Below are 144179 nucleotides of genomic sequence, written 5' to 3' on the forward strand. Positions count from 1 at the left end.
TAGGAGCCCAGCTCAACTATCCATAAACATCAGTGCGGCATCCACCAATGCAAATACATAATGCATTGAAATGGCATTTACTGCATCACCAATGCATCACCTCGAGTGTGCAATCCTTTGGCAACAAAATCAAGCATTCACCACTTGCCAAATGTGCCAAAGTGACTTGCCTAAATGCCAATAATGCCCTTGGACTGAAGTGAGATCCCAATCACTTTTTGTAATTTACTGTGAGTTCCCAATTCACTGTTGTGCAAGAGAAATTCCTACAACAATACCTCACAGCCACTTTGGGCAAAATAACACGCTGTCCCTTTTTTTGAACAGCGATATCTTTTCACTGAAAGACCGGATGCCAAAGCTGTAAACAGCAAAGTTGTAGCTGGTAGAAAGATCTACAACTTCTCAGTTGACCTCAAGAGCCAAATCCTTCTGGATTCTCAGATATTCTCACCTGAAAAACAGCTTCCTGCACATTGGTCACAAATAGACAGTAGACTGCAACTTTTTGTGGTTTTGCAGAGGCTGTAACTCCTGCAGCTTATACCGGATCAATTTGCTTCCAAAAGCAAAGTTGTAGTATGTTCTGTAAACTACAACTTTCCAGTTCGGCACAAAGTACAAATCCGCACCAGGAAAGAGATATTCAGTCCTGAAAATGACTGTTTTGTCATAAAAACAGCAACAGCAGCTTCCTTGAATGTTTGCTGCCCTTTACAGCACTCATCTGCTCCGGCAAAAAACAGCCCCAAAAATGGTCAAAATACATCCAGCAGATCACCCAGTATGTCAACTGCAACACCAGCAAAATGGCAAGTACAATGCCCAACCAAATCAGCCCCAAGAATGCTCACAGATCAGCCCAAAAGCACTGGCAAAACAGCCCCGAAATGTGCTCCAAATGATGCTAATCTGACAGGATCTCAATACATCACCGTACCACCGTATGTATCCAACATAGGCAAATAACCATGCATCCAACGAACTGTCAATGCATCTCAACCAGGCATGTACCACTGTCAAAGCATGTGTCAATGCCACTGCCAAAGTGATGTACAGAGCCAGAGGCTCCTTGTGCAAGACTGCAAAATGGCATATGACCAGTCCCGCAAAGTGCCCAAGCAACAGCCTCAAATCAGCCTATCCACAGCTAATGTCCACAAGGCGTACTTCTACAAAATGTCCAGTGCAAGTCGTGGGAGGGGGCCGGAAAACAACAGTCTCCATATTCGACATTGTGGTCGGAGATATCGTAGAGCTCCGTATCGGCGATCGAATCCCCGCTGATGGATTGTTAGTCGCAGACGCCAATGCCCAGGATCTCCCTCTACAACTTCGTGTTCAGAGAGGCTTCATAGCTTGCGTCGGCCACGAGCCCATTCAAACTATAGGCTAGCCTACTTCGTTGCAATAAATAGCAGCGTGGCGATTGCTCCACCAACCGTGACTTTTTCTAATAGCCATAGTCCACCGCCATAGTCCAGCGCTCAACGTAATGCTCTTGCAGCCCGACAGCACGGTAGAAGTTCGACACAACAACCTTTAGCTCGTAGCTAGAAGGACCGCGCCTTCAACGCCAGAACATAGCAGCCTACTCCCGATGGACTCCATTACTCCAGCCTCTCCCCAGCATACATAGTACCTCTACGGCTCCATCGACACCCACGACTCATAGCTACGACTCACAGCCACGAGCACCACTTCGCTCACAAGGCCAGCCAGCTGCAACACTAGCGACCTCCAACAGACTGCCAACGTCAAGCGGCTCTCCACACGCCTTCAACGACCAGTGCCCGGCAACTTCATCTATGTACATGCTCACCGACTGGGCTCTTTGTAGATCGAATACCATGGGCTCTGATACCAGTTGTGGGAGAGGAGAGCACACACAAAGGGGTAGGAGACACCAAAAGTGGTGGAGCAAAAGCTACTCCAGCTTATTCCTCTATCATATAAATATGAGTATACATGGGCACTGTACAAGTGGGTGGGCACACTGCCCTTTACCCCAACAAATACTTACCATGTTGTGTGTTGTTGGTGATAGATCACAACTGGCTTGTCTTAGCCATGTTTGAGTACCAAGGAAGCAAGATGCATACTACAATAGGAGATTAGTAGAGTTTGATCTTAGGAAGGCGATTTGCATGGCTGAGTGCAATTGGGTAAGGGAGTCTCCATTCAACTACTTCAAAGTCACAAGGGATGGGCACAAGATTCTATGGGGTGTTGCCGAGTGACAAGTGGACTTGAGTAGGTGATTGTAACTAGTTTCGGTGCCTCATGTTTCTTGCAACCAAATAAATTGATGGTTTTGTTAACAAATCTTTCTTCCTTGCAGGTTTCTCTTAAACACCTTCACAAGGGAGGGGGACATGGTCATTGGTGCATTTGCAAAACATGCAACATGGCATGTGCGTGTGCAGAGCTAGGGAGACATTGTGTCTCTCTTGAAAGAGATGATCACATGTCTGCTGCTTTCTTGAAGCCCTTGGAGCACCCTCACCCAAATGCCAAAAAGAGGGATTGAGACTATGAAGGGAGCTTTGTTTTTCTGAATTGCTGTAGTCAATGGAGCTTATGACTCATTGCATTTATTTTTGTGGAGCTTATGAGCACTTATACTTATCATTGTGGAGCTTATGAAAGATTATGCTTATGATTGTGGAGCTTATGATTGATTACACTTTTATTCAGTTGAGCTTATGATCGCTTACATTTATTATTGTGGAGCAATGTGCGTGGGCTATATATATAGTTTTAATATTATATGTATCATGCCTTTGTACTTGAAAATGATCTCAACATGGAGCTTTGCGAGAGCCCTTGCTCTTCAATTCCTCACTAACTCATTGATAGAAGACACATGCTCGCACAAGAAAGGGCATGGAGAAGACTAGTCAGTACCTTGTCTCACACCAATCTTGCTATAGAGTAGGGATGCTCGCCTAACTTCACCTAAACTACTAAAAGCTCCAAATTAATTGTGACCGCTTGCCTAGTTTCGTTCACCTAAACATTTTCCCCTAGAAAAAGGTAAGCATGTTTAATAAAAGGTAATCCATGAACTACCAATGTACATACATGGAAGAATAGTTATACGATTTCTTTGGCACTTTTTGTAGCCATGGCAATCAAATATCTATAAACACATAAAGAAGATGAAAAATAAAGGCAAAAGATTGCAAAGCATAAGAAGAAAATTTATGAGTGTGGTTGGCAAATATATGATCATCATCATTCATGATATGGACCAAAGAACACTAATTACTGACATTTCAAACAAGTTCCAAAATACCTAAAAGAGGAATTGATCATACACTACCATATGGTTTGTTGCATTCTCTATCATGCAACCTTGATAGCAAATGTGTTTGTGACAACTCTAAGTTTGAGAAATGATCTGTACTTGATTTTAATAGTAATGAATGAAGTTTCAAAACGTTAAACTACCTTCCCACTTTTCCAATATGTGAAGTGAGACAGATAGACTAGAGCGAATAAAAATCAATTGTTATTGGCTTACTTTTCTATGCTTATGGAGAAGGGAATTTAAAAAAAGGAAAAGCTTGAATTCCTATTGGTTGTGACACATATGATCACATTGGTCAAATGTTTTTTATGGGATGGTCATTCCCTTGAAGAAATTCTAAGGTCTGGCTATGTTCCGGAATCATGCAATTTAGAACTTCATGAGACAAGTGACTTTAAATGTTCTCTAGAGCTATTGATAGAAAGGTTGATGGTTGCATTGCAAGTTTGAATGATCAAATCTTATAGTGTCATTTAGAACAAGTAAGGGTGTAAATAATATAAATTTGCTATAAGGAGAACTCTATTCATTTAGTTTCATATGGCTACCTATCAATGGCCTCTTGATCTTGAAGTTTAAACCTAGCAAGGGTTTTCTTTAATCAAAGAAATTACCATTAAAATCTCTTGCAGAAGCATCTAGAGCAAACAAAGAATATAGGAAAACAAATCCATAGACTTATGTGGAGAGATCCATGAGACTATGGCTAGTGCTTCCAAATATTGTTAAGATGTTGGGTGCACCCATTCTTTGCAAAAAAAAATACAATAGTCGCAAATATGGAAGAAGAAATAGACACTTGCAATTTTGAATGTCCATGTGGTATGGACCACATAATGTTGAGCCCAATGCTTCAATGTTCATAATTCCTAGTAACAGAGAGTAAAGAGAAATGTACCTTGGGACAAGAAGGAGAAAGTGGAGAAGGGAAGAACTTGTGGAGATGTGGAGTCAAGTATCTTAAGGTTGGAAATATGGTTGCAATGTTGAAAATAGTGTTAAAGAACAATCAACATTGAGTGCATTGGTACCTTACAAAGTCTAGTGATGATTTTCTTGGTCGTTACAATCTAGTGATAGTGGCATCGACAAACAAAGTGGGTAGAGGCAAGATGGCCATTACCTATGAAGAGCATGCTACAAGTTGGCTGGTGACTAGATTTGGGAATTCATCCAAGAAAACACAAGATATAATTTCTAAAGGCTACCCAATTCTTTACATGTGTAGAGGAAAGGAGCAAGAGAGAACCTTCCATGAGGAGCTATAGGCAATTATCTAGAGAGGTTGATTCAAATGGAGTGGATGTAAATAGCAAAGGAAGAGAAGGGATCAAGCACTTCCAGCCTAGAGTGCACGTGGAGCGAGGATGTTGAGGAAGTTATTTCATCAAATAAGGAGTTTGATTTGCCATAGTAGACTCTTGGGGTTGTAATCATTGAATTCAAAGAGTTTTAAAAATCAAACTATATTGGAACATTAAAAAACATAGTCTTCTAGTGTTTTCTCAAACACTGTTGATGTAACAAACATGAGAGCTTTAACAAGACTTTTGAATTTTTGAATGCAAAGAAACTATATATCTTTTAAATTAGATGGTACCAAGGAGCTAAAAAATTGCACATTTGTAAGAATAGCATGTTTTTTTAACTTTTTTGGGAATCTTTTTAGAAGATGGATTTTAGTTTCCATTCCAATGCAGCATCGTTATATGCCAAAATGTTGCTCCTCATGGGCTAGAAGTTTGGCCAAAATGGCCCTCAAAATGGAGTCTAAATAATCAAGACATGATACCTAAATTTGGGTGTTTCCATGCTTTGAAAGTAGATTTCTTTGGGCACCAACACTAGCTCTTTGACCTTTCTTTGAATGCCATTACTATGAAGAGAGTGGGAGAGAAGGAAGGATTCTCACTTGCAGCTTTCTCACATACACAATGGGGGAATATACACAAATATGGAGGCTGAAAACAGCTTTCCTCTTCTTAGTTGTGAAAGCCAAAAGAACTCTAAGTACAAAAGAAAAGGTGAACCCTATATGTGGGTCTCAAACCAAACTCAGCTAACTAAGGTGGCATACTAACTGAGCCACGAACTAGAGTACATAAAGATAGCTGTCATCCAGCTATTATTCATGGGCGGTGTACCAACCGCATCTGCAGCTAACAAGTCGGTGACATAAATGCACAATGGTCACCCTGGCATATCACGAGTGGAGCTCGATATCTCAACACTCCCCCTCGAGCTCAATCCCAATTCCTGCACACCAAGCAGGTCTCTGAACTTGCGCAGCTTCTCTGCACCCAATGCCTTCGTGAATATGTCAGCTACCTGATCCTCTGTGCTGACATAAACTAGATCAATAAAACCTACTAGAACCTTCTCCTGCACATAGTGATAATGCACCTCAATGTGCTTTGTTCTAGCATGATAGACTAGGTTATTTGCCAAGTGTATACTACTCATGTTGTCACAATAAATGACAACTGGCCCATCTGTAGACTGATGCATATCATAAAGTAGCTTAATATGCAACCAAGCTACCTCACATGTAGCCATTGCTGCACCCTTGTACTCAGCCTCTGTGCTCGACAAGGCAACTGTAGGTTGTTTCTTACTGCTCCAAGTGACTACAGCACTCCTAAAAGAGAACATATATCCACTTGTAGATCGTCTATCAGAAATACTACCAGCCCAATCAGCATCAGTGTATCCATGCAACTGTATTTGAACCCCAGTCTCATAAAAATGTCCATACTCCAATGTGGACTTCACATACCTCAATATGCGTCTAGCCACATCCAAATGCGGTTTCCTTGGAGCCTGCATAAACTGATAGCATAGCTCAAATCTGGCCTGGTAATAATCATATAAATCAAACTTCCTACTATGCGTCTGTACATAGTAGGGTCTTCCAGAAGCTCACCTGCATCTGCGCTCAACTTCACATTCTGCTCCAAAGGAACTGAAATAGGCTTACAGCCTGTCATCCCATATTTGGACAGCGTGTATAATCCATACTGCCTCTGCAAAAGCCATATCCGACTTGTGGATCTAATCACCTCAATGCCCAAGAAGTAACGCAGCTCTCCCAAATCCTTCATCTCAAACTTTTGCTTCAATAGCATTTTCACATGAAGGATATCTTCATCACTATCACCTGTGATGATCAAATCGTCAACATAAATGACAAGCTACATAATGCCTTTCTCTATTTTTCTCACATAAAGTGAGAAATCTGCCTTGGAAATCTGAAAGCCAATAGTGACAAGATACTATCCTATCTTGTCAAACCATGATCTGGGTGCTTGCTTCAAGCCATACAAGGCCTTCTTCAACCTGCAAACAAACTCAGGATGAACAGCATGAACATAACCTGGTGGTTGCTCCATATAGACCTCTTCTTGCAAATCACCATGCAAGAAAGCATTCTTTACATCCATCTGATGTAAAGACCATCCCTTTGATGCAGCCATAGCAATGACTGCTCTTATGGTTGCCATCCTTGCAACCGGACTGAATGTTTCTTCATGATCAATGCCATATGTTTATCCACACCCCTTGACAACTACTCTTGCCTTGTATCTGTTCACAAAACCATCTACATTGTGCTTCACCTTATAAAGCCATTTGCAGCCAATTGCATTCTTGTCTTTAGGCAAAGGCACCAATTCCCATGTAGCATTCGCTTCCAAGGCATCCATGGCTTTCTCCCATTTTTCTTTTCCCATGGCTTGCTCAAAAGAAGTGGGTTCTGGTTCACGTATTACTTTGACCATATAGGCATAGTGAATGGCTGTAAATCCATCATATTTTAGCCTATCCACAGGATACCTAGCTCTGGTAGACCTACGCAAAATAGGCTCACTACCATGTGCTCTCAAAACATCCCTTGTCTTCCTTACTCCTAGTGTAACAACAAAAGGAATACCCAACTCATCATCAAGGCTCTGTTATGAGCCATTGGATTCACCATCCACATAAGAGTGACCTGCATTCACATCAACCATGGGCTGATCTACTTTCTCTTTTCCTTTTTGTGATACTTGCATACCACTATCTGCATTGCTTTGAGGAGATCCTCTTGATCTCAATCTGCCTGTCCATGGCGAAGTATGTGAACCACTGCTAGAGAACACTATAGGTCCACTAATATTTTGTGATTGTTGTTGTGAATTTTGTGCAGCATTACCATTTTGTGCATCTACATCATCAATCACATTTACTGGTTTATACCAGCTACTCATCTCATAAAAAACAACATCTTTGCTCACTGTAAAGTTACCAGTAGAAGGGTTATAGCATCTATACCCTTTCTATTGCAAAGAATAACCAATAAAGATGCACTTCTTAGCTTTTGGATCCAACTTGGATCTCAACTCATCTGGCACATGAACATAGGTAATGCAACCAAAAACTTTCAAATGAGAAATATCTGGTTTCCTACCAGTATACCTCTCCTCTGGTGTCATGCCATGTATTGCTGCAGTGGGAGTCCTGTTCATTATGTAGACTGCTATAGCAACTACTTCAGCCCAATAATAATCTGGCAGGTCTTTTTCGTTGAGCATGGCATGAGATACCTCTCCAATATGCCTTTGTTTCCTTTCTACAAGTCCATTTTGCTGTGGGGTATGACTACATGAATATTGCTGCTTTATGCCATGCTCCTGTAGGAAACTTGCAAACTCATTTGAGAGGTACTCTCCCCCTCCATCTGACCTTAGGCATTTTATTTGTAGGCCTATTTCTTTTTCAACCATAGCTTTAAAAGCTTTGAAATGCCCAAACACTTCACTTTTCTTTTTCATAAAATACACCCAAACTTTTCTGCTGTAGTCATCAATAAAAGTGACAAAATAATGACAGCCTCCAATAGATGCAGCTTTAGTAGTCCACACATCAGAGTGGATTAATTCCAATGGCCTCTTACTCTCTTGAACATGTCTAGGAAATGGTTTCCTTGCCTGTTTTCCAAATTGACAGGCTTCACATACCTTATGCATTTCTGCAACCTTGAACTTAGGCAATCCTACAATAATATTTTTGGCTTGCATTAATTTAAGTCGTCGTACATTAACATGACCAATGCGTTTATACCAGATATCAATATCTGCAACTACACCGGTCCCATGTGCAAACATTGCTGCACTCAATTCAGGCATGTCCACATCCAACGTAAACATCCTGCCCTTCTTCTTCCCTTTTGCTATCAAGCGACCTTTACTTTTCATATCCTCAACAAAGCATCCATGAGGATTAAATTTGACCTGCAAGCCCTGCTCAACCATTTGACCAACAGAAACTAGGTTCTTGGTGATATTCGGGACATGAAATACATCATACAGGTATTTCTTTTTTCCATCCTGCATAGACAAAGGAATTTTACCAATCTACACAATAGGAAGTGCAGTATCATCACCAGTCTCCACAAATCCTAGTCTTTCCATTTTCCTTGCATCCTGCATCCATTCTGCATGACCTGTCATGTGGTTTGATGCAGCTAAGTCAACATACCACACATCATTGCTTTCTTCTGCACTTGTCACAGAATTGGTCATGTGCTGCATCATAAACAGATGCTCATTTCTGTCATCACCCTGTCTACTAGAGGATGCATAATTGCCTTGCTGAAATTTTCCAATCATGATGTCATTCTGCTTTTTATAGCAGTCTTTAACCATATGACCCATTTTACCATAGTATTAGCATTCAACATTGTTGTTTGCATTTTGGCCTCTCTGCCATCCACCACGACCTCTTTGGCTCCCCCTGCCTTTAAAGTTACTACGTCCTCCTCCATAGGACTGGTTTTCTTGAATTTGCTGCATATTCAAATTTTTGCCACGACCTCCAAATTGGCCTACTCTACCTCTGCCTCTTTCTCTTCCAGCATTTGAGTAGAAGACAGCTTCTTTTGAAGTTCCTACTGAAGAAGATGCACCACCAGTTCTCTACTCTTCAGAAATTAGAAGAGCAATCAACTTCTCAAAATCAGGACAATTCTCACAAACAGCAATGGATGTCCGGAATTGTGCATAATCCTTTCCTAGACCATTCAAGGTCACAGAAACTAAATCATCTTCCACTGGCGACCCAATAGAAGCAAGTGCAGTTGTGTTCCATCATTTGACCAACTAATAAGAGGTTCTTACTAAGTTTCGGAACATAGAGTCAATCTTTTGCCAATCCTTTCATAGTAGTGAAATTGTTCATAGGGACAATGCCTTTCCCTTAAACTGGATTCAGTGTGTTATCTATAGTGTAGATAACGTTATTCTAACCTTCTGATGGTTTCATCTCTATAAACCATTCCTGATGCTTTGTTATATATCAATGTACCAAGGATATTGATCTACTTGATCGACTTGATAATAACTAACTTCCCCTTTTGAATTGCAATCAATGTCAAGATATATTGTTTCAGTCTTTTGCATACAAGAAGAAATGCAGATGCGATGTGTTCTATTGTGTGCAGTGTAAGTGATTCTGTCATGGTGTTAACTCAACATGTCACCATAGCGGAGGAGGCATGGACGGTGTGTTTCTACCACCTTGTTTTTTTGAAAATTGTTCTTTGTCTGGCAACACAACAATGTGCATTGCATGTCAAATGCAATAATTCTCTCTTGCTGAAACTTATTACACGTTCCAAATTGCACTCTATGTCATCATGTCCGTGTATTTCATTCCAATGTATAACATCTTCTGCATCCATAAATTCCTTAATTGTCCTGTGTTTCTAACATCTTATTTTTCGAACATTGTCCTTTGTCTAGCAATAGCACAAAATGTCGTACATGTTGAATCCAATAATGTTCTCTTATGAAAACTTCTTGAATGCAAAGCATTACCCAACGATCTTTCTTTTTTTCATTTCACCATCTTCTGTTTACAAACACAACTAAATATATTTCTTTGGCCCTCTCTCTCTCTCTCTCTCTCTCTCTCTCTCTCTCTCTCTCTCTCTCTCTCTCTCTTTCTCTCTCTCTTCACATGCTTATATACTCATGTATGCACACATATATACTTAAACACATGGACACATGTGTCACATGTGTCCGACGGTGCATGTGTTCGAGTATGCATAAATACATGTATAAAGTGTATTTAACATGCGTATGTATTGATTTTAGGAGATATATGAGTGTCTATGATGAAAAAATAAAAGCCATATGAAAAATTTTCAATCATCGATGGTGTAGGGCAATCTTAAAGTTTCAATTATCAATTGTGAACAATATGCAAAAAAACAAAAGAATTTAGAAATGGAAAGGAACAAACATCACCTACCTGACCAAAGAAAAGAAGCGGATAGGGGTACTGGCAATGTAGTGCCTATAAAAAATTTAGTTTTTAGTGTTGGCATGATTATCAAAGCAAGTTATATATATCTTGAAAATTGAGATCACAAATGTATGTATACAAATCATATGAAACATTTCTATCTAGATGCAAAAAGTAATTGCAAATGTTTACATGAATTGAATCATATATGCATCAAACCATATTCTAAAACCTTTCTAATTTTCTTAATGATAATGGATATAAGAGAGCTACAAAGCCCCTCCACTCAACCTCCTATGAACAATATGCAAAAAAATAGAGGCATTTAGAAATTGCAAGGAACAAAAATCACATACCTGACCAAAGAAAAGAACTGGTAATGGTGGTGTCAAAGCCTAGTGAAATAATGCAGCTAGATGGGGTGCCTGCAAAAGAAATTAGCTTATGGTGTTGGCATGGTTATCAAAGCAGGGTATATATATCATGCAAATTGAAATTGCAAATGTATGTATACAAATCATATGAGACATTTCTATCTATGTGCAAAAGTAATTGCAAACGTTTGTTTAACATCTATGTATGAATAATTGAAACATGCAAATGCTATGTCACGTGTGCCAACTTTAATTGCAAATGCATATATACAAATCATATGAAACATTTGTGTCTTAATGGAAAAGTAATTGCAAATGTTTTCTTAACATCTATAAATAAATAAGTAAAGTAGGAAAAAGACATGTCATGTGTGAAATTTAGATTGCAAATAAATGCATCTTCAAGCACATGAAATGAGAAATAATGTCTTAAAGCACATTTTAAAAAAACCTAAATACTAACTAAACATCAAATAAAATATTTCAAAAATCATCAAGTAGTAGTCCCAAATCAATGAGACTCAAGATTTGTAAACCTCAATCAAGATAGGATGTTTGAAATCATCAGGCAATAGCTATAGAGAAGGAAAGATGCTAGATTGTTGTGATCAACCGAAATTTATCTTGTGCTGGATTGTCTAGAGATATGGCGAACAATGTGGTGATGATTCTATCCCTCTTGCAACATGAAATTTTATTTAATGCTCTTCGATTCGATGGATGCATCTTCAACAAAATTCCTCAAAAGCATAGCTGTCAATAGCAGTTACGTAATGCAACTAAATTGATCAATTTTTATCTCTAGTTGACATAGTACATCAGCTCAATCGATGGGTGGTTACCTCCACTTTGAGCATAGTAGATCAATTGATGTATGGTTTTACTTACCAAGAGATTGCATGGTAGCAAAAAATTTGATATACATTGAGCAAAAAATTAACTTCCATATGGGATGCAGCCAACCTGTTGTACCGCTTTAGCAGCCCAAACAAAAAGCTTGATGAATCGGCTTGCACTATATGCAAATCGGCTTGCACGGTAGCAAAAATTTTGATAACACCATGCATTGAGCAAAAATCGACTTCCATATGGGATGCAACCAACGTTGTATATCACTTGAGCAACTCAAATAGAAAGCTTGATGATTTGCCTTCTTAGACTTTGTTATTAGTTGTATGGAATTTAAGGGAGCGGGTTTGTCATTTAACTCTCTGATGTGCTCGAGTTGGAGGTGAACAAAGGGTTCAAAATGAAACAAACGTACGTTTGCATAGAACGTTCAAAATGAAAGGAATGTTCAAAACGATGGCATGGCCAATGAACATCCCGGCACACAATCTGGTGTTCAATCACTGGCATTAACATGGGCACTTCATATTGAAATTGTCGGCCAATCCATCCACATCAACTTTTTGTCAAAACATTATCCCTGGCCTCATTAACGTATGAATCCCATTGCCAACCCAACAAACACAGTCAGTGATGCAAAATCACTTGTCAAATCGACAAAAGGGAGCCTGGCATCTTCCCCATTTAATTTCTGGACTTTTGGTCGCGACAAATGGTGAGATGGGCTAGTGATAGAGAAATCATGTCTATGGGCTACGATGCAAATAGCATAGACAAATGGAGGTGCCAATTGTGTCTATGGGCTACGATGTGAAAGGCCTCTTTTGCGGCTATAACCCTCTTGATAGTCTGTCACCTATCTTGAGAGGACTGAGGCTTGTCACATCTCACCTGACAAACATCTATAGCACTCACCTACTCTCGATTGATCAGCTTAGGTTTCGCCTAGAGAAACGTACCGCATTGGTAGCACATCGGCTTTAGCGTATACACTCAATATTTGGATGAGTAGGGTGGCCATCACCATCGATTATAGCGCAATGGTAAAAAAAATATTGTAACGAAAAACATATGATAGACCTGGAGGCGATAGAGTCCTACGGAACAGCGATGGCATGAGAGAGCTAGCAGGATAGAGACCTGCACTTCGGAGATGGAATGGCTGTGGAGCTAAAAAGGCGATTAGTCTGGAGCTGAAACGTGGCACAAAGGTGTGGCTGACAGAAAGTACAAAGTCAAACTCAAGAGTCAGAAAGTACAAAGTGCCCGAGGACTCAAGAGTCGTGAGGAGGGAGGGATCGCTTTACCTCAATCGACTCAGCCCGACCCATTTCGCTCGAACTTTTAGGATTGCATGCATCTCGATAGCTTCTAGATTCTATGGTGGCTAGATGGTGGCTCGCACAGGCAACTGGGGATTTAGGAGGGAGGGAGGCTCTCTCAGGTTGCCTTCATCTCCTTCCACGTGGCAGCTCTTGCTTTCCTCTCCTTGGCCTCCTTGCACGCCACATGGGTTCTCCTCTTCCTGCACTTCTAAAACCTCCCCTTAAAGGAGTAGAAAGATGAAGCCATGGAGAAAAATAAGTTAATTAATGCATAAATAAATTAAGCCATAGAAAAACATAGATTAATAAAGTAAGCCATAGATAAACGTAGCCTCCATGTAGAAACATGGGTTAATAATCTAATGAAGTGGTACCTCCTGAAATTTGTACACAAAATTAAAGCATGGCCTTGGTTTGAAGGCCATCGGAGTAGTAAGAGATACAAATTTTAGAAGCAAGTAGGGTGGGTAGAGCGAGAGAGGTCTGGGTGGGAGGTGTTTTGCAGTGAATTAGTTCATTTCGTGCTTGATTAATGTTGATCAAGCTTAATCGTAAGCAATATTTTGTTTAATGCAGCAATGACGAGAGAGAGAGAGAGAGAGAGAGAGAGAGAGAGAGAGAGAGAGAGAGAGAGAATGGAGCACTTAGGGAGAGAGAACTCTCCCTCCCAATCCCTCCCCTCTATATACTGTTTCAATTGCTGATGCCACGAACTTTCTGACACTATGAAGGTTTTGGAATCATCGCATAGGTTCGCCACCATGTAGGTTCTAGTATTTCTTGCTTGCCTTGCCTTAATGGCCTCAACGTAAGTGACCCTACCTTAATGCTTACCTCAAATTTTCCTTGAGTGTGGCAACTAATGCTAATGGCCAAACAAAGATTCCATGAGAGGCGATCTTTTTATAAAAAAAAGTGTGTGTTGTATTGAGATTGAAAGTGCCAACAAGGCCTCTATACAGGGTGACCAAGATAGAATCCTAAGATAGAATTCTAAGCGGCTCAGGACCGGCACATACACATCCACACGTTTTAACGGTTTCCTGGTGGCACCCGAGCGGTGAATTCGAATTCGACTTTGACTGGGCCCTATTGAATGCCATGGGGACCTACTCCATGGTGTGCACTAATCCTCCTCGCTTAGCAACACTAGCTCATGCGGTTGGGCATTCCTGCGTTTGCGGGCCGCTATATAAATAATAATAAGACACAGTATGAATTGTGAGGAAGAATTCATGCCCAACTCCTACTTTTATGGTTCTGCTTCATACTCCTCCTCGCAACATGTTTGCCGCAGGCCCCAGAGATCCTTGTCATATGTTACACGGAACTGGAACGAAACCACGGAGCCTTATCGTGCATGGCCCGGGGTTTTTTCGTAGCGCAGATCCAAGGCAATCAAGCCCTCGCTCTCTGATGGCATGGCCCCAGGACAGTGGAGCGGTCATGGAGAAATGTCCACGTGCAGGTAATGCTGTCCTTTACTGTATTTTTGCACTGGTCGGCTTTTTTCCTCCGTCGTCACATCTGCAAGAGGGCTGTCCTTATGGTTTTGGTTATGGTCAGACTTCGCCGGTAGGTTAGTAATTGAGCGCTCATGGAAGGAGTACTTCATTGATCCCTCACACTGGCGGGACGACCCAGAGAGCAAAGTAAGCGCAAATCTGAACTGAATGATTTGCACAGGTAAATTTGTAGTTTGGCTAGTCTGACGAGTCTGTTGTGAATCAGAAGAACCCAACAGACAACCCAGGTTGGGTTAAAGACCTGCTAGAGAAAAAGCCCAAAGCATCCACTGGTCAAGCCCAAGACCGCGTCTTGGTGGAGGATTGTGGCAAGGATGGAGTGAACGTCGATGCATTTAAAGCACAAGAACTGCGCGAGAAGAGTGACTGGGAAACGATCAGCTTAGAGGAGGCACTCGCGTCTATGGAACAGATGCCCCAACCGCCTTCAATTCAGAACCTTACATGCATCTTGCATAAGTGCAGAACAAAGAAAAATCTAGCGTATACCAAGCGGTTGTATGCCTATCTGTGCAAAAATGGGCTGGAAGATCATAGATCTCTTGGGAACTATGTCGTTCCAATGTTGGTCCAAGCTGGAAGCATGTGGGATGCTCAGCAGGTTTTTAACAAGTTGGTTGATCGGAACGAGTATTCATGGAATTCTCTTATCTGGGGTTGTATTGAGTTTGGTGATCCAAAGCATGCTCTCAACCTCTACCAGAAAATGCAAGAGGATTTTGTACATCCCAGCAGGTATACCTTTGTTACGGTACTGAAGGCTTGTGCTAGGCTGAAAGATGCAGAAAGAGGTCGGCAAATACATGCTGAGATAGCGAGAAAGGGGCTGGAAACTGATCTTTTTGTTGGCAGCACCTTGGTGGATATGTATGCCAAATATGGCTCGCTTGCAGATGCACGGGAAGTGTTGAACAAGCTGCCAGTCCGAAATGTGGTATCATGGACTGCACTGATCAAAGGATATGGCGAGCATGGGCTTGGTGAGGAAGCGCTCAAGTGTCTTGAACAGATGCAACTGGAGGGTCTCTGTCCAAATGCTGTCACATTTGTTTGCACCTTGAAAACTTGTGGCAGCATAGGAGTGATAGACAAGGGCCGAGAATTACATACCGAGGTAGCCAGAAAGGGTCTGGAAAGAGATCTTCTTGTTGGCACCACCTTGGTGGATATGTATGCCAAATGTGGCTCTCTTGGAAAAGCACAGGAAGTGTTCGACAAGCTGCCACTTCGAAATGAGGTCTCATGGACGGCACTGATCGCAGGATATGCCGAGCATGGGCTGGGTGAGGAAGCACTGAACTGTCATGAACAGATGCAACTCGAGGGTGTCTCTCCAAATGCTGTTACATTTGTCTGCTGTTTGAAAGCTTGTGGCAGCATAGGAGCTATAGATACGGGTCGAAATATACATGCTGAGATAGCCAGAAAGGGGCTAGAAAGAGATCTTCTTCTGGGCAGCAGCTTGGTGGATATGTTTGCCAAATGTGGCTCGCTTGTGGAAACATGGGAAGTGTTTGACAAGCTGCCAGTTCGAGACAAGGTCTCGTGGACTGCACTAATTGCAGGCTATGCCGAGCAGGGGCTTGGTGAGGAAGCTCTGAACTGTCTCGAACGGATGCAACAGGAGGGTCTCTCTCCAAATGCTCTCACATTTGTTTGCATCTTGACAGCTTGTGGCAGCATAGGAGCGATAGACAAGGGCCGAGAAATACAGTCCGAGATAGCTAGAAAGGGGCTGGAAAGAGATCTTGTTGTTGGCACTGCGTTGGTGGACATGTATGCCAAATGTGGTTCTCTTGTGGAAGCACGGGAAGCATTTGACAAGTTGCCAGTTCCAGACAAGGTCTCCTGGAATGTACTGATCGCAGGATATGCCGAGCATGGGCTTAGTGGGGAAGTTCTCAACTGTCTTGAAAAAATGCAACTCGAGGGTCCCTTTCCAGATGCCGTGATATTTGCTAGCAGCTTAAAAGCCTGTGGCAGCATAGGAGCGATAGACAAGGGCCGAGAAATACACAGCGAGATAGCCAGAAAGGGGCTGGAAAAGCTTCTTGCTGTTGGCAACACCTTGGTGGATATGTATGCCAAATGTGGCTCGCTTGCAGAAGCATGGGAAGCGTTTGACAAGCTGCCAGTTCGAGACGAGGTCTCATGGAATGCACTGATTGCAGGATATGCTCAGCATGGAGAAAGTGAAATGGTTTTCCATATGCTTGAGAGAATGAGAGGAGAAGAGATAAAGCCAAATGGGCTCACGTTCTCTGTTGTCTTTAACGCATGCAGTCACATGGGTCTAGTCTACAAGGGCCAGAATTACTTTGAGGCCATGAGCCAAGACTACGGCATCACACCAACTATTGAGCATCACAACGGCATGGTTGATCTCTTTGGCCGAGCAGGCCAATTAGAGGAGGCTGTAGCAATGGTGAAGAAAATGCCTTACCATCCTGATCTTTCAGTGTGGCATACAGTGTTAGGTGCTTGTCGAAAGTGGGGTAATGTGGAGCTTGGAAGGCGTGCCTTTGAACATGCAGTGCAATTGGATGCAAAGGATGCTGCATCTTATGTCTTGATGTCCAACATCTATGCAGATGCTCACATGCAAGACGAAGAGAAGAAGTTCGGGGCAATGAGACTGAAAAAGCGAGCATGTAAGGAGCCAGGGCAGAGTTGGTGGACTGACAATAGGGGGTTTTGCATTCGTTTGCAGCAGGGGACACCAGACATTGTCAAAGCAAAAAAACATATGCAATGCTAGAAGATTTTGTCTCCAAATGAGGGAGGAAGAGTATGCCCCAGCTTTGCATTGGACATATTCGTTGATGCACAGAAAGATGGGTTAGGTGGACATAGTGAGAAGCTGCCTGTCTTGTGTGCACTAATCAATATATCCAAGGGGACACCCAGATGCGCTCTCAAGCACCTCTGCGTTTCTAACGACAATCATGCAGCTACTGCATCGATATCAAAGATCAGCAAACTGTTCTTGTTGGAGATGCTGCTGTAGCCCATGGCAGGGCTGCCTACATAGCAGCTCTGGAGCCTTGCAGCGTACAAAAGCAGGTATAGCAAGTCAGCCTGCAGTACAGGAACGGACTGCCTCACAGGCAACCATACAGTCAGCAGATGGGCTGCGTACAGCAGCCGTATAGGATAATAGAGTCAGCAGGTCTGCGGAACAGTGCAGCAGTCCTTACAGCGGCCTTACAGGCTGTCTGGCAGCCTGCAGATAGGTGCAGAGCAGGCAGGAGCAGGTGCAGGCACAGGTGGATGTGGCTGACAGCCTACATGCCTACATTATCATTTTTGGTTGGGATCCACGTGCGCACACACACACACACACACACACACACACACACACACACACACACATATATATATATATATATAGAGAGAGAGAGACACACACACACACACACTATATATATATGTATAGAGAGAGAGAGAGAGAGAGAGAGAGAGAGAGAGATGTGTGTGTGTGTGTACGTGCACGTTCACACATTCAATCAATGGCAAAAGATGTCATACTTTTTTCCCCTACATGGCTAACTTCACACTTTATTACATAGCAATTGTGACTTGTAGATCCCAAAGGCAAAGGGCAGGCTAATTCAAAAATCTTGTTGATGCTCGATTAGACATTAAGCAACAAATCATAGCAAAAGAGATCACCCCATACAACCATCAGCTCAAGTATAAAGACTGTTCAACTTAAAAACGTAAGAGTTTTAGTATCTTGTTTAATTTTGTAATTTATGCAATTTTCTTGCATTTTTGTCCTATAAAAGAGCACAAGCTAGCATTAGGCCTCACATTATAAATTCCTTTAGCGTTGTAAGCGCATTTGATAGGTTAATGGAATAAACACATTTGATAGGATAATAATAATCCAAGTCTGTATACTTTTTTGCAAGAGAGTTGTTTCAATTATTTCCATGGTCTCTTCATTCTAAACCTCCTAGATGAATATTTTTGTTATGGTTCTTCAACATTATGAGTATGGGAATGGGCTTGACTATTGCTTATTTTGGCTAAGAAAATTAGGTATTATTGTCTATTTTATAAACAATGATTAGCACTTAATGACTAGAGATTAGTTGCATGGTTGATGCAAATTACTAGTTTAAAGAAGAAAGCATTCATTCAAACTTAAAGCAAGAGCGTCCAAATTTACTTTAGGGTGGTTGTGAAGTTTTTGTGTTACAAGTAATATGTTTAAATCTACATAGAGCTCCCACTTTGGGTGGCATTCAAATACTGCCACAATAAAAGGTGTAATATTGGACACAAAACATAAGCTCATGAGGCTAACTATACTTTTGATATGCGTGACATAAATTTGTGAGGCTAATCAAAAGTTTAAATATGTGGTATTCACTTCGAATGTATTAAATGTGATTCTATTTTAAAGCAATGTAAATGAGTCATTGAAGGCTATGACCACACACATGTTACAAAACCCATCCTCCATGTCAAAGTAACTTGTCAATTCTCCATGTAAACTGAAGATCTACCTACTGTATGATGACAAATAGATAATGCATGAAAGGTAGACACCATCAAAGATGTTTGAAGGTAGATAGACACCCTAAAAAATATTGTAAGTTTGATCTAACAATTTGGATCTGAGGGAAATATGTTGATAAATGTTATTTCAAGCGAGGCTCATGCTCCATATTGAAAAGAGGCAAATGAATATGGGAAACTTAAGAGGCAAATGGAGAAGTAGGATGGCTAGGTGTGACCCACTGTGCTGAGCCCACTCCGCCGCCTCTGAGAAGGTGAAGACATTATCCAGGATACTGCGAGCCTGGATAAAGCTTGTCTGAGTGTCGTGAATGAGGTCTGGAAGTAGAGGCCGAACTCTGGCACTGATCATCTTGGCAAGGATTTTGTAGGCAGTGGTAAGAAGGGTGATCGGGCGCCACTGACGGATCTCATGTCTATCTCCTCCCTTCGGGATGAGGCAAATCAGTCCCGAGGAGAGGCTCTCTGGCATATAACTGCTGCTGAAAATCCTCTAAAGAGCTGCTAGGAGGGGCTGATGGATTTGATCCCAGAAGGAGGTGAAGAATGCCCGAGATAGCCCATCCTCGCCCGGGCATTTCTGCCCGTCGATGGCCATCAAGGCCTCCAACATCTCGTCCGTAGTGAACGGTGCCAACAACGTCGCCTGCATGCTGGGCTGGACCAGGGAAGGAATGTGCCTCCACACCTCCTCACGGGAGCGTCGAGTGCGAGGGGCAAGCGACTCCTGCTGGAAAAGAGTCCGGTAGAAGTCGGTAGCCAACCCCAAGACCTCACCCGGATCCGCCGTAACGATGTGCCCCTCCGCTGTCCTGAGACTCCGAAGCTGATCACCTGCTGCTCTCTGGCCATGCGTCCTGAAGAACTCCCTGCACATCCGGTCACCCTTCCGAGCCCAGAAGGAGAGAGAGGCGTGATAGGAAAACTCTGAGCGGCGCTAGAGGGTCTCCTCAAGAAGGGCTCTGGCTCGAAGGGCCTGGATCCGAAGCTCCTCGAGCCCGGGGTTGCCTGCTGAAGTCGCTGAATGGAGGTGAGGTCCCTCCGAAGAGCTCTCTCTCTGCCCCACCACTCCTGTCGAACCTGTAGGGCTGCGAGCTGGCAAATCTGGCTGGACTCCTGCAAAGCCTGTGCCACCGAATCGAAGGGCCTGAACTGCCGAGTCTAATGATAAGAGCATAGGCGCATGGTCGGAAAGTGTCATCCCTGGAACTATACCCGCCTGACCGCCTCTGCTGATGGCCCAATCACTGACATAAAATCTATCCAGCCTCTCCAGGAGTCTGCCTCCTTCCTTGCGGAAGCCCCATGAGAAGTCCAAGCTCCCGTGCCAACGCCGGAAGGACGGGTCTCTCCAACTGTCCCTACCCCCTGTCGCGAAGATGAATGAGTCCCAAGCGGACTGCTCTGCCTGAGACATACCTGTAAACTCCGGTCCTCTGCCCTGCTGGTCCTCCAAGGTCTCCAGATTGTTGAAGTCACCTCCAACAATCCAGGAATCCATGTCTGGGAGAATCCCTGTAAGTGTCGTCCAGAAGGTGGCTCTGCAACGGAGGTCTGTGGGAGCATAAATGTTGAGGACTCCTATTCTGGAGCCCTCTAGTTCCAAGCCTACCCAAAGGGCACGGCCTGGGATCAACGTGCCATGACCGAAAACTCCCTGGGCTAGCTGCTCGCACACGGAAGTACAGACACCTCCACTCCTCCCCTGTGCGCCGATCGAGGGCTCCCAATAAGTGTGAGAACGTCCAGGGAGAATCTTTCCGCAGCTACGGGAGTGAGCTGCAGAAAGCTTGTGCTCCTGGAGCAAAAGTACGTCCAAACGACCAATCACTGCTGGCTGAAGTTCCTGTCTCAAAATGAGCTTCCTAGGACCACGGGTGCCAGAAGAATGAAACCCGTTCACATTCCAGGAAACGAGGTGTAGGCTCATGGTGAGGACTGGGAGGCTGCGAACAACTGTCTGCTTGCGGTCGAAGTCGAAGAAGAAGCTGACATTTCAGAGTGGAGGCGCTGACGCTTATGAGAAGGTTTGGAGGGGGAGGCGGGGTCGTCCTGCCCGTTCTTCAACACCTTCAACAAAGGCGAGAGGGCTTTGGTGCCATGAGCAAATGCTTTCTCGAGCCAGCTCAAGATCTCTAAAGTAGTCATCCGGTAAAAGCTTGGAGTTTCTGAGGGGTCCAGGCTCGGACATCCTGGGGGAGGGGCCATGACAGGGGGGCCTGAGGATTACAATCAGTCTGAAGCGTTTGGCGGCGCAACGCCACCGCAGGCGCACGTCACCCTCGGACCACTGAGTCTCGAGAAGCTGCCCACCGGACGGGCCTATCCAGTAGCAAACCTGAGCGTGCGTCTGCTCTCTGAGAGCCTCCCAGACTGAGTCGTCTGTCCAAGTCTCGATGCTGTCGCTGAGGAACGTGAAAGCAAAGCTAGGGCCATCCCTAGGGGCCAAGGCGGCTATCTTCCCATCCGCCCCTTTGCGGAGCAGGAAGATACTGATGTCGAGACAAGCAGGGAAGGTCCCGAGGTCGGCCACATCCAAGTAGTCCCAGGGGCCAGATCTGTAAAAGTCGCGAGGAAGCTCTCTCTCCTGAAGCTGAGGCCCATCAGAGTCTGCCATTGAGGGGCTAGCGGACAGGGAAGCCTGCTCCAGTGGTGGTGTAGACTCAGGGTGTCTTGCCAGTGGCGGGGGAGGGGGAGGAGGCTGGGGGGTAGGCGACTCAAACTCCACGGAGGCGACAAGTGGAGGAGGTGGAGGAGGGGGAGCGGGGGCTGCCCTCAGCTGAGGAGCCGTCGATGCAGCTAACTCTGCAGGAGAGCTGAAAGAGGCGGGGGGGGGGATGGGGATGCATCTGGAGCTGGGGCTGAGAAGGAGGAGGAGGAGACTGAGGGGGAAGAGGCGGGGGCTGAAGCTGCGGGTCGGGAGAAGGGGGGTGCACCTGGGGAGGGGGCTGGGACTGAGTGGAAGGGGGCTGGGGAGCGGAAGAGAGGGCGACCTGAGGCTGTGAAGGGCGGGCTACCGTCGAAGAAGAAGCTCTCCCAGGTCCCTGGGGCGGCTGCCTGTCAGGTCTCTGAGGTGCTGCTGCAGGTTGGGTAACCTCTGCCTCCTTGCCTTTATAAGAAAACTTCTTGTTTTTTCCTCTTTTCCTTCTAACCTCAGTCCAACCGCCAACTAACGGGCTCTGGCTGCCTCTGCTCCTCCTGACGTGGTTGCCCGGAGGGGGGGGGAGGGGGCGGAGGGGGAGGGGGCGGGGGAGGCCGAGAGGAGCTGGCGAAGCGTGGACAACCAGCCGCCAAGTGCCCAAAGCCGTGACACCTCAAGCACTGGCCTGGCTGTCCGGTGACTACCATGCTCTGGGTGATGCTGCCGGCATCTGTCACGATCTCGATCACTGCAGGGAGAGTCGCAGGATCCGCCATTGCCACACGGACTTGGGGGGCTCCTGCCGTGGTCACCGCATCGACGAAGGTGTCGTGCATAACCCAGCCAAAGTGTGAGCCCAGGTCCCTGACAATCGGCCACAGCTCAGCAGCAAGACCTGGAAAAACTAGCGTCACTGGATGGCGAGGTATACAGAACCGAACATCAAAATCCGCTGCGCTGAATCCACGGTACCACGGGACTATCATAATAATCTTTCCATCCACCGACATGGGGGAACCTGCAATCAGGTTGCTCGCAGCTTTCGCATTGGAGAGTTTGAGCCAGAAGATGCCCCTTCCCATAAGGGCCACCTCCTCAATATGGCCGTCCTCTAGCATGAGAGTGGACTGGAGCCAGTCCCTGATGGCTGATTTGGAGGGGGAATGTCCAATGACTCTGCCATAAACAGAGGTAAGGGCAAAGTCATTGGCAACCTCCTGAACCCGAGACGATTGTTGCTCTGTCAGGATGACGCGGTAGGCATCTGGTGGGCCTCCAGTTCCGGGCAGGGAGCCGCCATACCGCCAAGACAAATTGCGAGGCTTCCGATGAAGAAGAGGTTGCCACCCAAAAAAGGGGGGGATAGATGCGGGAGGGTGGAGCCTGGGTGTGAAGAAGACGGGTGCGGAGGCGGAAAGCGGGAAGGATGGAGGGCGGAGGGCGGAGGAAACGGGGCGGGAGGCCGGGAGGCGGAGGTGGCGCGGGGTGGGGGAGTGAGGATGGAGAGCGGGTGAGGTGAGGAGGCGGGAGCGGGCGAGAGGCGGGGCGGGGCAGAAGGGCGGGGGGGCGGGGTGGAAGGGCGGGACGGAAGGGGCGGGGCAGAGCGAGAGGGCGGGAGGGGCGGGGGCGGAAGGGCGGGGTGAAAGGGCGGGGGTGGAGTGGAAGGGCGGAAGGGCGGGAGGGGCGGGGGCGGTGTGGCGAGGGGGCGAGGGGGTGAAGCGGAGGGGCGGGGGAGGTGCGGAGTGGGGCGACGGGGGGGGTGGAGCGAGGGGGGGCGGCGGGGCGGGTGGAGCGAGGGGGGCGGGGGGGTGAGGCAGAGCGGCGAGAGGGGGGGTGAGGCGTAGCGAGGGGGGGGCGGCATGAGTCAGGGTGAGGCGGAGGGGCGGAGGGGTGAGGGAGCGGAGAGGCGAGGGGTGAGAGCGGAGGGGGACGAGGGGAGGTGAGAGCGGAAAGCGAGGGGGGCGCGGCGGCAACGGCGAGGTGAGGCCGCGGGTGAGGGGGGGGTGAGGGCGGAGAGGCAGGGGGGTGGGGGTGGTCGAGGCGAGGAGGAGTTAGGGGGGGAGGTAGAGGTTGCGAGAGGGGAGGGGAGGCTCGCAGGAGCAACAGCGGAGGTTGTTATTTGGTATGTCCTTAAGGTGCTTTATATTTAGTTCGTTGATGTCCATATCCGTTTGATCTCCTATATGTATTTTATTGAGGACCTCCAAGAATCTTAGGCCGGCAGTTTTTCTCGGATCATGTGGTGCTTGCAACGTTTTGTTGCATGTTTTTTGTTTGATGTCCTTTGCTGTAAGAATATGTGGGTCTCTAGGCATGTTATTGAAGATGGTGCGGTTGTGATTGTCTTTTGCTGCATTCGTAAAAAACAAATGTGGGGTATCATTCTTATTTGGTATGTCCTTAAGGTGCTTTATATTTAGTCCTTTGATGTCCATATCCGTTTGATCTCTTGTATGTATTTTATTGAGGACCTCTAAGAATCTTCTATTTGATTGGCGCATTGGCTCCATCAATTCATAGTATTGTATTTGCAATCTCCAAAAAGATCCAAGCATTGAAGTTGTTGTCGACTGTGTATTGAAAATCCAAGAGTTGTTAATAGGGCTTACCTCGCAACGGTCGCCACATAGTATAACATTGACTCTGCCAAATGGCTCTTGGTCATTTTGTTTTATTTCTCGCATTCACATGTCTGTTGCAAGGAAAGTGTTGATGCCCACTAATGAAATCTCATCTATCAGAATCAAGTGGACATCCTAGTATTGTTCTGCGAGGATATGTTGTTTCTCTACCGAAAGCCCTATGTATGAGCTTGTTAGTAAAGACAAGTGCAGAGCCGCATATGTATGAGCTTGTTAGTAAAGACAAGTGCAGAGCCGCATGCAATGTGCTTCCTCCAATTGTTCTTGACACCTTCCCAATATATGCCAAAAGCAATACCTTTGGGAGATCGATGTTTGTTGTGCTTTTGTGTGTGTGGTAGCATCGAAGGGCCTCTGCTGCTAGTGTAGCCATGAATGTTTTTCCTGCTGCTGCGTTCCCCGACAAGAATAAGCAAAATTGTTTGGTTGGTTATGTTCTTTTTTTTAGCATCATGTCGTCAAAAATGAGTCATTGTCGTGGGTTCATTTCTCTAAGAGAAGAATAATAGTTTTCATTGGATAGATGTGTTTGTTTAGTTTGCCGAAGATTGGTTTGTTTATTAGCCTTTGTTTGCTAGTTCGTTTTGTTTGCAAGGTCGTATTTCTCTTTGAACACTGTCGTATTTCTCTTTGATCGGTTGTTGCTCGTTATTTATAGGATGTGTTGTTGGTAGTGGATGATGTTGTGTGATACGAAATGTTCTTGCTGAAGAGTGTTTTTTGCTCGTCAATAGATATTTAAAAATGTTTGTACATGTCTTTCCAATTTTTGAATTGTTCGTCCAGAACATGCTCTTTGAAATGGAACGGCAAGTACAATAAGCAAAGCTCCCTGTAGTGATCGTCTGGGACTTTTTGCTTGCTGTAGTTGTTAAATCATATTACTCTCACTCATTTTCTTTTTCTTGTTTGCCCTGATTTGAAAGTGTAGTTGGATGCGAAAGATGCCAAGCAGTGGTTTTGTAAACGGTGGTCTCTACTAGCAGCGTACTTTGTGATTATGTCCTCAAAGAAGATGTCGGTGCTTTTTGGGTGGAGTGTCTCAAGTTGCACTCAACGTTTCAGAAGCAATGTTCTTTGCTCAGGTGGGCTTGTGTTGATGTAGACAAATTCTCCTGTTGCGTTGGTGAGCGACAACAAAAGACATAAGTACACAGCTTGTTGCACACTGATGTGTTGAGTGTTGAGCATTGCATTGCCTACTTTTCTCACATGCTCATCTGCTTTCGCATTTTGTTGAAAGATTTGAACGATCGCATCCTTCATGGCATTGTTGGTCTGTTTTTCTATTTTAGTTATGTACGACGTGCAGTAAGAGGCAGCTCCGTGTTTGCTCCCCACAAATCTGTCAAAGCCGCATTGAAGTTGTTTGTGTAGATATCTTTCGGGCACCTTTTCATGAAGAGTTTTGGTTATGATATGCTGGTTCTCAAAGCAAGCTTGTAATCATCTTTAGTCAAGGAGATGCTTTCAAGGAAAGTTTGGAATGTGAATGCTGAAATGTGTTCCTCTCGTATTGCTTTCGTCAGTTTTTTGTAGTTTTCTTGATGGATTGATATGTCAGTCCCATTCGGAAGCGGGGTCAAAATGTTTGTGTTTTGCATAGGTGGTCTAGGAAATCCAAAGCGGCATTGGTTCTTCTTTCTTTGGCATGTTCGCCTATGCCTATGGGTTTGCAAATTTTGGTTACTGTGTTTGATTTTTGTACTGTCAGTTGTGTGATGCAGTTTATAAATTTTACGATGCAAGCATTGTCGGAAGCATTAAAGGTAGGTGCATCTTTTATTCAAATCAAGCCATGGTCATGCTGGCTGCATCTGCTTTGGAATTCTGTGGCAAAAAAGAAGTCCTTCATTGCGCCTAGAATACTGTCATCTTGTCTCGCAGCAGTGTTTTCAAGGCTTTGAACTTATGCACATAATATCGGGCCGTTGTTACAGGGTCTGATCTAATGAGATCCTGTACAGTTTGTTGGTTGATACACATATTTTGGCTATTTGCTCTTCCTCTCAGTGTACAGAGGCATGCAAGCAATGGCTCCCATCTTTTTTCTGTTGTCGATAATGTGATGAAGAATGTTGGCGGGCCAAGTTGTCATAGCACTGCGAATACATTGCGCTTCAATTGTCGTTGTTTGTAGTCTACAGATGTTCGTAGTAGGCAGACAAAGTCCCAAAATCCGATTTTGGATAATAGAAGTTGCTCAATGTTGGTGTCTAAATCTATTATCCTTGCTGCAAGAGTTGCCCCTTGTAGTTGACCTTTCCTCATGTGCAGCCAAGTTGATGACCTTTCCTCATGTGCAGCCAAGTTGATGACAGTACCTGCTGCTACACTAAAATTTTCATTGTTTTGAAGAACAAATTCTCTATACACCATGCGAACCTTCGGTCTTCATTTCGTAATTCCCATTTCACTATGTCTCGGTAACTAGTCTGGGCTGCAAGGTTGTACGCACGGCCATGACCAAAGAATAAGGTTGGGATGCCAGCTCTTCGTATTGTTCATCTTTGAAAAGGCCGAGCGATGAAAAACCTTCTGGCGGTGCAACAGCTATCGGGTTAAATCGATTGGAACAGGCAAGAAACCAAAACCTTTAGTTGAATTCGTCTCTTTTGGATATTGCTCTGCTGCAAGGAGCATCTTTTTGTGTTCGGGACGTATATCAGGAATCATAGCCTCTTTCAAACTCCCCGCTGCTCGTATCCATCGATTCTCCTGATCCCTACGATTCATTTTGGGAAGGGGACTTCTATGCGCCTGACATGATCGAGATAAGGTACTTGGAGATAAAATATCAAGCACAGAGAGCAAGAGACCAAGCAAGAACGGAGAAAGGCACAGAGAGCGAGAGAGCAAGTAAAAACGGGCATTAGAAAGCGGCTTTTATAAGCCAGCTCGAGGATCTTTGTTTTCGGAAAGATATAGGTGTGCCCATGCCTCTCTTGATCCTAGGTGTGCCCAATCCTCTCTTGATCCTTCTAGCACTCGAGTTCTTGCCTTATCAAGCAGATATCACTGCATTTTCCATGAAAATCTCCTGGGATGATCTAACACGAGGTTTCGTGGATATAGGTAACAAATATTACCAAAAGCATCGAAGGCAAAACAAAGACTTAGTCCGCATAGACAACCAATTTGTTCCTTTCTTCTGGAACCATCTGTCAAGCCTTCCTTACTTTACTGCGGACGTTGCATACTTGAAGAAGTCCACGAGTACTGCGGCTCGAAAGGAAATGCTGGCATCTACGATGGAAGACGATCAAATTTAGTAAGAATGTCTACGATTAACGATTGAAGACGATCAAACCAATCTTGCATGGGGTTGAGAAGCAAGGCTTCGAGGCGGTTCTACAAAGATATTTCATTGCTCGCATGAAATACCCGGCATCTTTAAAATAGGGATCTTCACTCCTCCTACTGCAGCATCGTCCATGTCCTCCACACAATTAGAAATTGCATTTCCTTTATGTTTACACTCAAAGTCACAGTAGCGACTCAATGGAGCATAACAGACGATAGTTGAAATCCTATTTCCAACGTACCCGACGGAACTCACCACAAGGACTGTTACTCACCTTGAACATCCATGCAAACAACTTCTTCAAGCCCATACGAACAACCGGCCCGATCCTTCTCTTTGGTCGGTAGATGAATCCTTAAAGATTTTGGCTCGCAAGAAGTACAGATGACCAACAGAAAAGAGCACGATCAAATATGGCATACACCTGATATCAATGTATGAGAATGCTTTCCTCGGATCGAGCCTAACAAGCAGATGATCCTAATGATCGTTAGTATGGGTAACAATTATCTGGAAAGAAGAGCATTCCTCAAACTGGTTTGAGAAAAGCAAAACATCTTTTTATAAGAAGCCCACCCGCCCCTTCATGCTTCTGAAAGACAAAACAAGAAAATACACGTGGAAAGAGAGCCCAAAAACCCTTGAAAATCAATTTTGCTTCTGCCCACATCGTCTTCACTAAAGCCTCCCCTGGCAGGCCAAAAATGGCATTGTGATCAGGTTGATGAATAGCCTCACCAATGGTGCAGAGTTTTGCAACATAGAGGAATAACCTACTTAATTAAAACGTATGACGAATTGCTCTATAGATCAAGAAAGGGACTTGGAACTCGATGAAAGTGCTACTCTGAGATATGGATAGCGAAGAAGAGGATGAAGAAAAATCGGTGATAAAAAAAGACACCAAGTCCGCAAAAAGGAACTGAAAAAGCTTCTAAAAGAGATGGAATTAGAGGCACCCTAAAAAGGTGAATTATGGTATCATACCCCTTGCACCTGAAGACATAGTGCCATAGATGCATAATGCTTCGTAGGCACACACCTTACATAGTAGCACATTGCCACATTATCACACATTGCCAAATATGAAGAATGCTATACAAGCATACCATGTAGCCAACTACATATGAACACATGCTACATCACACAATGCTCTTTTGCACTTTGTCTGGCAAGGACATCTTATAGAGGCACTTGTGCAGGTACTCCTTAGAAGAATGCAAGAGCTCAAAGGAAGAATGGTACTTTAGCGGACAATGCTAGAGCAATGCTCAGAAAGAAGCATCTTTCAAATTAGTATTGGGTGCAGAAGCAATAGCCACTGCAAACTACTTGCTTAATCATCTTTTGACCAAACCGACTCAAGGTATGACACCTTATGAAGCATCACTGGACACAAGCCACACATCGGGCATATTTGCATATTTGGTTGCATAGCATATGCGCACATACACGATGACCATCGCTCGAAATTGGATGCGAAGTCACATAAATGCATCATGGTTGACTATAGTGAAGAAAGCAAAGCATACAAGTAGTATGATCCCATCAACCAAAAGTCATTATCTCTAGAGATGTAATCTTTAATGAGGAATCAGAATGGAAAACCTCAAATACACAGGAGATAGACGCACCAATTACACAGTCATCTATAGAAAAGGTTGATGAATAAGAGCAAGAATTGCCAAAAGCACCTCGAGAAGAGCAACAACCACGTAGATGGTCTACTAGGGAAAGTAGACCACTTGCCAGATTGAGATATGCTCAGAAAGGAAAAGCAATTCAAGTTGAAACCACCAATTATGCTCTAATGACTACCATCATGGCTACAGAAGTGCCAGTGTACTTCGAAGATGCAGTTGACAAGCCAGAATGGCAAATTGCTATGAATGAAGAAATGGAAGCTTTATACAAGAATAATACTTGGGAATTGTGTGCCCTTCCGCAAATTGCTATGAATGAAGAAATGGAAGCTTTGTACAATAATAATACTTGGGAATTGTGCGCCCTTCCACCAGGAAAGAAGGCCATAGCAAATAAATGGGTTTACAAAGTGAAGTACAATCCAGATGGAAGCATTGAAAGATACAAAGCCAAACTAGTTGTTGCAAAAGGATTTGCACATCAATATGGTTAGGATGATGATGAGACCTATGCTCTAGTAGCAAAGATGGATAACATAAGGTTCTTGATATCACTAGCGACACTCGGCAGATGGAATGTGTACTATCTTGATGTCAAGAATGCTTTTCTCAATGGTTACCTAGATGAGGAAGTCTACATGTAACAACTAGTAGGTATGTTGAACCAAGAAAAGAGAATCAAGTTTTCCATCTCAAAAAGTCTCTATCGCCAAAAGTTGGTACTGCAGAATCGACAAGTATTTTGCTAATCTGGGATACATGAAATCCAATGCAAATCATACTCTCTACTACAAAGTTAAAGGGGAAGACATTACTATTGCACTTTTGTACGTAGATGATTTGATTGTCGCTGGAAGCAATGATAGCTTCATTAAAAAGTTGAAAAAATACTTATCTGCAGAGTTTGACAGGAAAGATCTTGGAATTATGCACTATTGTATTGGAATTGAGTTCTGAAGAGATTTAGATAGCACCTTCATGAGTTAGCTAAAATATGTTGACAGTCTCCTAAAGAAGTTTCATATGGCAAATTGCAAGATTGCAGCCACTTCCATGGAACAGAGTTTGAAACTTACTAAAGATCCAAAAGGGCCTATCGTCAATGATAGGTACTATCCGTAGCTCATCGGATCTTTTATATATCTAACTATCACACGGCCAGATATCTGTTATGCAGTAAGCTCACTAGCACAGTTTATGGCAAATACAAAATAGTCTCACTGGAATGCAGCCAAAAGAGTATTGAGATACATCAGAGGTACAAGCCAGTTTGGAATAGAATACGGAGGAAGTAATCCAAGGTTGCATGGATACTGTGACAGTGACTATGCCAAAGATCATGAGACCAGGAGATCCATATAGGGATATGCATTTTTCCTTGGTCAAGGTTCTATATCATGGTTGTCAAACAAACAGCCAACTGTTTCTTTGTCTTCAACCGAAGCAGAATATAAATCACTCACTACAAGCGCATGTGAGGCTATATGGCTCAGATGACTATTGTCAGAAACAGATTACTTTGATGAATCAAAGCCAACAACATATACTGTGATAATCAATCGACTCAAGCATTGGCCAAGAATCCAATATATCACTCTAGGACAAAGCACATTGATGTCATAGAGCACTTCATTAGAAAAAGAGTGTTACTTGGTGACATCACACCACAACAAAGAAAATGTTGCAGACATCTTTACCAAACCACTCCGGTAAATAGCTTTTCGATGAGAAGCACTAACAAGCTCTTGCTTTGACGTAGAGGAAGAACATTCCCATTAAAGGGGTGTGATGGAATGTGATGCTTAGTCCTTCTTCAATTCCCCAGAATCATCATCTTGAGGGAAAGCCTACTTCATGATGTTGGTCTTGAGGGAAGGTGTTGAGAAACCATCTCAACATCATGTGTTACATATTGTGCATAACACAATAACACATAGAGTGCTATAAAGGAAAGAGTTAGATGCCCTAAGCCTAACCCTAAAAGCGTTTGCATATATTCTACATTTTCAACTAAATCTAGTGTTCAATTAGTCATTTGTGGTGTGCTCTCTTGCTATGCCCTCTCTCCTCATCTCCACTCTTCTCCTCTCCCCTCTTCATATTTTGTCACCCTTTGCCTTGGCCCATGGAATTAATTGCATTGAAGCGTCCTTTACAATTTTAATTACTTTGAGGCCAGGTCAGTCCCCTTAATTTCCTATTCATGTCTCCTTGATGATAGGTTTACTCTTCAAGGGGATCTTTGTGGACTTATGGTGAATATTTCCTCTCAAATTGATTTAAATTTACACGAGTCTAATGACAATTATTTTGTTTTTCTTTGAAAACATATCAATTATTGCAATTCAAAGACTATGATGCTTTGTAGTGTATAGAGAATCCTAAATTGTGTTTTGATCATAATTTAAGTTCATTTTTTGCTAAACACTCTCATGAAGGATGTCTCAGTTTGTGATAATGTTAATGATAAGTTTGTTGTCCCACAAAATAGTAAACAAGAGAAGAATGTAGCACCCTGTAATATTCATAATAATACTTCAGCCATGGCTTTGGTTGCCCACATTGATGAGTCAATTGTCTATTGCACTGCAAGTAAAAGCTCATCTTCTTCGTCAAATCATATAATGGAGAAGATTTATGTGCAAACTGATGGATAAATATGTGATAAAGAGCATAGACCAAGGATTGATCTAACTTCATACATAGTCTTATGATCAGGCCATTCGAGTAACTTTCAACTTATTTAAATCCATCTTAATCTCCCCCTTGACACGATGTGACCAAGAAATCATATCTTAGATAGAAATAATTTAGTGTTCTTAGCATTCATAAATAGCTAATTCTCATTTAGAAGGTTAAATACCACTTTTAAATGCTCCATATGCTCCTCTTCATTCTTACTAAAGGCAATGATGCCATCAAAGAATGTTTCTACAAAAAATCATGCTTTTGAAAGACCCACCTCATCATTCGATTGAAGATGGAAGGAGCATTAATTAACCCAAAAGGAACAACAAACCTTGCAAAATTTGAAGAACCATCATTTGATTTTCTCTTACCAGAGGTTGAGTAAGAAAATAGCATAGACTTTGATAATCACTCTATATAAGGAAGTCAACTCCAAGGAGATAATGCTTCCAGACACAAAAGCATGAATTGTAACAAGAAACTCCTTTTCATGGTCATCATAATTAAGCTCAAAATCTTTCAACCTTCTACGCCGCATAAGCAACTGCATGACACCCTATAGGAAATTTTCTCTAATGCAACCCCCACTAGCATGTTCTTGTACCACAAAGGGTTTCTATAAGTCTAGCATTACCAACATTGGTGCTATAGTAGGAGCTTTCTTGAGCTCTCTAAGGTTCTTTCTCCTTTTCTTCACAAGTTAAAGCTCATCTTCTTCGTCAAATCATGTAGAATATTTATGTGCAAATTGATGGATAAATCTATGATAAAAGAACATAGGCCAAGGAATGATCTAACTTCATGGATAGTCTTAAGATCAGGCCATTCAAGAGTATCTGTCAACTTATTGAAATCCATCTTAATCTCCCCCTTTGACATGATGTGACCAAGAAATAGCTAATTCTCTTTTAGAAGGTCAAATACCACTTTTAAATGCTCCGTATGCCCCTCTTCATTCATATGAAAGACAATGATGTCATCAGAGAATGTTCCTACAAAAGATCATGCTTTTGAAAGACCTGCCTCACCATTTGATTGAAGATGGAAGGAGCATTACTTAACCCAAAGGAACAACAAAACTTTCAAAGTTCAAAGAGCCATCTTGTGAACATCATGTTCTATCCGCACTTAATGATAACCACTCTTTAGGTCCATCCTATTGATAATCCGAGTTCGGTTTAGGTGCTTCAAACGTCCCATGTGCTTTGCAAACTATGAGTTTCTTTAATGTCCTCACAATCGTGTCTACTTCTCCTTTGGACTTCATTCACTTTCACTTGGTGGAACACTCTACGCACTACACTATTCTTGAGGCTTTGTTTACTATATGTTGATTGTGCCCCTTTGGAGAGGTTGGTTGTGAGCCATGTTACAGCATCATGGTCATCATTGTGCTTTTATTGAGGTCATGCTAATTGGTGTCTAAATAGAGCTCTCTTAATAACAGTAATCCATCATGTTACACTTTGCCATGGCTAGATCCAAAGAAATTCCATGTCATGTTTAGACCGGTTAGGGATTTAGGCCTTGAGACAAAGTAGAATCCACGGGTTGATTTAAACTAAGTGGAAGCACCATCTAACCACACCCAATGTTGTTTTATGTTTTCTTGTACATGGGATCATCATTTTTAGCCATTCCCAATGCAATAGAAAAGTATGCTGCACAAATAAGGTGTCATGATCCCTATCATCCAAAATGTAGAAATGGTAGTGCGTTGCATTGACCTAGACTTTGATTCAATAATAAGTAGATTGGCATCAGTCGTACAGAATCAAGCAAATGACTATACATGATATGCACTAGAATTGTTATCTACTTGTTGTACCAATGAACACTTTGTATCTCATCTTGGTCTTGATATGAGTAATTTTTTGCAAAATCTATGACAAGGACAATAGTGTCATGTGGAAAATTGGTAAGGCACTTCCTAAATGGCTTATCTTACCAATTGGCCATGAAATTATGAAGCACATATTTTGGGATGGATTAAACCAAGCCCTCTACAAGCTCCCTCAGCTGAGTGCTCTTATGGGATAGTAGCCATATCTTTTTCTCCAATCATCAACATTAACAAGGTCAAATATGCTCCATTTTGGAGCAATAGGTTTGTCTTTCCTCATTTCATTTGGACAGACATCAAATTGCCTCTTCTTTAGATTGCAATGCATGCAAGTGCCATCAATGCATTCAATGTGGTGCCACTAAGAGTCTCCCTTTAGACAGGCCATTGACTCTCATAGAGACCTTAGGCTACCAACTTGATCTCCCTTGCAATATGTGACAAGGCTCCGGGTGGCCTACAGACTGCACATTCATATGCGCAACATGGGCATATGTTTCCACGGAGCAATGCTCTAGTCATTCAAAGCTTGATGGGCTAGGTCAAAGTCTATGTGTATTTTACAACAACACACATTCTTGTCTTTAAGTTTCTTGACATACTAGGGCTTACAATGCTCAAAGGTCCTTTGCCCAATTGAAAGGTCAGGGTTCTGAGCCATAAATTTTAGATACAGCTCCGTCTTCTCACCCATGCTAGAAATAAAACGTTGGGGAAACAAAATGCAATGACTCAGAGCCTGGACTACTTGACGAATTTAACACCTTTGTACCAATTTTATACACATTTCATGTACACCCCCATAATGAAAATTTTATTCTCTACCCTTATTTAAGCTTTGTGTGCCCTTGTACTTAACACATTGTAAAGGCAGAATTGAATTATTGAAAAGGCTGCATGATAGACTCCTTTGTACAAAGACTCATCGAGAGCAATATTTCTTGTAAACATATGACAATGTAAAATTGCAAGCATATATATTACTATTTTTGGAGCACAAAAGAGTCTTCCATGTCTCAAGTCTATTTAAACCTTTTAATTTTTTGAAACTTCAAGAGTGTTATAGTTTTCTACATTAAATTTTACGTGCATTCTTTTGGATTAATGAGTCCAAATAATGTAAAGTGACGGCCAATGGTTGAAAACCACAAGGAAGGTCCTTGCATTCCATGCAAAGTGTGCTAATTTCAAAACTATAGAGAGATTTTTGTAATTTACAAAGTTTGTTTTCCAATCCATTGACCCTATAGGTTATGTAGATTTCCTCATCTAGATGTCCATTGAGGAAAGCATTCTTGACATCCATCTAATGAGGTGGTGAAATACAAAGCTCTATTCAATGACTACATTGAGGAATAACTCCAAGTCTTTCTAGAGTAACCATTTGTAAAGATGATGTTATACGTGGCTTTATTTAACAAATAATCAAAAGAGGTGATGACATACAAGGATCTATTGAATGACTAAACTTAGGAATAACCCCAAATAATTGATTTTATGACAGAGAGAATATATGTGCTCTTAGACTATGAAGTGGGAAAAAGTTACCTGTGTTTCTGTTCCATACAACATGATTCATAAATGTCCTGGAAGTAGACATGCAAAAAAACTTGAACCATGTTTTTTTCCTTGAGTGAAACCAAGTTTTTAAATTTGGGATGTGCAAAGTCATGTACCATTAATATGACGTTGTTTGGATTGTAAGACTCCTGGTTCAAGTCTACCTCCATGTCTCTTTTAGTCAACTAAGCAATTGACCAGAGGTTTTTTGTCATATTAGGAGTGTATGCCTTTCTACTTGTGCATATTAATGTCACCAATTCTTACTATTTTTCACAAGGTATTATCGCCCGTCACTACATTCTCCCTTGCATTTCTATTTGAATGCGATTCCAAAAACCATTATTCCTTGTGTGACATCTGAATACTTGCTCTAAACCAAATCACCAAATAGCCCCATCATTGTGCAATAACTTTATACTTACTTGCTTTGATACCATGTTATAATATTAGGGGAAGAGAGAGAGGACTGCACAACCAAGATGGCTAACTATACAAACTTGTAGTGTCTCTTTGCTTTTACATGTATTCAATTTCCCAATGACCTAGTATACCACAATAATATCTACTACCGGTTCTCTTTGAAGCTTTAAATTGATAATCCCCTTCTACTAGGGTTTGCTTCTAGGATTCCATGTCCTGCTTAGGAGCATGCTAATTGTAGAAGATGGTGGAAATGGCACTACTTGATAATTCTAAGAACCTCTACTAAGACTATGTGACTATATAATTACTTGTGGCTTGATGATTGTACCTACTAGCATTGTATTTATTTCTACCTTAGCCTCTTTGAGAACCTCCATCTCTAGTCGATATGCTTGATGCTGTTGAAGAAAGTGAAAATCATCTGCATATTCTCTTCCTTAAGAATGCTAGAAATGACTTCATAACCATTTATGTTGGCAAAGAGGGGGGTGGGGGGGAATACAGAAAAAATACTTAATAAATTATTAGGCAATGTTAACAAACATTTTCCCACAAGGATGCAAGTGATGAGAAATGGTTACATGTGATACATTTAAAATTTCATGGGATACATATTTTTCAAATTGTAGATGTGGAGATTCATGATGAAGATGAAGGACATGAAGCCACGAATATTGATGCCAACATGGATGATGAGGATTATGATGAATATGAAGGGGGGGGAGAGAGAGAGAGAGAGAGAGAGAGAGAGAGAGAGAGAGAGAGCAATAAAATTAACAAAGAAATTCATATATGATGAGATTGAAACAAGTTATGGTGCTTGAGATACAACTTTTAAAATTTGAAGATCTACACATGTGACTACTAGATGAGGTTGAGGATGTTTGCAATGTAATGTATTTATTTAAATGTTTGAGAATCATTTATATTACATTTTGGGATTTATTTTCATTATTTAATTTTTTCCATCTTCATTACTAATACCTTTATCCAAAATGGCTTCCTAGTTAAATGGTTATGCTTAGGGTTCAATTCTCCATAACCTACAGTCATTCAATCCTCCATAATCAATCCTCCATATGCTACAATCATTCAATGTTAGATAGTATAGATTTTCACATTTTTAACTTCAAAAGAATCAAGGTTTAGTGAGAATTGGCTTTATCCAAAATGGCTTTCTAGTGAGCTGGTTAATGCTTGGGATTCAGTTCTCCATAAGCTACATTTATTTAATGTTAGTTAGCACATATTTTCACAGTTTTAACTTCATAAGAATCAAGATTTAGGGATAATTGGTTGGGATCATAAGATATTTCACAGAAAGAATACCCAACATTGATTGGGATCATGAACATATGCTATGTCAAGCAAGGGAGCACATGCTCAACTTTGTTACAGTTACAAAGAAGAAAAAGTAAAGACCCTAAGACATTCCAACAAATTAGCAAAAGAACTCACTCCAAATTAAAGCAAGCACAAATCCAGATTTTACAACTAAACCCAAAGAAGTTTAGCCTTAAAATATTGCAATAGAAATATTTATTCTGCCTTTCTTCACTTTGTCTCTACCAAGTCATGAAAATTAGGGATACCTACATTTTCCCATTCACATCCACTTTGGTTCTATAGCATAGTGAGAAATTTCTTTAAATATGAGACAAACTAAATTAGAAATCCCACTCTAGTTTGTCATAAGTTAGGGTTTGTCCCATGAACCCTATAACATCTATGGATTGGTGAAATTTACATTGTTCTCATTGGATAAGTAGAAGGTGCTTTACAATAGATTTTTTGGGATTTTTGCTACATTTTGGAAAAAAGAAAAAAAGTGCATAGACTATAGTAGAAATAGAATGTACAATGAGGACAAATTAACATTCAGTTTCCCCTCTTAAATTGTTATTGGTTGTGAAACCATGCTAATGTGAAAGGAACTAGTGGAGATGTTAGCAATTGAGATTGTCCTTCTTCTTGTAGAGGAAGCATGAATGACATAGTAAAACTTTTCTCATGGAAGAAAATTGATGAACCTCACAAGTGTTCAAATTGAAACATTTTCTATGTGGAGTTTTAACCATTGGTTGTTGTTGTCATCCTAGATCGAAAGTATACATTTGATTAAGAAGAATTGGTTAAATTAACCTTGACTTGTACTTAAAATCTCTATGGGATTTCAAGATGAAACTACATCCATGAATGTTCCACTATGTGACCAAGGTAGTGTCATATGAGACTAATGTGAGTTGATCACATATAAGGGTGTTAGCATAGAAGCAAAGTACACAATCTGGAGGATTGTTTATAAATCATAACTTGATGATAAAATTAAGATGGAAAACTAGTGTGTAGACTTAACAAGATTTTGATGTGTCTAGGGAGGCTTATTATTGATTGTAGCTACTTGATTGCTTTAGTGCATCGCATCTGATGCTAAAATAGCATATCTTGTTATATGTGCAAATCATTCTGAAATACCTAAGTTGAAATATTTTGACGTAGCAAGCCTTGTTACTACTTGAATTGGATGCATGTTATTAATACTTGAGTTGGATGCATCTTGAAGTGATGAACAAACACAACTATTGATGATGACATATATTGATCCACTGCATGCTTATCTCCAAGAAATGTTAGTGCATTGTTGCTTTGAGTCTAACTTTCTACAATATGTGATGAATGAATATTGGCATTGTGTAAACATGATGGCATATTGATCTCTATTAATAGAGTCATTGTTTTTTGTGTTCCAACATTATCTGAATAAAGTTGCACAAAATCTAAGATAGTGACCAAAGAAATATCTCCAAACTTGTTACTGACAGCTAAGGATGAAAATTTTTATTTGATGCCCAACATTCATATTTAGATGATGGAAGATAATTTTCATTGAATTACAAATTGCAAATTGCATTTATCCCTTCTCCATAGATTGTATTGTCATTGAATTGCAAATTGCATTTATCCCTACTCCATAAATTTTATTGTCATAAATCATGTAAAATTACCATAACTTGAGAGAATTAGCATGATATGATGAGAACATGTGATAAATGAATGAAGTATGCCATGATTGATAGACAATTTTGAACCATTTTGAAATAATGGATTGGCATAATTTTTGAAAGATTTGATATTTGCATTCTCACATTCTAAATCCGACTGTGTTGCAATGCCACATATCTTGATGACTTCTACATGAGTGTATTGACTTGAATCGGATCCCTAGTAGAGTCTAATAGATGGTTGAAGAATAGAAGATGTCTACACATATGAAAATATTTGAAGATTACTGAACTTAGGTTAAACCATCTTGTAAGTTGTTGAAAAAGTATGATGGTATGTGAATGCCCTTTGCACTATGTTGAACACTATCTTTGGTTGGAGTTGATGATGGTGGATAAAATTCATATGTAGTAGCATCAACAAAGTAAAATAATACATATTCACTTTGGCATGTGATGTCATAAGTGTCATACGTGTGCTCTTTGCATTATGTTAAACACTATCTTTGATTGAAGTTGATGATGGATAAAATTTTCAAATTCATATGTACTATCATCAATCAAGTAAAATGATGTGTAAGCACCTTGATATGTGATGCCATGAGTGTGTTCAATTGAAATAACCAACTTTGTTGCTTCAAAGTTAGATTCTTTGTTTGTGCATCTTCGAATAGAAATGATCGACTGAGGATGGCTTGTCCTCTTGTTTTTTCATTTTTGTGGGACAAATTTAAACCGCTCTGTGTTTGCTTCTTTCCATCTTAAAAGGGCAGAATTGCTGAGGTATTCGTCCATAGCAAATCACCCTACTAGACACCACATACAAGATCTTAGCTAAGGACTTGATTTTGCATTTTTTCTCTTGTAGTAGACGTATACCAAAGAGCTCAAAGCAACCTCATGAAGAGAGCTCAAAACCGAAAGTAAAATGTGAAACCAGCCCCCTAAAGGAAAGGAGCAAGAAGGATTGAGATGGAGGGAGCTCAAAGCAAAAACTAAAATATGGAACCAACTCCCTGAAGGAAAGAAGCGAGGAGAGCCAATCCTCTCATCAAGAAGCTAAAAGACCTCCAAGCGACTATATGTAGCTAAAAAACCTCAATGTATGAGATGTATCTGTTCAATCATTAATAAAACCATTCTTTAGTTATTGACAGAGCTTTGCAACCATTTGAATAAAAGTTTCCCTTATACAAGCAAGCTGTTTTAGGATCGCAACTAGCACGGTGGTAGTATAGGATAAGTGGTCTCACAAGTTTTCTTTATATAAGCTGTTTCAGGATCGCAACCAGCATGGTGGTAGTACAGGAGAAGTAGTTAGCAGCACAGATGGTTGGTTGCATATGATAAAGCCCGGGTCCCCCTTTAGGAAAAAGGACCATATTGACATGCCATGTATGTCCAGTGGCATGTCAATATGGCCCTTGCCCCTAAAGGGGACCCCCCAATGTATAGATCCCACATGAAAAAGAAACGCCCTTGTCCCTAAAGGGGACCCCCCAATGTATAGATCCCACATGAAAAAGAAACACCGTTGGCTTATCTCCACCTGTAACTTGCCCTTTTCAGATTCTTGATTTGCTGGTTTTTGTCCTCTTAGACAGTCCAGAAATTTAGGGGCACACCTTCATCTCCCTTCTGTTTCAGCAACCTCCTTGACCTGTACCTTGATTTCTTGATATACGGTTCTTTTTCCTCTTAATTTTCAGAATGGACAGTGGAGAAATTCACGGGCTCCATCACATCTCATACATAATCCTTCCTTACTGAAATTCTGCAAAGGGTTTGAGATCAAGCTTCTGAGGTGAAGCTGCACTACTTTTCTGTCCTGATTTATTACCTCCTCCCTCAACAGTATTCAGTTTGTTACTCTGAAAATGCGGGTTTATTCTGCTGAAACCTGTCCCTCTTCTTTCTGAATTCTGATCTATTTCTTCCCGTATCAAACCTCCATCATTCCTGTTTTCTCACCTCTATTTTGCAATAGCAATCATTTTCTTCAGATCTTTTACTTCAAAATATGAGCGCCTCTCTAAATATTCTCCACTTAAGTACTTTTTGGACTGCTCACTTTGTGTGACCGGGTTCAACAAACATATCTATCTCAAAGTCTGGTGACAATAACTGCTCTCTTATCTGTTTGTTGGATGTGTCCCAAGTCTTCACACCATACCTTGGGACTAAAGTGCTTGATACCATAAAGCAGCTGAACCCTCAAGTGTTAGTATAGCAAAATTCAGCTTAACACTTCTGTCAGCTCCTCTCTTGCAAAATAAGTGTCCACTGTCCAAGCTCTATAGCCAACCCAAAAGTGTTTCGAGCTTATGATCGAGACATGTTTTTCCTAGGATGATTCATTATTAGGTGTACCTATTTTAGCTTTTTGGGGGGTATAATCTAGAGCGTTTGGACTTTATTCCAAGGGACCATAATACATCAAACAAAACCATCACTTAAGGAATATTGAGAAGACCTCTTACCAAGATGATCCAGTTTCTCCCATATATAAAATCATGTAAATTGCTATTTGAGCATTAGAAATCCATTTTAATGTACTTTAATCCAATATTACATTAGTTTGAGTGTATCCTCCGAGGCATAAACCCATGCCTCTTGTATATAGGTGACAAATATATGCCTTCTAAAATAAAGCATCCTTTTCTATTAATTAGACAATAAATACATGCAATATTATCTAAAATGATTCTAATGAGAAATTTCATATGAATGCTCTAATCCAAAGGATTAAATAACAAAAAAAGGGAAAAAAGGGCAACACCAATAAGGAAAGGCTTCCCAAAATTTAAAGAATTAAAATTCTGCAGCATGATGCTGCATGGATGGTGTAATGGAGGATGGCTTTCTGAGCTTCGTCTTCTTTTTCAATTTGAATTCACTCACGAAATCAATCAGACCTTCATCACCTGCCTGCCTGCTGCTGGCGCTGCTGCACCTTCTTCTTCTTCTTGTTCTTCTTCTTCTTCTTCATCTTCATTCACGAAATCAATCAGCAGCTTCATCAGCTGCCTGCTTGATCTCCTCTTCTCCTCCTTCTTCTTCTTGTTCATTATCGACTCATTCTTTCACGCTCCTACTCTCTCTTTCCCGTGCCCCTCTCTGCATATGATATGATCTACATGTTTAGGACGTCTAGAATGATCATCACGATTCAATCAAGAATCAAAATCCAAAAGGCATCAACCTAAATCTCCTTCCATAAAGGTTTATCTTTATTGGAATAATGTTTCACCTTCTCTCCAGTTCCTCCTCATCAAAAACTGTGAATTCGTCCTCCTCTGTAAAATCCTCAACATCATAATCATCCTAAAACATTCGCTCAGTTCCTCTAAATCCTTCAGGGCTGTGCTGTCTTTTCTTTATAACAGGTCTTTGCTGAATTCTGCCCGACAGTTGGCCGAAATGCATCCTTCTCCTTTTCCAACTTCCCCAAGGCCTTCTCAAGGACAACCCTGCAAACTTGGACAACCCTGCGGATTGTAGATTAGCTCCATATATACTCGAGTTCACCCATGCACTATCTCCCAACATCATGTCACCTGGAGGTAAATGGTTGTATATTATATGAAGTGTCAGTTGTGGCTACCCTCACTAAAGGTGCCACCACCATAGCAAGATGATGTAACCCATGGTGTATAAACCATGGAAAATGAAAGAGATCTCTGTAGTAATAATGACAACCAGTGGATTCGATGATGATATCCTGGCCAACATGTGAAGTTTGTTGGAGGTCAATGTCCCAACGAGGACAAGGGGGCATTAGATCGTGAGGGGGAGGGTCTTTTGGGGGTGGCTGTGTGGACTGCCAGATGTGCAGCAGCAACAAAGGACCAACCCTATGGGAGGCCTTATATATAGGCCTACCCAAGGGGGTCGGCCCAGACAGAGAAAAACTGACCAGCAGGTCGGCCTACTTCAGGGGGCAGCCAGCCCCTATATAAATACCTCCTACTTCCCCACACTTCTCAACCAATTTTGCTGAATCCTTCGCCTCAGGTAGCACGACAAGGGAGGAGAGTTGCAGTTCGCAGAGAGGACTCACTCAAGGTTTATCCCAGCCCTTGCTGGATGTTTTGTAGTTCTCACCATTGAGCCTGTTTTACCCAGTGATTGGTGAATGAATATATTCTAGTTCTCTCTTTTCCCTTTGCTATTCTATGTGCTCTGTTTTCTGAGAGAGGTTAGCATCATTGTGATCCAATTCAACTCAAGTTTGCGCAAGAGTTCGGTCATTTTTTACAGCAAGAGTTATTTGTAGATTTGCCATGTGTTGTTGCAGCAAGATGCTGAACTCCACAACCCCTTCAGCCACTGCTCTTCCTTCCTCCTCCACTCATATTCCTTCTTCTTATATCCCTAACTTTGGAGAGTCCGGGAAACTAGATGGATGAAAAATCCCATCTGGAAAGTGAAGATCCGGAGTCATGTTGTGGCTCAGAAGTTGTGGAAGATCACAATAGAAACAGAGGCAAAGCCGGAGGACCAAGTTTGATGGCAAGGGGAGGATTCTTGTGCCTGTAGATGAGGCTGAACTCGAAGCATGGGACGATAAAGATGCCAAGCCCTTGCGTTGATTATAGGAACAACGGAAAATGCAGTTATTCCTCACATCCTGATGGCACATACGTCAGTAGAGGCGTGGGCCACTCTAAAGGATCTATATGAGACAGACAACACGTCTCGTATTCTGACTCTTCAACATCAGCTCTTCAACATGGACATGGATGAGGGATATTCTGTTCAATGAAAGTCAAAGTAGTGAGAGATCAACTTGCCTCAGTTGGTCAAAAGGTGGATTCAAGTCAGCTGACGCTTGTCATGCTACCCTTACGTTTGGAAAGCTTGGACCCTTATTGCTGCAAGAGAATGAACAGGAGAAGTTGTACAACAAAGAGGATGACAAAGCACTTCTAGCAAAAGACAAGGGAAGGGCAAGTCTAAAGACTCCAAAGGCAACAAGGGTGAAGACACAACCAAGATTAAGTGCTTTACGGTGAGAAACTCGGCCATTACACAAAGCACTGCCGAAGGAAGAAGGCACACTCAAAGCGGAAGAGGAAACCCAAGAGCAAGGAGGAGCCAAAGACAGATTCAGCAAAGGTCACTAAAATGAGCTCTTCTTACTCATTGAACACTGATCTACTTATGCAGTGAGTGAGAGCAAGGAGGGCTGGTATGTAGACAGCGGGGCTTTGAAACACATGCCCAACAAAAGAGAGTGCTAGATACTCATCCCGAGTAAACGATGACGGTGAGGGACAGCCGGACATGCCCTATGAGGGGTATAGGCAGCATACCATTCATCACAACCTCAAGGGATGAAAAGGTAATTTCAGGTGTACTTTATGTGCCTAATCTTTGCAAAAATTTGTTCTCAATGAGTCAAATGGATAAGCACAAGATGTCGGGCCTGCTACTCCACAACCTGGACACACTGCTGCTCGACCTACAAATCTACTGACATGTTGTCACGAGGACGTGAATTTATTGGAATCTTGATTTGCGACTACCGTAATTTGCGTGTTACTGCCTTGGGCCTCTGGGGTACGTATGTCTGGCCATGAGTACGGGACTTGGGGAATTAAAATTCCTAGCGGACCCTTGGAAATTGTGAATGTGCAGGCCAATTACTAGGCAATTAATTCCTAGGACCAGTGTGTACAACAGAGGGCAAAAGGTGGTGCAATCAACATTTACTATTTTTAGCACGAGACTCCAAAAACGGCAAAGGACAATGCAAGAGGCCAAATTCAAGCCAGAAGGAGAGAGAAAGTGAATCGCAATTTTGCCAAGAGAGTGTCTAGAGCAGGGTGACTTGTTTCTAGCTGGGTTTTTGGTCTTCTACTGCTGTCGGTGACCTCCAGGAGGCAGGACGACCGGTTTGCAGGCAGCTCCAAACAGGTCGCCCCACCTAGAAAAGGCCTCGAAATCAGCAACAACTGGCAGAAATCAGCAAAAAAAACAGTTCTCCCCACTTTTTGGTGCCCATTTGCAACCCGGGAAGCAGCAGGATGGGTTGCGTCTTCTCCTAAAGCTCGGAAATCAGTGAAATCAGCATGTAGAAAAGTTCACAGCCCTCCTAGAGCCCAGAAAACAGCAAAACCAGCCTGAAGAGAACTCGCTTGGTTGTGCAAGTGCAGTAAGCAGACAGACAGTTTATGCCTTTGGGTTCTGTTGCACACTTGGTCGGAAGGAGGAGTGTGTGATTGCCTAGTATTGGATCACATTCACCATATAAAGTTGAGCAGGAATTGCAGGGTGTGCAGGATATTGGAAGTTTGTGGGCAGTGGTTTGCCTATGGAGCAGCTTTCATGAGACCTTGTAATCAGCCTCTTGGCTTTACATGAATATTAAAGAAATACCGCAAGAGGCGCCAGAGTTTGGGGCGAACCAGTATCTTTGTTTCTGAGTAGGAGCCCTCTAGCTCCTGCAATTTGATCTATGGTGATTGCTAATTTGATTATTTACTGTATATGCTGTGGTTAAACTGGATCTTACCATCCTTTGATTAGTGAAGGCTGGTTTCATGGTTCCATTGCCAAGATCCAGCTAACTTTTTCAAGAGGTGAGCCTATGGATGGCTTAGTGCAAGTCCAGCAGACTAGGCAAAGGATACAACATACAATCCAGTAAATATGTCTCATAGGGAAAGATCTCTAACTCTCACAGAAGAGGACGACGAAGAGAGGATGGCACAAACCCCTATCGATGACCAGGGCGTGAGAGAGGATTCCTAGCATGTTGCTAAGCATCAGGTTAACAATATTGATCAGGAGGATGTGGATTTCTTCAAGGAACAGTTGCAGAGCTTTATGAGTGCTTTTTCTCAATTCACACAGAACACTCGTCTTCAGAAGATTCTGAATTCTGAAATGCAGCCAAAGAAAAGGAGGCCCGACGATACAGATTAGTTCGAAGTTATCAAGAGGCCGCTTGTGAATTTTCAGGATCAACCCTCGCAAAACCCCTATGGTTTGCAACAATCTAATGTTATTCTGAGGCCGAATCAAGGCAATAATTTTGAGTCCATAGTTTTCGGACAGCAAGGAGTTATTGCACCCCCTGTGCAACAGGATTATTTCGGTGGAGGATCAGTTTTTCAGGCTATGATCATCCCTCAAGCACAATTTGCTGGTATGCCTGCAAGTCAGATGGTGGGGTTTCAGCCTACTATGCAACCCATGGGACAGAATTTAATGTATGCAAATGTTGGGGGAGCCCCAGGGATGCAAACGGGTATGCCTAATGCAACGACAGGTAACATGGTTATGCCAAATATGCAAAATTTAGGAGATGGTCTGAATAATACAGCTTTGCCTCATGGTGTTGGTGCTAGAGATAGTGTGGGTGTTGTTGTTCCTTTTGCTCAGACACCTGCATATGATAATTTGGCATCGAAAGGGAAAGTAAAAGGATCAGCTTGTGAATGGGCAAAGACACGAGCATTATGCACTTAAGGATGGTTATATAATGATCCATGGCAAGATGTGTGTCACTAAGCAGTTGAGACAGAAGGTCATGAGTGAATGTCATGATCCATCGTATGCAGGACATCGTGGTATTGATGCTACAGTTAAGGCAATGGAGCATTTCTTTTATTGGCCTACGCTGCGTCGTGATGTTGAAGAATATGTTTGTACATGCATGACCTGTCAGAAGGTGAAGTACGATCGTCAGAAAACTCCTAGATTTTTACATCCTTTGCTCATTCCAGATGGACCGTGGGAAAGCATAGCCATGGACTTCATTTTTTATTTGCCCAGGATTCCTACAAGTAATGATGGAATATGGACGATCATTGATCAATCAAGCAGGCACATTTCATTCCTATACGGAGGAAGATTGGGGCAAATCATATGGCAAAGTTATTTATGCATAATATTTTTAAGTATCATGGCATGCCTAAGTCTATCGTGAGTAATAGAGACCCTCGCATGACCAGCTTGTTCTGGCAAGGACTTTTTGATAATATGGGCACTAGTCTCCAGTTCTCTTCTACTTTTCATCCGCACGCAAATGGACAATCAGAGGAGGCTAATTCCACTTTGTTAGATTTGCTGAAGTGTTATGTTTCGGAGCACCAGTCACAGTAGGGTAAGCTTTTACCATTGGTTGAGTATGCATACAATAACACAGTGCATTCTTCTACAGGTAAAGCTCCATTCGAGACAGTGGAAGGCAGTCGTAAGATTCCACCCATCTTGCAGACAAAAGATAAAATCTTTGAGGCTGATAAGTATGTGGAAAGTATGGATGTAGCTTATCAGAAGGTCAAGCAAGTACTTCAGCGGTCATAGGAAAGCAAAAGAAGGCAACAGAAAAACACCATCGTGAAGTTGATATTAAAGAAGGTGATTATGTCTTGCTGCGTTTTCAGAAGGCAAGGCTGAAAAGTACACGGGGTCGTACTCGGCTTTTTCCTAAGTTGAGTATGAGGTATTATGGGCCTTTTAAAGAAACTGAGAAGATTAATGATCAATTGCTTGATCATTGAAGGATTCATAATGCTTTCCCTGTGAGTCTTCTCAAGCCTTTTCAGGATGATGTGCCTAAGGATCTGCCTTGGGAGATCCTATTAAGCAACTAAGCAATTCCCACTTTACGGGGCAATCAAATGGCTTACAGGCCAGCCAAAAGGCCAGCTCTCTCAGCCAAACAAATGGCCTGCAAGTCCAGCTGGTCTGGCCGACCAGATCTGGCCGACCAGCTGGCAGGCCCACCGACCAACTGGCAGGCCCAACCGACCAGCTGGCTACAACCGGAACTGGATTTAAACTGTGAAGCCAAGCTCTAAAACTGAATTTAAAACTGTCCACAGCTCTCCCTTCTCCAAAACTCTCTCTCTCTCTGGACAAACACTAGGGCCCAGGACAAATTGTCGGGCTGGACCCCCCCGAAGGTCTTTATTACTTTTAGAAAAACTGTTACAAAAGTTCAGCTTCAAGCTGTCTCGTAAGTCTCTCCCTCTCATACGTGAAAAGAAATCCTTCTTTACAAGGGCTTCAAACCCCATTCAAATTGGCAACATGCCACTTGTCTACAATCTAGACTAACTCTTATTACAAGCCACATAGGGCCATTCTGGAGTCTTCCAGGCTCTCGGTCACACGAACCGCTTCCTAGGTGCTTGTCAGGCTCCCATTTCGCTTAGGAAAAATAATCCTTCCAGTACCTGCAACAATTAATTAAAGCGCACCACCATGGTACCCATTAATTGTTAGCGCTTTGCATGCAAAATAACACACTGTGGACTAATCCTAGTCACGGTGGGCGTCCCCACTGAACACATGTGCACATCTAAACAAATATATATATAAATAAATATATATATATATATTTTCTCTGGTTGACCGAGGTCAACACTCTTGATTATAATTAAAGAGCTTCGACCAAAGGTCGAGGCGCTTTAATTATAGCCAAGTCTCTCCAACCGGAGTTGGCACATCTTGGTTAACCGGGGTTAACCCTCTTGGCGCATGCCAAGTCTTGTTGACCAAAGTCAACATTCTCTGACCGTAGTCAGGTTTACTTGACTGGAGTCAAGTATCTTTGACCGTAGTCAATCCTTTGACCATTAAAATAACTCTTTGACCGTAATTAACACATATAACATTCTTTAATTAAGATCAAATAAATGGTCAACTGTACTTTGACTTAGGATATTTACATTGTGGTGACATCCCCTCGGCTTCTATTCAGTTGACCTCAACTGAAAAGCTTCCTTGTAAACATCCAAAAGCTGTGGATGATCGGATAACATGTCTTCGTCCATCCACTTGGCATCTAATGCCGTATAATTCTTGAATTTTACAAGATACCTGTAAAATTCCTTACCCTGAGGGCCTTTACGTACAGTATGGTACACAATTTGCTCTGGCTGAAGGACTTCCTCCAGCTCATCCACTTCTGGTGGATCCTCTGATACTGGTTCTGTAGGCTCTGGTCCTTGAAATTTCTTTAGAAGACTCACATGGAATGCATTGTGAATCCTCCAATGCTCTGGCAATGCTAATCTGTATGCAACCTCATTTATTCTTTCTGTAACCCTGAAAGGGCCATAGTATCTGGGAGATAACTTTGCATACACTTTCTGTTTGCCTTTAAACTTGCGGAGCCTAGCTTTTTCAAACTTTAAAAGTACCCAGTCCCCTTCCTTGAGATCTAGCTGTCTCCTATGTTTATCTGCAGCCCTTTTATGTTTCTCTTGAGACCTTTCTATTGCTGTCCGGACTTGGCTGTAAGCTGTCTGGAGGTCTCTTACAAACTGATCAGCTGCAAATATTTCATCTTTAGTCCTTAATATAGGTGGCAAAATCACCTTCCCATATATGACTTCAAAAGGGGCTTTCCCTGTAGAGCTATGTACTGTATTATTGTAAGCAAACTCTACTAAGGGTAGGTACTTTTCCCAGTCTGAACTCTGGTCACCCACGTAGCATTTCAGCATATCCAAAATGGTAGAATTTGCTACTTCACTTTGACCATCTGTCTGGGGATGGAAAGAAGAAGAAAAATTCAGATTCGTCCCCATGTTATCAAATAAAGCTCTCCAGAATAGACTGGTCATTCTGGGATCTCGATCACTAACAATGGACTTAGGCATACCATGATGTTTAAAGATCTGTGCCATAAACAACTTAGCCATATGATCTGCCTTTATGGTTTTGCGAACCGGAAGGAAATGAGCTTGCTTGCTGAATCTATCTATGATAGTCCAAATCCCGTCATTCCCTGACTTTGATCTTGGCAAATCAAAAATAAAGTCCATTGTAATATTTTCCCATGGTGCCTGAGGCACGGCAAGAGGCATAAGTAGGCCAGGTGCCTTCTGTCTATCATACTTCATTTTCTGACACGTAAGGCATTCAGTAACAAACTGATGTATATCTTTCCGCATTCCTGGCCAAAAGAAATACCTCTCTAGAGCTAGAGTTGTTGCTGTAATTCCTCTGTGTCCAGCATAGGGAGGTGCATGGCATTCCTCCAAAATCTTTTTCCTCATCTCCTGGGTGATGCATAGGCAATCATCTTTCATTAAATACCCATCTTTCAGGGAATAGTGACTGGTGGATTGCCCTTCTTGCATCTGCTGTAAAATTTCACCAAAATCAGAATCATGAACATATTGTTCCCTCATGCCTTCCAGGTCCTGATGATAAGCAATAGTTACATTATTGACCTGGGGTCTTCGGGACAAGGCATCTGCCACTCTGTTCCGAATTCCTGGAGTATGGACAATCTGAAAATGATACATTGACAGCATGTTTGCCCATTTCATATGCTTCTCTGAAAGCTTGGTCTGAGTCAAAAAGTATTTCAGACTTTGGTGATCTGTTTTGACAGTAAAATCTGCACCCAAAAGATAATGTTTCCATGTATGGATAGCATGAATTACAGCCAATAACTCTTTCTCATAGATTCCTAAATATCTTTCCGCATCCCGAAGTCGTCTGCTTTCATAGGCTACTACATGACCATTCTGATGCAATGCAGCCCCAACACATTCTCCACAAGCATCACAATCCACATCAAAAGACTGATACAGATCCGGAACTACCAGAATAGGCTCTGTAGTCAACTTTTCCTTGAGTGTATTGAATGCTTTCTTCTGTGATAATCCCCATGTGAAAGCTGCATTTTTCTTAGTGAGGTCATGTAATGGAGCTGCGATATCAGCAAAATGTCTGATAAATCTTCTGTAGTAAGAACACAAGCCTAAAAAGCTTCGAACTTCATGCACAGTTTTCAGCTCTGGCCATTCTTGAATGGCACGGATCTTCGCTGGATCCATTTGTATCCCATTCTTGGATATTATATGCCCCAGATAATGGATTTCTTCCAAGAAGAACTCACTTTTCTTGCTGTTTGCATAGAGCTGATGATTTCTCAGCTCTTGAAACACTATAGCAAGATGTTCTCTGTGGTCTTCATCTGTCTTAGAAAAAACTAAGATATCATCAAAGAAAGTACCAGTAAAATGCCTGTACTTCCGGAAGATGCGATCCATCATTCTGTTAAATGTGGCTGGAGCATTTGTCAATCCAAAAGGCATCACTAAGTATTCATACAACCCGAATGTTGTGCGGAATGCTGTCTTATGCACATCCTGAGGCTGTATCCTCACTTGGTGGTAGCCACTCTTTAAGTCTATCCTGCTGAAAACTGAAGCTCCATTTAGCTGATCCAAGACATCATCAATACGCGGAATAGGGAATCTATTCTTGATGGTCATTTTGTTCAGTGCGCGATAATCGACGCACATACGGAATGAACCATCTTTCTTCTGTACTAACAGTACAGGGGAACAAAAAGGAGACGAGCTGGGCTGAATCAAGCCTTTGGACAGCAAGTCCTGTACTTGAGCCATAATCTCCTCTCTCTGAGTCGCACTGACTCTATAAGGGGGTCTGTTTGGTGGCTCACTACCAGGCATTAACTCTATCTGATGATCTTCTGGTCTCTCTGGGGGTAACTCCCCTGGTAAAACATCAGAAAAGCAATCTTTAAAGTTTACCAAAAACTGAAACCTATCTTTGTCTGCATCATCCATTTCAGCATGCATATCATTCGCTTTTTCTTTTACAAAAACCATGTACGCAGAAATTGCAGACTTTATTGCTTTACCGCATGAAACATCAGATACAATGGGGATAGTGTCCCCTTTATTCCTGGCAATTACACGCTGATTTTTCCCCCTATGTACAAATTCCAGCACTCTTTCAGGAAGAGTCAACTTCACTGCCTTGCGGTGAAACCAAGGCATCCCCAAAACTACATCATAATGTTTCAGTGGAGAAATGAAGAAGTCTTCCTGATCCACATAACTTTGAATATGAAGACGGAGCTTCCCTATCAAGGGAGTAACTGGCACAGGATTCCCACAAAACATTTGATCGGCATCCAAAGCCCTGCCTAGCTCTTCCGTCTTTATTCCCAGCCTCAGGGCTAGATCCTCTGATATGAAATTATCAGTAGCCCCTGGATCAAATAAAATCAGCGCTTGCTGGTCTCTAACTTTGCCCCATGATAGCAGCAATTCTCGTTCTTCTGGGTTCAAAGCATGACCCAGTATATCAGGAATACCCCCCGCCATTGGCTTTTGCGGTCCTCGTGGCTTCTCTGCCTCTTTTCCCTTCGATGATGAAGGCTTTTCTGGGCACTGGGCAGCCACATGCCCCTCTTTACCGCACCTGAAGCATTTCCCATCTCTACGGAATTCTGCTATCTGTTCAGGGGTAAAAGTAGATTTGCCTTTATAGGTCTTTGAGAACTGAGTACCCCTCGGCTTCTGAGACTGAAACCCTTTCTTTTCAGCCTTAGGGGACTCTTTCTTTTCTGATTTTTGAAAATCAGATTTCTTTTTATCAGCACGTCCTGCATGCAAGGATGGCACTGTAGATGGATCTTGTAGCGGCACAAGACTCACTACTGAGGCCGAATGCATAAGATCTTGAATATTCTTTGCCCCCAAAGCATTCACTACTGCCTGAATTCTTGGAGTGAGACCTGCTCTGTACTTCCTCATCTGGGTACCTTTGGAGATCTTTTTGAACGGTGCAACCTGCAAATAAGCATCCCAGAACTTTTGGTTGTACCCATCCACTGTATCTCCTGCATCCATGTGCAAGCTGTCCTAGTCTTGAAGAACATGGTCTCTGAACTGTTTAGGCATGAACTGCTGGTAGAAGGCTTTCTTGAAGCCCTTCCACTTTCTTGGGGCTGACCCATCTGTAGTCAGTGCACTCCACCATGCACTAGCCGTTGCTGTTAAGTGTAAGCTGACCATTCTTAATTTGGAGGATTCTGAAAATTTCTCTGTACCAAATGCAGCATCAAACTGTCTGATAAACTGCAATGCTTTGTCTGTATGACCATACTGTCCATTGTAGGTCATAAACTTGACAGATTTTCCTCCCTCTTTAAATTCCTTGGTCGCTTTGGAAGACTTTCTCTTCCCAGACTTCTCGTGTTTCCTTCTTTTCCTGGATGATTTATCTGATAAGGAAGAAGAAGACACAGAAGTCGAACTCGAGGTAGACGGTGATGGACTAGGAGATCGGTGACGATGCCTCGATCTCTTTTTACTATGGGACCGTCTCCTATGAGATCTACGAGATCTCTCTCTCTCAGACTGTACACGGGAGTGTGCCTCTGGCATTGGCACGTCATATACTGGATCAGGCATAGCCTCTGCTGGAAACAAATGCTGAGCCCTGGGATCCCTTTTAAGATTTTCCAGCTCTTGTATACGAGTGCGTACCATTTGTTCAAATTCTTGTTGAGTTTGTGGCACATTCCTCTGTCTTGGATGCACATCCCTATCTTGAGAATCCCACTGGATAGGTGATTGATCCATATTCTGAGATCTGCAGATTTCTCACACAGTGCGGGTAACTGATGCACACTACCTTTGCTTTTCCAACAGAAAAGGTACCTCAACAAGAGGTGTTTTGCATTCACAATCTATGCCAGTACTGGCTGTCAGTTCAAGGCATGTACCCACACAGTTGCCAAAGCATCATCAACTATGTTGCCCTGTTTTGGCTGCTACAGATGGCTTCAAAAGGCATCTGTTTTTCCCTCTTTTTACTGCTCAAAGGCATGCATTCTCCTTTTTCTGCAAATCTCTGTTTTCTCTGCTTTTCTCTGGTTTTCTGCTACTTTTCTGACAGTAAAAACCTGACAGGCAGGAGAAAATTGATAGCCAAAACTGTCTCTGCAACTGTCTCTTTTTTTTTTTTTTTTTTTTTTTTGTGAAAACAGTAACCAGATGGAATGACTGTTAGTTAGTCTAACCAGACTAACTGGTTCTGGTTACACCAACCAAACTGATCTGGTTAGGCCAGATTAACTGGACCAGAGTTGAACTGACTGGACACTGGTTCAACTAACCAGAGTTAACTGACTGCAGTTGACTTAACCAGGGTTTCACTAACCACAGGTCAACCAACCAGGGTTTAACTGTACCAGGGTTAACTTAACCACTGGTCTGCCAGGCTGGCTGCCACGTCAGCATCTTGCAAGACCTCTGCCACGTGTCCTGCACCACATGTCCTGCGCCACGTCAGCTCTGAGCTGGAGGCCACGTGTACTGCCACGTCATCACCTTGCATATGCTGCCACGTCAGCACCCTCGCGTGTCTGCCACGTGTCTGCCTAGGTGGCACCCTGGCCACATCAGCACAGCCAAAGGTTTCAAATCTTGGCTATGCAGGAGTGATCGCGCGTCGCGCCTGCATCCTGATGGCTTTTACAGCACCTACGCCCGTGCAGGGAATTCGACGAAAGAACACCTTCACCCTGTCGCTCCCGTCTGTCCGACTGGCTTTTTTATTAATGATTTTAATATAGGCATTCCGTCGGTCGTCCGTAAGCGTACAAGTATTGTGCGGCGATCTTCTATGAGCATCTTTGGAAGGCAATACAAATTGCATATGAATTCTTTCATATTCCCGAAAGAACACGACATCTCTTGCTTCTTGCCTAACTAAGCATCGATGACGACTTTCCCGCCATATGCTCTCCGTCAGGCGTATCCTTACTTCGTCGCGTTGCAGATTCCAAGCCTCCCAACTAGCTCCTCTCCTTTGCTAGAATCGTCACAGCCTTAAGAGGCTGTGAGCCTACGCTCTGATACCAATACAACCGGAACTGGATTTAAACTGTGAAGCCAAGCTCTAAAACTGAATTTAAAACTGTCCACAGCTCTCCCTTCTCCAAAACTCTCTCTCTCTCTGGACAAACACTAGGGCCCAGGACAAATTGTCGGGCTGGACCCCCCCGAAGGTCTTTATTACTTTTAGAAAAACTGTTACAAAAGTTCAGCTTCAAGCTGTCTCGTAAGTCTCTCCCTCTCATACGTGAAAAGAAATCCTTCTTTACAAGGGCTTCAAACCCCATTCAAATTGGCAACATGCCACTTGTCTACAATCTAGACTAACTCTTATTACAAGCCACATAGGGCCATTCTGGAGTCTTCCAGGCTCTCGGTCACACGAACCGCTTCCTAGGTGCTTGTCAGGCTCCCATTTCGCTTAGGAAAAATAATCCTTCCAGTACCTGCAACAATTAATTAAAGCGCACCACCATGGTACCCATTAATTGTTAGCGCTTTGCATGCAAAATAACACACTGTGGACTAATCCTAGTCACGGTGGGCGTCCCCACTGAACACATGTGCACATCTAAACAAATATATATATAAATAAATATATATATATATATTTTCTCTGGTTGACCGAGGTCAACACTCTTGATTATAATTAAAGAGCTTCGACCAAAGGTCGAGGCGCTTTAATTATAGCCAAGTCTCTCCAACCGGAGTTGGCACATCTTGGTTAACCGGGGTTAACCCTCTTGGCGCATGCCAAGTCTTGTTGACCAAAGTCAACATTCTCTGACCGTAGTCAGGTTTACTTGACTGGAGTCAAGTATCTTTGACCGTAGTCAATCCTTTGACCATTAAAATAACTCTTTGACCGTAATTAACACATATAACATTCTTTAATTAAGATCAAATAAATGGTCAACTGTACTTTGACTTAGGATATTTACATTGTGGTGACACTGGCCGACCAGCTGGCAGGCCCACCGACCAGCTGGCCGACCAGCTAGGTCTGGCCTATAAGAGGCCTTTGCCCTCACTCTTCCTACTACTCTTCCTGGACAGGACACGACCTGCAGCTGATCCTCATCTCCTCCATCTTTTGCTGCAGGCCTGCCTGCTCCATCTACCTCTCCTCTGCTGTCTCCCTCTCCTGCCTCTCCTTCCTGCCTCCTGGCTGCTCCATCCTCTCCTCCAGATCTGTCACAACTTCTGCTCCTCTGCTCAGATCTGCTCCTCTTCTCCAGATCAGATCCTTCTACTCCAGATCTGTCCCATCCTGCTCCAGATCTGTCCCCTTCTGCTCCTCTTCTCCAGATCAGATCCTTCTACTCCAGATCTGTCCCATCCTGCTCCAGATCTGTCTCCTTCTGCTCCTCTTCTCCAGATCAGCTCCTTCTGCTCCAGATCTGTCCCATCCTACTCCAGATCTGTCCCCTTCTGCTCCTCTGCTATAGATCAGCTCCTTCTGCCCCAGATCAGCTCCTTTTCTTCATCATATTGCTATTCCAGATAGCCTGAAGGTTCCTTCCTCAGAGCATGCTGGTTTCAGCCATCTCCAAGGGCAGCTTCAGCTCCCATCATCCTCGTCATCATTGAGCTACACAGAGGACTGCGTGACGCTCCCTCTGCTGCTATCTTTTCTACTGTCTCTCTACAGATTCACCTCAGCCACGGTCCTTCAGACACGATGGCTTGAGGTTCTTGTATTCAGTTTTTCATATTATCGACAGGCACTATGTTTTCTGAGTTCCGTTCTTCAGTTGTATTTGAGTATTGTCTATTTTCTGATCGCTCCACTGCAAACCCTATGGTTTCTCTATCGTTTCTCTATATGGTATCAGAGCCATGGTGATGAGAGCCATGGTGATCAGAGCCATGGTGATCTAAAGACCCCAGATCTCAGGTGATCTAAAGATCCTGCTTCTTCATGGAGGCCATAGGTACAGGGAGCATCACTCCTATGAACATATCAGTTTCCTCTTCATTCCGCTGCGCACTAAGGGAGAGACCTCCATCTTCTACTCCCATCCCTCCCTCCCTTTCAGAACTCCATCTTCTACTGCCATCCCTCCCTTCCTTTCTTACCTCCATCTTCTACTACCATCCCTCCCTCCTTTTCTAGGTTTCTGGCTTGACACTCCCCATTCCTTCGAAAGAGGGGGTCATGACACTTCACCTCTACCTCCATCGGCATCGACTTCCAGGATCTACAAGTTCTCCCTAGGAGGGACCCTTTCTGTTCACATGTGTCTAGATGACTGTTGTTTCGAATATTCTACCTGCATGGAGGCGGGAATAGACTCCTCTCTCCCGAGGTCCAAGATCGGACACACACTGGCTCACTGTTCAGCTCCGATCTCTTTGGATTATCAGTACTGCTACGACAAATTTGTTCCTTCCCTTTGCACTTTCCTCCACCTTTTCGGCGGTGAGAGGGGGTGGCTTATTCTCTCAAGCTTCACAGTGTTCTTATTTCTATCTGGTATCATACGTGTAACTACGACACTTGAGGAAGTGAACAATTCCCTTGCAAGGGCACTCCTCTTGTGATCTTCTATTGGGTATTTCACAGGAATAGCCAGCACCACCATCGACATACCTACACGAAGCTCCAAGCACACAATGTTTGCCCCTCAAAATTGGCAATTGAGAGGGGGTATTAAGCAACTAAGCAATTCCCACTTTACGGGGCAATCAAATGGCTTACAGGCCAGCCAAAAGGCCAGCTCTCTCAGCCAAACAAATGGCCTGCAAGTCCAGCTGGTCTGGCCGACCAGATCTGGCCGACCAGTTGGCCGACCAGCTGGCAGGCCCACCGACCAACTAGCAGGCCCAACCGACCAGCTGGCCGACCAGCTGGCAGGCCCACCGACCAGCTGGCCGACCAGCTAGGTCTGGCCTATAAGAGGCCTTTGCCCTCACTCTTCCTACTACTCTTCCTGGACAGGACAGGACCTGCAGCTGATCCTCATCTCCTCCATCTTTTGCTGCAGGCCCGCCTGCTCCATCTACCTCTCCTCTGCTGTCTCCCTCTCCTGCCTCTCCTTCCTGCCTCCTGGCTGCTCCATCCTCTCCTCCAGATCTGTCACAACTTCTGCTCCTCTGCTCAGATCTGCTCCTCTTCTCCAGATCAGATCCATCCTGCTCCAGATCTGTCCCATCCTGCTCCAGATCTGTCCCCTTCTGCTCCTCTTCTCCAGATCAGATCCTTCTACTCCAGATCTGTCCCATCCTGCTCCAGATCTGTCTCCTTCTGCTCCTCTTCTCCAGATCAGCTCCTTCTGCTCCAGATCTTGCTCCAGATCTGTCCCATCCTACTCCAGATCTGTCCCCTTCTGCTCCTCTGCTATAGATCAGCTCCTTCTGCCCCAGATCAGCTCCTTTTCTTCATCATATTGCTATTCCAGATAGCCTGAAGGTTCCTTCCTCAGAGCATGCTGGTTTCAGCCATCTCCAAGGGCAGCTTCAGCTCCCATCATCCTCGTCATCATTGAGCTACACAGAGGACTGCGTGACGCTCCCTCTGCTGCTATCTTTTCTACTGTCTCTCTACAGATTCACCTCAGCCACGGTCCTTCAGACACGATGGCTTGAGGTTCTTGTATTCAGTTTTTCATATTACCGACAGGCACTATGTTTTCTGAGTTCCGTTCTTCAGTTGTATTTGAGTATTGTCTATTTTCTGATCGCTCCACTGCAAACCCTATGGTTTCTCTATCGTTTCTCTATAGATCCAACCAGAGGTGGAAGAATTAGAAGAAATTCTTGTACCCAAGCAGATTCTAGCACATAAGGAAAGGAAGGTAAAAGGTAAAGTTACTCGATGCTACTTGGTGAAATTTTGGAATTATTCATCATTGCATGCGAAGTGGTTGAGGAACTGGATACTCCTCAGGTGTTGCAGATTTACCTAGAGGCTTTCCAATTGGAGCAACTTTAGTTGACACTCATTCTGGAGCATTGCCTAAAGGGGAGGTTAGCACCTCCACTCCCTCTATACAGACACGCTCGAGTACCTAGAGGTTGCTTGGTGTTGCAATATGTCTCGCCCAAGGTACTTGCTGCTGCTCACAGTATTTCTACCGCGGGGCTTTGGTGTATTAGTCACTTGGTTATGATGCATTTGATGTGCAATGCTATATGTATTTGTTATCCATGGCTCTACAAATATGTATACATTGTTGGTTGATCTGTTGGCGGCATGGCTGGCTATCCTTTCAGATTTGGTTCGTCTATTGGTTGGCTATCCTTTCGGACTTGGTTGATCTATTGGCGGCATTGTTGGCTATCCTTTCAGATTTGGCTTTTATTTGGCTTTTTCTTTTTCTGTTGTTTTTGTTTGCAGGCAATCGTGGACATTTGCCTTCTTTCAAGAGGGGGGTTGTCACGAGGACGTGAATTTATGGAAATTTTGATTTGCAACTCCAGTAATTTGCAAGTGACTTGGGCCTCTAGGGCATGAAAGTCTGGCCACGAATGCGGGACTTGGGGAATTAAAATTCCTAAGCGGACCCTTGGAAATTGTGAATGTGCAAGCCAATTACTAGGCAATTAATTCCTAGGACCAGTGTGTGCAACAAAGGGGCAAAAGAGTGGTGCAATCAAAATTTACTATTTTTAGCACAGGACTCCACAAAAACGGCAGAGGACACCTGTTTAGCATGCCAGAAAGAGAGAGAAAGTGAATCACAATTTTGCCAAGAGAGTGTCTGGAGCAGGGCGACTTGTTTCTCACTGGGTTTTTGGTCTTATGCTGCTGTTGGTGACCTCCAAGAGGCAGGGCCACGTGTTTGGAGGCTATTGCTGCTGCCGGAAGCTGAGCAAGAAGTGAAGCAAGTTCTCTTCAGGCTGGTTTTGTTATTTTCTGGGCTCCAGGAGGGCTGTGAACTTTTCTACAGGCTGATTTCACTTATTTCCGGGCTCTAGGAGGAGGCGACCCATCTTGCTGCTTCCTGAGTTGCAAACAGGCACCAGAAAGTGGGGCAAACTGTTCTTTTGGCTGATTTCTATCAGTTGCTGCTGATTTCAAGGCCTTTTCCAGGTGGGGCAACCTGTTTGGAGCTGAATTTGGACTGCGCCAGGGCTGAATCACCTATTCTTTGCTGGATTCAGGGTTTTCCAATTCAAACAACCTGATTCCTGTGGATTCTGGGTAGAGGAAGGCTAGTTTTTGCCTGCTTTTACCAAGGTCATTGAAGATATGACTTCCTATTAAGCATACTATGGTAAGAAACCGACTATTTCACATTTAAGGATTTTTCATGCTAATGCCTTTGTACATGTGCGTAAGGACAAAAGGACAATGTTGGATTCCAGGAGCATGAAGCGTATCTTCATCGGGTATAGTGAAGAATCCAAGGCATACCACCTCTTCGATCAAGTGAAGCAATAGATACTCATCAGCAGGGACGTGGTCTTTGAGGAGATGGAGCCCCAACCAAAAGAGGAGATCTAGGAAGTTCATTGTATCCCAACCCAAGTTAACCATTAAAGATAGCAAGAAGACTAAAGAGTCCGAGGAGACAGAGGCAGAATGGATGAACCAAAGCCACCTCCAAAAACAACTTCCTCTGAAAAGAAGTTACGAACGTGGTATCTAAGAACCTTGCAAGACTCTCACATCACGAACATCCCCGAGGCTAGTTCTTCAGTTTAGAGGTCTCAGCGCAGTATGTCTACTCCCTCCGCAAACTTCGCCATGGTGGCTCAAATCAATGAGCCTAGACCCTTTGCTCATGCAGTAGCCTACGAAAGTAGAAGACTGAAAAATCTGAGCTTCATTATGACATTTATGAGAAGGAAATCTTGACAGTAATACATGTCTTAAAGATTTGGAAACATTATTTGTTAGGAAGAGACCTTGTTAAGACTGATCATCAAAGCCACAATACTTTTTGAAGCAACCTCTCTTGAGATATGAGATGATCTCTTTTCCTACAGTCTTTTCATTTTCAAATCCAACAGACTCCTCGAAAAGAAAATGTTGTGGCTGATGCACTTACTCATGGGCCGAGAATTCAGTATATCTTTGAGTTGACAACTCTTAAGGATATGTATGCAGAAAATACTGATTTCCTTCAAGTATGGGCACACTTGATGACCGGAGGTACTCACCATGCTTACTACTAATGATGGATACTTGTACCTGCAAGCGAAACTATGTATTACAAAAGAACTCCGACCAAAGGTTCTAGAGGAAGACCATAATACACACTATGTGTAATCTCACTCCAATTAGACTTATAGAAACAGCATCACCGAAATGTTTCTTTCTTGCTGGCTGAGCAAACTATTGCTTAGAAAATCACACACACTCTCTCTCTCTCACGAAGCACTAGGGCCCAAGACAACTTGTTGGGCTGGACCCCCCCAAAGGATTTTATTCATTCAGTAAAACTGAGTACAAAGGACAGCGTTCAGCTGCTACTCCAAAAATTCATACGTGAAATCAAAACAGCTCTCGGGATCATTCATTTGGCAACATGCCACTTGTCAAAATAACTTGCTAAACTTTAGTTACATGCCTCAAAGGGCAAAACTCTAGGGTCTTTGTAGCCCTCGGTCAGATGGACACCTACTGACTGCCGACTGGACTCCTTAGTGCTTGGGTAGTCAACCCCTCTTAGAACCTACAACCATTAATTAAATGCACATCGCCATGGCACCCATTAATTGTTAGCGCTTTTGCATCTAGACTAATCCTAGTCTCTGTGGGCGTCCCCCACAAGCAAACATGTGCACATAAAATATCTAACTCTGCGGTTGACCAAAGCCAACCCTTCTAGCCATAATTAAGGACTTTGACCAAAGGTCAAGGCGCCTTAATTACTGCTAGAACTCTCCGACCAGAGTCGGTAATGATCTAGGTTGACCGAAGTCATCCTGCTTTGGCCGAAGCCAAGTCTTGTTGACTGAAGTCAACTCTCTCTGACTGGAGTCAGAGGTTCTTTGGTTAAACGCAATTAACCCTCTTGGCATAAGCCAAGTCTTCCTAACCGTGGTTAAGTACACTCAACCAGGGTTAAGTATCTTTGACCAATAAAAGATAGCTTTTTAAACATAACTAAGTAAACGAGAGACTCTTTAATTACAATCAAATAAATGGTCAATTGAAAATTTGACTTTGGAGTATTTACAAGTTGGTGACTCTATGCTAGTCATAGAGGCCTTGTGGCTACATTTACAGCCCTAGATAGACTCTTCTATTAGCCAAACATGAAGAAAGACACTAATGCCTACATTTCAGCATGTATATCATGTCAAAAGGAAAAGTATGATAAACGAAAACACAAAGGGCTATTACAATCTTTACCTAGTCCAGAAAGACCATGGGAACATATGGACTTCATTACTAGAATTCCCAAGACTAATCAAGGACATGACATGATTTGAATCTTAGTGGATAGATTTCTTAAACAAGTTCATTTCATTCCATGTCGGAAACAACTAAAGGCTCCTAAAGCTACACACCTATTCATTACGTATATCTTGAGACATCATGGGATGCTTAAATCTATATTGATAGGGATTCTATATTCACTAGCAATTTCTAGCAAGCATTGTTTGAAAACCTTGGAATCATTCTAAGTTTTTCTTCAGTATTTCATCCTCAAACTGATGGCCAAAGTGAAAGTACTCATACCACCCTATTGCATCTGCTCAAAATCCGTAAACCATGTGGGAAAAGTATCTCCCCATAGTTGATTTTGCTTACAGTACTACTGTACACTCTTCTACAGGAAAGACTCCTTTTCAAGGATCATCTAAGGTAGATCCATACCAGTTCCATTAATGCAAACCAAGGATAAGATCTTTGCCGCTGATCTATTCGTAGAGGATTATGAATCCACTTATGCAACAGTCCGCACAACCTTCCAAAAGACTTAGGGGTCAAGGAAGGACAATGGGTTTTACTAATGTTTGGAAAAACCAGGCTGACGACCAAGATAGGACAAAGAAGATCTATTTGAAACTCTTTTTCAAGTAGTATGGCCCTTTTAAAGTAATAGAGGTTATAAATCACATTTCAGTTCGGCTGGATCTACCATCATATTGGAAGATACACGTCTTCCATGTCAATATCAAACCTTATGTTGGGGATATTCCTCATGATCCAGTGGAGGATAATGAGGTACAAGTTATAGAACAGTTCATCCTTCACAACTTCAGCACAGGAGAGGAGATGAGGAAAAGTTACAAAAAGTATTTTCGGAAGTTCAAGGGATTTCCATCCGCAGGTGTTAAATGAATTGAAAAATCAATGTTCAAGAGTTCCATGACATTCTTGATGCTTATGATGAAGCACTTCAGTTGAGTTCAACTCAATGAAAGATGGAGGAACACCCCCCTCCCCTCATTTGCCCCCTCTTGCTGGTGCATACTCTCCTGCAGCCTCTCCTTCTATAGCAGCTCCTCCTCCCTCTGCAGCTCCTTTCCCACACAGTCCAGCAGCAGCCCCTCGTGCTCCTTCTGCAGCAGGTCCTTTCCTGCTCCTTCTGCAGCAGTAGCAAGCCCTTCTGCTCCTCTCTGTAACAGCAGCCCTCCTGCAGCAACTCTTTCTCCTGGAACACCTCTTCCTGTAGCTTCCCCTTCACACAATCTTGCTGGTGCAGCTACTTCTACAGCTCCTTCTCCACGCAGCCCTGCTGGTCTACAACTCCTGCAGTTCCTCTTCCCAACATCCCTGCAGCAGCCCTTTTCCATGCAGTCTTGCTCCCACTATCGATGCAGCTCTCACCCTATGTAACGCCACTCCCAGCCCACAATTATACTTCAACCATAAGGCACATCTGTAGCAAGTTGTATTGTTTCTGCATAGCTTTCGAAGTTTCATCAGAGAACTACAAGTATCCAGTTATGCTAAATCAGAATCTGTTTTTCTAAGCATTGGCTAAGTGTTACTGATGTGTGGAAGCAGTGGTAAATTGTGCAGGCATCTTCCCTCAGGATTGCAGACCCTTGGAGCCTTGACCATCCTAGCTAGCCTGTCCCTTGTCTATGTATATAGGCTTACTGCTCAGCCTTGAGACTCATTTTCATGTCTGGTACATAGCTTCGGCTTTAGTCTCGAGTTTGGAAGGTGCTGATAAATTTACTTGAACACCTTCATCTTGTATTTCTTTGTAATAAAGAGCGTAGATAGAGAGAGGGGGGTGCATCTTGGCCCCTTAATCATGTGCTCTATCTTTATGGCAATCATTAAAATCTCGAAGAATTCTTTATAATGCATATTGGTGTCCCCTTGGAGTGTATCGATTAGAGCACACTAATAGCCAGCTTCTCACTGTGCCCACATAACCCACCTTTCTTTGCGTCAACAGATGAGTCTCGTGACACCCAATGCAACTCTGGGACATAATCTTCCTCCATCATTCTGAGAGAAAGATCTTCTAGCTTTGTATATATAATTTTGCCTAGGGAACGCCTTGTATCCCCTACAAAAAACGAATGCACACTCCCCCCACTGTCAATCCACGGACTCTGTCCTGGCTCTTTCCATGGTTGTTTTTTAAATCTCATTGCCTCTACCTTTTTCTCTTCCTCGTTCATGTGGGCATCTGCATAGATGTTGGACATCAAGACATAAGATGCAGCATCCTGTTCATCCAATTGCAGTGCATGTTCAAAGGCTAATCTTCCAAGCTCCACATTACCCCACTTTCGGCAAGCACCTAACACCGTATGCCACACTGCAAGATCAGGATGCAAAGGCATCTTCTTCACCATCACTACTGCCTCATCTAATTGGCCTGCACGGCCAAAGAGATCAACCATTGCACTGTGGTGCTCAAGAATCGGATCGATGCCATAGTCTCTACTCATGGCCTTAAAGTACTTCTTGCCCTTATTCACTAAACCCATATGACTGCATACAGTAAGGACGATAGAGAATGTGACCCCATTTGGCTTCATCTCTTCTCCTTTCATTCTCTCAAGCATATGAAAAACCATTTCACTTTCTCCATGCTGGGCATATCCTGCGATCAATGCATTCCATGAGACCTCATCTCGAACTAGTAGCTTGTCAAACACTTGCTCTCCTTCTGCAAGTGAGCCACATTTGGCATACATATCCACCAAGGTGCTGCCAACAGCAAGATCCCTTTCAAGCCGCTTTCTGGCTATCTCGAAATGTGTTTCTCGGCCCTTGTCTATCGCTCCTATGGTGCCACAAGCTTTCAAGCTGCAGACATATGTGACAACATTTAGAGAGAAACCCTCCAGTTGCATCTGTTCGAGACAGTTGAGCACTTCCTCACCAAGCCCATGCTCGGCATATCTTGTGATTAGTGCATTCCACGAGACCTCATTTCGCACTCGCAGCTTGTCAAACACTTCCCGTGCTTCTGCAAGAGAGACCAACTTTGTAGCATACATATCCACCAAGGTAGTGCCAACAACAAGATCGCTTTCAAGCCCCTTTCTGGCTATCTCGGCATGCATTTCTCGGCCCTTGTCTATTGCTCCTGTGGTGCCACAAGCTTTCAAGCTGCAAACAAATGTGACAGCATTTGGAGAGAGACCCTCAAGTTGCATCTGTTGAAGGTAGTTCAGTGCTTCCTCAACAAACCCTTGCTCAGAATACCCAGCAATCAGTGCCGTCCATGAGACCTCGTCGTGGACTGGCAGCTTGTCAAACGTTTCCCATGCTTCTGCAAGCGAGCCACATTTGGCATACATATCCACCAAGATGTTGCCAACAAGGAGATCTCTTTCCAGCCCCTTTCTGGCTATCTCGGCATGCATTTCTCGGCCCTGGTTTATCGCTCCTATGCTACCACAAGCTTTCAAGCTACAAACAAATGTTACAGCATCTGGAAAGAGACCCTCCAGTTGCATCTGTTCAAGACAGGTCAGCGCTTCCTCACCAATCCCCTGCTCAGCATACCCTGCGATCAATGCAGTCCACGAGACCTCACCTCGGACTGGCAGGTTGTCAAATGCTTCCCGTGCTTCTGCAAGCAAGCCACATTTAGCATACATATCCACCAAGGTGTTGCCAACAACAATTTCTCTTTCCATTCCCTTTCTGGCTATCGTGGTGTGTATTTCTCTGCCCTTATCTATCGCTCCACTGCTGCCACAAGCTTTCAAGCTGCAAACAAATGTGACAGCATTTGGCGAAAGACCCTCCAGTTCCATCTGTTCGAGACAGTTCAGTGCTTCCTCACCAAGCCCATGCTGGGTATATCCTGCGATCAGTGAATTCCATGAGACCTCATCTCGAACTGGCAGCTTGTCAAACGCTTCCAGTGCTTCTGCAAGTGAGCCACATTTGGCATACATATCCACCAAGATGTTGCCAACAAAAAGATCTGTTTCCAGAGCCTTTCTCGCTATGTCGGCGTGTATTTGTCGTCCTCTTTCTGCATCTTTCAGCCTAGCACAAGCTTTCAGTATGGTGACGAAGGTATAGTTGTTAGGGTGTACAAAATCCTCTTGCATTTTCTCGTAGAGATCGAGGGCCTGCTTTGAATCCCCAAATTCCATATAGCCCCAGATGAGAGAACTCCAAGAATACTCATTCCGATCAACCAACTTGTTGAAAACCTGCTGAGCATCCCAGATGCTTCCAACTTGCACCAACATTGGGACGACATAGTTCCCAAGAGATTTATGATCTTCCAGCCCATTTTTACACAGATAGGCATAGAAGCGCTTGGTATACGCTAGATTTTTCTTTGTTCTGCATTTATGCAAGATGCATGTAAGGGTCTGAACTGAAGGCGGGCGTGGTGCCCGTTCCAGAGCAGCGACTGCCTCCTCTAAGCTGAGTGTTTCCCAGCCCCTCTTCTCGCACAGTTGTTGTGCATTACATGCATTGACCTTTACTCCAGCCTTGCGACACTCCACTAAGCAACAGTATTGGGCCTGACCAATGGATGCTTTGGGCTTCTTTTCTAGCATGTTTTTAACCCGACCTGGGTTGTACTGGCGGTCTATCCATAGTGGCTCCTTGGTAATCTTATGCTTGAAGTCAGGAGATCTTGGGTTTTTCTGTTGTTAACGTTCACAAGAGACTCGTCAGATTAATGTACGGATTTTACCTGTGCAAATCATTCTGTTCAGATTCGTTGAACGCTTACTTTGCTTTCTCGGTTGTCCCACCACTGCGAGGGATCAGTGAAGTACTCTTTCCATAAGCGCTCCGTCCCTGAGCTACCTGCGAACAAAAACCAATTGCCAGAGGCGGTTAGCAAAACTCTTTTTTGGCCAATCAGTAAAAGCCCTCCTTATCCTGTGTGAAGACGATGATAAAAACTGACCGTTAAAAAAATACAGAAAAGGACGGCAGCACCTGAACGCGAGCATCCCTCTACGACCGCCTCGAGGGAAGCCATTGGAGGGTGACGGCTTGATTGCTTGCGGAGAAACGCAATCCTCCTGGTTGGCAGCTCATCAGCGCGACAGAAAAACCGCGGGCCAAGCACCTGAGCGCTGGTTGGTTTCGTTGCGGTTGCGTCGAACGTATGGTTGTGCATCATACAATGGCGGGAAGAAGGGGTAATCGACTACATAGGCAGGCAGGGAGCGAAGCCCAATTGTCACGAATGCAAATGCATTTCAGTGAGGGAAAAAAATCGACCTTTGTAATGTCAAAGGCCATCTTTCTATGCTCAATATGGTCACAAAATCTGTCGCTTGAATTTCTTGGTTACTATTGGATGATTCCCACTAGTTTGGTTACTTGACTTTGGTACTCGTAACAACAGTCTAGTTCCACACCCCATGACAACCTCACCCTCGCAAAAATTCTTCGCTCGTCCAAGTATATGCTTCCGCGGTTTCCCCTTCCCCTAGACATCTCTTCTCTCAAACCAAATTGCGACAACTCATTTTGCATCCTTGCCCCCAAGGACCCGGTCTCGACCCACCAACCTGGCAGCTTCCGCAAGCCTCCTTCATTGCCAACCTTAAGCCTTTTCACAGACCTGATTTTTAACATGTCATTCATGCTTGGATAGTGACTATGCAGGCTTCTTCTCACTTGGACAGCTACATGTAAAGTGCTCTAGATGTGCAAGACTGCGGAAGGAATCTTCTAGAAAAGAAGACATTATAATCCAACGGTTGGGATTCTCTTCCAGTGGACCGTGGACCTTGACACGCTATAGAAATGCCCACATGCACATTTCTCGTATAAGAAAATGGCTAGTGGTGTCACACCATTTTCTATGCAAGAAATTGCGACTCCAAGTAGTTCTTGTGCGACAAGGGCTTGGGGGCAGCTGAAAACCATTGTTGATACCGACCTTCAATTGAATCTTTTCTTGCCAACTCATTATAAATGCCATCTTCTAAGGTTGATGGTGACTGATCAAGCTTGGAAGACTAATGGTGACAAGTAGAGAGTGTGCATTGTAATTCTGCATACAAACGTTCGATGATCAGATGGTCAAGTTTTCAGCCACCAATAGACATTAACGATATGAGATGAAGAAAGCTCTGCAACTTCAACTGATAGTTCCCTATCGACTGAGGTGAAAGCTTTCTTTGCCTCCAGCTAGCAGACCTCGTGCTAGGGAAAAACTACCTTCTAGTATATTTTGCACTCGATGAAATTGAGAAAAAACGCCTTAGATTTCTTGGTTAAGAATTTGAGTAATTTAGTCTAAATTCCAACAAATGTGTATGTGTCTTGATTTTGATTGGTTGGGAAAAAAGTTTTCCGCCAACATTAAGCAAAGCCTTCCCAACTCCCATTGCCAAGCCATCCTCTCGACCAACTCCCCTCAACTCACTCTTGCTATAACTCATATATGCTGGCCTTCCGTCAAAGGCTTGGGTTAGTGGACTTTGAATCTCCACCATCACATTTTAAGCCTTTAGTAATGGTAGTCTATACATCTCGAATCAAGGTGTCAAGCTCATTCAGGTGTCTCAAGGCCAATGATTCTATAGTCACAATCAGCTTGGTAAGCTAATTCATTATCATTCTCACGTCCCCCAAGTCCTTGACGGTCAACAAAGTGGGCAAAATGGCCTCTACCCCTCATAAAATGACTCAGGAGCTCTGCTCGATGTCAATATCTTATGTTTGATCATCTCCATCTGCCAAGTTCTCTACTCCTACCAAGATTATTATTCACATGCTTAAGGCCTTATGACATTCTTGTACTTTTGTGGAAAATGAAAAAATTAATGCTAAGGTGGCATGTGGTCCCTAACATTCTTTTCCAATTTCTCCCACAGAACTAGTGAGCTCTTAAGGCCAATCGTTTTGCAGAAAAGAAGATTTTGTGAAGCATCGAGGGTTGAAAATGACATAAATTCCACATTTACACCAAACGTTATGATATTTAACATGGGAATTAGTTTCCCATAAAAACCCTTCTCCCACAATGTCATTAAAGGTCTACCACCATTTTACCCTTGTTTTGTTTACCCTAAAAACTAATTGTCTACTAACCACATGAGAATTGGTGCAAAATAGATTGAAAGGAAGCTCACACATGGCATTCTACAAGATTGACATGTGTCTCTACTAATGTTTTTTAGTACCGATGTCAAGCTCATGCTTTTTCATTGTTCTATTGAACATTTAGTGGCATAGTGTGATTGCATATTTCCCTCCCCTTCACTCCTTACTCCTTTGAATGCATCTTTGCAACAATGTTGCTACAACACCTTGGCTATGGCAATCTAATCATAGATTAATGTTCTCCTTTGCTTAGTGGTCACAATATATAAAATAGATTGTTCCAACAATCAAGCTATGTTATTCTATTCCAATACGTTACAGCAATGTAGGAACACTTGCTTTTCAGCCTAGAGCTCATGGTTATGCTATATGATGCTGGCTATGGCTACTATGGTGTTGCTATCATTATTTGGCTTTGGTAATAGCAAAGCCCATTTTCTTCCAAGCTACATATTCTTGTGTTGGACGATGAATAAGAATCATTTCTTCACTTAAAATGTTTTCTCTAATGACTTGACAAGGCATGATGTCCTTTGTTTTGGCACAAGAAATTGGATACTTTGCAAGTTGAATATTTCTCAATTCTCTCAAAACTTGAAATATTGCTTACTTTGCAATATTTCAAGTTGAATATTGCTCACTTCTTTCAAAACTTGAAATTCTTTCAAGAGGCTATCTCTATTCTTCTATGGTAGAGATTCTCTCTATTATTCACTTTTACCATGACAAGATTGCTAATCCAAAACTAAATGCATAACCATTGGTGCATCTTTGGTCACTTACACTTCTATCAATATCAATGTATCCAAAGGGTTTAGCTTGTTCAATATTTCTTATTTCAAACCATAACTCATAATTATGTGCCTTTTGTAGTCTAGTGACTAAATATGTCCCCCAGTGAAAAAATAGTGTCTATGATAATGAAATTTATGGGACCCCAAGTGCATATGCTATGTATGGCCATGCGATTGTCAAATGGATCAGACTTCCATTGAACTATTTATATTGATCTGGATTTGTCTTTTGGGATTCGACCTAAGCTAATAATTTCATGTTGGAGTCCATTGGGTTTAGAACTGGTTTGCAATCGTGAAAGGGTTAATTGCTTTAAATCTTTTTGTGTGTATTTTCATCAGCAAGAATAATGCCATGTTCATTTCCATATCTCTATGCCAAGAAGTAAGTTCAAATTTCTCATGTCTTTCATTTCGAATTGTCCTTCAAAGATTAGATTTGCATGTTGAGATAAGCTAACCATTACAATATGTGACGATCACAGTCATCATCAACATAAAGAACAAGGATAATGTCATGTTTTATTTTCTTAATATTAAGAGAAGATGCGTGTCTAATGCTTGAAAATCCATATTGACAAAGTGATTGTGGATTATTTCTTTCATGAAGCATACACTATGCTAATTCTACAATGAGTATGTTCTTCTTTTCTACTACTTCATTGTGCTCTAGAGTATGTCTACATGTTATCGCCTCTTTATTGAACTCGGTGAACTTTGTCAAATTTTCTTTTTGAGGCAGACCTTCCAAATTTGTCATGTAGACCTCTTTGTATAGATAATCATTCTCACATCGATTGAATAAAGTGGCAGATCAATATGAGAAGCAAGAGCAATAACCTTTCTACCTATGGTCGACTTTGCAACTAGGGCAACATTTCTTCATAATCTATTCTATATTCCTATGCATAACCTTTGATAGAATAGGGATCTCATGGGATTGATGGCATCACTTCATAGAATAGACAATATGGATCTCATGGGATTCATATCCCTACTTTAGTGCTTTGAATGTTTTAATTTTGTTAGGGGGGGAAAGAAAGTCTATGAATGTGATGGATCAAGCCACAATCAAAGATGGGATCTTGTTGCCTTCATGGATGTGTGCTCAAGCATGTGGTTGGGCATCCAGTGCACTCATTCATGGAATTTCAAAACCAAGATTAAAGTTCATATCTCCCTTATCAAATTCTCTCCTGAGATTTAGTCCTAACTATTGAGATAAGTTGATCATTAGAATATGTGATAAACATATATAACAACATGAAAATGTCATGTGACCTTTTGTTGATATAAGAAAATGACTAAGCCTAACAATTACAAACTCTTATTGTTGACAAAGTGATTGTGGGTTTGGGCATTCCATGCACAAGGTGCCTACTTTAAACCCTATAAAGTTTTCTTCTATTTGCAAAAGTTTTTTCCTTGAATTTCCATAGCACATTGTGTTATTTAGGTCTCTTCCTCTAGATACCCACCATTAAAAATTTCAGCTTGTCATGTCCATTTGATTAATTAGCTAGTCAAAAAGTGAAACAAGAGCTATAATGTTCTCACATTGTCATCTTTCCAATTGGGGCTCCATAATCTATTCCATATTCTTGTGTATAACCTTTGGCATCTAATGTGGCTTTGTAATTGTCAATTGGCTATCTAGATTGTGTAAAGACAATACATTTCTATAGGTTCTTTTTCTTCATTAAATATGTTGGTGATGTTGTATGATTCTTCATAAGAGCCTTTAACTCTTCATTCTTTTCTTATTATCATTTGGAATTGTTGATGCTCCTATGAAAGATGATGTAGGCTCATCAATTTCTGCAGCTTTGGACATGCATGCTATATATGATTATCTGAGCACTTATTTTTTGCTTGCCTTTACTTTGTTTTGTGATGGCACATTGAATGTTGCTGATGGAGATGGCCAAGAAATTGTATGAGTTGTTGCAATGGAGATACAGTTGATGATGACACTTATATAAGTCTTATTTGATCAAAGTGTAATTATGATGTTATTGATCAATAGTCACACCTCTAGAGATGACACAGCTTAGAAATATACTTTTTAAGTATCACAATTTATAGAAAGTCTTTATGTTGAATCCAATGGAAAGAAAACAAGTACACAAATATGGACTATAGTAGATGTGGGAAAAAGTCATGGCATGCGACAAAATAACTTCAAGGATAGATGGTTATTTTATCATGATTGATCTTCTATCAAGATAAAAATGATTTCCCTTCAGATTTGAGAATTTGATCTCCATACTTTCAAAGCCTTCTTTTATTCTACCCCCTTATCTTTATATTTCTAGTTTTTGAAATGAGATTTGTCACAACCATGTGTAAAAATAAGTTAAAGCTAGAGATGAAACTTGAACAGCACAACCCATATTGCTAAAGTAGTTTACAAGGCACAAGTCGCCATGCATTTCTTAATTGATATAGATATGGCTATCCTCTTGGCTGTGCAAGCACCTTCACAATATTTTGGAAAACACTTAACATATGTGCAAATATGTCTTGTTATGTTCTTTCCTTGATCGAAGTATGAAATTACGTAGAGGTAGGATATTGTTCACATTGGTTGCAATGTAGTCATAGTAGAACCTCAATTTTTGGAATACTTCAATGTCATCACTCACTACGGAATAGTTTCAAGCACATAGTGTGCGTTACAATGTAGTCCCCTAGTTCTAGAGCATTGTTTTTCTTTGTAAGGACTTTCCGCATTATCTTTCCTAGACTCGTGTTCTTTTATAGTTATTGCCACCCTCTTGAAGTGAGGTAGCAAATCATCCAAGTAGTGGGTGAATGACCTTGGGTTTCCTTGGATCCTCGGTGGTGGGAAGAGACATGTCAACATTTTGTAAATATCATGGGACTATAGAGTAGAACCTAATGGTGCTTCTAAGGGTAGAAGTGTTGCAAATTCTTGGAATTGCAAGCTATTTTGTTTAATTGCTCTTAGAAGTGGTGGCATAGGTTAAGGTACTGATGTGCTATTTGTAAAATGGATGAGTGACCATAATCAAGCTATGGAAAATGTGATGATTTGGCGTGTGATTGATGAGTGAGAAGAGAGGAGACTTAGGTATGGCACTCGACTTGCTACATTACAAGAGCATAGTTGAGGAGCCATGGAGTCAAAAGCTAAAGTACACAACCCCGCTTAAAATATAGCCGACATTGAGTTGAACTCATTCATTGTTCAAAAAAAGAATAGGTTGTTCTTCTCTTCATAAAACCACTTTTCTTGACAAGTTCTTCTAATTCCATCCTTGGCTTGGCATTTGCCAAAGTGAACTACAACCTAACATGGCAAAATGATGTTTAAGTTGTACATTTTTTTACTACCCTTTGAACCTCTCCTATAATACATATTTTTATACTTTCAATTTTGGATAGTATAAACTGAAGTATATGTGCATATGCCCGAAAGAGGATTATAAAATGAGCAATGGAGACCTTAACTTGTGTATGAATTTTATTTAAATCCTTCCTAACCTAAGTAGCTAGTCATCTTGTTGTGCAAATTCTCACTCACTTGAGCATTCACCTGTCCTTGACTTTCTCCCTATTCCATCAACACAGCTAGTGCCATGATGCATTGTAACATGATCTTTGTTGGACATCCTACATGCCTTCTATATTATTGCTTTGTGGAGACATTTGGTGAGACACTTTTATTTTTTTCCCTTTAAACCCTAAAAAGTAGAAAGTAGATATCCTACATGCCTTTCATATTGCTTGGTGAGACACATTTATTTTTTCCCCTTTAAACGCTAATCACCTTTTTTACACAATGCTACACTCTTCCTTATCCTCTATTGTCTATCTATACTGTCGTGCAAACATCCCTTGCACCTCTCTCTCTCTTTCTCAAATGTTGGACTTATGAGTGGAACTAATTGAACACTTCAATCATCAACATTCACTTAGGTTTCATCTTTATACAAATCCTTTCACTTCAATTTCAATTTTGTAGGAGGCCTACTAGGAGGATGTAGTAGATGTTGCCTTATTGGGGTTAAAGGAGCGGGGTCTTTGAGAGGGAGCACTTTCATGAAGAAGTAAGCCTTGTAGCATACTCTTCATTGAGGCTCTAGATAGTGGGCTTGGAGGGGGCTCTCTTGCCAAGCTGTGAGTCTAACTTGTCAAGTTGGAAGTGCATGGTAGGCTTGTCCTATCGAAGGGGTGAAGCAATCAAGGGGATCTTCTCAATTGAAAAAACTGAGAGGTAGATGGCAATATATATTGGAGCAAGGATCTACCGTTGCGAAAGCTAAGTAAGAGCAACAACACCATGTATCCATAGTTATCCATAACTAGAACTATAAGCTTTGGTACGAAAAGAAAGTGTGCTTCTATATCATAGTGGCATATTGGCATAGCTTGACAATTGGAGCAATCTTCTCCTATATTGGAAGTCGTGAGCAATGACAAACACTAATAAGTGATCAGACCAATATAGTTGGGATGCACTGTAATAACGGAGAGTATCTTGTGATATTGCCACAGTAGGTAAGTGGAATCTATTCAATTGACTTCTCCATAGAAGGAAGGGAAACATGCAATCACACCACACCACCATATTTACAAAAGAATGATGGAAAACAAGAGCTTGAGCAAAAAACAAGAGTAAAGCCACATGTTAGCCATGTGTGAGCTTCCTTTTAGTCACTTGCCAATCTAGGAATGGCTCAAGTTGAATCCCGCTTCCCTCCTATCACATCAAATCTAAAATCTTGACTTTCAAAGTTTGCAGAACCAAAATTCTCCTTGGCATCGTTGCTCATAGAAAGTCAGATGGTACTCGTTGCTCATAGAAAGTCATATGGTAGCCGGGAATCCCACGTGGTATGGGACATTGACAAGGCGATGCTACATTCCCCTCTCGATTTCCGCTATTGTTTGGAAGACGTGGGTCTAGAGACTTCACATCTCTCTTGTCAAGATTCCTTTTTTTTTTTCGAGAAATAAAAAGAAAAGAGAAATTATTTGCAAGTCAAGATACTCTATAACTATATTAAGATTGCAGCCATACAGAACTCAACGTCCATCTTGCAGTGCTAAAAAACCTGTAGATTCCTAATTTTCCATATGTGGTGAACAACCACAGCTCGTACCCCCATTATCTGGTCCCTAAGAAGGAATACTCATGTGAGCTTTAGCCAACCACCTTTGAATCTACCTCTGGCGCTCTTATCAAGATTCTTTGTGGGAATCTGGCCATGGTAATGAAAATGCGCGCTGGTCGGTAAGCACATCCCCACCCGTCTACCTGTGCAGAGCACAGATGTGACGAGGAATCCTAGTCACAAAAAATTCTCAGGCGACCTAGATGCAGTGCGTCTCGAAGGTATAAGCCAATGAAAATTTGCGGGCAGGTCTCACCCAGGTCCCCCTTTAATGTCTCGACTATGTATCAAAACACGTCCACCCGAAAACAACTGTGGACGGATGGGGCTATTGGGTTGAAATTCTGGCGGATGGAGATTTGGGGGCTTCACTCATCGGTGAGCGGCTGTGAACCCCCCCTAATTTCGCTTACATGGCAAGTTGGGAAGTTCCCAAAATGCCAACGTAGATTTGCTGATGTGGTCTCTCGAATCAAGGACGAAGATTCCTTACAGGAATTCAACCCTGCCCTCATTGTGGTTCCCTGTTTGCGGCTCACTTAGTTCCTCTCTTCATGATGATGAACGTTATGTACAGGAGTAGGGAAAGACCTATGTTATAAGTTCGACACAACCTCAAAGAAACCCAGGCCTATCATGGGCGCCCAGGTGCATGGCCTGGGGTTTTTCCGTAGCACAGATCCGCAATCATACCCATTGGCAGCTCATGTAAGTCAGCAATCAAGTCCTCACCCTCAGATGGCTGCCGGAGTAGAGGTCAATCCAGGTAGAGCTCAAGAACTGTACGAGAAGAGTGGCTGGGAAACCCTCAGCTTAGAGGAGGCACTCACGTCTATGGAACGGATGGCCCAGCCGCCTTCAGTTCAAAACCTTACATGCGTCTTGCATAAGTGCAGAACAAAGAAAAATCTAGCGTATACCAAGCGTTTGTATGCCTATCTGTGCAAAAATGGGCTGGAAGATCATAGATCTCTTGGAAACTACGTAGTTCCTATGTTGGTGCAAGTTGGAAGCATGTCGGATGCACAACAGGTTTTTAATAAGTTGGTTGATCGGAACGAGTATTCTTGGAGTTCTCTCATGTGGGGTTATATAGAATTTGGGGATTCAAAACATGCCCTCAATCTCTACCAGAAAATGCAAGAGGATTTTGTACACCCTACCAAGTATACCTTTGTCACTGTACTGAAGGCTTGTGCTAGGTTGAAAGATGCAGGAAGAGGGCGACAAATACACGTGGAGATAGCGAGAAAGGGGCTGGAGACAGATCTTTTTATTGGCAACATCTTGGTGGATATGTATGCCAAATGTGACTCGCTTGCAGAAGCACGAGAAGCTTTTGACAAGCTGCCAGTTCGAGACCAGGTCTCATGGAATGCTCTGATCGCAGGATATGCCCAGCATGGGCTTGGTGTTGAAGCGCTGAATTGTCTCGTACAGATGCAACTGGACGGACTCTCTCTAGATGCTGTCACATTTGTTTGCAGTTTGAAAGCTTGTGGCAGCATAGGAGCGTTAGACATGGGCCGAGAAATGCACACTGAGATAACTAGAAAGGGGCTGGAAAGAGATCTTGTTGTTGGCACTTCCTTGGTGGATATGTATGCCAAATGTGGCTCGCTTGTGGAAGCACGGGAAGTGTTTGACAAGCTGCCAGTTCGAAACGCGATCTCATGGACTGCACTGATTGCAGGATATGCCGAGCAGGGGCTTGGTGAGGAAGCGCTGAACTGTCTTGAACAGATGCAACTGGAGGGTCTCTCTTCAGATGGTCTCACATTTGCTTCCAGCTTCAAAGCTTGTGGTAGCATAGGAGCGATAGACAAGGGCCGAGAAATACATGCTGAGATAGCCAGAAAGGGGCTGGAAAGAGATGTTGTTGTTGGCAACACCTTGGTGGATATGTATGCCAAATGTGGCTCGCTTCTGGAAGCACAAGAAGCGTTTGACAAGCTGCCAGTCCGAGACCAGGTCTCGTGGACTGCACTGATTGCAGGGTATGTCGAACAGGGGCTTGGTGAGCAAGCGCTGATATGTCTTGAATGGATGCAACTGGAGGGTCTCTCTCCAAATGCTGTCACATTCGTTTGCAGCTTGAAAGCTTGTACCATAGGAGCAATAGACAAGGGCCGAGAAATGCATGCAGAGATCGCGCGAAAAGGACTGGAAAGAGATCTTGCTGTTGGCAACACGTTGGTGGATATGTATGCCAAGTGCGGCTCTCTTGCAGAAGCACAAGAAGCGTTTGACAAGCTGCTGGTTCAAAACGAGGTCTCTTGGAATACACTGATTGCAGGATATGCCGAGCATGGGCTTGGTGAGGAAGTGCTCAACTGTCTTGAACAGATGCAACTAGAGGGTCTCTCTCTAAATGCTGCTGTATTTGTCTGCGGCTTGAAAGCTTGTGGCAACATAGGAGCGATAGACAAGGGCCGCGAAATGCATGCTGAGATAGCCAGAAAGGGGCTGGAAATAGATCTTGCTATTGGTAACACCTTGATGGATATGTATGCCAAATGTGGCTCACTTGCAGAAGCATGGGAAGTGTTTGACAAGTTTCCAGTTCGAGATGAAGTCTCATGGAATGCATTGATCGCAGGATACGCCCAGCATGGAGAAAGTGAAATGGTTTTCCATATGCTTGAGAGGATGAGAGGAGAAGGGATAAAGCCAAATGGTGTCACTTTCTCTATTGTCCTTACTGTATGCAGTCACATGGGTTTAGTGCGTAAGGGCCATAATTATTTCGAGGCCATGAACAGAGACTACGGCATCACTCCAAGTATTGAGCACCACAGTGGCATGGTTGATCTCTTTGGTCGTGCAGGTCAATTGGACAAGGCAGCAGCGATGGTGAAGAAGATGCCTTGCCCTGATCTTGCGGTGTGGCATGCGGTGTTAGGTGCTTGTCAAAAGTGGGGTAATGTGGAGCTTGGAAGACTGGCTTTTGAACATGCAGTGCAGTTGGATGAAAAGAATTCTGCATCTTACGTCTTGATGTCAAACATCTATGCAGATGCTCGGAAGAGAAGAAGGTTGAAAACAAGCATGGAAGAACCCAGCACACAGTTGGTGGGCTGAAAATAGGAACAGTGTCCATTCATTTTCGGTAGGGGATACAAGAGATTCCCAAAGCAAAAATATATATGCAAAGCTAGATCGTTCCATTGTAATGAGGGAGAACAAGTATGTCCCAGATCTGCATTGGGTGTCCATATCTGTTGATGCAAAGAAAGATTTGTTATGTTAGAAGCTGGCTGCCGACACCCTTACATGTTGTCAAGAATCTCTGCGTTTGTAATTAATATCATGCAGCCACTGCACTGATGTCACATGTACAGCAGCAAAGTATACTTGTTATAGATGCAAACCATCCTTGGGGACTATTGGTGACTTTAATGAATCTACAGTGGCCAGTCTTGCTTGAAATGTTCTGCTAGAAGGATGGAAAGATAGGTGAGAAGGGACTTCGGTATTGAAAAAGCTTGGATTCTCTAGGATAGCGGTCAGGAGGTTCCGGATTTCATGGAAATCATGCTACCTGATGGTGCGGTGCTTGCACAACGGTCCTTTCCCCGACTCTTGTTTTATCTGCAAGGAAATGGGTCCTTTTGCACAGAATTGTCTGAAAAAAGCCCAAAACACCATGCTTGTGAGGGGCAAAAAGAATCCCAACACGTAGAAGCATCAAAAGTCCGTACCGGATCTTGCATGCAATATTGAAGCCCCCCCAAGCAACTCAAGTGGTTTGTGAGCGCCAAGATCTTGATGTGGATCCCAAGATTGATGGAGCTATAACGGTTGTGCTCTGGAAGATAGTGGGGAAGAAAGGTAAAGCCGTGGTGGAGCTCTACCATGGAGGGCCCTTCTCGAGTTCTCCAAGGGAAGCTTTGTGGAATTGGAGGTGCGGTCTAGTGTTGTGGGGAGGCATCAGGTCAAGCAATTGGGAAGCACCTTCATATGGGGAACTTAGGAGGAGGCCTCTCTTGAATGCCAGGAGGTTATGCCGAAAGCCAATCACAAGAAGCGGGTCCATGAGGACAAGGTCCCAGGGAAAGTACCCTTGGAAGATGCTAGGCTTAGTGTGAATGAAGAGTGGACTCATGGTGTTTCAAAACAGAACAAGGACGCAGCTAGGAGCAATGGTTCGGGCAAAGAGAACAGGTTCCATTTTCTCTAGGATGTATAGAAGGCCTCATTGAACAGGGTAGTAGGGAGGCTATAGGGATCTCTTTGATCACTTGGAATCTTCGTGGTGGTTGTGATAAAGTGAAGCAGAAGGGATGTGTTATGGCCATGCGGGATAAGAAACCTGATGTAGTGCTTTTGCAGGAAGTTAAGTGCGGGGAGGGTGATAGTCTTTGGTTTTCCTTTTGGTAGCTTGGGTTCGAGGTGTTTGCAAATTTCCCCAATAGGGGAGAACGTGGCTTTGCCATTCTGGTTCACAGCACCTTGGGTGCTAGAGAGCTGTTTATGCACAATGAAGATTGGTTTCATGGCTGTAGTTGTTGTGATTGGGTTCGAGCTTAATGTTGCTAGAATTTATGCCCCAAATTGCCCTCAGGATAGGACTCAGTGTTGGAGTACTTCCAATTCCTCTTTGGTTGCTAGTAATTGGATGCTCGGGGGCAGCTAGAATACGATAGAGGCCCCTGAGGATAGGTCACATGTGGCTAAATCTTATCGAGGTTGGAGCTTGAGTCATGGGAGGATTTATGCTTGAATTAGGGTTTGATCGATTGTGTAGAACTAGATGTTGATGGTTTGGGAGGGTTTTCATGGAATGATAGATGAAAGGGGGATGGGAAGACTTTAGAGCGGCTAGAATTGATAGATTCTATGTTTTAGATGAGGGTGGTGGACGCTTGCTCCTATGGGTGGAAAGTATTCATTGTCAATCGGTCTTTCTGATCATTTCCTAGGTCCTTGTTAGTTTTCCGTGCCAGTGGACAATGGGAGGTACTTTCAAGTTCAATAGAAGGTACCTATCGAATAGAGCATTTTGTAAGGTAATCCTTGCTTCTTGGAAGGAACCTAGGGAAGGGTTGGGTGACCCATGTGAGAAGTGAGATGCAGCCATACATGGAGTACTTACAAGGAATAGATCTTGGGATCACCAGTATGAGCAAAGATGATGGGGTAATAGGCCGAGGAGGCCTTAAGGTTGGCCTTGGATGTGATGCTACGTGATCTGGTTGGTTAAAGTTGAACGAGACTTGCAAGTTGCAATCACGTGAACTCAAGGAAGCTGAGTGTGCAAGCAGACAGCTTTGGTTATCGGTTGTTGGTGATTGCCCTTCTAAGATGTTTTTCTAGTCGATGGTAGTGTTTGCATCAGTTCCTAAGGGCCAATACTTGTGTAGGGACTAAATTGACAAAGATATCTCTCATTGGAGAATTTACGTACATTGAGCAAAAGGCCAACGAATTTAGCGATGAGTTTTGAGTAGCCCACAGTTGAGCTCTTTGCCATGGCCCGTGATAGCTCATAAATTCCTTCACAACTCAATCTCCACATGAAATAAGATGCATGCCACGATGTTGCCTTGTGCCGTTGTTCATGAAATGATTTGTGAGGGTCTAACGGAAATTCGGCATTTATTTAGGTACTAGGGTACCCTCTGACGATGGGATATGAATGTTAAGGGGTAAAATAAGTAACCCGACTTTAGTATCGGAATGGTTAAGAGTTTTAGCAGTTAGAAGTTGTAATTGAAATACCAAGAATGTAAGGGATAGATTGAGAGAGAGAATACACAATGTGGTTTCTTGTAACGATTTATTTGATGATGAATACAACTCTGACTATTATCTATTCTGCGCATTATGTTTCCATTACTGTTTTTCTGAGTACAATGTTGTCTCTCTTTTTCCCATTCTTCCTTTCAGCTCTTGCATTCTGCTAAGGAGTATCTGCACAAGTGAACTGTCTTCGAATGCTCTGACTTCTCCAAAAGTTCATGAATGTTGAAGACATGTATTCACCTCCTTTATCTGATCTCATGACTTTGATCTTTCTGCTTGTCTGGTTTTCTACCATGGCCTTGAATTCTTGAAATTTGAAAAACACTTTAGATTTCTCTTTCAGAAAGTAGACCCAACAATATCTATTGTATTCGTCGATGAAAGTCAAGTAGTAAAGTGAACCATTGATGCTGCGGGACTGGGCATAACCCCATACATTTGTATGTATCAAATCAAGAATATCTCATGCACGAGAGGTACTTCTACCGAAATTGGTTCGCTTCTGTTCATCGAAGCAACATGCTTTGCAAACTTTTCCAAGAAACTGGAGAGAAACTGTGGCTTTAGAATCCCGATTGCCATATTCTGATTCCTGAGATCTAACAAGTACTTGAAATTCACATGACCATATCTCTTGTGCCATTTTGCAAATAGTAACATATGTTGTAGTTGAGCTAACATGGCATGGTTATCTAGTATTGTAGCTAGCATTCTATACAATTGTCCTTTCTTGACACCTTTTGCTACTAGCTAACATCTTCTAGATTTATTTCTGATAGTGCATTCATCTCCGTCAAAGATGACTCGATAGTTGTGTTCCATCATTTGACCTACTGACAAGAGGTTCTTGCTGAGCTTCAGAATGTAGTGTACATCTTTAACCAATCCTTTCGTACCAATGAAATTGTTCATAGGGATAACACTTGTCCCTTGAATTGGATTCGGTGTATTATCTAGTGTGTAGATGACATTTTTCTAACCTCCTAATGGTTTCATCTTTGTGAACCATTCCTGATGATTTGTCATGTGAGATGATGCACCACTATCGATATACCGAGGATCTTGTTCTGCTTGGTCGACTTGATAGTTGAAATCCTCTTTTGGATTGTAGTCGGTATCTAGGTATAATGTATCAGTTTGTTGCATATCCTCATTTGCAAGAAACATATTCCCATGTTCATTTGCAAAATGACTGTGACTAGAATGTCCACCATGATGATTTCCTCTGTCGCGAAAATTTCCTCGATTGCTACTGGATTGACCGCCTTGGTCGTACTGCTTCTTGCAGCAATCTCTTTCATAGTGTCCAAACTTATGATAGTAGTTGCACTGAATGTTTGACACATTGGTGGATGCATTTCCTCGTCCTTGGAATCTTCCTCGATTGGAATGATTTGCTCTTTGCTGATGCTGATGTTGTTGAGGATGATGCTGATGCTGATGTTGACTTTGTTGATTTTGTTGCTGATGATGACCATTTTTCTAGAATGATATACCTTTGCCTCTGCTTCTGTCTAAAGCTGTGAATGCCTAATCATTAGAATGAACTTTTCATGCTTGAATAGCCTGAGTCCTGAGTTTGTCACCAAGTAAGACTGCTGACTGGAGCTCTTTCAGTGTCAAAATTTGCCGTTGAATGGCAATACTTTGGATTAGATTCTTGTATCCCTCTCCTAGTCCATTTAGGATGACTTGAACCATTTTTGTGGGGTTCATGGTCTCTCCTACTACTGCAAGTTGATTGTTGTAGTCTTTTATCCGAAGTACATAAGCATGACCAATTCACTGCTATTGCGGAAAGTCTAGTTGATTTGATTTCTCAATGTGAGAATCTTGGATGTATTCTTGGACTCGTAGAGAGATGCGAACATATCCCATGCTTCTTTTGATGTCTTAACTGTGTTGAGCTATCCTAGCATGACATCTTGCACATTCTGCTTGATCAGATGATATGCATACTTATCTTTCTTATCCCATTCTGCCTGAGCTCGGGCAACGGTAGGATCTGCTATAGGTGCGAAAACTATTTGTGTAGCTGTAGATCCCAGTATAGATGCTGCTACTAGTGTTGTGACAACAGGTGGAGTAGAGCTACTGCTGCTGGATCGTCTAACGGTCTAGGTGTGGATCCATCGACATACTCCCATTTGTACTGAAGTACAAGAATGGTCTCCATTCGGTATTTCCATGTGCCATAATTGGAGTTATCTAGCTTAGTAGATGCCTCCAGATTGAGATTGTTAGTCGTAGACATGGTGCAAGAAATGTACTCAAAGTGTCGTGAAAAATCACTGTCTGAATCAACTGCAAAACAGTGACTATGCCAAGTGAAATTTGAACTGTCGGCGGGGTGAAGATAGAACTGCAATATATAAGCTCCGATCTGAATTACAAGGCTTATGGCAAATGATGCCAGGAATAGCCAAGAGGCTTTACAAGGTTGAAATAATGTGCACAATGCGGTGAAATAGCCAAGTAGACTTTACAATGATGGCATGTGTGTGTGAAATCAAATCATGTGCTATTTGCCCACTGAACAATCAGCAATGCCTCTGAACACTCTAAAGTCTGCTCACTGAACTGATGAGTGTAAGGTTTCAGGTAATGTAATGATGTGAAACCATATGTGAGCATATGGACTGTAGGAACTAGTCGAGAATTTCGCGCATGGCTTAAATTGGCAACTTGGGGAGATTCAAAGCGTCTCCTCTACGGCGATCTAGTCTACTTTGATCTAGATCTATACCAACCGTCGATCGATGAAAGAACAACAAATAATTTCTTGTCTTTTGTTCTTTTTAAGTGTTGGATCAGATGCGTTGATGTAGAGGCGAACATGCGTGTAGGAAGTGGATTTGTCGACGGCGAGGCTCAAAAGTGAGTGATACTTGCATTGAAATGTGTGCGTGATGTAACGAGCACGTAGAGCACAAAAAATGAGACTTTCCTTTTTGGAGCACCCTGAAATTCTTCTTGGATCAAAAGATACAAGTTGATCTATGTGGAGGGGAAAAAGGAGTGCAAATGTGCTCAATGATGATGTGGTAGTCAGGGGGTCACATGCAGTGATTTTGCCTGTGGTGCAGTGTGCTGAGGTGGTAACTATGCGCACATGCAAGGTGCAAAGTGTGCCTATAGAGTGATAATTGTGCCTGCAGGGGGTCAGTGTGCCACATGGTACTGATGAGGTGGCAACAACTGAGTAACCTAACCAGGAGTTAACCAGACCTGAGGGTTGGATTAACCAACCCTATGATCTTTTTGACCAGGGTTACTGTACCCAGGTTAAGTTGACCTTGATGATGTGGCATAGGTGATGTGGTAAGGCATTGCTGGTCAATGTGCTAACATGCCAGTTGACTCGTCAATCTACTGACATGGACAATGATGTGCTTGTGCTAACTGGACTACTGACATGGCAGTCAGCTGTTGCCACATGGTAGATAAGGATGATGTGGTACCTGATGAGCCACATTGATGACATGGCAACGTGGATAGGGTGCCATGTGGTTGATTTTTGACCAAAGATTGTGGTCACCCTAGAGGATAGGTTGGACATGTGTCGATATTTGGCTCATCAAAATCTTTGAAGATTTTATCTTTGATTCCGTCTGTGGGATAATTTCGTTGGGGTCGTATTGTTGAGGGAGCCAAGCTGGAGCGAGGCAGAAGCTTGAGGCTTGGAGGCTTGTGGAGGAGAGGCTGTCGTCCCTCTACTGTTGGAGGCCCATGGGCAATCTCATTTGATGTTGGAGGCCTATGAGGATGTTGTTGCCGACTGTGTGTGTTGCTAGAATACCAAGGTATGAAGCGCAGCTACTAGGAGCCCGTGAGGCTTGTTGGCATTGTAGAAGGGTTGGCAGAAGAGGCTCTGAGGTCGTTTTGATGCGCGGTGGCCGTGAAGCTTGGTGGCTGAGTGGCTTGGTGGCGGTACGTTGTTGAGAGGAGCTACACTTTGTGAGGCTTAGTCGAAGCCTTAGTTGCTGCAAGAGGCTTGGAGAGGTGCTTTAAGCAGTTGGGGCTCGAAGGAATCGAAGCCCTTGGTGATGCTAGAGGCGCCTGGTATGCTGTTGGTAGAGGCGCCTTGTATGACATTGGTCATTGAAGTCCGTCACGCTACTTTGATGTTGTAACATTACTTTGATGGAGGTGGCTGCCTATGGCGCTAGAGCTACGTTGGAGCTCGTGGAGGCGTTGGAGTCTGTGGAGCTCCTTGAGCCAATGGTCAGCTAGCCGCATCAAAGCACCTAAGCACTGGAGCACATGGTTGGAGCTTGTAGTATGTCGATGGAGTAGATGCACCACCTCATGCTTGGAAGGCTTGGAGGTGTGTTGGTTGCAAGTAGGAGGCAGTTCTGCTACTTGCTAGACTATTGTCGTGAGCTCATTTTAGCAAAGGGCATACCCATAGTATTCTTGGCCGACATGTTGAAGCTGATTGCTATAGGAATGGAGGGAAGTTGTATGTAGGATCCGAGAGAGAGCAGGATCTCTAAGTCCTCTCTCAATCCACAAGTAGAACAATAGATAGAGATCTATCTTTCTCTTTCTCTCCCAAACTAAATGAATATGTCTCACAAAGGATTCTCACAAACTCAAAAGAAATGAACTCTCAACCCTCATAACGAAAATCTTTCTCTCTTTCTCTTGAAGAAGAAGAACATTAGATATCTCTCTCTTACAATATGAATAACCACTCAATCGCTCAAAGAACTCTCAAGAAAGTGAATGGACGGAAATGCCTCTCAAAGGATAAAAATTTTCTTCCAAGTGGACGGAAATCTCTTTCATCAATGGAATGAAAGGATGCTCACTCAATCGGTCTCAATCTCTCGATCTCTCTCACTCTCTCATGAATCGTAATGCCTCAGCGAAAGGCAAGGGAGCTCTGATACCATGACAAAATATGAAGAGGGGAGAGGAGAAGAGTGGAGATGAGGAGAGAGGGCATAGCTAGAGAGCACACCACAAATGACTATACACTAGGTTTAGTTAAAAAAATAGAATGTATACAAACCCATTTAGGGTTAGGGTTAGGGCATCTAACCCTTTCCTTTATAGTACTCTATTGGGTTAGTGCTATGCACATATGATCACATAATGGTGCTATGCACACATGATCACATGATGTTGAGCGTGAACTCTCAACATACGCCATTTGATCTCCTTCAAACAAATGAAGGGGACGTAGATAAACAACCACCAGATCTTCCAAGGCTTGAAGACATTGGGGACGAGGCAGCAACAGATTTTGAACAAGCAGTAGAAGACGTAGTTACAGATAGCAAAGACAGAGAAGAAGAACTGGACGAAGATTCTGAAGTAAAAGAAGAATACTCGAACGAAGACTCCGAAGCAAGAGAACAAAATTCGGATAAAACAATTGAAGAAAAAGGAGTTGTTTTAGACAAAAGATCCGAAGAAAAAGAAGTAGTTTCGTACAAAAGATCCGAAGAAAACGCAGTTGTTCAGGACAAAAGATCCAAAGACAAAGAAACAAATTCGGACGAAAGATCCGAACAAGAAAGAAAATTAAATTTGGACGTGGATAAATCGAGGACTTTAGAGAGCAGCTCATCAATGTTGATGAGATTGTACCAAATTCACAAGTTGTGCCTACAAATTCACCACCACCATCACGTGTAAGTCCACCAGCACATAGGCCAAATACACCAGTCCACGTGATGGCACACCCATAGGTAGCAAGTTTGACATGTAAATTTTTTGAGTTTCATGGTAAAGATAAAGAAGATCCAGACAATCATGTTGTGCAGTTTGAAATTGGGTGGTGAGCCAGTAGTTTTGAGACCTTGTTTGGGGATCCAAAAAAATTGCAACAGTTCATGGGCACACTAGCTAGAAAGGTTATGCGATGGTTTAGCCCATATGGAGTGGGAAATTTTTCCACTTATGATGACTTAAAGACAAGTTTTGGAGAGGTTTTGAAAAGAGAAAACCCCCAGTGATGTTAGAAGAAAGCTAAGGCAATTGAAACAGACAAAACTGTCCATAGAAGACTATGCCCAATAATTTTTGAACCAGACAAAACTGTATGTAGAGGACTACACCCAAAAATTTTTGAACTTGAATGTACAAATGGATGTAGCAAAAGACCGACCACTAAAACAATGGCAGAATATTTTTGCAAGGGGCTAAAATTGGATATTTGCAATTCGGTTGGCAGCCTCGTACTGGCAGCAGGTGCAAATGTGTCCAATACACTTGTTGATGTAGCCAAGTGTTCAAAGACACATAGGAACAATAAAGAAGAAATCCATGGTGGAATCCGTAGAAGATTCCAAAGAGCATTCAAATGTTTCGAACAATGAATTTGAATCCGAATCTGACTCAAGCATCAATGAGTCCAATAACTGTTATCTATTCTATGCATTATGTTTCCATTACTATTTTTTTGAGTGCGATGTTGTATCTCTTTTCTCATTTTCCTTTAAACAATGAGAGAGAGAGGTGTATTCTGTTCTGTAGTTAGTGACAATATCTCAAGTATCTCATAGAACTCAGTTCTTTCCTTTAGCAATGCAGAGTTAGTTCAGTTTTCTATTTTCAAACCCTTGGGTTTGCATTAGGCATAGAATAATATTATGAAATTAAAAATGGGTTTTCTTAGCACAATTGTTATCAATCTATCTAGAAAGTAGTGGTTTAAAATTCACATCAACCATGGCATTGCATGGGATTACATCATACATAGTATAATATTATCACATTAAAAAAAGTGTCATAAAGCAGGGGATTGCATCATACATAAAATAATATTATCACATTAAAAAAGTGTCTTCTTATCACAAAATGGTTTTAAAAACCATATTCTAGTCCTCTTGACATTCCTCATCAACAAAGTAGTTGCAAGCTCGTGGCCTATCTAAATGACTCTCATCATATCTCCTTTTGGTTGACATGAATCTTGCCATTTCTTCTGCATAGCATGGTAATGAGCTAAAACAAAACATACACTTGAGATCATAGTAAGATAAAATATTGGAGGAAATTTAATTCCCCACAAGATAAACTTGCCAATTTCTTCTCCCAATGCTAATATTTGCTTTAAGAATATGTTCAGTTATTATTGACAAAAATGACACAATGTTTCTCCAATAAAATCGATTAATATTAAGAAAAGTATCACAAAGTTGAGTTCTATGCTACAAAGGCACCCATTAAAGTTTACATTCATCCAAAATAAAGAGGTGCTGAAGTAGATTATGAAAAATCAAACATAACAACAATCCAAACGTCTCACAAAAAGATCTAAGTTCAGTAGCATACTAATCAAATGGATTTGTGATAGGGTCCACTCTATCTTCATCCCCATCTCCATCATGCTCTGACCTCACTCGTTTTCCCAAATGGTGTGCTACAAGTGGCTCAACAATGTTAGCCACAATACTGCTACTTGAATCAAACAAAAAACATGGCCTACCAGTAGCTTGATAGCACGGATGAGAGGAGCAGTCCCACAACCCATCTCTAAAACTAGTCCACCTGAAACACACAAGAGAGACAAAAGACACCCAACAAAAAAACTACTTCTCTCAAGTCCACCTTATGCCATCTGAGAAGACATTGGCATGGTTGTCCTCTCAGTAAGAGGTATGTAGTGAGTCCACAATTTATCAAGTGGATCAATGGAAAGTTTATGAAATAGTGACACGATCTCATCCAAAAAAATTGATGGATTCTTCTTAGCTCTACGTACAAGAGCCAACACTAAACACGACATCTAAAAACACGGATAAAAGAATGACTTTAGCTAGCAAGCCGCTTACAACATGAAAAGCTACACTTGCTAACCACACATTTAGAAACCCAAAGAAAAGGATGACTTTACATTCAAAACATAGCATTCCTGCAACATGTAACATGACGACTATCAGATGTAGGATAACAATATAGCATGCATGGAATCTAGCTTACCTTAAAAGTTTTACCCTGGTCTTTCTAGTATCCATACGGTAGCTTATCATGCATGACAACATGTCTGACAAGTTCCAAACCCTGAACAAATGCGAAGCACTCCATCCAAGTAACACATTGTCCTACAATCAAATAATTATCTTAGACTAGAAGAATGAAAATAGAATACATGTAATATAAATAGCTATGCTACTCAATCTAACCTGCCATGGGACATATGCATGCCAACCAACCACTACTAGATAAAAGGACTGCAGCAAGTGCAAGCCCATGATATCCTCTAGCAAGATATTCAAAAAGGTGGTGGGTCCTCTCTCATCGAGTGGATAGCCAGTTGGAAAATCAAGCAATATAAATCTAAAACCCACTTGATCTTCCTACCCATCCTCATGTAGTCTTGGTTTAGACTAACCACAGTCATGAAAAACTCATGAAGAATAGCATACTTTTCATGTTTCTTGGACTGAGCAAAGTCCATGCCCATGCTAATGTAGTCACCAACCATGAAAGCATACAATGGAGTGATACCATGGGCCAATGTAGTATTTGGTCACTATGACTTCTGGAACACATAATGCTTTACAAGCTTTGTAATAGACTGTGCACTTATATGATAATTTTATATCAATCACCACCAAAGCAAGCTTTGAAAAAAAAACTACAAACACAAATGATAACCACACCCTTACTTACACTATCCATGTAATCCTTCTCTTGTCTTGGTGGACTAGATGGCTCCTCATCTAAATAGAATAGAGAGTAAAAAATAACATTATTACACTATGTCAAACCTACATTATGAACAACAACTAGAACTCACCATTTGTGTAGATATCTTCCTTACCTTTGTATTGAGTTGGCTCTTGTTTTTCTATTTGTGTTTTCTTTTTCTTGATCTTCCATCCTCTTTTTTGTTACTTTATTTAGTGATTTTACCTAAAGCATAAGTATTATTACAAGTCTCTTTCCCGTACCAACACTTGTCCTTTAGGGAAATTAGTCCAACAAGGACATTTTCCCAGTTCCCATTGAGACAGATTGTGCATGCTGGGTGGATACATGAATGTAGCATGTCCAATATCCACCCAACTCTTGCACAAATTTGGAATCTCAGAGATCTTTTTTTCTCTTGTGCTAAGGGTGCAAGATACCTATGAGTCAACACACAAACTAGTTGGAATTTGTATACCTAGAAAAGGTTCACTAAACAAGTAGAACAACCAACAAATTCTATGCAATAAATTTCCAAACAAAAGAAATGAAATAAGAACACTTTTAAAAGTATTAAAGACAAACTTGTAAACAACCCTATGAGCAGCCATGTCTAGCTCTGAGAGACCATATCCCTTTCTTCCACCCTTACCCTCAATCTTTGAATCTTTTGATCTTATTGACATAAACATATGTTTTCTCCCTTCCAATTTTATGTCCTCCATATATTGTTGTATTGCGTAATCCTTTGGAGTCACTAATGGGATGCTCATGGTTGTCACTACCCACAAGTAATCAATAACTTTTATTGATTGTGTCTCTACTTTCTCCAGAAAGATCTTTCTATTAATCAATCTGTATAGCAAGTGGAAAACAATTTATATACAAAACCAAGATTTATGGAACTTCTACAATGCAAACAAACATAACAAAAGAAGTATACTTATGAAAGCAAGAGCTCACCCTCTATAATCCGGATCCCCCATAGACATGAAATACATATCCCTCACTGGTTTTGTGGCCTCCAACAATAATTATCTTTTTCCTCTAATCTGAAATCAAACTTTACTTTGAGTTACAACTTCTCCAATGTCACATAGCAGTCGATACCATCAAAGCACAAAGAAAACAACTTATCCAACCAGGCCTCACCCAAACCTAGGTCTATATATCCAAGCATTGCATGTCAGTTACAGAACTTGAAGAAAAATGTAATAACACAAATGAATTCAAGTCTCACCTTTCCCATCCAATCCGCAATTCTCTTTTGAATCGCGACATGCCGCTTTCCCTCAACATCTCTCCTTTGATCTATTGGCAATTTTGTGGAGATTTTATCAATTACTTTTTTCAACTTTGTATTGTACTCAACCTACACAAACGAAATATTATTAGAAAAAATAGAGGAAAGGAATAAAAACAAACACCAATAAAATTAAATCATTTTGGAAGACCAATCTTGCAAGATATCCTTTGTCAATGGAAACTAAGGCTTTTTGCCTTTACTCTCTTAAGCTCTCCAATTATCTATAAATGTCACCTTAGTAGGGGAGAATGATCTCATGAATATATTAGGATCACACTTACAAATTTTGTGTTCGTTTGTGAGTGTGTCCCTAAGACTAGGTTTGATTATGGCATGCTCATTCATACTACAAAATAGATCACAAGGTTAATTCATTTATATGCAACACAAATTATGAAAGGCATCGAAGCAATGAAAGAGAAGAAATATTCCAAGTACTTATAAATTCATCCACTACAGTCCAACCAAAATAGCAATCTCACTAATTTTTTAAGGGTCAATTATAGTGCAAACCACTCTGATATGTCGTTTCTTGTTTGTAGGAAAGATGTCCTTTATGACACTCATCCAGCTAGTAGTCTTGTGATTATCCTCCCAAATAAAAAATATATTTCTTGACATGAATTTAAAGTCTTGGCTTGAAAGCAATTTATTCTCAAACTCTACATCCACCTCTCTCCAAGTAGGAGACTAACTCTCCCTCATATCATTTGACACTACTACCTCCCTTCCATCACTCTTACAAATAGACACAATGAAAGATCCTTTCTCTAGAAGGTATACCTCCACTTAAAATGCACTTTTCAGTGAAGATACATCATCATGTAGTCTTGTACCTGTGTAGAGGGGATCAACCTAGGACACAATGGAATGCGAGGACAATGGTCTGAATCAAGCATCCTGCATTTGCCAATCACATCATCTCCTCCTTCCACTTGTACTTCAATGTCATCGCAATCAACCTCCTCCACTCTTGGTCCTTCTTCTCTTTGAGTAGATGATGTATCAAACTCAAAACTCATAGCATTCCTAAGCTCCTCAGTCCTAACTACTGAAGATTGGGCAGGCTATCAACTTTCTTTCCTCTTCTTCCCTTTGTAGGCTAAGCCTCTTGGGCCTTTTTGCCTTTTTCTCCAGTCATCCTGAAATGCCATGAAAATCTAATCAAATAGCAAAAATAGCATAGCAAATAATATAAAAATTATATCGTTCAAGTATGGAGTAGAATTAGAGTCTATAACTAGTAGTGAGGGTTTAATTGAACACATACGTACTTGTTATTTAGATTTTTAACACACGTGTTAATATATGTAAATATAAATTTATTAATATATATATGCATTTCTATGTTTTTATACATCAATGCACAACTATGAAAACACATTTTTATATAGCAACATATGTATATATGTGTGCATATGTTGAGCAATTTATGTATATAAATATCTAGATCTGTATACACATGTTTGTATATATAGATGTATAGATCTAGTATATACATGTGTGTGCATATACATACATCTATATGTACACACATCTATGTAAGGATATATATATATATATATATGTTTTTTTATGTCTTAATACACGACTGTGTATACACATACACATATATGTAGCTATGTTATATATACATTGCTATGTATACAGATACAAAAATTCTATATACAAACATAATGAACATATATATATACATATTTGTATATTTATATATAGATATTTGTATAAGTAAGTATAGATATATACATACATTGACATACACATATATATCCATAATTGACATATATCTACATGTATATATATATAGACATACATACACATCCATATAAATAAACATATATAGATGTACATTTACATAAACGTACATGTACTTACATTGACATACATATACATAAAGTGAGCCATACATATAATGGAGGTGTGATTTTGGGGTGGTTTGAAAACAAAATGGCAGCGTGTCAATGCGATGCCATTTTGCTTCCAAAACCCCTCAATATCACACACCCCCTTCCATGCCTAAATTGCAAAAACGTGAATAGTAAAGGAGAAGTGATTTTGGAGGGTTTTGGAAGAAAAATGGCCGCACATTAACACAATGCCATTTTTCTTCCACAACCCACCAAAATCAAAGCCCCTCCATCACTTCTATGCCCATCTTAGGGTGATATAGGATGAAGGAAACTAAGGCATTTTTTTCCCCAGCTCTAATGCAATGCTATTTCGACTATAGTGGGGAAAGGCAAAAACAATAATGACTCATTAGAGATATGCATTTTTGCCATTCCTAAATTTTGTACTAGTTAATTAAGATTGACATGAGGACTTTGGACATAATTAAGGGTAAGCTAATTAATCAATAGGAAGCTATAGGTGAAATGATGAACCACAAAAGCAAACATAAAATTATTTTAAATAGAGTTGTAAACCAATGGAAGGACAATCCAAAGTTGCAAACTCCTTACATTTTTAGAGGACTTGGAAGTAAAAAGGTCAGCGCATTAAGCACTGCCCTTGTTGGTGCTAAGTGTTGTAAAAAATGCCCTCTCTATGAGGAATTCCATGGTGCCGCTTTCCCATGTATGCTACCCTTTTTGGTGACAAGTGCTTCAAAATGCACATGGGGAAAGGCACATGGTGGAAGGGTGCATTGCCAAGTGCTTCAAAATGAACCAAACATGGTAACATGGTAAATTGTGACAAAAAATGGTACCAAGTGCTTCAAAATGCACATGGGGAAAGGCACATGGTGGAAGGGTGCATTGCCAAGTGCTTCAAAATGAACCAAACATGGTAACATGGCAAAAAACCAAATATGGTAACATCCCAAAAAACATGGTCACATTCCAATTCTGTGAAGGTATTGAATCAAGGCTCATAGAAGAGGAAAGGGGAGGGAGGGACCATGAGGAAGGGCCAGCACGAAGGCTTCTAAAACTAGTGCCACCACGTTGCTACAATTTGCGTGGGTGAACGGCACTTGGAGAGAAGGTTGGAAGGGCATTTTTGGAGCACTTTGCACCAAAAAGGGCAGCGCGATTCCTACCTTGTGAAAAACATAAGTACCTTGGAAGATCCCAGGAGGTGTGAAGGAGACGTCACCCACGAGGTGGAGAGCGCCATGAACGAGGAGAAGGCGTGAAGGCTAGCAAGAAGCAGAGAGGTGTGAAGGCTGGCGTGAAGCAGAGCGCCATAAATGAGCAGAAGGCATGAAGGATGGCGTGAAGGTGTAAATGAGGAGAAGATGTGAAGGCTGTCAAGGTGGAGCGAGGCCTTTGTTGGACCATGTTCTTATTAGTCAAGATGCATTAGAGCAAAAGGCGTTTGTTGGAAGCCTTTGAGCTTGCAAGCTTGTTGGACACCTTTGAGCTTGTTGGATGAAGCCTTTGAGAGGAGGCACACGCGAGAGGAGAGGCACCTGTGAGATGTATATGGATGAAGCATTTGGGAGAGGCGCACGCGAAGAATATGCCTCAGCGAAGAAGAAGAAGAGGATGTTGCTGGTACTGGTAGAGGTCACAATTGAGAGAGTCACAGCGAAGAAGACGCCTTAGCGAGAGTCACCTTAGCAAAGAAGAAGAAGCGACGGGCATAGAGGTGCCAGACTTGCTAGTATTGCAGAAGAGGATAGAGTCGTTGAGGCGAAATGGGAGAGTATAAGACGAGAGAGTCGCCTCAGCGAAATGGGCGAAAAGAGCCGGGTGAAAAGAGCGAATTAATGAAGCATGATAGAGCCGGGCAATCAGAGCAAATTCCTACATGACAAAGTGAATTAATGAAGTCGAGCGAGTAGAGCTGGTCGAATTCTTTTGAGGTGATGCAAATTACCTTCGAGGCCTTCAGCTTGACAGAGACAGAGAGTTTACGGTGTAGCACTTGTGATAGCAAAGACGGTATAGCGCTTGTTGACTTAGAGCTGATGGCAAAGACGATCGAGCTAACGGTTCATTCCCTCACAGCATCCTCAAAACACACTCCATCCTTAAAAATCTTTGAGCTTGGCTGCACATCAGCAAGGAGGACACCATCGCTTCAGTTCACGAAGCTGCTCGCCTTGGCATCGACTTCTTTGGCATCAACGAGTTCTCTTGTTACATTTTCATTTTTTCAGTTTGCCGAACTGACGCTCAAACAGAAAACGTTCGAGTTTCGTTGGAGAGTCGTTAGTTGCATGGTCACAAATGCTTCATAGCTGGGAGAGGTGGCGACAGTTCATAGCTAGGAGGCAGCAACGACTTATAGCTAGGAAGCTGTAAACGAGCAGTAAACAAGAACTTGCCACGAACGGAACATAGCGCCATGCAAACGAGGAATACAGTTAATTTGACAGCTGATGGGAGAACGCGTCATGAGCAAGCTGATAGGATGTGGAAACTGGATGTGATCCGATTATGATCCAATTATGTGAAGGATTTTGGTCCCTTGGAGACTTGATGAAGGGGATGTGAGAGGCACTGAAGTGGCGCATGCACCGAATACCAATATTTACACTGATTTATTTATACTCTTATGAGGGAGATGGCTTAGGCCACAAGCAAACGCTAAAAGCAAACTGCAATTTTCTACCAATATTTGCACTAGATTAAAATTTTAATATACAACATATACTACACTAAAATTATACTAATAGTGTAGCATATATATAAAAACATATATATTATACTATAGTAGCATTACTATATATATTATACTATCTTAAGATAAAAATTAGTATATACTCACATAATTTCTTTATTGCATTATTAACATCATATTAACTCATACTATTAACATCATTACATTATCCCTATCCTAAAATGATAACATTACTCTATCCTAACGTTGACAATCTTAGTCTGTGAATTGGGAACATATATACTAACATTATTAAAATTAGAACATTTAAATCGTATAATATTGTAACTCTACACTAATGAGAAGATATGATTAGAACAACATTGTTATTAACTAGGCCTATTGCTTTCCATTATTATAATGATTAGTATTGTCATAAACGTAAAAGATTTGAAGGCTTATAAAATATTTTTTTCCTCCCACTTTATGCCATTGTTGCAAATCATGGAGCCATTGCCATGTTGGGCAATGATTTCCATTGTCGTGACAAACATTAATTGAATATATAGAAAAAAAGCTCAATACTGCATCCTCTTCTAGTACTGTGTCCTCTTGTATCAATTTCTTCACGTGCTTGTCTCTTCATTTGTGCCATTATAGATGCATAAATTATGCTACCCAAATACCATTACGATGATGAGGTGCTTGCCAATAGTTTTTCCTTATTTCCTCAGTAGCTACACGAGCTCTTGCAAAATTTCAACATTTCTCATGATACGTGTATCACTATCCACATGGCTAGTGTTGTAGATTATTTCCTGCCAAAGGTGCTTGCCAATAGTTTTCCCTTATTTCCTTAGTAGCTACACGAGCTCTTGCAAAATTTGAACATTTCTCATGATACGCGTATCACTATCCACATGGTTAGTGTTGTAGATTATTGCAGTATGAATGAGAGAAATTGTCATCATTCTCTCGCTGGAAATAAGGATGCCATGATCATCAGATTATGTGATCGTGAACATGATGCTCACATGTGCCTCCTTAGGGGGAGATGAATGGAAGCTGTGAAAAACTCAAAGATAACAAGGAAGCTAGGCAAACCAATGAGACTATTGTAGAAGGTAGAGAAACAAGGGTAAGGGGGGGTTGTGGTAAACTATTATGACATGACTTTCCCATATGTGGCATATCAAGTGACACTCGCCTGCGCTAGATGAAGCTTTTGAGGGATTGATGCTCATCATCCTCCATGTTGTTGTAGGAGTGATGAAGTTTTATTAGTGGGCTAAAAATGGAGTAAATTATGGAAGCATAGGTGAGCTTCAAAGAAATGCTAAAGCTAGTATGCCATCATCCTACTTTCTATTTTGGGAATAAAACTAAGTGTAAAATGATGTTTTTGGCCGTGCTAAGAGCCTATGGAAAGTGTTGTGTTTTTTCACCAAGCTGACCGGGTTAGTGGATAGGGTTAGTATTATGTATGTAGTAGTTACATTAGTACACACCCTAACCCTAATGTATTAATGTGTGTCTTTGTCTTTTTGTTCTCCATTTGTTTCCCCTTCTTCGTCGAGGCTCCCTACAATTGCTTCTCATTTTTCATCTTCTCTTCTTGGTTTGCAATGACAATGATTCTCAGCTTGCTCTTTGCAACCACCGTGATGAGCTTGTTTGTTTTAATGCCCACCATGACCTGGTTCAATGCATCTGATGTTTAGGCTGACGGCATGATTCATGGACATCGTGATCAAGCTATTTATTTGCATCAAATTGTGTCAACCAATTTGCTGTGTGATTGTCATGCGTCTGTTTTTGGGGCTTACGCATTGATTCTTCCTATTTTCCCATTGTCAAAGCTTGCAATGGTCTCATCTCCTCGACTCGGCTAATTGGTCCAATGTAGTGGCCAATGCTATTGATAGACTGACGGAATGTAGCCCTACTCCCGAGATGTCATTTGTTGAGAATAATGTTCACCAGTGTTTTTTTCATTGGTGGCAAGAAAGGAAGAGATGATTAAGGGGTTGGCTCATTCTAAATGTGTTTTGCCATCACTTCTTGGCCCACTACGTTTCTTATGAAGCTTCCACTCCCTTTTCACTATTTGGTGTTTTGAATGCAATCCATTTACTCTGATTCAAACCAAAGTTATGTTTTGTTGGGTGTTTTCTAGTGTTTTCCATGCTGCTCCAACGTCGAGATTCAGACTATACATCTCAAGGTTCAAACTAGAGATTGTTAGTTTTAAAGATATACGAGGTTTTGGTGGTAGATCTGGAGTTTGGGTGGTGGCTTGGTTCACAGTTGTGGAAGTGTTGGAAGTGTTTGCTCATCCCTGTACTTTGTCTTCTTATTTTTCGCTTTGCAATATTCCAGCTTACAATCCATTGGTTTGTTTAGCATGAGATCTTGAGAAGATCTCCAACATTTAGATATTTACATGTTTTTGAGCCGTAATCATCTTTCCACTTATATTCCTCTCCTTCACATTCCTGCTATGTGCTTACCTAGTTGAACCTTTGATAATGCTTTTGTGTACTTTTCTTTCAATTTATCTTTTATAATCCCCTTTCACCCCATCAGTAATTCTCTGCTGCATGAGGCAAAGGGGAATGTCAACGGGGTTGTAGAGGCAGATGCTTTTGTATTCCCGCCTGCTTTTATAAGTCACACAGTTTTTTTCTTGTAGCCTGCTCGTGGATTTACTTATAGAGACGTTAAATATTTCTACCTCTGCCACTTATGTCAGGCTTTTTGCAGTGGGTTGGTGGAAGCAGAGTGGCCGTGTTATGCATGAATATCCTGTGCGTGGGTTGAGCTTCCCGTGTTCAATGATAGCAATGGCCTATCAAACAAAAATCGATACCCGAAGCATGTAGTCGTCTGCCTTGCTATCAAATATTTTCTTCTGCTGTTGCTTCCTTCATTGACCTCGACATAGAGACGGCTGATATTGGTGTGTGTCTCATGCACCAAAGGCAAATCTGGAACATACCCTCGCTCCCTCATTTTGAGGGAAACATCTTCTAGCTTACATATATATTTTTCCTTTGGGAATGTCTCGTATCCCCTAACAACAATGTGCTGGTCTTTAAACTCTCATTGTCTCAACCTTCTTCTCTTCCTCCTGCAAGGGAGCATGTGCATAAATGTTGGACATCAAGACATAAGATGCAGCACCCTGTTCATCCAATTGCACTGCATTTTCAAAGGCTACTCTTCCAACCTCTACACTACCCCACTTTCGACAAGCACCCAACACCGTCTGCCACACCACAAGATCAGGATCGAAAGGGATCTTCTTCACCATAGCTACCGCCTCATCTAATTGGCCTGCACGGCCAAAGAGATCAACCATGCCACTATGGTGCTCAATAGTTGGGGTGATGCCATAGTCTCTGGCCATGGCCTCAAAATAATTCTGGCCCTTATCCACTAGACCCATGTGACTGCAAACAGCAAGGACAATAGATAATGTGATCCCATTTGGCTTTATATCTTCTCCCCTCATTTCGTCAAGCATTTGGAAAACCATTCCACTTTCTCCGTGCTGGGCATACCCTTTGATCAGTGCATTCCATGAGAAGGCGTCTCGAGTTCGCATCTTGTCAAACGCTTCCCGTGCTTCTGCAAGCGAGCCACATTTGGCATACATATCCACCATGGTGTTGCCAACAACAAGATCTCTTTCCAACCCCTTTCCAGCTATCTCGGCCTGTATTTCTCGGCCCTTGTCTATCGCTCCTATGGTGGCACAAGCTTTCAAACTGCAAGCAAATGTGACAGCATTTGGGGATAGACCCTGCTGTTGCATCTGTTCAAGACAGTTAAGCGCTTCCTCACCAAGCCCATGCTCAGCGTATCCTGCAATCAGTGCATTCCATGAGGCCCTGTCTTGAACTGACAGCTTGTCAAACGCTTCCCGTGATTCCACAAACAAGCGACATTTGGCATACATATCTACCAAGGTGGTGCCAACAACAGGATCTCTTTCCAGCTTCTTTCTAGCTATCTCGGTGTGTATTTCTCGGCCCTTGTCTATCGCTCCTATACTGGCACAAGCTTTCAAGCTGCAAACAAATGTGACAGCAGATGGAGAGAGACCCTCCACTTGCATCTGTTCAAGACAATTAAGGGCTTCCTCGCCAAACCCATGCTGGGCGTATCCTGCAATCAGTACATTCCAGGAGACATCATCTCGAACTGGCAGCTTGTCAAACGCTTCTCGAGCTTCTGCCAGTGAACTACATTTGGCATACATATCCACCAAGGTATTGCCAACAAAAAGATCTGTTTGCAGACCCTTCCTGGCTAGCATGGCGTGTATTTCTCGGCCCTTGTCTATTGCTCCTATGGTGCCACAAGCTTTCAAGCTGTAGACAAACGTGACAGCATTTGGAGAGAGACCCTTCACTTGCATCTGTTCCAGACAATTCAACACTTCCTCACCGAACCCATGCTGGCCATATCCTGAAATCAGTGCATTCCACGAGACCTCATCTTGAACAGGCAGCTTGTCAAATGCTTCCTGTGCTTCTGCAAGTGAGCCACATTTGGCATACATATCCACCAAGGTGCTTCCAACAGCAAGATCTGTTTCCAGTCCCTTTCTAGCCATCTCGGTGTGTATTTCTTGGCCATTGTCTATGGATCCTGTGCTCCCACAAGCTTTCAGGATGCAAATGAAAGTCGCGGCATTTGGAGAGACACCTTCCAGTTGCATCTGTTCAAGACAGTTCATCGCTTCCTCACCAAGCTCATGCTGGACATATCCTAAGATAAGTGCATTCCATGAGACCTCATCTCGAACTGGTAGCTTGTCAAATGCTTCCTGTCCTTCCACAAGCGAGCCACATTTGGCATACATATCCACCAAGGTGCTGCCAACAGCAAGATCTGTTTCCAGCCCTTTTCTGGATATCTCGCCATGTATTTGTCGACCCTTATCAATTGCTCCAATGGTACCACAAGCTTTCAGGCTGCAAACAAACGTGACAGTCTTTGGAGAGAGAACCTCAAGTTGCATCTGTTCAAGACAGTTCAGCACTTCCTCACCAAGCCCATGCTCTGCATATCCTGCGATGAGGGCAGTCCATAAGACCTCGTCTCGAACTGGCAGCTTGTCAAACGCTCCCTGTGCTTCTGCAAGCGAGCCACGTTTGGCATACAAATCCACCAAGATGCTGCCAACAGCAAGATCTCTTTCCAGCCCCTTTGTGGCTATCTCCACGTGTATTTCTCGACCTTTGTCAATTGCTCCTATGCTGACACAAGCTTTCAGGCTGCAAACAAATGTGACAGCATTTGGACACAGACCCTCCAGTTGCATCTGTTCAAGACAGTTCAGCGCTTTCTCACCAAGCCCATGCTCAGTATATCCTGCAATCAGTGCATTCCATGAGACTTCATCTCGAATTAGCAGCTTCTCAAACGCTTCCTGTGCTTCTGCAAGCGAGCCACATTTTGCATACATATCCACCAAGGTGCTTGCAACAGCAAGATCTTGTTCCAGACCCTCACTGGCTATCTTGGCATGAATTTCGCGACCCTTGTCTATCGCTCCTATATTGCCACAAGCTTTCAGGCTGCAAAAAAATGTTATAGCATTTGGAGACAGACCCTCCAGTTGCATCTGTTCAAGACAGTTCCACACTTTCTCACCAAGCCCATGCTCAGCATATCCTGCCATCAGTGCATTCCAAGAGACCTGGTCTCGAACTGGCAGCATATCAAAAGCTTCCCGTGCTTCCACTAGCGAGCCACATTTGGCATACATATCCACTAAGGTGTTGCCGACAGCAAGATCAGTTTCCAGGCTCTTTCTGGCTACCTCACCATGTATTTCTCGGCCCTTGTGTATCGCTCCTATGCTGCCACAAGCTTTCAAACTTATAACAAATGTGACAGCATCTTGAGAGAGACACTCCAGTTGCATCTGTTGGAGACAGTTCAGCGCTTCCTCACCAAATCCTTGCTCAGCATACCCTGCTATCAGCGCATTCCAGGAGACCTGGTCTCGAACTGGCAGCTTGTCAAAGGCTTCTTGTGCTTCCCCAAGAGCACCACATTTGGCATACATATCCACCAAGGTGGTGCCAACAAGAAGATCTCTTTCCAGCCCCTTTCTTAATATCTCGGAGTGCATTTCTCGGCCCTTGTCTATCGCTCCTATGCTGCCACAAGCTGTCAAGCTGCAGACGAATGTGACTGCATTTGGAGTGAGATCCTCCAATTGCATCTGTTCGAGACAGTTGAGCGCTTCCTCACCAAGCCCATGCTCAGCATACCCTGCGATCAATGCCGTCCACAAGACCTCATCTCGGACTGGAACCTTGTCAAACGCTTCCTGTGCTTCCGCAAGTGAGCCACACTTACCATACATATCCACCAAGGTGCTGCCAACAAAAATATCCTTTTCCAGCCCCTTCCTGGCTAGCTCAGCATGTATTTGTCGACCTTTTTCTGCATCTCTCAGCCTAGCGCAAGCTTTCAGTACTGTAACCAAGGTATACTTGCTAGGGTGTACAAAATCCTCTTGCATTTTCTGATAAAGGCTGAGAGCATACTTTGACTCCCCAAATTCGATATAACCCCAGATGAGAGAATTCCATGAATACTCGTTCTGATGAACCAATTTGTTAAAAACCTGCTGGGCATCCCTCATGCTTCCAGCTTGCACCAACATTGGGACGACGTAGTTCCCAAGAGCTCTATGATCTTCCAGCCCATTTTTGCACAGATAGGCGTACAAGCGCTTGGTATAGGCAAGATTCTTCTTCGTTCTACACTTATGAGAGATGCATGTAAGGTTCTGAACTGAAGGCGGCTGGGGCATCCGTTCAATAGATACGAGTGCCTCCTCTAAGCTGAGCGTTTCCCAGCCACTCTTCTCGTGCAGTTCTATTGCATTGACCTTAACTCCAGGCTTGCCACACTCCACCATGTCACGCTCTTGCGCCTGACCAAAGGATAGATTGGGCTTTTTCTGTTGCATGGCTTTAATCCAACCTGGATTGTACCATCCGTCTATCCTTAGTGACTCCTTCATTATCTTATGCTTGAAGTCTGGAGATCTTGGGTCTTTCTGTTATTAAGATTAACAAGAGAGTTGTAAGACTAGCTAATGTACAGATTTACCTGTGCAAATCATTCAGATTCGTCGCACGCTTACTTTTCTCTCTCGGTGGTTCCACCACTGGGAGGGATTCGTGAAGCATGCCTTCCATAAGCGCTCGGTCTCTGACCTATCTGCGAAGCATGAACCAATTGCCAGCAGTGGTAAGAAAAAGAGGGTTTTCCCCAATCGTTAAAAAGGACAGCCCTCCTTATCCGGTTGTATAACTAAATTACCCATGTGAGGACGAAGGGGCAGTACCTGACTGCGAACATTCCTCCACCACCGCGTCACTGTCCTGGGGGGAAACCAGTGGAAAACGATGGATGGATTGCCTACCCAGATGAGCAGCCAACCAGCAGGATTGTGGATCGGGTGGGTGATGCAACTGAGCGAAGACAGGGCAGCGTCTTTTGGGTGCAGTGGCGTCGAACGAATGACAAGGATCGCTGCCTCCTGTTGTATAAATGTTCATCATCATCATGGCGAGAAGAACGCGAGAAACTCTGCAAAGCGCAGGGGATACAAAGTAAATTGGCAACTCAAGCGTTACTAAAGAATGGAAGAGAGGCTCATTATAAGGAACTGGGATTATCGTGCACCTTAGGCTGCATGAGAGGTTGACCAGGGGAGGCTTGATTAGAGGAGGCATAGTGTATCTAGCTAGGTGCGGCTAACTCTTGTGTTGATCGCCCCAGTGTGTCGTGTTTCGCATCACCTAACTCTTGTGTTGATCGCCAATATGTGTCGTGTTTCGCATCACCTGGTGGTCATCAGGCTGCTTGCTTATTTCACCACCCTCTGATTGATGTAGCAGTTAGAGGAGATGGAGTAGACCAATCATATAGCAGTTGCCATGGACTGGGGTGGCCTTCATCAGACCAACACAAATCTCTTTTCTGTCAAGTCGGGCTCGTCCCTTCTATTGGGCCAACTAGGACTCACACCGCCTTTTGGGTGGTGTGAACCTAGCCTTAGGCGGTGCCTACGTGAGTTGGCTGCCGCGTTCAAATCCAATCCATACAGCAGGACTTGAACTCACAAGTAGCGTGGGTTCCGGGCATATATGTCCCTTATGATCTTTTTAGCACTTCAATGCTCTACAGACACTTCTGGAAAAAAGTGTCCTCCCAATCGATTTTGGACACTCATCCCATGCCCATGCCTCGATTCACTCCTTTCTATTCTTAACCCGCATGTTGCATGCTCTTGTTTGATTCTTCTACGAGGAGCAAAACTGGGCTTCTAGCTATCATAGCTATCATAGATTTACCACTTCTCCTCCTCAGATGCCCTATGAACCACCCTATCCTATAAGAGTCTCTTGAAAAGAGGGCTTCACATTGTCGTAAGTAGAGCTCCCATGTTCTCTTTGTATCTTGATGTTGTAAGTTGAGCTGACATTGTTGTAAGGAGCTTGTAAGTAGAGCTACCATTTCTCTTTGTGTCTTGATGCAAGCGCCAGATGTTTTACAAGGTAAAGGGGAGAAGTAGGAGAGGATGAGAGGTAGGCAATATGAGATCCGCCTTATGGTTCTAAGCATTTATAAAGAGAGAGAGAGAGAGAGGGGGGGGGGAGCGGTTGGCCCTCCTTCTAAAGGTGAATGTATAAAAGGCCAACTGTTTGACTTTGGTCTTCATTGTGTATTGCAACCCTTGGGAATACAACTCTCTTCATTGTGTATTGCAACCCTTGGGAATACAACTCTCTCATTCTCTCCATTGTTGTCTTCTTGCTTCTCCATTGCATGTTGCCTTGTGATTGCCACTCTCCCCCTCTTTTCCATACTCCCTTCCCTCCCTTCTCTTCCCTTCCTCTCTCCCTCCCCCTTCTTTTCTCTTGTGGAATCACATTGTCACAATCCGTTAGGTACTTGCGTGACACAAGTGATAGGTTCTCATTTGCAAAGCTCTCACACAGCATTGTTCGAGAGAGGAGTCCCCGTCGGCATTCCTTCAAGATCCCCATGACACATGGAGTCACTGTCAGAGTACATATTTTTGGCACCGCTGTCGGGGAGTTCGAGGTATGCTTTTGCAATGCATAAGCCTTCTTTTGTTAACCATCCATTGCTCATTGTTTCTAGCTTAGCTAGGAGCTTTGATAGTGGAGTATAGGTGAAGTGTGCGTGGATATTGACTGTGAAAAAGAAGAAGTTGACTTTTTTCAGTTTTTCAAACATTTTGATTAGATTAGAGCTTGTTTTTTGTTGTTCTTTGGTGTTGGTTCATAGGAATAGGTAGTAGAGGTGATTGCTAAGGGTTGTATGCAGTTAAACATCACTAAAAACACTAAGAAATGAAGTTTCAGGCAGATTTAGAAGTGGTATGAGTGTGTTGACAACCACCCTTTTGGAAAACATCTCATTTAGCAATTTTAAGTTGTTGATTTTTGTTATTTTTTAATTTGAGTAAGTAGAATTGGTAGAGTAGCATCCCCATAGATTACAAACCTTGCACAAAAACTCAGTAATTTGCAAGAATCACCAAAAACCAGTCAGCGACGACGGAGCCAGACTGTGTCATTGCGTTAAGCCTAACGCAGCAACTACATGAAGCCGCCACGTTAATAATGCAGCGATCCGCTACTTTAATTGCTGTCAGATATTAATGCAACGGCCATCGAGTCACTATGATAGAAGTTGCTACTTTAAGCCTTAACACTTTGCCTCCAAGGTTGTTGCTATAACTCAATCGTCGCTTTATTAAGTCGATGCTATATTGAAGTCATAGCATTAAGGCGTCGCTACTTTAAGGATAATGCAATGCAACGACCTAGTAATGCAATGACCTAGGAGTCGCTGCTTTAAGGCTAACGCAGTGACTTGCTGCTTTAAGGCTAGAAATGCATAATGACTGAAACTGACTGGAGTAGCTTGGCAGAGTGACCAACTCATGCACTTGAGGTCTAGTAGACTGCTACGATTTGACTCAGATCTAGAGGATAGCACCTCTACTAATATTCTACCCATCCCATTGAACATCGTAGTGTCAATTCCTTTCGAGATCTCGACCTTAAACTAAGTGTTAAAATATATGCATAGTGTGCTTCTACCATACGTGTATGTGTCTAATGGTATGATACTTTGTAGAGGCCTTAATGTGTATGTGTTTTATGGGTATGATACTTTGCAGTGGTGTTAATGTGAGTGATATCCATGGCCATCATTTGAGTAATTGAGCATGCATATTTATTATTTTTAACCATACACCATGTATATTGTGTCAAAATATGCACCTGTAGGCTTCTACCATATGTATATGTGTCCAATGGGTACGACGTTTTGCAGAGGATGTAATGTGAGTAAAAATGTTCATCGAAATGTTACAAATATGGATTTAAAACCCTAAATGTTGATAAAGGTGTTGATGTTTACAAGTCTTATAACAATTCATATTTCGACCTTGACATATTTTACAGAGTTTTTTCAACGCTTTTTAAAATTTCCATAGATGCTATTATGGGGACCCCTATTTGTACGTTTATTTTAGATTTAGGCTATTTTTTTCTGAACTATGTGTGCTTTTGTTGTGCTTCCATAATGAATGGGTGTTTGGGGTTACAAAAAGAGACTAGTGATTATTTCATGATACTTGTCTATATCTTTTCACCACCATCTTTTTCATTTGAGTTGCATGCATCAAGTCACTAATGTTTTGGTCATTTGTTATATAACCTCAAGATCAGTGACCATGCATGGGAGCCCTCTATATTCCTGAAAGAATACCACATGCTTGTGCATGGTGCAAAGGTGCAATAATTAGACAATGCACTATAGCCATGATGCATATTCAAGATTATGGTTGCTTCTAACCTCCACCTCTTGTTGCTCTAAATGAGGAGCTATGAAACCATGATCCTTTCTCTTCAATAACATTTGGTATCATAAATTTATTTGCTTTTTCACCCATCATCTCTCATTCATAGAGACAGGAGATAATACTATAGGCACTATGCATGAGTGTGTTATGCAACATTCTCCCCATGTATCCTAGGTACCAGTGAATCATGAATGTGTTATAAGGGAGGAGCATGCAAACAAAAGGAGGCAATCCCCTTTGCATGGATGATGCTATGAAATGTGCATTGAATGAAGGAGACACTAATGTGGTAATTCAAGATTTGTTTTGTGCATACATTGACTCACCTTCCATAGAGGTGAAGAGATTCATATGAGGATGAGATAGTAATCAATGACAAAGAAGTTTCCATGAGTTTCAAGGAGGAGAGATTGCAAGTAGAGGCAACCTTGAAGGGGCAATCCAATCTCATCATTCAACCATTCTATTGAATGTAAATTTTCAAGCAAGTTATGGATGCTTGGACACAAGTGTGACTGCCCTCTCTCACGAAGTTCCTATAGATCATATATATGCTATGCTTGTGCATTTGACTACCAAGCCTTCTTCAAATGTTCTTATCAAATTTTCTGTACAGTCTACTTCAGATATTTCTCCCAACTGAAAATACCATCCCATTATCTAGAAAGGAGGCAAAGAAAAATTTAATTGCATGTGAATGGAGTATAACTCTATTTAAGCATGTTCTAATTATTGCTTCCTTTTTCAAGATCCATGTGAGCACGCTAGAGTTTGTCCAAACTATGGTGAATCACACTATAAGGAATACACACAAGGTTTTACAACACATGTATCCTAGCACACATAAAACATATGTTTTGTGCATCATTGGATCAACCTATGGGCTGGCATACCCAAAACCATTCCATGTTGGAACATTAAGGATTCCAACTAATGAGGAGGTGACAAAAGGCATGGAGACATGTGGAGGAAAAGTAGGTAGAATTCAAGGACATCCTTGTCATGTATGGCTTGGATTGGCAATGGATGGCATGAATCCATTCGGTCATCAATCCACATCTTGGTCTACTTGGCCAGTGGAAGTGGTGAAATACAATATTTCTCCATGGGTCACTATAAAGAAAGCGCATATGATGCTAACACTTTTTGTCCCAAGGAAGCATAAGGTAAATAAAATGGATGTGCATATCATTCGTTTGGTGGAGGAGTTCCAAACTTTGTGAAATTGCTTTCAAGTCTATGATATCTCAAGGCCATTTAACCAATGAATCTTCAATTTTAATGTGGACTACTATGCACAGTTATCCCAACTTGCATGATTGCTCAAGTACACATTACAACACATGATGGCTTTCGTTTTCAACTCAATGATTTTAGATGTCCTAAAATGACTTGTGTTTGTCATTTTCAGGTCTCGATATTTTGCTTGCCCTTTGTGTGGAAATAGTTTGCATAGTCACCACCCCAAATGCTACGTAAGTTTGTGTATGAAAACCATCTTCCCATGGATCACCCATAACGTTTGCATCCAAAATTTGGTAGCTTTGAGGCATTTAATATTCCTCCAATAATGAAACTCAAGAATCGGTTGTGACTTTGGATGGAACCTGGTATCCTGACACCTCCACCTAACATGAATTGACTGGAAGCATGTGAAAATCACACATATTTTGGATCTAATAAATATATTTAAAAATGTGGCTAGTGGTCTATGTAGGCATAAGATTGGGTGATAGATGGACTCATTGAAAGCCAATGAAGACCTGAAGAAGATGGGAATGAAGAGGATCTTGTGGCCAACAACAACAGATGGCAAGGTGTTGTTACCAAAGGCACCAAGATTGTCATCTATCACGGCCAATAAATGCCAAGATTTCTAGATCACCAGTATGAAAACCCTAATAGGTATATGAATTCCATGAATGCTACCCTTATAGTAGAGGGGAAACTTAGCTATCTCAAGTCCCATGATTGACACAAGCTATTGCAAGTTTTTAATATTTTATTTTAGGCTTATGCTTACATTTGCATTTACATTGGGTTCATAATTGTTGATATTGACAATAGAATTCATGTACTCTCAATTTCTTTACATGGCTATTTACTAAAGACGTCAAAACTGCCACCGATAAATTATGTGCTGTTGTGAGGTATGTTGTCAAAGTTGTATGGTATATAATACTATCCATTTAGAGGACTCTTTTCACCTACATTAGCTATTCCATTTTTTTGAATCTAGGTGGATAGACTTAAAATAAATAAAGAATATTCCATCAATTTGATAGAGGATATTATGGATATCCAATTGCATATAATCATGTACCTAGTGGAAGAAGCTACTTACATAGGACTATGCGTTGTCGATGGATTTTTTTTGGAAAGATACATGAAGGTATTGAAAGGGTATGTAAGCTAAGAATCAAGATTAGAGGGTAGCATGGAAGAATAATGGCTTGTGCAAGAGTCAATGTTCTATATTACTTAGTTTTAAGTGTAATAATTGTTGATATTGACAAGAGAATTCGTGTACTCTCAATTTCTTTACATGGCTATTTACTAAAGATGTCAAAACTACTACCGATAAATTATGTGCTTTTGTGAGGTATGTTGTCAAAGTTGTATGGTATATAATATTATTATCCATGTAGAGGACTCTTTTCACCTACATTAGCTAATCCATTTCTTTTGAATCTAGGTGGATAGACTTAAAATAAATAAAAAATATTCCATCAAGTTGATGAGGATATTATGGATATCCAATTGCATTTAATCATGTACCTAGTGGAAGAAGCTACTTACATAGGACTATGCGTTGTCAATGGATTTTTTTTTGAAAGATACATGAAGGTATTGAAAGGGTATGTAAGACAAGAATCAAGATTAGAGGGTAGCATGGAAGAATGATGGCTTGTGCAAGAGTTAATGTTCTATATTACTTAGTTTTAAGTGTAATTGAATCCATCTATGCTTTGAATTCGGGATGAAAGAGATGATCCAAGGGGGGAGGGAGATATTGCACAAGGGATGGGGAGGCAAAGATAGATCATTGTGTCCTTGAAATTAAAATTCAACACCTTTTCTTGGTAAAATTGTAAAGAAACACTACTACCATTAGCCACTTTTTTGACACTATTAATCGATGGTTATTACTTAATATTTTGGTGAAAATGAAATCGGTCAATATTTCTGCCAAAATGATGTAACATCACAATTTTTGTTGATATTTCTATCGATATTATTGTTGATATTAGTATAGTTTCTAGAAGAAAGCATTTGATGTTGCCGTTGATATTAGTATTGCCATAATAAAACACAGTGTCAATAATCAAATTTGGAGAAGTCTGGACAAGAAGAGGTTTCACCCTACTCTTTTGCAATAATGAAATCAAATTCAAATGATTTCACAACCAAAAATATATTTTATCAATGTTGTCCTCTGTCCTTTGATTAAAGCCTCACATGAATCTTCATTGTGAGATTCCTGCTCATCCTCTTGATCAGGTCTTGCAAATCTCCAGCATGTAGATCGAGGTCTCCAAAATCAGTGTTTGAGCAACCCTATGAGGAACTCAAACTATCTTCACGTTCTGACAAATTGTGATTGAAATTGTGAGATTCAAAAATTAAAAGCAATATATTGTTATTTTCGTATTGTGAAATTCAGAAATGAAAAGCAATATACTTGTTGTCTAATGTGTGAAGTTAAGACTGTCAGGCTAAACCAGCCTGATGGTTGAAATTTTGACAGTGTCCTAAACCATCCCGGTGGTTAAAATTGTGACTGTCCTAAATGTGTCCTAAACTAGCCCAGTGGTTGACTATCCTAAACCTATCCTAAACCAGCCCGACGGTTGACTATCCTAAACGTGTCTTAAACCAGCCTGGTGATTGAAATTGTGACTCTCCTAAACCAGCCCGATAGTTGAACTTGTGACTATCCTAAACTAGTGCAGTGGTTGAAAATTGTTTTAGTTTATTGTATACTTTAATTAGACTCTGTTTGTCTTCTTGTAGTAGTGCAAAAAGGGGGCTCACTGTTCTGTTGTTCCCGCATGTTGGGTCAGTAGGATGGAGTTGTATCTCAAGTTTATGGATTAGAATCCGAACATTTAAATTGGGCAGAGGAGCTTTGAGCACTGTAAGCCCTAGTACATCAAGAAACTCAAAGAGTGGAATGTTTGTTGTTGCAAAACACACGTAGACTTTGCCCGGCAAGCTATGAATGACTTGAGATCTGGTCGTGTTGGAGCATTGATCCATGGGGATCGATGCCCATGCCCCCCCATGAATGAGCAACACTCTATAGGCCACCTAGATCCTCATCGTGTATTGCAAGGGAGGGCATGTGGTTCAATCCATCCCAAAATATGTGCTTCATATTTCATGGCCAGCTGGCAGGATAAGCAGTTCAAGATGTGCCCTGCCAATTTTTCCCGTGACACTATTGTCTCTGTCATAGATTTTGTTGAAAATTATTCATTTCAAGAACAAGATGAGATACAAAGTGCTCACTCATACAACAAGCAGATAACAATTCTTGTGCATATGACATACAGTCATTTGATTGATTCTTCCACACTTGATGCCAATCTGCTTGACTCACAGGACTCTAGGTCAGTGCAACACACATACCATTTCTACATTTCAGATGATAGGGAACATGATACCTTATTTGTGTAGCATGCTTTTCTACTGCATTGGGAATGGTTGAAAAAGGAAAATCCCCATGCAAAAAATATAAAACAACATTGGGTGTGGTCAGATGGTGCTGCCTTTCAATTTAAATCAGCCCGTGGATTCTACTTTGTCTCAAGGTTCAAATCCCTGACCATTCTGGACATGATGTGAAATTTCTTTGGGTCTAGCCATGGCAAGGGTGAACATGATGGATGCCGTGCTGTTATTAAACAAGCTCTTATTAAACACCAATCAACATGCCCTCAAGAAAAAATCAATGATGCCCATGATGCTGTAACATGGCTTACAATCAACCTCTCCATAGGCATGCATACAGTAAACAAAGCCTTAAGAATAGTGTAGTACACATAGTGTTCCATGAAGTGAAAGTGGATGAAGTGCAAAGGAGAAGTTGCACGATTGCAAGAACATTAAAGGAGTTCGTGGTCTGCACAGCAGAAAAGGCTTTTCAAACAACCAACTCATTAAAACAAGAAAACTTTCTTGTTTTTGCAGTGCATGCATCATAGGGGATCATGACGATTGTGAGAACATTGCAATTGTGAAGACATGGGAGCGAGTTCACAAGTCCAAAAATCAGTTATTACGAGCACCATGAGAAAGTCCAAAAAATGTTTGCAAGATTTTTACTTTTTCAAAATACAATGACATTTTGCAGCTCAAGGAAATTCCAAACTCCCAACTATCTTATCAATCTCTCTATAGCAAGCATCTCGCAGCTCTTTAGACTAGTTTAATGTACTATCGCAGACCTCTTCACACACTTGGATCACACACAACTTTCTTGACTCCTTCGACTTGTACGCCCATAGTAACTCCTTCTTTCACATGGGTTCCTCTTCATCCTGGTCTTCGCGCTTAATACAACTTCGTGCCTCCATCATGTCCTACCAAAAGAAACCTACATCATGAGCTTGATAAGTACCTTAAAGGAGCAGGAAAAACAATATCCAAGAAAATTAATATTCACCATCTTTCCCGACTCCAAGTAATATACCCACCACCGAAGCATGTCCTCCTTGTAGCTATTTTTCTCCTTCTTCTCCAGGTCTGTTTTTGCAAGGAGGTCATCCAACATCGTTTTTAGATAGAATAAAAGCATTCCAAAGTCTTTTGGGTATGCCATAGATTCATAGTAGGTGGATTGGTGTACAGATTTTTGGGGCTAGATTTCATAATGGGCTCTTAGTTATGTCTGCACTGCACTTAAATAGAGAGAGATCTCATTGAGCCTGACCTTCTCATTCTTCAGTCTCACATTAATTGTCTAATCAAAATCTTTCGTCTCACATTAGTTGTCTAATCAAAATCTTTCGTCTCACATTAGTTGACTAATCAAGATCTTTCAGTCTCACATTAGTTGTCTAATCGAAATCTTTCATCTCACATTACTTGTTAAATTGAAATTTTTCATCTCACATTATGGTCCTTGCCATGTCAAAGGACACTACCTAGCCACATAGCTGAGAAAACGTTGCCCAAGTAAACTCTGGAGAAGATTAACAATTCAATAGTTTACACACATATTACATAGATTACATCTCAAACACTCCTTTCCTTTAGATATCAACTCAAGGAATCCTTTCCTTAAGGGGACTGATTCCACATTGCTTTGAGCCAGGTCGCCTTTTTGAGCTCCTTGATTGCAAGCTTGGCCCTCCTTGCTCCTTTCCAGAATGGGGATGGTTCCTTCCTTCAGGGGCCCGGCCCCTCCCTTCATGCCGCCTCCTCTTTCCTTGATTTGAGCTTCCTTCGGCCCTTCTTGCTCCTTTCCTGAAGGGGGTTGGTTCCTACCTTCACGCTTCTTTTCCTCGCAGTTGTCCTTCTTCAATTTGAGCTCCTTGTCTTTTGCATTTTTTGCCCAAATGGCAAATTGAGCTGTAGCATCTACTTTCTCATCGTAGATAGCTGTAACAGGCAGGCACATTTGATATGTCCATGACTTGGGAAATGGCAAATGGCACTCTCTAAATATAGCAATTTTGCATGCACAAACATCCCAAAGCAAAAAATGTGCACAGGATGATAGCACACAGGCCATCGGATTATGCAGTCATCTATGATGGGGATGTGGCAGACCATGCATTTCAGACCTTGCTGCATGGCAAGATAGGCATCCACTTTAATTATTGCGGCCGTCAATACCATAGTCTTGCTCTGTACATGACAAATTTTCTTCTTGATTCCTTCCTCCCTCATCTTAAGGCTATGGATGTTCTTCTTCATCTCCTCCACTCTTTGCTCTCTCTATGCAACAGCTTCATCTGAATCCCTCAGCATCTATTGAAGCTGCTTAAATTGCACAAAAACATCATGGGCCATTTCCAAGACTTGCACTCTAGTTTGAAAATCTCTCAAGAAGTTGTCTTGGGTGTGTTTTGAAAAAACAACCGTTACCATGGTTGTTGTAACTTCCTTCACCATGGCTACTCTCTGCATCCTTCCTGGCCTAGAGAGCTGCCTCATTGTCTTCTCCACCCTGGCTCCACTTTGCCCCATCCTTCCTAGCCTTGAAGTTCTCTCACAATTCATGCATCACCTTTTTGGTTTATGCATTCTCCCTTTTTAGCTCCTCCATCATCTGGTCTTTTTCAATGTTCAATGTGTTCTGCATGTTGCAGAGCCGTTTGTAAAGAGCCTCCTTTTAAGCTTTTTGCTCTTCAAGCTGCTTCTGAATCATTGCTAGCTCCTTGTCTGTGATGTCCCCATCACTTCTCACTTCTTTGAGCCTATCCCGGAGCTCCTTCATGTGCTTCTCTACTTCTTCTCTTCTATGCCTTTCCATGTCGACCATTTTTGCAGTGGCCCCAGCTTGCTCTTGTGTCTGCAAGATCCTCACTTGTGCCTCCTCTACCTTGGCTTATGCACCTTCCCTGCCTTTGCTGCATCAGTGGCTTTCCCTTGTAGAAAAGTCACCTTCTGAGACATCTTCTTATCGTATTGCTCAAAAATCCCTTTGAGGGTAGATGCCATCAGGTGCATTGCAACTCTAGTGGACTGAGATGATAATTGGGATTTGCCATCCATGCAATTCTTTAGGTTGGTTAACATGCTCTTGAAATTCACCGTTAAAAAAGATACATCACGTTCTTTCAGTTGCTCTACTGCTTCTTGGACCTGCCAGAACTTCACAGTTCCTCTCGTATTAGGAAAGAAGTGAATGGTCTTCTTCAGCACATCTTGGAGGTCTGTTGGCAAGCTAGAAAACTTGTCTCCACCATCTTTATTAATCTGAGCATTGGGTTTAGTTGCCTCTCCTTTACATTCACCTCATGTACCAACCTGGTGAAGTTTTTGAGAGCATCCAAATTGGGCTTTTGAAGAGTGAGAGAGGAGCTCCCATATGTCATGATCTCAAGATCAGGGGAAGAGAGGCTCTCGCATTGTGTTGCAGAGGGGAAGGAAAGATCAGGGGAGGAGAGGCTCTCGCATTGTGTTGTAGAGGGGGAGGAAATATTGTGTAAGGAGCTTTTGGACTGTGTAGGGTCCATTATGAGAGGGGATCAAAGCTACAGGAAGAGTGCAAGGGAGATAGAAATGGTCAAGAGGGATAGAAGATGAAACAGTGAAGGAAATGGAATAGTGGAGCCTTGAGTTTGTAGTCCGAGTGCAAGGGAGAAAGAAATGGTTGAGAGGGATAGAAGACAAAATAGTTAAGGGAATGGAATAGCAGAGGCTTAAGTTTGTAGCTCGACTGCACTATCAAGGTGAGAGCCATCGCAGTGGTTTGCCCGAATTTTATTTAATTCAAGAAGATAGTACTACGTATTAGGACAAAAGGGAGCTCATTTTGGGGCCTTTTAGGGTTTAGAAAAATAGGCTCTCGACAAATCAGAAGAGGGCCAACGTAATGTTGGAAAAATACCAAAAACCATGTAAAAATATAAAATATGTCATATTCAAAATCTTTTTCTTTTATTATGTTTGACATACGTGATCTTCAAAGATGATTTTTTGTGCAAAATTTTATGATTCTGGCATTACTAGCATGTTCGGAGCGGGCCAAAAACCCCAATCGTGTTTTTGTGCAAATCCCCCATTTTGGGCATGTTTGCCATTTTTTTAGTCTTTCGGACGTCGGTTTTCGGTGTCTTCGGGGTCGATTTGGGGGCTTTGGCCTACTCCGAACGCACTGGAAATGTCAGAATCATCAAATACTGCACAAAAAATTAAGGATCTTATATATGCATTTAATGTGAAGCTTGAGCACTAGATTGACATTTTTGCAGTAAAAGTATCTGTATTTTATGGCATTTCCCATATTTTGAGTGCAAAAAAAATAGGTAGATAGTGAATTTCTCAGAGGGCCCCAAACTAAGTTCCCTTATTTCCTAATAGGCTTGCATCATAATGACTGGTTAGAGGTGGTGGCATCTAAGATTCCCAGCCATGTCTATGGTGGCGGCTAAGACCCACCGAGTTGGCAGCTAATTACCAGCCACCGCAGTGGCCCGCAATCACTCACCTTCCAGTTACCACCACCGACTTGCATGCATGATTACTACGAGTGCAGTAAATTACTAGTCACACCGGGCTTGCATGCTTTTTCGTTCCTGACCAGTTTTGCTACTTTTTTTTGTAGGATAATCATCTTCAACGGACCATTGAGTAGATGAGATCCCAGACTATTGCAGGAAAACAAGGAGAACATGATTCTCTCTTAGATTGTCCATCAAACTTTAATTATCATATAACAAACATGTCTCATAGCTGAGTAGATAACATACATGTCTTATAGCCAAGTGGGCTTTCTCTCTCTCTCTCTCACACACACACACACTCACTCACTCTCTCTCCATGTTTGCTTGTAGCTGAGTGGATTTTCTCTCTGTCTTTCTATGTCTGAATGCAAGAGGTAGGAGAAGAAATAAGATCGGCTATCTTGATTTTAGGGTAAAGGTTAGATATTAAATTGATTGGTGTTGGCCTTCTTACATTGAAATCTTAGACACTTGATTATGTAGAAGAGGACTCTATCCTTCTTAGTTAAAGTGAATGTAGATAAGAAATTTGATCCTTTGCTTTGGCCTAGGGAAGACAATTAAACTTGTGGGATAGCTTCCATATTTTATTTATATTTAAAACTTGTATTAAAAGTTACATGTCTATTGAAAGAGAAATTGAGTGTAATTTTATAGCTTGCCTTCAACTGAGAGGATTTTGATTAATTGTCCTTGGATTTGTGTAGGTCACTGAGGAGGCTCTCTGTTAGCTTTGTGCTTGGTTAGCAATACAAAATCAAAACTATAATTGAGGTAAAGATATGACAGCTTTGCTTTCTTTGTTCAATAACCCACTGTTTGGCACATTTTCCCTCTCAACATTGTTATTGATCAGTAGTTAATTTTTTTTGGGGGGGTTTTTTCTTCTTTGCGTACATTTGATGTAGTGTCATTTTTTCATATAATATGTCAATTTCATAACTTTTTTATTCTTGATATTACATGACTATTAGATATCAATGTAGTGTCGTATTTGGCCTTTTGGCATAATACGTCGATCATCTGATTTATCATGTAATATTTGAGTCAATTACTTGGGCCATGCATTTGCATGGTGCTTATCTTTTCGCACTGAATCATATTACTCGATTATATGTGCAGTTAGATAAGTAAGTCTACATTTCAACATTTGATTGTAAAATTCGACCTTTAATGTCATTACGAGGACTCCTTCTCATTGTTTTGAAACTAGCTCGACACTTGGTCATATCATTCGACCGTATGTGTCACATCTGTCAATCTTGAAAGAGTAATAGGGTTCAACACTTTGTCATTTATTTGTCTTTTGGTGTTGTTCATTAGATATATAATTTACAAAATAAGTAGGCTTCAACACTAGGTCATTTATTCGGCTTTCAATGTCATCGTAGCTTATTTCATAAAGTAAATGTTTAAACTTCAACACAAGGTCATTTATTTGGCTTTCAATGTCGTTGTAGGTTATCATAAAATATGATCGTTTTAGCTTTGACATTTGGTCATTTATCTGCCTTTTGGTGTTGTTGTATTTAACATTATTAAATATAATTGTCCAAGCTTGGACAATTAGTCCTTTATTCGATGTTCGTCGTGTCATTGTAGCTTGCATATGAAATGGATGTATGTGTTGTTTAGTTTAAAATACTTGTGATCTATTATAATTAATAGACTAGTGGGGAACCCATGCATTGTTGCAGTTGGCAAAATAATAACTCATGAAATCCATTTGTGTTAGACTCCTTCAGCTATCACCACTTTGTTGTAAGTAGCATGTTGGTATTCTTCTACCAAGTTTCCATCCTCAATATAGACCTGACATTAATTTTGTGAAGGCCCAAATTGTGAGCAAATTGTAAGGATTCTTATCGCTAGCAAGCAGTCATAACTCAAAGGTCTACAATTTCTTCCACGTGTGCAAGAACATCTTGCTTTGCGCTCTTTGGGGGAATTTTCAACCCCAACTTTATACCCCTATCATGCTGGTGAAACCATACATTACTTCCTTCTTTCTAAAGGATTTCATCTCCATTGATTCATTACCTACCTTGCTTCCATTTCACTCTTTGCTATTCCTCTTTTACCTGTACCTGCATCATTTCCCTCTTTGGAAATATTTTCTGTATAATGTAGGGAACCATTGCATAAATGCTAGTGTGCAGAGCTTGCAAACTTCCCAATAAATATACAAATGTGTGGAGAGCAACCAGTTAATGGAAGAAATTAATGGATAAGAGAAAAAATTGATGGATTATGTAGCCATGTCTGACGGTTGTGTGGTTCCAAGGAGAACAATTTAAAATAAATGTTTTGATGGCGATATTTTGGGAAAGACTATGATGAAGTTCTTCACTCACCGAATAGCATCAATCATCACTCTAAGCTATAGGAACAGATGTCCATTATTAGAAATGTCACACGTTAAAACAATCTGCCTACTAGAGTAATGTCACAATTTTTAACACTATATGAAGACAGAATGGGATTTTCATGATTCCCATCTGACCATTTTAGATGCTTCTCCTTGAACACTCAAGCAAGATGTGGATTCAACATCTTGTAATGATATGGGGGATTTAAGAGACAAACTACATACCACTAATGTTACATTTATTAGCATTGCATGTAAAAAAAGTGTAGATGTCACCGGTTTCTCATTGAACATAAAAACTACCAGTAATATAGTATGATAAACTCATTTTGCATGCTAAAACCACCTCCAAATGCATGAAATGAATTCTCGAGTCTCCTTGATTCATGCTCATACATCCGAGGTAACATTCATGTGATCCAACTTTTGAGGCATGGCTAGCTATTGAGGGTAGTCGTAGGGATGCTTCTCACAGCAAAATAAGAAATTTAGGCGAGCGGAACTAGGCGAGCGGACCTAGGCGAGCGATGCAATTTAGGTGAGCAGAACATAGTAGATTGAGTTCTCTTTTTGCATTGGATCTCGAAGTATAGGGTTCAATTTTATCATTTATACACATGATTTATGAAAAACTTCCCCTAAAAAACAATGGAAGTACACGCAACATATGGCTAAAACTCAACCTCAAGCATTTACACATATATAACTCTACTTCTATCCATTTCCACCGCATTTGGTTCATGTCTCAGTCATGGACTTATTTAATTAATGTTTTTCACATTGCTCATATTGCGGCTGACTCTTAAGACAGCAAGGATCTCATTGTATTTGGAAATGTCTTCAATACTGGAGAGAAGTATAGCAACTTGATGATCATCTTCAATAATGGCTTGGATGGCAGATAATTGTTGAAGAATTGATTGCTCAAGTGTTCATTGAGGGTTTCAGTTTCCTTCATCTTGAGCTTGAAGAGTTTTTGTTTGAGAAATACTTTGGAATTATTGATCTTATTTCCAAACAAATTCTCTAACTTTTCCCAAACGTCGTTTGCTATCTTATCAAAATCCACATGGTGGATAAGGTTGTCAGCTAAAGCTAGGCCAATGATAGCCATTGCTTTATCATTTTGGTTTTGCCACCAACTGATTCTAGCATCATCACTTTGGGGTTTTGGCTCCTTGCCATTGGTGATATTCCATATCCCTTCTCGCATAAGAAGAAGTCGGAGTTTTGTCTGCCAAGTTGGGAAATTGCTCCTTGAGAATTTCTCAATGAGCAAGGAGTTTTTTATGCTATCCATTGGTGGGAAGGTCTTAGCTGTTATTACAGCCAGTGTCTAAATCCCTTACAATGTTTACTCAGATTTCAAAAAGGGCCCAAATTTTACATGGTAGAAGCTTCAAATATGCCAAAGGAAGACACAGAACAGAAAAGCCCTAAATTTTAGGGTTCGGGTTACTGCAAAAATTAGGGTTTGTAGAAAATTGGGGCTTTTCAAAATTTCATAGAGCATAGTGTTCTAGCAACACTAGGGGAGCTTCAGACCATAAAAGCCCCAACAAATTCACCCAAAATGAGGCAAAAATCTTCAAAAACAAAATATCTCAGACGGACTGTTTGTTGGTCAATGGAGCTCATGTGGAGAGGTGAACGAAGAAGATTAATAGCGTAGAGCAACAACTTAGGTCTGTTGTGCGAGTTGATGGCCACAGCCCTCAGATCGTCAGTCGTCAAGTCAGCTCCATGGCTGGCGCCGTTGCAGGTCTAGCTACGTGGGCAACCAGTTGCGTGGGCAACGATAAGTGGCGTGGGAGCAACAGGTTCGGGCAAAAGTCGGACCAGCAGGTGTTCAGGCAGAATGGCGAGTTGCTTGGGCAACAGGAGAAGCATGGGCAGCAGGAGCAGCTGCATGGGTAGAGAGGTGCAGCAGATGACAAGCAGAGGGGCGAGCAGAGAACGAGCAAAGTGGCGAGCAGAGAACGAGCAGAGTGACACAGACGACGAGCAGAGTGGAGCAGACGACGGGCAGAGTGGAGCAGATGACGAGCAGAGTGGTGCAGACGAAGGAGTTCAGTTTATCGCAGCAGAGTGGCGACAACAGATGGGCAAGCGGAAGAGTGGTAAAGGATGAGCAGGATGCTTCATTGCGAGAGGTAAGGCTCAGGGTGAGAGACTTGATCACATGATTGAAGACAAGAGTTGAGGCATAAGCTGATGTTGATAGATCGATTATCACAGCAAGTACATAGCCTCTTTTATAGGCTGGGCAAGCCTTACAGACACCTCATAGATGAGGTCACACACAAGAATCTAGATCCTATAATCTAGGTGAGGAATCACATCTACCACATGAGGTGGCACAAGTGACCTCAAGACTCTTCACACTCACATAATTATAGGACACTCCTAGGACTCTAGGACCACACACACTAGGACTCCGATTCCAACATAATGTTGGAGTCAACATTCCATGCATGTGTGCATGTTATATTGCAGAACCACACCATTTGAGATACTGGCCGACCATAAGGATGTTTCCTTGTAGCAAAGAAACATGGTGCTGGTATTGCCAGGTTGTGTTTTGAGATAATCTCATTGCACTTTCTTCTCTCAACTATCCACCCTAAACACTTTACCCGACTTCCTACATTGGTCCTTCGAATTTCCCAAAATGTGTCTGCCACCTTTCGCTCCACCACCCTTTTCCCATCTTGTTCAGCATGAACTTGTTGACCTTCTGAGCTGGTTTTTGTTCTTTCATTACCTGTCTGTATCCTCCGAGGCCAACCTCTACTTTGCCTAGGTTGGTTGACATGATCATATTTTGGCCTGTGGTTGGTACCCTCCTTAGGCCTGCTTACCTTTGCTGATTTTCTTCTCTTTTGGATAGTCTCCGGATCACCTTCAAGGTGTGTTCTCTCATTGTATAGAGGGGATCCAGCTATCTCATCCCTAATGATGTGTACCACCTCTGAAGGTTTGCGTGTCTTGCCCTCTCTCGCTCTCTGTTGCAGGGTTGCTATGGATGGACCACGTCCTATGTGTCTTCCAAATCCTGCTTGTGCTTCATCAGCCATAAATCCATAAAATTTGCTTTCGGATAACTGCACCGTATCATGACCTGGTCCTCCCAGAATAGTATTTGTGCATCTGTGTCCTCTTCTTTCATTTCACATGTGGCTATAGTGAGCACCTCCCGCAAGCTACGATACAAAGAATAGAATACAAGATCAGCATGCAACATGTAGCAAACAAACAGTATGGGAAAGCCCTAGGAAATTATGGAATATTACACCTTGGATCATAGACATGACAAGCAAAAGTGCTCCAACCAACCACTCTCCGTGTGTGATCAAACATCACCCAGCTTGTCTTCAGATCATCAGAACCATCACGATTCATGCGATTAACTATGTCAACCCTTGAAGCTGGACCCTTGGTCTGAACACAAAACATCTTTCCTCCTCAAACCCCTGTCTAGGAAATCGGCTACATTGAAAGAAGTCATACATGCATTTTCATTTCAGCTCCAAGATACTGTCTAGCCCTCCATTGCCAGGTAAAGTTGTCCTTTTTGCCTTCCCAACAATGTCTTTCAACCTGGTTAAAATAAAGGTAGAAAACCCATTTATCATTGGAAACTTCAAAACACCAAGAAATATAACGAGAAAGGATCTTGAGATACCTGCGTGTTCTTGCTAGAGGCTCCAATTCTTCTAGAATGTTGTACAACTCAACATCGCCAAAATGAGACTCGAGAGGCCTTAGAATTCATTACCATTTCCTCCATAAGTCTTCATGTCACATCCATTTGTATTTTCCTTGTTCCAGCAATGCGATTTGATTGCACGGCTCCTTGCACCAATGATGTTAAGTTCTTCCTTGATGTTCCAACTTGTACTTTGTGTGCATGCATGCCTCCATGTATCATCAATCAAGTGAATGTTGCATCATGGGGCATGACATAGTGAGCTGTACTCTGTCACACACTAGTACACATAGATGCTTTCTTGCAAAAATAGCACCTCAAGGACCCTCCATCCTTGATAGAGGGTAGCATGTTGACATCACACTTCTTTCCCAATAGACCCTTGAAAAGTGCATCATTCTTCGTTCCACTATTCAACAATTTTGGACACAATGGATTGTCACATTCAAAGGCACTTGCACATGAAGATTTGCGAACCGTGCCTTCAAATGCAATATTGCAAGTTATAGGCTTTGTCCACAAGTGACCATCATATTTGAGCTCCATACCCTCCATTGGCCGATCTACTCTTTGGGGGGGCAGCTCAAAGACATAGTCTCCATTATACTCTCTTGGGAGCTCATCCACCTGCACAATGCGCCCGCTCCTTCTCACTAATGTCGCTAAACTAGTTGATGCACAATGAGAAAGTATGTAATCTACAACACTGGTCCCCTTTGATCTTGCACTTTTACTTGAGGAGGGTTCATCCTCTTCAGCGAACAATATCTCGTCACAAACAGTTTCAAAAGGAGCCCGATTGGATGAGGAAACCTTGTATACACTTGGTTTCCATGGAGGCCGAGAGGAAGATACACTTCCAATAGATGTGTGGGCTTTACTCCCAGGTGATTCCATAATATTTATTGGTGTGAGAGAACTGGACCCCGACATTGTGGATTTCCACTCTTACTTCTTTTGATCGCTATATTCATCATCCTTGACATATATGGTGTGCACTTCCAGCCATTACCGGTGAGGATGTCCTCCCTTTGGTCGACACTATATACTTGTCAGACAAGCTTGAATCCACAATGAAATGTATACCTCCTTCCATGTCGGTGTGCTCCACCCTAGGGACTAGAGTTTGGCCACAAACAGTATCAACAATCATAGCATTGACTCCATCACATATGAGGCCTGTAGGAAGCTTATTACCCAGGAAATTTTTGTTCACAACACACTTTCCTTCCTTCAATGGGATTTCTACTTCTTCCAATAGGCATTGAGCATCAAATGCAATGGTTGCTATGGCCATTGTATAAGTTTTCTACACAAAAGTTTGCTGAGGGAGGCAAGGAATTGTGTTGGGAAGGGAGCAAAAGAGAAAGGCACGGAACAAAAGAGAAGGGCCAAGTACCAAGGGAGAGGGAGGGAGGGATAGCTATTTCAAGTAACCCAAGGAGGAGGAGGATGTTCAATTTGTGAAATACGCCATAGCCTAGAGAGTGGGGAGGAGGATGTTAGGTGGTAGGGAGCTTGGACTCAGATGTGTGCAAGTGGGTTTTGAGAAAGAGAGAGGGGAGACTAAGAACGGCCATTGAAAAGTACCGAGAGACTAAGAGAGGGAGACTAAGAGAGACTAAGAGACTAAGAGAGACCAAGAGAGGGGAGACTAAGAGAGAGAGAGCCTAAGAGAGACTAAGAGACTAAGAGAGACTAAGAGAGAGCTGTTTTGCAATGGGTCAGGAGCAGGAGAATCCTATCCTATCCAATAATAATAAGCCACATCATCATCATCTTCTCCTTCTTGTGTCGCTTCTGCATCCTTTTTGCTTGAGCGCGTCCTCACTCATCACTCTCCCTCTAATTCTTCTCCCCCATTTTATCTCTCCAGCTCCATACAATATCCCCCAGCTCCCAGATCTGTCGTATCTTTGCCTCTCGTGATTTGCAAGTTCCCTGACAGAGAAAGCGAGAGAAAGAGCGAAAGAGACGGCGAGATAGACAGCATCCATCGTGTGTGGACAGCTGCTGATCGTGTAATTCTCGCGACTTCCACTGTTTCTTTAGCTGCGATCAAAATCGTCCGAGGTGAAGCGCTTACACGATCATAATTGTCCTTCGGGAGTCTCTAACATGGCTTTGAGCCCTCTGCCTTCAAAATGTTGAAAACCACGGGCGTTCAAGGGATAACTTGGAGGCATTTATGTTAGAGACGGCGTTACGAATAGTTGGGGAGGAGCAGAGCGAAGAGAAAGGTGGGGATCGAAAACTGACGGAGGCGCGATACTGTGAAGCAGAGGAGAAGAAACGTGTGAGATTTCTCCAGCTTTCTCCAGCTTGGCTTCGCTCCTTCTTGCTCCTCCTCAGCTCCCTATCTTGCTCCCTTCCATCCGTGGATGCTTCCCCAGCTTCCCTCCATGGCTCCTTCCCCGCCTTCCATCCTTCGTGATTACTCGCAGAATGCATCTTCGTGGCTCAGGGCCTTACATCCAATATGAGCTGCTCCGGAATCCAGCGTTTGGGCTGGGTGCAAATTGGGCTTGGCAGAGCCAAATGACCCTGATGGCCTTTTGGTGGCTCAAGAAAGCGTTTGCGCTGGGCGCAAATCAACTCTGCCACAGCCAAATGGCTATAGATGGCCTCAACGCTCGTCCGCTCCCCATTTGCGCTGGGCACAACCAAATGGCAAAACATGGCCATCTGACCGCTCGAGAAGCCCTTTGTGCTGGGCGAAAATCTATTATGCAAACGCCAAATCTGTCTCGTGTCTTGCAACTTTGCCATCTAGACATAGTTGATAGACAAAGTGCATAACCTGTTTGAATTCCATCACTATACAGTGACAAAAAACACAGGAAAATCACTTCTCCTCATACGTCCCCGCAAGCAAGCACGAGATATCAAGTAGAAGAAACTAAACGACAACTCACATAGATAGGAGAAAGAGTCTGGTCCCAACCATCAAACGACCAACTCAACCCACTGAGCATAGATTTTATCGTGTTCAGCTCCATATCTTCTATTGTGGACGGATCCATATCCTTAATCTCTCTTATGTCATTCTCTAGATCTGTCAATCTTTCCAGCAGCGACTGCCATTTGGTCTGAATTTCCGTCTTGTTCGACGGCCGCTCCCGTATGTTGTCTACCAGCGACTTGATAAGTTGTACAAGTTGCACAATATCAATAACGAAAGCAGCATCTCTGATTCCTGCCAACATCTTTCTGAACTTTGGAAGCGCGTACTGTTCGGGTGTTGAAGACCCCACGAAAACGTGAAACAGTTTAAGTGAATGGCCACACTGAATGATGTTTCCGCTAGTTGAAAATTTCTCTTCCATCTCTTTTGTTTATTTCTTTGTGTTGTATGCTTCAAGTTATTGGAAGATGGGTTTGATTAATGGATTTTCTAATGGCAGGAAACAAGAGGTCTTGAGAGTGCTTGCAGGAGATACAAACATGCAGATGGAGCTAGGCATGCCAAGAGTGAGACATATTGGTCTCAAATGATTGAGAAGGCATGCGAGATGATAGGACATATGAATGTGCCATTTGATGGTCTAGGAATTCAGTTCCCTGATGATGCAGTGAAGTATTTTAGAGCATGCTGGCAGATTCACTTCCAGAATACATTGCTGGACTTAGTAGGTGAGAAATTTTCATTTTGGGAAATCTTTTGTGCAATCAAATATTTGAAATCATGCCGGAACATTCTCTCATAAGATGCTTGTCAATAACATATCGGGCGATATGAAGAGCTCACTAGTTGTGGAGAAGCAGCCACAAATGATTATGTCTACCTGGTCTACCTGGCGCCTAGTGTACAAGTAATTAATGTTTGATGCTCTAGTCCGTACGGAAAATCTCATAATAGTATATGATGATGGACTAATAGTTATGTGAATGGCTTGCAAGTGGTTTTTCAAGCCGGTGGGAGAGCGTGCTCTAAATGAGATGCCAGTGTAGTGCTTGATTGGTTGATAACGAAAGGGCCACTATGCATGTTTCCTGACACATGCTTGCAGCACCTTGGTGGGTTATTCGAGTGGGAGATGCAGAGATGCCCCTAGTGGTTGGATTATCCTCTCAACAAGGTTCTCGAGTCAAAGAAGGAGCTACACAAAGGTGAATAAGTGTTCCTTTCGGTTCATTGCTTGAGTGTGTCATTCATATTTCAAGGAATGCATTGGAATGAACATCGTTTTTATGCATGGTTTAGAATTTGTCATGTGGAGGCAAACACCAGGCAAGAGGACAAGGGACATTGGTTCCACTACCAAGGAGAGCTACGTACCAAGAGAAGGAATGATGGGAGAGAGTCATAGGCAAGCATGGTGGAATGATGGGAGAGAGTCTCAGGCAAGCAGGGTGTTGCAAGTTGAAGGAAGGGGTAGTCAAGAAGATGAGGGGGACAATAGATTTGATGACACAGATCTGAGAGGGGAGATGGTAAGGGAAAAAAGGTGCCTCCAATATTATGGCCGTAGATGGCATTGCAAGTACTTGATTGACATTGTGTTTTCTACTAGCTGCAGAGGAGGCTGTATATCATAGGGTAGTGAGAGTTGACTGGCTAGATGTGCACTTATCACTAGTGGATGGAAAGCGGCACCAGTATGTATTCAATAGTTTGTAGGTGTATTTTAATCAAAATGGTATGAATATGATTCTTGATGTGAATGTCTCTATTCTTCAGGTCTCATGTGAAAGAAAGGGATTTTCTTAAGTTACTGACCCCTCCATCAATCACAATTGAAGAGAAAGAAACAAAGGCAGCTACAAGCATGATGTGGGTAGACTTTCCTACATCATCTCTGGTTGAGCGCATCTCCAGAAAGGAGATTTTGGAGTGGAACTAGTTAAATATGGGTCTTGTGGAGGCTATTCCAACATTTGCAAACCATATAGTCAAAGATGGGGGGTGGGTCATCAGTACTTGCTTGCTAGAACATATGTGTTGTGTTCAGTTGGGGGCACTGGATAACGGATTTGAGGTAGTTCGCATGCTGATGGTATACCTTGACTGTGGCTACATGCAAGAGAATCCCAAGGAGATGGTACATGAAATCTCATTTAAATGGTAGTACAGTTTCAAATATGTTTATGCACAAAATTTGCAAAAGTTTGACTTGTTTAAGTTTTCATGGTTACAGATGACCCGGCTAGTCTTGGGTATGTGGCAGTGCTATGGATGCAAGATCCCACAATAAAGCCTTAGCAGAGAAGAGTCTTTGAAATGACATAGGCAGTAGCCAGTCAAACTAGATAAGGGAGACAAAAATCCACACCTTCAAAGGCACACAAGAGGGATGCAAGTTTGTGCGAGGTGGTGCGGAGAGACAACTTGGATTGAGCAGGTAATTTCTTTTTTCAGTCTTTGTGTATGGTTGGTTTGTTAACAATTGAGGATCTTATTTCCAGGTTTCTCTTGCACACATTCATGCAAGACGGGGACGTGGTTGTGGATGCATTTGTAGGCATGGGAAACATGGCACATGCATGTGTAGAGCTAGGCAAACATTGTGTCTCTCTTGAGAAAGATAATGACATGGCGACTGTTTACTTGAAGCCCTTAGAGCGTAGGCATCCAGATGCCAAGAAAGGGGAATGAGATTTTCCTATTTTGTGATGACAATATACATTTTGTGCTTGAGGGTTTTGAATAGATGTTTATGTATTTGAACTTATATTTGTTTAAATTTTGTGGACCATTGCTTTGAATAGATGTTTCATTTTATCTCTATGGTTTGTGTTTTTCAATGTTTGTTACGTCCATTAGGAAAAAGAGAGTAGATATAAATTTTTGAACATAGATATTAGATGATGTGTGAGGAATAGAGTAATGAAGTGAACTTGGAAGTTGTAGGCTATTGAATGACCTATGACTTTGTTTTTGGGAAAAAGAGAGTAGATATCAATTTTTAAACATAAATATCAGATGATGTGTGAGGAATCGTGATATGTGAAGTGAACTAGGAAGTTGTAGACCATTGAATGAGCTATGACTTCATTTTTGCAATCATGTCAATCCACTTGCCTAAACTATGGCTGCTCACCTAGGTTCACTCACCTAAAAATTTTACCCCTCACAGCACATTCATTTAGGAATGTTTATTGCTCAATTGTGTTAGGTATCCCCCATGAGACTATAGAGAGGGTAAGAATCTTGGTGATTTGGAGTGTGCTTTAAAGTCACTTTTAATGGCATCTCTTTCTTTCCTTGAAGTATTACTTATGCAGCAAAGTGCTACAAAGGGAACATATCTCACACCTTAAAGTCATTTGACAAAGATTATGGAATGCAAATATTACATCCAAGGATTGTCAGATGCATACGATTTACTAGAAGCTTACCTTGGATCAACATTTTTCCATAGTTCAATGGAGGGACATGATGATGTAGCTACCCTTTAAGAAAGGGACTTTCAGAAAGAAAGTGTTATGCTTGAAAGGCAATGGAGTCACTAGGAGAGCCAGATCCAATACTAAGTAATGTAGAGCTTACTAGATTAAAGGCATTTGTGGAAGCTACCCCAAACATCATACATGCGTTGTTCGATGCATTAGCAGTTGTACACCAAGAAGTCATTATATATTGTGATCTATACCCTTTCAATGTCATGCTAGATTTTACCAAGGATCATCGTCCACAGGTTGGCATCATTCATTGGGGATTGCTGCTTTGATACAGTGAGTCAAGAGAAGCTGCTAATTTTATGAAGCGTACTTTAGATATGGATGATGTGACCAAGGATGTTTTTATCGAAGCTATACTTATATATTAATATAAAATCTTAGAGAAAGTTTTCAAGCTCATTTTTTTAGTTTCACAATATTGGTAGAATGTAGTACTTTTTTATACATTTTCTTTTGAAATTTGAAGGAAAAAATGTAAATCCTGGTAAAACTTTAAATTTTCTTGCATAAAAGTTTCAAATCATGGCGAATGTTTCAAACATTTATTTTTATTAGGGCATATAAACTTTCACTGCCAATATAGAAGTTTAGCTTCTTAACAAAACTAACTTGAAAAAAGCATCCATGGATGTGACTTATAAGATCAAGAAGAGTACAACAATAAGGCAAAAGTGTTGACTCCGGCCTTGGCAAGCTCCAGAAATAATAGACCCTGAGAACACCAATGCTTACAGTAAAGAATCGGATGTGTTTGCCATGGGATACATGATTAAAGAGATTATAAATTTTTATAAGGAGTGTAAGGAATACTATTTCAAAGAGTATTACACAAAACAGTTAGCATGGAGTGGCAAGTTGCAACATATTTATTTCAATGCAACTAACTATATGTTTGTGGAAAAACAAAATAGAATGACATTGGCCGAGATGAATAATCGCCTAGCAAGATTTAACACTCAACCCCATGCCTATTTGCGGCTTGCAGTTGAGATGATGCCTTAGTTTTATTAGTCTGATTTGTTTATAAAGCTACTCTTGGACAATTATGTTTATAAACTATAATGTTACTCTTTCAATGCATTTTGAATACTAGTATATGCATCTATAGTATTTGAATTTAATAAAGTATTATAAAATATATTTTAAAAGTTCTCAAATATTTATCTTCGTGCTACAACTTCTTGCATTTTGAATACTAGTATATGTGTTTATAGTATTTGAATTTAATAAAGTGTAAAGTGTTTTAGAATGTATTTTCATTTTTTTCCAAAATTTTATATTTGTGGAAGAGTGTGTGTTTATTATGGTTAAATTCAAGCCCATGAGTCATGCACACCAATTTTTATTATAATGATTAAATTTAAACTCACATGTCATGCACAAATTGGCAATCTAAAATTTGCAAGTCATGCACACATAAGTGGAGGGGAGGTTATAATTAAGGTTCTCATTTTATTTTGAAGTAGATCGATCTCCTATCATGGCACCTTTTTTCAGGATTTAAGTGATTGACTATGATAATAAGGAGGAATCAGGTGTTGTTAGGGTGACAAGAGACACAAGTCATCCCACGTTCTCTCATATTCGTGAATCAATGGACAATCAATGATCAACTCTTAGTGTACATCAATATAAGTCCATACCGCATAGAGGAAACTCCTTATTCATGTAAAAGACATTGCACTCAACCAGCTGATGACATAAATCTTGATGCTCAAGTTCACATATCTTCAAATCTTTCTAGTAGATTACTAAGCCCAAGTATTCTTGAACTTTGGCACTATGAATAAGGTTGTTTCTTGAGCTCTTTACGTGTTTCAAGTGACTTTGCACAATTCTTTGCTCTTGGTGTATGGCACACATGATTTGTCTTGTTTGATCTTTGTTCCTCTTGATTTTTGCAAATATGTCTTTATTCTTTGTTTCTCTTGCCTTATGGCACCATCAAGACACAAACCTAGCTTGAGCTTCTGCATTGCCTATTGTTGTCAATACCTCAATTTTTTGTGTGTAGATTCAAATAATGTAGGTGATGTAGACATCTTGCATTCTAAATATCTCATCCTACCTAAAGTGACTCCAAAAGTAGTAGTGTATGACTCACATAAGGACTTTTAAAATTCCTATAGGAAAATAAATATAATAACATAATGGGATTTATAAAATTTCCCAAAATTTATAGAGGGGATATAAGGAAATGCTAGAAATAGGTTACATAGGGATTTAGAGAAGAAGCCTTGAACACATGTGATATAGACATATTCTGCCCTATAGATTGATCAGATGTCACTTGGAGAATGGAATTTTAAAGCTGCATTTCACATTCTTTGTAAGTCTCCTATGTGCAGAGATCACATGACAATGGGAGTGGCACTCTAGTGATCATATTGGCACTAGGAAATGGAACAAGTGCCATTTTAGTTTAGGTTTCTCAATGCGATTTTCTAGGACCCAATAAGAGATTGGCACCATTGCCATTCTCCACTAGTAGAAATGTTTACCCTAATATTCTAGGAGGGGTATTCTAGTGATCATATGAGAATGGTACTAGGTGCCAATCTACATGTGAGTTTAGGGTTCTCAGTGCCATTTTCTAGGTCTTTGCAAGAATGATTAGATTGTAGTAGTCTGACATAGTGGAACCACCATGGCATTGCCTTGTGCAATGAACCCCTACCCCATGGTGGTGGGAACTCAGAAGTACCGAGAAAGTCTTTATCCCAAGGGTTGGGATTCCTTGTTGATAGAATAGCATCAAGAAGGCTCTCTTAAATCCCAATAGTTGTGATTAGTTTCATTGTATATGGTGTCCATAAACAAGGCAAGAATAATTATATTGTAGTTGTCTGACATAGTGGAACCACCACGGGCATTTCCTCGTCCAATGATCCCCACCCCCATGGTGGTGGAAACTCGGAAGTACTCGGAAAGTATTTATCCCAAGGGTTGGAATTCCTTGTTTGATAGAATAGCATCAACAAGGCACTCTCAATCCCAATGGTTGGGATGAGTTTCATTAATAGATGGTGCCCACCATCAACAAGACAAGAATGATTAGATTATGGTTGTTTGACATAGTGGAACCACCACGGGAATTGCACTGGAGACCTGGTTCTTTTTTAACGGAATGGCACTAGTTCCATTCCCCATGTGAGCTTGTGTTTAATGGTACCATATCCATCTCAAATTTACTAAAGTCTCCAATCTACATGTAAGTTTACGGTTCATAGTGCTATTTTCCAGGTTCTAGCGTGAGATTGGCACCACTGCCATTCTCCACTAGTGGCAATCTCCACAAACTCACATGTACATTGGCACTTTTGCCATATGATCACTACATAGGAGAGTCTAAGTGGAAATCGAAGGCCACAATCTCTATTAAGTCACATGGAGATTGACACAATGCTGGAGAATGGCATACTCAAAGCTGCATTTCTTCCCATAATCTACCCTATACATTGATCAAATGTGACTAGAAGAATGGTGTTTTAGAGAATGGCACCACTTCCATTCTCTAATGGTGGAACATAGAAGAATACACATGTGAGTTTAGGCTTCTTAGTGCCATTTTCTAGGGCCCAATAATTAGATTGGCACCACTACTATTCTCCACTGGTAGAAATATTTACCCTAATATTCTAGGAGGGGTATTCCAATGATCATAGGAGAATGGCACTAGGTTCCAATCTACATGTAAGTTTAGGGTTCTCAGTGCCATTTTCTAGGTCACTACATGAGATTGGCATCACTCCCATTATCCCATTGGTGGCAATCTACATAAACCCAAATGCAGATTGGCATTCCACTGATTTCATTGGTAGTAGGACAAAAGCATAAGTACCAATGCACATGTGGTTTAGGACTCTTAGTGTCATTTTTTAGGTCTTGGTATGAGATTGGCACCACTGCCATTCTCCATGGGTAACATTCTCCACAAAGTGACATGGAGATTGATACAAAGCAATTTGATCACTACACAGGAGAGACTATAATCACTACATAGGAGGAAAGTTGAATTTCCCTAATCTACCCTATACATTTCAAAGATGAATTTACTCTATACTTAGAGACTATCATCTGAAAGATGAGTATCTTGCCATAATCTACCCTATACATTTTGTGCCATTATAGCAGTGGGAGAATGGCATTTAAAAGCTGAATTTCACTTTTTTGGCTATATTTTGCCCGATGTATTGATAAGCGATCACTGAGAGGATGGATTTTCAAAGATGAATTTCACATTTATTGCAAGTCCACCAATGTGCAGTGATCACATGACAATAGGGTAGTGGCATTCCAATGATCATATTGGCACTAGGAGAATGGCATAGGTGCCAATCTACATGTAAGTTTAGGGTTCACAGTGCTATTTTCCAGGTTCTAGCAATAGATTGGTAGCACTGCCATTCTCCACTTGTGGAAATCTCCACAAACTCACATGTAGATTGAAACTTGTGCCTTATGATCACTACATAGGAGAGTCTAAGAAGAAATACAAGGCCACAATCTCCATAAACTCACATGGAGATTGACACAATGAATTGGAGAATGGCATACTCAAAGTTGCATTTTTTCCCATGATCTACCCTATACATTGGGAATAGAAGAATGGTGTTTTAGAGAATGGCACCACTGCCATTCTCCACTGGTGGAACATAGAAGAATGCATAGAGTTTAGGCTTCTCAGTGCCATTTTCTAGGGCCCTGGCACTGTTATGGATAATATTGTCTAAGGAAAAAGGCATTGATATGTGTGTGTGTTTGTATATGTGGCAATAGTATAATAAAATATGGTGTGCATAGGGCCTAGGGTTGAGGTGGCAGGGCATGACCATGTGCCACCCTTCCACGTAAGAGGATCCATAAGGTGTGTTGTACATAATCTAGGGTAGTAATATTATAAAAGGTAAGGTGGCATGGCTCCTCCATGTGCCACCCCTCCACCTAGGCTGCATTTAGTGAGTTATGGCTCAAAGTCTATCGGAGAAGTAATATAAAATAGGTGGAGATGGATATTATATTGGGTTATTCCCTCCATATAGGATAGGCCCATGTGGGGGAGGTATAGAAGGTCCAAGAGAGCAAGTTAAATAATGGGGAAAGTAGGATGAGGTGGCAAGATTCCTCGTGCCAACCCTCCACTTGTCCTCCTAGAGGTTTGAACATATTATAAAATTAGGAAGAGACCAAGGGAGTATCATAGACTTGAGATATGGGGCCTGATTTATGTGGAAAATTGAGGCAAAGGGTTGTCGCACACAATTGAGAGTGCGTAAACACCTAGCCCACATGGGAGACTTTTCCACACACACCATGCATGTGGGAGGATGCATTAATTGGGAGAGACCCCCTCTTTTGGCTATAAAAGGAGGGGGCTATTCCTTGATGAGACACGCTGATTCTTGTAAAGCCACCTAGCTAGTACTTTGATATTTCCCTCTCATCCTTTCTGTCAAATAAAGTGGGTCCTTTTCCCTTGATGTCTCCATCTTTTCATTCCTCCTCCTATCATGTACATGCTTCTCTTCCCCCCTGTCCCTTTCCCCTTGTGTCACAGTCTCCCTCTTCATTCCCTTCGTTAAAGCATTACAAGTGCTATGTTGGATGTGAAGCATGCATTCTAAAGAATATAGGACATAGCAATTTATTTGAAAACATCAAAATTTTGTTCTATACATACATGCAACCAAGTAATCAATCAAAAGTACACTACGTGAGCTTCTCCTCAACCCCACGAAACACTTAAATGAGAACATTAGGCATGGATTAATGGGCCTCCAATGTTGTGTTAAAGTGATGCATACCCATTTGAGGGCACGCTCCATAACTTTCTTTTTATTTGTTGAAAACCAAAACAGATTCAAAATTTGGAATCCAAACTAGTGGGAATACTGCATGGTGGTCTTAAAACATTGATAGCTATTGGTATTGGTATCTAGATTGATCTTAAAACATTGATAGTTGTTGGTATTGACCTATCTAGATTCACCCTAAAATGGAAGAAGTTGAAAAAGTGCAATTTGTGCATGTGCAAAGATATTTTAATAAATCCAACACTATTTACAATTTTGAATTGTTTCTTTTACCATGCACTTGCTTGCTATATGGCTCGTTAGCATGCCAAAGGTCATTGCATTTGAACATAATATATAGCATCAAGCCCGATAGCATGCCCTTTGTCCTATTTGTGTTTTGAAGCATTTTAGGCCACATTGCACTTGTTTGGGATTTCCATTTTTGCTAACATGTATCATCGGAGGGGGGAAACCAGCAGCTAAAAATTATGCTACTCCCACAAAGCATCTATATCATCCTCATCAAGAGATTGTGTTGTTGGCCAAAACTCTCTGTACAGTCCTATCTTTGAGATGTTTTTTTGTCTAAGCTCACCGATCATGGTTTTCCAATTTAGTCTATCACTGGCCTAATGTAGGACTCATTCTTTCCACTTGCACATCTCTCCTAAAACTTAATGTAATCATTAATCCTTAATATTATGTGCAAGTGATCTCTCACAAATACAGCCATTGGTAGTATATCCGAAAAACCTGTTGGCAACAATGGTCGACCCTCACTTTCTTCCATTATAGCTCAATTCCCCCTTCAATGGGTCATCTTTCCTTTTGGTGGATGCCAATTGAGCCTTGATTCGAGTGCACAAGCTACATTTAGAGAATTCACTCATCTTAGTAGCAAGGGATACATTTTTGAAGTCTGATTTCCAAATCCTACCAAATGTGGATGTGGATAGGCTTTGATAACTAGGTTGATTAAGTGAAGTGTTGACCTCACATAGGACGTCTATCTTTTTATGCACTTTAGGTATTACCATGGATGATTTTTTCAAGTTAGTTTCGTTAAGAAGCTAAAATTTTATATTGATGTTGAAAGTTTGTATTCCCTAAATAAAAATAAATGTTTGAAAGATTTGCCAAGGATTTGAAACTTTTATACAAAGAAATTAAAAGTTTCGCCAGAATTTATAGTTTTTACTTCAAATTTCAAAAGAAATACATAAAAGTGTACTACGCTCTATCAATATCGTCAAACTAAAAAAATTATCTCGATAAACTTTTGCCATGATTTTATATTAATATATAAGCATAGATTTAATAAAAACATCCATGGGTATCACTTGCGATGTCTCTCTAGAACCATCTTGCATGGTTCTACTCTTGTGATGCATATGCTCTATGCTATTATCCACAAAGTGTTGAATGAGAGCCCTTACCATACCTGTGTACTCCCTGCTCCTCCTCAAAATCCTTGAATTCCCATGCGCATATTGTTGCACACCACTCTCAAATTGCTTCTTGTATCAATAAAATGATATCCTTGGAATTCCATGCATCTTATACCATGCTCTACAACACACATCCTGACTATTTACCCTCAAGTTGTAGCGTATCCTCCTAGTGTAGTCATGATGCCAAGCTATTATGACAACACATTGTATATAAAGTTTGTATGATACTCCAAGGAGCTATCCCAAAAGTTCTTCCTTAGAGTCATTAAGAAATTATCTCGCCCAACATGTTGTTGGCAACACCTACTCCCACAACAGTATAAGGAAGAGACCTGCTACATCGAATCTAGTGACATTTTGTACATTGGTGTTGGAGGCTCTCTTTTTTAGGCACCTATTAATGAAAGTGTACCTTCTTCTCTTTGACGTTGGATCATCCCTTTTCAACATTTGATCATTGACTAATTCATCTATGCCAACAATTTGGTCCATGGGCACATATTGTTGCAATGGGCTTTCTTCAAGTAAGGTAATCTGCTTGATGGGCCACTTAACTACACTGAGAGAGCCGATATCATGCATAGAAAACCCTAAGTCACTTTCTGTAATTTGTTTTTTCTTTTCAATACCCACACCAATGCAATTGTTACCTAATAGGTCAAAGTTTATAGAGTCACTCGGGAAAACATATATGATCACACCTTCTCCCATGATCTTTGTTTTGCTCTCATCCCACAAGACAACCTTTTTCTCTTTCCAAGATTCACGAATGAAATTGTCAATTTCCATGACGAAACTGGCATTTCCTTAACATAAGGTTGCTCAAGCTCACTTGGTGCAACTTCTTTAGCTGTTGGATCATTTAAACAATCACCAACATGTTTTAGAGAGCCCTTAGGCCACTTGACAACGCTCCAAAGTGCCTCACCAATAAGCACTACATCCATAGTGGGAAATGGCAAGAGCATGTCACTATTGATAGACTTAGCTCCACTATCATCGATACATTTTCTACCTCAATCTTCACACCACTACAGTAGGCATCCAGATTTATTGTACACACTGCACCAAATCCAACCACTTCATTCCCCACCATCATCATGACCTTGTCCCTGCTTTTACTAGCCATCCCCTGTAATTATGATTATAGAGAAATAATTATGAACAAACTACAATCAAAGAATTTTAGAAGACCAACAAAGATGTCCTTGTAGTGGGGAAGAATGGCACTAGTGCCAATCTCTAGAATCCATGAATGAATCTGTACAAAATTTTCATGAAAGCATGAATTATTTCCCTTAAAAATTTTAGTAATTTGATAAAACCATTGCCACCATTTTGAACAATGGAAGATCCATTCCTTGCAACACTTTTTTAATGGCCTCATACATTGTTTGTGCCTTTCCATCATCAATAGAGAGAAACTTCACAAAGGCAGTTACACATGGGCCAATATCTTTCAAGTAAGTTATGTATAAGATGAGATGCTTTTCAAATCTTTGATCAATGCTTTCATCCACAATAATGGAGTAGAATGGACTACTAACAATTTCCTCTTTTGACTTCTCTCAATACACCATGTACACTATAAAACCTTTCCTGAGGTAGGATTGATATAAGAGGAGTACTCGCAAGAGAGAGACACATTAGGAATCTTCATATACATATGAAATTTGCATTCATCTTCAAACACTTCCAAGGCCAAATCCTTTTGAGCCACTTGATACATAATTTGCATAACACTAACAATCCTACTCTTTTCACCATCTATCATAAGCTCCACATGCTTTTCTATATGTTTCACACTCTCTCAAACCATTAGTTTCTTTTTTTGGACTGCTAGCTTGTGAGACTCCGATGCATGGTGAATGGCAAGAGCTTGCTTTTGTATAGTTATGCTCCCAAATCCTCCAAATGGATTGGAAATTTTCAGCTCCATGCAAACTAAACACTTTATCCTCTCTTTGCCTTCCTCATCAAATATAGAATACGACCAAGGATAAAGCAAGTTCTAGGTTGATACATAGCTGAGAACATACACTCTTTTTTGAGTAGCTAGAACAGAAGCTTCTTCATCACTAGCAGCACGCTCAACTTGACATGAAATGCCAGATTGCTCTGAGAAGCATTGGTGCTTATCTTTCTTAGGACCTCCCATTTTCTTTGTGAAGATCAGCGAGGAGCAGCAAAGCAAGGCTGCCAACAATACAAAAATACAAGCCTTGAGGAAAAAGCCCAAAAAGGAGAGGAGGAGAACAATATCGAATGTTAACAAACAATGATTAATCAGCCTGTTCGAGGTAAACAGTACTCGACACTTGCTCAAGGGAAAAGAACACGATGAGGGAAGCTAAATGCAATGTGAGGCAGGGAGAGCAGGGATGCAAAGAGGCTACGCAGACGATGTAGAATAGATTTCTTTTTTTGAAAATTAAACAAACGTATTTTCCAAAATATAGATCCAAAAGATGGACCGAACAAGTCATTGCAACTCATCATCAGTCCTGATCCACTTCCATAGAAACAAAGATAAGCTTCAGTAAGAATTTCGACTCCTAAACCATTGTTTCATTGTGTGACATGTATATGCTGTAAGAATCACAGCGCCTCCAGCACGCTTGATCTTCTTCTCTACAAGCTTGGAGAAAAACTTCGCCTTGACCACCAGGGGATGCGTCGGCATGTCACCCTTGCCAAGGACTTTGAAGAAACCGTGCTGCATGACATTCACGAGGGGGGCCTTAGCCCGGACGTCCTTGGGCAACATAGACCAGAGGCGATCGACCGATGACGTAGAATAGAGGAAGAAAATAAGGCCAGGAGGTGGGAGGAGAAAAGAAGGTAGAGGCCCGTTGCACCTTGCGTGCCAAGAACTCTTGATTCGTCTGCATCATCGACTGGCTAGCAGCGTAGCAGCTCGAATCGAGATTGGAGGCCTTCACTTGAATTTCTGAAGCAAGCATGTTGCCTCACCGTCGTTCTAGATTTGCAACTCCATCGTAAGTGCCCTCGCATAGGCGAGACTCGGTTCAACTTCCACCTGCGCCCGTCACCCGCTTATCTGCAAGAAAGTCATTTGTAATATATACTTGCCAATCAACGGCTGGGAAGGAGGGGCGGATTGGGCACGTAACATTCAGACAGGTAGCTACTAGCATCGAAGGTGTTTTCACCTCGTTTTCACCTTGATGCCAATCAAGCGGCAGTCTTGCATGGTCCCGACCGCCTCCATTTGCCAGTAGCCATCTCCTTGGCAACTTCGTGAATCGTGATTCACAAGCACTTCACGACTCCACTAGATTCTAGAGAGCTGCAAAAAAAACTCTGAATAGATTATAGCTATTAGCCTATTAGCCCTCAACGTAAATCTAGGGCGGGTGGGCAAGCCTCTTCGCCTACATGGCCACACAGTGGCCAACTACCTGCTACAGCTCAATGGAAACGCATGCGACATCACGATCGAATGGACTGGTAGTCATCAGTCGAGTAAAGCAACTTGTTCATTGGCATGAGTTCGTCTCTATTCAAAGATTGCCCAGTCATGCAGCAGCGGCAACCCCTTGTAGCCGTGGCTTGTGGCCACTTCGCACCAAATCCAGATTCCAGTGACCAGTGTGAAATACAATTGTAAGCGGGGGATTCGGGAAGAGTAAAGAGAAGGCGACTTGCAAGGATAAAGGCTAAGGGATTCCGAAACTTGGAAGGAGTAAGCCCCTTATGCATTTCACTGTTCAACACGTCCCTTAGCCAACAACGAGCAGCTGGTACCAAGCATGAACAGAGAGTCACAGACTCCTGAGTCCTTCCTTCAAAAGCTAGCTGCTAGAGACTGAAGGAAGCTGGCATCAATGAGAGAGGAGAGAGTCGAGACTACGAGTTGGTAGAGGAAAGTGAGAAGAAGGACGATTCGAGGAGGACGTTGGAGCCAGCTTGGGAGGAGGTTACCATTCATAATTGGTCTGCATTCAGGACCACTTACCCGCTCCCTTGGATTCGAATCTAGATTTAGGAAAATATATTTTAAATGTTAATATAAATATAAATATAAATATAAATATATATATATAAAATAATATTCACCTTTTAAATGTTAGATTTTGAAAGGTGAATATTATAGGCACCCTTCTTTTGAGAATTTCACGTAAGGTTAGAGTTTCCACGGGTGAAGGCTAATTTTATGTCTAACCGTTTATTTAAATAACTTCAAAAATATCATGCAGGCTTGAGTACGAGGGTGGTCCTATGGGAAACATTTATTTGGAATGCCTTATTAGCTTTTACCCTTATTGAGAAGGGGAAAACCCCTTTGAAGGGTGTCGCAACCTTCTAATTTGAGGGCTGCAAGTTTCCTCCTCATAACTTTCTGCTCAGTAGTCCGATTGTAATGAAATTTATATCAGCGCGAAGCTCTCTTCAAGGCGCATGTTTGTATGTGATCAGATCTTGAATCAGATATTGTTGCAAAAAGTTATGAGTCTCTGTGTTTGACAGTCTGTTTTCATGACAGGGCGCAAGGCCCGTCTTGACACCAAATTACGCAAGAAGAAAGATATTGCAGAATGAGATTAACCATTAGAAATCTCATAAATCGAGTACTTCCCTCCTCATTTTGACTTCCATGTGACCACGCTTTCGCTTGAAGATTTTTAGATAATTCATGATTACAGAGTTTTTGCCTAAATTTCTGTGCTGAGCTTATTGTCACTGTAGGCCATGTTTCTCGCCAGACCTTCACCATGACGGAAATTGCAACAAACGTTTAGTCAAAACTCTCAACGTCAAACGCACAGGCGTTCTTTACTACAAAGCTTTGATTCTTTAGCAAATACAAGAGAGCTTGTTCTAAAAGTTCGAACGGAAAAATCTACGCTGTTCATCATGCCTAAACGCCCATCACCGCACTCAAGGCAAACAAGGGATTCAAAGGATTTAAGGTCGCATGAGATATACACTTCGAGCGTCGCCGAACCACCACTGGTGATTATCGAGTACTCCATTGCGAGATCCATGTCTCCTTCATCACAGCCATCGTTAGTATTGTCGCATCTCACTAAATATTCATGTTCAAAGAGGCTCACAAGGTCTCCCGTCGTTAGTACATTGGAAGCCTAGATGGCAGCTGCAAGATGGTAAGGGAAGCCCAACAGCTTCTTGCAATGGCAAGCACGCGACCAACCATGCAACCAAGAAATGTGAATGTCGATCTCAGAGCTCTGCATCCAAAAAAGAGATCGGGAAAGAGAGAGAGATCAGATCTTGTACCCGAAATGAAAAATGCATCCAATGGCCCATATCGATTAGATCTAATCCAACAATCCTTCCATTCTTCAATCGTCCTAACCGCTCAAACTGAAATCTCTCGTTAATAGAGAAAGAATGTCTCATATCGATTTGATCTAATCCATCGATCCTCCATATATTCTTCAATCATCCTAACTTGCTCAAACTGAAACCTCTCGTTAATAGAGAAAGAGATTTGAGAGTACGGCATGTTATAGGTTGAGTAACTCAGTAAGTCTTCTTGCAGACTCTGCGCCTGCCATACAAATGTTAACGTTTGATAAGTTTTGGCGAAATCAGTTAGTGCATTTGGAAAAATCAGCCGTTTTCCTATGAGAGAACATGGAATTCAAAACTGTCGTGTCGCAAACAGGGTGAGGAGAGGCAAGCCGCTGGGAAACGTTATCCCTGAGCGAGTATCGGCGCTATACTTGCACCAGAGTTCTGATACGCAACTCACTACCAGGTTTTTGCGAGCGAGGATCTCGAATTAAGCTCGACCCTGAATGCTACACGACTGTTGTAATTTCCAGGCTATCGCAAGGGATAGTGGCATGATGAATAACCATCCGTGCTGGCTTCTTGACGAACAGCACTAAGCACTTGGGGGACAACTGTCCATACTGGTAAGAATCTGCAGCTACGATTGTGGCTAGATTTGGGACGTTTTTGTGAATTTATATGCGTTGCGGGTCATTGGGTACGTGCAAGTCACGCAAATCTCGGGCCATCGACGAAACTGCGCTTGAGCAGCACTAGAAATTGATCACACAGCTTTGCTTCTTCAAATCTCTAGCAAATAAGTAACCGCGATCCAAGGGATGAAGGTTCATTAGTTAAGCCAAGCAACTTGGTGGTCAAGCAAGAGGCAGTTTCTCTTGAGCTGAGAGTTTATCCACGCAGCTTCTGAGCAATTCACAGGAATCAAATTGATGACTACGAAGCAGAGAGGGTTCAACGATCACGAACTGTTGTCCTATGAGCCACGGCCTGTGGTTGAATCCGTCACTCTGGGAGCACTCTCCTAGAAGAAGCTGCATGGATGTCGGTTCTTGACCATCTATGTGTTCAGGTCGTTGCCTTATCCCCAATAATTAGCTATGTTGAATTAGTCTCGTTAGCTCGTTAGCATGGTGCTTGTTTAATATTCTCCATTCTTAAATAGCTGCTTGTTTAATACGTTCCATTGTGTTAATTTGATTTAGTTCATTCTCTCACTTCTCATGAGTCATGAGAATCCAAGTTTTATCTTCTAGGTTGATTGCACAAGTGCTAGTGTAGCCGTAAAGAAAGCTCATTTGGATGTAAAAGAAACTATTTTTAAAAGAGTATTGGGCTATTAAAAGGCAATTTTTATAGATTGATCTCCATAAATGCCAATTTGAAACACAAAGCTCTTTTAAAAGTATACATGAAAAAAGATAGTTTCAATCCTTATTATACTAAGTAAGAATAAATTAAATAATGATTGACCTAGAATTACAACAATTAAGAATATATTAATTATAGATGTAACAACTAAGATTAAATAAAAACAAGAGCAAAAGTAAATATAGCAAGGAGGCGAAAACAAGAGGAATGGAGTGAGGGGAGTGATGGACCAACAAGAGGGCGGGAGAAAAGCATGTGAGGGCGTGACATAAGGGAAGGCACCCCATAAGCAAGGGAGGGGAAGGAACAATGGAAAGAAGGACTGAGAGGAGGAAAGTGAGAAGAGTCATTTAATAAGGAAGCAGTGGTGGCGACTCGAAGAAAGGGAGAGAAGGGAGCAATGGAGGGAGGGAAGGGAAGGAAGGGAGAGCCAACAAAAGGGAGGGAGGGAGGGAGAGCCAATGAAAGGGATGAAGGGAGGGAAAGCAATGACAACTTGGAATGGGAGGTACCTGCCTTCAAGACAAACTACATGCTCGAGAAACAAGGCACAATAGGGTGAGAATTGGGCCTGACATCGCAATTTTAGTGGTTGATAGGAAGCGAAAGAGCTAAAAAAGAGTCATGCATCTCATAGTAAGCCTAAGGCCTCGAAAGAGAGCCATCAACTATGATCCTGTGCCTTCAATCTAGGTGATACAATTGCTCCTTAAATTGACCTTGGGTACAAAAACAAAAATTGAAGATATAATTAAAAAGACTAATTTCTTTTTAAAAGGAACAAGAAATTCGGAAGAAAGTGAAAGATCTAATAACATATTTAAGAAGAATTGTGAGATATTCTAAAATTTCTCATTGTGGACCCCCTTTATTCTCAAGGGGGTCACTATGTATAAACCCTCTATACTACATGCATTCAAGGCCTATTTATAAAATCGCTTATCAGAGTAAAAATTTTATTCATAAAAAGTACCCTTTTCTATACAATTCTGTATAAATTACTTTAAAAATTCCCTTATGTAGATTAATTTTTGTAAATTTTAGTAATTAAAAATAACCTTATGTTGAACTCACGTGATAGGGTTACATATGATGAGTGACCCCCCCGAGCCTTTATTTGCCTCCTAGTAGCTCCCCTTACTCCTCTTTACCTCACTTTAAACACCCTTCTTCCCTCATTAAGAAAAGGGATACATACATAAGCCCCCTCCCCCCCCCCCTTGCCTCCTCTGGCCTCCCAATCACCTTTATACTCTAGTTTCAAGCACATTTCCCCACCCATGTCGACTACATAAGAGGTTAATATGAAAGGGGGCCCTTTCCTTTAGCCCAGACCTCCTTATACCCTCATACTGCCTCTAGTACCAAACCCTACCTTATATCCTCTTACCCCACTAATTTCTCCCCAAAACCTCGCCTTCCATTGTAGCTTGTATGGCCATGGGGTATCGCACTTTCCCACAACTAGGGATTCCTTTTGGCAAAAGAAGGGTGTGGATTCTTTGGAATAGAGCATAGCCAATGCCGTACTTCATCAAAGCCTAGCTCCCGGGAAGCCTCAAGCTTCCCATCTAGGTTAAATTTGGCCTCTTTCCTGATGCGTGTTTTATCTGTAGGAAAGTTGGCCATTTTGCTAGAACATGCCTAGATAGACCAACAAACACAACCTTGGTAAGAGGTGACAAGACGGGGTCCAAGACCCTTCCATGAAGCACGAAGGCAAAGATGCTGCGAGTGCGACCCTAAGCCCTCTCAAGCACACCGGCGATTTTGTCAAGTGATTGAGAGGTCGATTTGAAGGATGTCACATAGGTTATCCTGTCAGTCTCGATAGATGGAAGACTATTGAAAAGAAAGGTAAGTCTATCCGGGAGTCCCTCCCCATGCATGGTGTCCCTGAGAAGGATGTTATAGAAGAAAAGTTGGATCCCTCTCCTTCATCGGGATGCTTATGGGCATTCCACCATCCCAATTGGTGGAGGTGCCGATCTCTTTGCAAGCCTCATCCAACGATGAAGAGGAGACCCTCCCTGATGCGAATCACAAAAAGAGAGTGCATGAAGATAAGAAGAGCAAGGAGAAAGGTCAAGGTGAAGGAAATGGATTGCAGAAAATTCCACCCTCACATAGCCTCACTAAGAGACTCAAGGATGTGGCGAGGAGTGCCAAGATGGCCAGGGAAAACAGAGTTAACTTCTTTAAAGATGTTCATAAGTCCTTGGAGGAAAGTTAGGGGGGGTGAGAGATGCAAGGAGAGGACCCAAGTGATGTCATGGAATGTGAGAGGGTGCTGCGGGAAATCCAAGCAAAGAGGATGCCTGGCTGTAGTCAAAAAATTCAAACTGCATGTGGTAATGCTTCAGGACATCAAACATGGGTCGAATGATGAATTTTGGTTTGCATGCAAGAAGTTGGGATTCAATGTGTTTGTAAATTGCGTGTTTAGAGGCCAAGGAGGCACAGCCATCCTATTGCATCAATCTCTGCAGGTGAAGGATGAATTCAGG

At 41.9% G+C, this 144179-nt stretch overlaps 4 protein-coding genes and 1 long non-coding RNA gene across 6 annotated transcripts; 3 read left to right on the forward strand and 2 right to left on the reverse strand.

Moving 5' to 3' along the window:
• Positions 1 to 14452: 14452 nt before the first annotated feature.
• LOC147902856 (pentatricopeptide repeat-containing protein At3g02330, mitochondrial-like) lies at positions 14453 to 79442 on the forward strand. Its single transcript, XM_087373860.1, has 2 exons — positions 14453 to 14501; positions 75579 to 79442. Exons 1-2 carry the CDS (start codon positions 14463 to 14465, stop codon positions 78009 to 78011), a joined length of 2472 nt encoding a protein of 823 aa, XP_087229986.1. The 5' UTR covers positions 14453 to 14462; the 3' UTR covers positions 78012 to 79442.
• Positions 14544 to 18021, forward strand: LOC147902857 (pentatricopeptide repeat-containing protein At2g33680-like). The gene is made up of 3 exons (XM_087373859.1): positions 14544 to 14613; positions 14712 to 14797; positions 14877 to 18021. Exons 1-3 carry the CDS (start codon positions 14562 to 14564, stop codon positions 17427 to 17429), a joined length of 2691 nt encoding a protein of 896 aa, XP_087229985.1. The 5' UTR covers positions 14544 to 14561; the 3' UTR covers positions 17430 to 18021.
• LOC147902858 (pentatricopeptide repeat-containing protein At2g27610-like) lies at positions 62779 to 67150 on the reverse strand. 2 transcript variants are annotated; one of them, XM_087373853.1, is made up of 3 exons: positions 66872 to 67150; positions 66660 to 66736; positions 62779 to 66570 (listed from the first exon to the last, which is right to left on the reverse strand). In XM_087373853.1, exons 1-3 carry the CDS (start codon positions 67056 to 67058, stop codon positions 63829 to 63831), a joined length of 3006 nt encoding a protein of 1001 aa, XP_087229979.1. In that variant the 5' UTR covers positions 67059 to 67150; the 3' UTR covers positions 62779 to 63828. The 2 variants fall into 2 exon arrangements, with proteins under 2 accessions (XP_087229979.1, XP_087229980.1); XM_087373854.1 differs by having other exon boundaries at positions 66660 to 66732; positions 66872 to 67011.
• Positions 79443 to 98095: 18653 nt separating the features above from the next.
• Positions 98096 to 102944, reverse strand: LOC147902859 (pentatricopeptide repeat-containing protein At3g09040, mitochondrial-like). Its single transcript, XM_087373861.1, has 3 exons — positions 102557 to 102944; positions 102353 to 102429; positions 98096 to 102265 (listed from the first exon to the last, which is right to left on the reverse strand). Exons 1-3 carry the CDS (start codon positions 102777 to 102779, stop codon positions 98273 to 98275), a joined length of 4293 nt encoding a protein of 1430 aa, XP_087229987.1. The 5' UTR covers positions 102780 to 102944; the 3' UTR covers positions 98096 to 98272.
• A 22453-nt stretch (positions 102945 to 125397) lies between these two features.
• LOC147902860 (uncharacterized) lies at positions 125398 to 126541 on the forward strand. Its single transcript, XR_015540841.1, has 3 exons — positions 125398 to 125483; positions 126055 to 126415; positions 126512 to 126541. It is a non-coding gene; the product is annotated as an uncharacterized LOC147902860 (long non-coding RNA).
• The last annotated feature ends 17638 nt before the right edge of the window (positions 126542 to 144179 follow it).

This window comes from Dipteris shenzhenensis, chromosome 4, assembly GCF_047967505.1.
Source record: "Dipteris shenzhenensis isolate YYH24624 ecotype China chromosome 4, Dip_SZ_1.0, whole genome shotgun sequence".
NCBI classification, from domain to species: domain Eukaryota; kingdom Viridiplantae; phylum Streptophyta; class Polypodiopsida; order Gleicheniales; family Dipteridaceae; genus Dipteris; species Dipteris shenzhenensis.

Bases quoted from the DNA above. Each gene is read 5' to 3' on its own strand.
- LOC147902859 (XM_087373861.1), bottom strand. From the start codon at position 102,779: ATGATGATGATGAACATTTATACAACAGGAGGCAGCGATCCTTGTCAT. The intron at 102,430-102,556 runs GTACTGCCCCTT...CATGCTTCGCAG, and splicing joins GGAGGAATGTTCGCAGTCAG to ATAGGTCAGAGACCGAGCGC. The intron at 102,266-102,352 runs GTAAGCGTGCGA...TCTTAATAACAG, and splicing joins GGAACCACCGAGAGAGAAAA to AAAGACCCAAGATCTCCAGA.
- LOC147902858 (XM_087373853.1), bottom strand. From the start codon at position 67,058: ATGATGCACAACCATACGTTCGACGCAACCGCAACGAAACCAACCAGC. The intron at 66,737-66,871 runs GTGCTGCCGTCC...TTTTGTTCGCAG, and splicing joins AGAGGGATGCTCGCGTTCAG to GTAGCTCAGGGACGGAGCGC. The intron at 66,571-66,659 runs GTAAGCGTTCAA...CGTTAACAACAG, and splicing joins GGGACAACCGAGAAAGCAAA to AAAAACCCAAGATCTCCTGA.
- LOC147902856 (XM_087373860.1), top strand. From the start codon at position 14,463: ATGTTACACGGAACTGGAACGAAACCACGGAGCCTTATC. The intron at 14,502-75,578 runs GTGCATGGCCCG...ATGGGCGCCCAG, and splicing joins CGAAACCACGGAGCCTTATC to GTGCATGGCCTGGGGTTTTT.
- LOC147902857 (XM_087373859.1), top strand. From the start codon at position 14,562: ATGGCATGGCCCCAGGACAGTGGAGCGGTCATGGAGAAATGTCCACGT. The intron at 14,614-14,711 runs GTAATGCTGTCC...GGTTATGGTCAG, and splicing joins GGAGAAATGTCCACGTGCAG to ACTTCGCCGGTAGGTTAGTA. The intron at 14,798-14,876 runs GTAAGCGCAAAT...GTTGTGAATCAG, and splicing joins GGGACGACCCAGAGAGCAAA to AAGAACCCAACAGACAACCC.